This window comes from Dendrobates tinctorius, unplaced genomic scaffold, assembly GCF_039654945.1.
Source record: "Dendrobates tinctorius isolate UK_male_01 unplaced genomic scaffold, ASM3965494v1 ptg000103l, whole genome shotgun sequence".
In the NCBI taxonomy this organism is placed as follows: Eukaryota; Metazoa; Chordata; class Amphibia; order Anura; family Dendrobatidae; genus Dendrobates; species Dendrobates tinctorius.
In genome coordinates, this window is record NW_027361771.1 from 44,842,287 (window position 1) to 44,970,696 (window position 128,410).

The following is a 128,410-nucleotide window of genomic DNA, read 5'->3' on the forward strand; positions in this document are numbered from 1 at the left end:
TTTGCTTCGCTAGGCTGTTAATGTGCCTCCATTTTGGATCAGCCCCCTGGCCGCCATCACGCACCAACACCCGCATTCTGTGTGTACTTGTCCTAAGTGGCTGCCACATTCACAGGAACACATCTGCGCGCCATGTTATGTGTACTTGGGGATTTAGTGCTTCAGGGAGTGAACTGTACACCTATAATATAGGCAGCCATAGCCCTGCACAGGACCTAGGTCCCCCATTATTAGGCCCCGGGGTCTCCTCCTCCTCCCCACACATTGGTATGGGGACTGTAGCTGCCGCGACCCATGCAGCGCGAGCACGGCATTTGTAGGTAGGTTACATCGAAACCACGCCCTCCCCGCGAGGCATGACGGGATAGGGCTGCCTCACCACACACTTCACTGTGGAAGCGGGAACCCGGAAGAGTTTTGCACCGCAGCAGGGAAGTGGATGTGACGGTGTAATATCCGCTCCAGGCCGGCGTCTACCCACCGGAGACAGGACAGGGAACCTGGACTATCAGCGGAATATCAGGGTGAGGGCGGAGTCAGGCGTCATTACTGCACGGGAGAATATTCCGCTACTACGCCCGCACACTATAGTGTCCATTATATCATTACTACACTACAGCTCTGCGTGGTATAACAGTGTACAGTATATGCTTATTAGCCTGCAGCCACCCACACAATAGTGTCACACTGCACATTACATCTCCCCATATCATAGTGTCACACTGCACATTACATCTCCCCATATCATAGTGTCACACTGCACATTATATTACATCTCCCCATATAATAGTGTGATACTGCACATTATATTACATCTCCCCATATAATAGTGTGATACTGCACATTATATTACATCTCCCCATATAATAGTGTCACACTGCACATTATATTACATCTCCCCATATAATAGTGTGATACTGCACATTATATTACATCTCCCCATATAATAGTGTGATACTGCACATTATATTACATCTCCCCATATAATAGTGTCACACTGCACATTATATTACATCTCTCCATATAATAATGTCACACTGCACATTACATCTCCCCATATCATAGTGTCACACTGCACATTATATTACATCTCCCCATATAATAGTGTCACACTGCACATTATATTACATCTCCCCATATAATAGTGTCACACTGCACATTATATTACATCTCCCCATATAATAGTGTCACACTGCACATTATATTACATCTCTCCATATAATAGTGTCACACTGCACATTATATTACATCTCCCCATATAATAATGTCACACTGCACATTACATCTCCCCATATCATAGTGTCACACTGCACATTATATTACATCTCCCCATATAATAGTGTCACACTGCACATTATATTACATCTCCCCATATAATAGTGTCACACTGCACATTATATTACATCTCCCCATATAATAGTGTCACACTGCACATTATATTACATCTCCCCATATAATAGTGTCACACTGCACATTATATTACATCTCCCCATATAATAGTGTCACACTGCACATTATATTACATCAACCCATATAATAGTGTCACACTGCACATTATATTACATCTCCCCATATAATAGTGTCACACTGCACATTACATCTCCCCATATCATAGTGTCACACTGCACATTATATTACATCTCCCCATATAATAGTGTCACACTGCACATTATATTACATCTCCCCATATAATAGTGTCACACTGCACATTACATCTCCCCATATCATAGTGTCACACTGCACATTATATTACATCTCCCCATATAATAGTGTCACACTGCACATTATATTACATCTCCCCATATAATAGTGTCACACTGCACATTATATTACATCTCCCCATATAATAGTGTCACACTGCACATTATATTAATCTCCCCATATAATAGTGTCACACTGCACATTATATTACATCTCCCCATATAATAGTGTCACACTGCACATTATATTACATCTCCCCATATAATAGTGTCACACTGCACATTACATCTCCCCATATCATAGTGTCACACTGCACATTATATTACATCTCCCCATATAATAGTGTCACACTGCACATTATATTACATCTCCCCATATAATAGTGTCACACTGCACATTACATCTCCCCATATCATAGTGTCACACTGCACATTATATTACATCTCCCCATATAATAGTGTCACACTGCACATTATATTACATCTCCCCATATAATAGTGTCACACTGCACATTATATTACATCTCCCCATATAATAGTATAATACTGCACATTATATTACATCTCCCCATATAATAGTGTGATACTGCACATTATATTACATCTCCCCATATAATAGTGTCACACTGCACATTACATCTCCCCATATCATAGTATCACACTGCACATTATATTACATCTCCCCATATAATAGTGTCACACTGCACATTATATTACATCTCCCCATATAATAGTGTCACACTGCACATTATATTACATCTCCCCATATCATAGTGTCACACTGCACATTATATTACATCTCCCCATATCATAGTGTCACACTGCACATTACATCTCCCCATATCATAGTGTCACACTGCACATTATATTACATCTCCCCATATAATAGTGTCACACTGCACATTATATTACATCTCCCCATATCATAGTGTCACACTGCACATTACATCTCCCCATATAATAGTGTCACACTGCACATTATATTACATCTGTCCATATAATAGTGTCACACTGCACATTATATTACATCTCCCCATATAATAGTGTCACACTGCACATTATATTACATCTCCCCATATAGTGTCACACTGCACATTATATTACATCTGTCCATATAATAGTGTCACACTGCACATTATATTACATCTGTCCATATAATAGTGTCACACTGCACATTATATTACATCTCCCCATATAATAGTGTCACACTGCACATTATATTACATCTCCCCATATCATAGTGTCACACTGCACATTATATTACATCTCCCCATATCATAGTGTCACACTGCACATTATATTACATCTCCCCATATAATAGTGTCACACTGCACATTATATTACATCTCCCCATATCATAGTGTCACACTGCACATTATATTACATCTGTCCATATAATAGTGTCACACTGCACATTATATTACATCTCCCCATATAATAGTGTCACACTGCACATTATATTACATCTCCCCATATAATAGTGTTACACTGCACATTATATTACATCTCCCCATATCATAGTGTCACACTGCACATTACATCTCCCCATATAATAGTGTCACACTGCACATTATATTACATCTGTCCATATAATAGTGTCACACTGCACATTATATTACATCTCCCCATATAATAGTGTCACACTGCACATTACATCTCCCCATATCATAGTGTCACACTGCACATTATATTACATCTCCCCATATAATAGTGTCACACTGCACATTATATTACATCTCCCCATATAATAGTGTCACACTGCACATTATATTACATCTCCCCATATAATAGTATAATACTGCACATTATATTACATCTCCCCATATAATAGTGTGATACTGCACATTATATTACATCTCCCCATATAATAGTGTCACACTGCACATTACATCTCCCCATATCATAGTATCACACTGCACATTATATTACATCTCCCCATATAATAGTGTCACACTGCACATTATATTACATCTCCCCATATAATAGTGTCACACTGCACATTATATTACATCTCCCCATATCATAGTGTCACACTGCACATTATATTACATCTCCCCATATCATAGTGTCACACTGCACATTACATCTCCCCATATCATAGTGTCACACTGCACATTATATTACATCTCCCCATATAATAGTGTCACACTGCACATTATATTACATCTCCCCATATCATAGTGTCACACTGCACATTACATCTCCCCATATAATAGTGTCACACTGCACATTATATTACATCTGTCCATATAATAGTGTCACACTGCACATTATATTACATCTCCCCATATAATAGTGTCACACTGCACATTATATTACATCTCCCCATATCATAGTGTCACACTGCACATTATATTACATCTGTCCATATAATAGTGTCACACTGCACATTATATTACATCTGTCCATATAATAGTGTCACACTGCACATTATATTACATCTCCCCATATAATAGTGTCACACTGCACATTATATTACATCTCCCCATATCATAGTGTCACACTGCACATTATATTACATCTCCCCATATCATAGTGTCACACTGCACATTATATTACATCTCCCCATATAATAGTGTCACACTGCACATTATATTACATCTCCCCATATCATAGTGTCACACTGCACATTATATTACATCTGTCCATATAATAGTGTCACACTGCACATTATATTACATCTCCCCATATAATAGTGTCACACTGCACATTATATTACATCTCCCCATATAATAGTGTTACACTGCACATTATATTACATCTCCCCATATCATAGTGTCACACTGCACATTACATCTCCCCATATAATAGTGTCACACTGCACATTATATTACATCTGTCCATATAATAGTGTCACACTGCACATTATATTACATCTCCCCATATAATAGTGTCACACTGCACATTATATTACATCTCCCCATATAATAGTGTAATACTGCACATTATATTACATCTCCCCATATAATAGTGTCACACTGCACATTATATTACATCTCCCCATATAATAGTGTCACACTGCACATGATATTACATCTCCCCATATCATAGTGTCACACTGCACATTACATCTCCCCATATAATAGTGTCACACTGCACATTATATTACATCTGTCCATATAATAGTGTCACACTGCACATTATATTACATCTCCCCATATAATAGTGTCACACTGCACATTATATTACATCTCCCCATATCATAGTGTCACACTGCACATTATATTACATCTGTCCATATAATAGTGTCACACTGCACATTATATTACATCTGTCCATATAATAGTGTCACACTGCACATTATATTACATCTCCCCATATAATAGTGTCACACTGCACATTATATTACATCTCCCCATATCATAGTGTCACACTGCACATTATATTACATCTGTCCATATAATAGTGTCACACTGCACATTATATTACATCTCCCCATATAATAGTGTCACACTGCACATTATATTACATCTCCCCATATCATAGTGTCACACTGCACATTATATTACATCTGTCCATATAATAGTGTCACACTGCACATTATATTACATCTCCCCATCTAATAGTGTCACACTGCACATTATATTACATCTCCCCATATAATAGTGTCACACTGCACATTATATTACATCTCCCCATATCATAGTGTCACACTGCACATTACATCTCCCCATATAATAGTGTCACACTGCACATTATATTACATCTGTCCATATAATAGTGTCACACTGCACATTATATTACATCTCCCCATATAATAGTGTCACACTGCACATTATATTACATCTCCCCATATAATAGTGTAATACTGCACATTATATTACATCTCCCCATATAATAGTGTCACACTGCACATTATATTACATCTCCCCATATAATAGTGTCACACTGCACATTATATTACATCTCCCCATATCATAGTGTCACACTGCACATTACATCTCCCCATATAATAGTGTCACACTGCACATTATATTACATCTGTCCATATAATAGTGTCACACTGCACATTATATTACATCTCCCCATATAATAGTGTCACACTGCACATTATATTACATCTCCCCATATCATAGTGTCACACTGCACATTATATTACATCTGTCCATATAATAGTGTCACACTGCACATTATATTACATCTGTCCATATAATAGTGTCACACTGCACATTATATTACATCTCCCCATATAATAGTGTCACACTGCACACTATATTACATCTCCCCATATCATAGTGTCACACTGCACATTATATTACATCTGTCCATATAATAGTGTCACACTGCACATTATATTACATCTCCCCATATAATAGTGTCACACTGCACATTATATTACATCTCCCCATATCATAGTGTCACACTGCACATTATATTACATCTGTCCATATAATAGTGTCACACTGCACATTATATTACATCTCCCCATATAATAGTGTCACACTGCACATTATATTACATCTCCCCATATAATAGTGTCACACTGCACATTATATTACATCTCCCCATATCATAGTGTCACACTGCACATTACATCTCCCCATATAATAGTGTCACACTGCACATTATATTACATCTGTCCATATAATAGTGTCACACTGCACATTATATTACATCTCCCCATATAATAGTGTCACACTGCACATTATATTACATCTCCCCATATAATAGTGTAATACTGCACATTATATTACATCTCCCCATATAATAGTGTCACACTGCACATTATATTACATCTCCCAATATCATAGTGTCACACTGCACATTATATTACATCTGTCCATATAATAGTGTCACACTGCACATTATATTACATCTGTCCATATAATAGTGTCACACTGCACATTATATTACATCTCCCCATATAATAGTGTCACACTGCACATTATATTACATCTCCCCATATCATAGTGTCACACTGCACATTATATTACATCTGTCCATATAATAGTGTCACACTGCACATTATATTACATCTCCCCATATAATAGTGTCACACTGCACATTATATTACATCTCCCCATATCATAGTGTCACACTGCACATTATATTACATCTGTCCATATAATAGTGTCACACTGCACATTATATTACATCTCCCCATATAATAGTGTCACACTGCACATTATATTACATCTCCCCATATCATAGTGTCACACTGCACATTATATTACATCTGTCCATATAATAGTGTCACACTGCACATTATATTACATCTCCCCATATAATAGTGTCACACTGCACATTATATTACATCTCCCCATATAATAGTGTAATACTGCACATTATATTACATCTCCCCATATAATAGTGTCACACTGCACATTATATTACATCTCCCCATATCATAGTGTCACACTGCACATTATATTACATCTGTCCATATAATAGTGTCACACTGCACATTATATTACATCTGTCCATATAATAGTGTCACACTGCACATTATATTACATCTCCCCATATAATAGTGTCACACTGCACATTATATTACATCTCCCCATATCAGTGTCACACTGCACATTATATTACATCTGTCCATATAATAGTGTCACACTGCACATTATATTACATCTCCCCATACAGTGCCTACAAGTAGTATTCAACCCCCTGCAGATTTAGCAGGTTTACACATTCGGAATTAACTTGGCATTGTGACATTTGGACTGTAGATCAGCCTGGAAGTGTGAAATGCACTGCAGCAAAAAAGAATGTTATTTCTTTGTTTAATTTTTTTTTAAATTGTCAAAAGTTTATTCAGAGGGTCATTTATTATTCAACCCCTCAAACCACCAGAATTCTGTTTGGTTCCCCTAAAGCATTAAGAAGTATTTCATGCACAAAGAACAATGAGCTTCACATGTTTGGATTAATTATTTCTTTTTCCAGCCTTTTCTGACTATTTAAGACCCTCCCCAAACTTGTGAACAGCACTCATACATGGTCAACATGGGAAAGACAAAGGAGCATTCCAAGGCCATCAGAGACAAGATCGTGGAGGGTCACAAGTCTGGCAAGGGGTACAAAACCCTTTCCAAGGAGTTGGGCCTACCTGTCTCCACTGTTGGGAGCATCATCCGGAAGTGGAAGGCTTATGGAACTACTGTTAGCCTTCCACGGCCTGGACCGCCTTTGAAAGTTTCCTCCCGTGCCGAGGCCAGGCCTGTCCGAAGAGTCAAGGCTAACCCAAGGACAACAAGGAAGGAGCTCCGGGAAAATCTCATGGCAGTGGGGACATTGGTTTCAGTCAATACCATAAGTAACGTACTCCACCGCAATAGTCTCCGTTCCAGACGAGCTCGTAAGGTACCTTTACTTTCAAAGCGTCATGTCAAGGCTCGTCTACAGTTTGCTCATGATCACTTGGAGGACTCTGAGACAGACTGGTTCAAGGTTCTCTGGTCTGATGAGACCAAGATTGAGATCTTTGGTGCCAACCACACACGTGACGTTTGGAGACTGGATGGCACTGCATACGACCCCAAGAATACCATCCCTACAGTCAAGCATGGTGGTGGCAGCATCATGCTGTGGGGCTGTTTCTCAGCCAAGGGGCCTGGCCATCTGGTCCGCATCCATGGGAAGATGGATAGCACGGCCTACCTGGAGATTTTGGCCAAGAACCTCCGCTCCTCCAACAAGGATCTTAAGATGGGTCGTCATTTCATCTTCCAACAAGACAATGACCCATAGCGCACAGCAAGAAAACCAAGGCCTGGTTCAAGAGGCAAAAAAATCAAGGTGTTGGAGTGGCCTAGTCAGTCTCCTGACCTTAACCCAATTGAAAACTTGTGGAAGGAGCTCAAGATTAAAGTCCACATGAGACACCCAAAGAACCTAGATAACTTGGAGAAGATCTGCATGGAGGAGTGGGCCAAGATAACTCCAGAGACCTGTGCCAGCCTGATCAGGTCTTATAAAAGACGATTATTAGCTGTAATTGCAAACAAGGGTTATTCCACAAAATATTAAACCTAGGGGTTGAATAATAATTGACCCACACTTTTATGTTTAAAATTTATTAAAATTTAACTGAGCAACATAACTTTTTGGTTTGTAAGATTTATGCATCTGTTAATAAATCCTGCGTGTGTGAAGTTTGAAAGCTCTAACTTATTTGCATCTTATCAAACCTGCTAAATCTGCAGGGGGTTGAATACTACTTGTAGGCACTGTATAATAGTGTCACACTGCACATTATATTACATCTCCCCATATCATAGTGTCACACTGCACATTATATTACATCTGTCCATATAATAGTGTCACACTGCACATTATATTACATCTCCCCATATAATAGTGTCACACTGCACATTATATTACATCTCCCCATATAATAGTGTCACACTGCACATTATATTACATCTCCCCATATAAGTGTCACACTGCACGTTGTATTACATCTCCCCATATAATAGTGTAATACTGCACATTATATTACATCTCCCCATATAATAGTGTAATACTGCACATTATATTACATCTCTCCATATAATAGTGTAATACTGCACATTATATTACATCTCCCTATATAATAGTGTAATACTGCACATTATATTACATCTCCCCATATAATAGTGTCATACTGCACATTATATTACATCTCCCCATATAATAGTGTAATATTGCACATTATATTACATCTCCCCATATAATAGTGTAATACTGCATATTATATTACATCTCCCCATATAATAGTGTAATACTGCACATTATATTACATCTCTCCATATAATAGTGTAATACTGCACATTATATTACATCTCCCCATATAATAGTGTAATACTGCACATTATATTACATCTCTCCATATAATAGTGTACTACTGCACATTATATTACATCTCCCCATATAATAGTGTCACACTGCACATTACATCTCCCCATATAATAGTGTCACACTGCACATTGTATTACATCTCCCCATATAATAGTGTCACACTGCACATTACATCTCCCCATATAAGTGTCACACTGCACATTGTATTACATCTCCCCATATAATAGTGTAATACTGCACATTATATTACATCTCCCCATATAATAGTGTAATACTACACATTATATTACATCTCCCCATATAATAGTGTAATACTGCACATTATAGTACATCTCCCCATATAATAGTGTAATACTGCACATTATAGTACATCTCCCCATATAATAGTGTAATACTGCACATTGTATTACATCTCCCCATATAATAGTGCAATACTGCACATTGTATTACATCTCTCCATATAATAGTGCAATACTGCACATTGTATTACATCTCCCCATATAATAGTGTAATACTGCACATTGTATTACATCTCCCCATATAATAGTGTAATACTGCACATTATATTACATCTCCCCATATAATAGTGTGATACTGCACATTGTATTACATCTCCCCATATGATAGTGTAATACTGCACATTATATTACATCTCCCCATATAATAGTGTAATACTGCACATTATATTACATCGCCCCATATAATAGTGTAATACTGCACATTATATTACATCTGTCCATATAATAGTGTCACACTGCACATTATATTACATCTCCCCATATGTCACGGGGTCCTTCTCTGGTAACACAATCAACAGAGCGAGCGAAGAGTGAACAATTCCAAGACCTTTATTCAGGCAAAAATACGAAAAGGTCCGTATTCAGTCCACCACACAAAGGATAAGATAGTCCAGAATAAGAATGCAGTCCCAGTATCAGGATGAAATATCCAGGGAAACGAGATTCCAAAACACTCTAGCACCAGAGGATAATAATGGATCCTTCTCTCTGAAAATGCAGCCTTTTCACCATCTTGTCTCTACCGGAACTGACTTGTCCAGCTGCCGTTCTTCCCCCCACCCCCTTCCTTGTCCAGGGGTAGTCAAACAAGTTACCTCCCAGACGAGAACAAAGGGCCTTAGGGATTAATGCACTACAGGGGGTCATCAAGAGACAGATACAGTGAGGCTGTAGACTTACAATGTAATAAGAAAAACACTATGAAAATAACTGGAATTGTTAAACATAGGAATATACAAAAAATTACATCCACATAACATATCACCCCATCACAGCCTCTCCCCCCCCATAATAAGTGAGCACGCCATGAGGTCTACACAGACCTCTGGCCTGCTCACTTTAGTCCATATTGCTCAGTTATTTATAGTTCCTTGTACAGTGGCAGGGGTAGGTCGGCCTGGGGAGCCTATGGTTCTTCTTGTCGAGACAGTCCATCGGCGTTCTGGTGTTGGCTTCCCCGCTTGTATTGGATGGAGAAGCTGAAGGGTTGTAAGGACAAGCTCCACCGCAGCAATCTTCCATTGTCCCCTGATACACGATTCAGCCATGTGAGGGGGTTGTGGTCTGTAACAATTGTGAAGTCTCTGCCATACAAGTAGGGCTGCAATTTTTTTAGCGCCCATACGATGGCAAGGCACTCCTTTTCAATAGTGGCATAGGCAACTTCCCGATCCAGTAGTTTCCGACTGGCAAAAGCAACAGGATGTTCTTCTCCGGTGGCGTTCACTTGGCTAAGTACTGCCCCAATCCCAAAGGTGGATGCATCTGTCTGCACGAGGAACCTGCGTTTATAATCCGGGGCAGCCAAGACAGGAGCAGTGACGAGTGCAGTCTTTAACGCTGAAAAGGCATCTTCGCATGCAGGCGTCCATGTCACATTCCTAGGCATGTTCTTGCGGGTCAGGTCGGTTAGGGGCTTGGCCAAGGTGCTGAAGTTAGAAACAAATTTGCGATAGTAACCAGCAGTTCCTAAAAACGCAAGTACCTGCTTTTTAGACTGGGGTCTACACCAGTTGCTAATGGCTTCCACCTTGACAGGCTCTGACCTTAGTGTCCCACCCCCTACTCTATGCCCGAGGTACTGCACCTCAGCCATCCCTATTTGGCACTTATCAGGGCGAATGGTCAGTCCTGCAGTAAGGATACAGTCCAGCACTATGCCCAAGTGTTTAAGATGTTCCTCCCAGGTTGTGCTAAAAATGGCGATGTCGTCTAAGTAAGCACAGGCAAAGTCCTGACATTGTTGTAACAGTCGATCCACCAGTCTCTGGAAAGTTGCGGGGGCAGTTTTCATCCCAAAGGGCATTCCCAGGAACTCATAAAGCCCAAATGGAGTAATGAAGGCTGAGCGCTCACGAGCGTCCTCCGTTAGGGGTATCTGCCAGTACCCCTTGCTCAAGTCTAACGTAGTCACAAATTGGGCACTGGCCAGACGATCCAATAGATCATCAATCCTGGGCATGGGATAAGCATCACTCTTGGTGGCATCATTTAGTCGTCTGTAATCAACGCAGAATCGTGTTGTACCATCCTTCTTGGGGACCAGGACGACAGGAGAGGCCCAAGAACTGTGAGATGGCTGAATAACTCCCAGTTGTTTCATCTCCTCCAGTTTATTCTTTATCATGCCTTGAACAGCCTCTGGAACCCGGTAGGCAGCCTGCTGGATGGGGCGTTGTCCGGGGGTTTCCACATGGTGACTGGTGAGAGTAGTCTTCCCCGGCTTTGAGGAGAAAGCAGCAGCCCTCGGCCTTAGTACGGCGACAATATCGTCCTTTTGTATATCCGATAAATGGGAGCCCAGGGGCACTTGTTCCAGTGATCCTCCCGCTTGGGCAACCTGGAGGAGATCTGGGAGATACTCGTCGTCGGCGGTATCACTAGGGGGGTGGCAGACAGCTAGAACAGGCAGAGATCGGTCGTGGTAGTCTTTCAGCATGTTAATGTGGACGGTTTTCTGTCGTCGACCACTAGAGTCCAGGGCAATAACATAGTGTCATTAATTTTCTTGACAACCTGATAAGGGCCTTCCCACACTGCTTGAAGCTTGTTGGCAGGGGAAGCAGTAATCATGAGCATGAAAATTCCCGGTTCCTGGCATTACGGTCATACCAGGTTTTTTGTCTGGACTGGGCCTTTCGCTGATGTTCTTTAGCGAAGTTAGCTAGCTGGGCGAGACGGTCTCTGAGCTCTAGAACATAGGGAACGATGGGCATTCCGGTATCTGAGATGTCTCCCTCCAAATGTTCTTTCAGAAGCGTGAGAGGCCCACGGACCTTCCGGCTAAACAGTAGTTCGAAGGGAGAGAACCCTGTGGACTCTTGGGGAACCTCCCGATAGGCGAAGAGGAGATGTGGCAGGTACTTTTCCCAGTCTTTTTCAACGTGAACAAAAGCCCTCAGCATATTTTTTAGGGTTCCATTAAAGCGTTCACATAGTCCGTTGGTCTGCGGGTGGTATGGGGTGGTGCGAATGGCTCGAACACCACAGGTATGCCATAGGGACTGGACCAGATCTGACATGAACTGAGTGCCTTGATCTGACAATATTTCACTAGGAAACCCTACCCGGGTAAAGATGGTAACAAGGGCCTCGGCTACCTTTACTGCTGTAATACTGGACAGGGCCACAGCTTCAGGATACCTAGTGGCATAATCCACCACGGTCAGGATATATTTTTTCCCTGACCTGCTGGGGTGGGCCAGAGGACCTATGATGTCGACGGCTACACGTTGAAATGGTTCCTCAATTATGGGCAGGGATTGCAGGGGTACCTTATGTCGAGCTCCTGGATGCCGCATTCGCTGGCACACAAAGCAGGTGCGGCAATAATGGGCTACCGACTGCGAGACGCCCGGCCAGTAAAAACTTTGGGTGAGTCTCTTTTCAGTCCTTTTTCTCCCTTGATGCCCAGCCAAGGGGATGTCATGGGCCAGTTGAAGTAGCTGTGCCCTGTACTTCTGAGGGACAGTGAGTTGCCTGGTCGTTGCGTCAGGGTTGCCCTGGTCACTGCCCTTTGTTACACGATAATGCAGTCCGTTTTCTCGAATGAAGCCATCCCCATTATCTCCCATGTGCCCAGTTTCTGCCTTTCGCCTGAGGGCTGCTAAGGTAGTGTCACCCTCTATTTCTCTCCTAAACTCCTCTCTGTCCCAAGACTCTCCCAATGTAGTAGCAGCAAAAGTATTGCTTACCGACTCTGATGCGGTTCGTGGTGGTTGCTCCCCGGTGGGGTCCGGATGACGTAGTGCTTGAAGGGCCTGTAGTCGGGTTTCTGCTCCCACAAATTGGCACTGTAAGGCTGAGTTCACACGTGGAGTTTTTTTCGCGTTTCCGCGGCGGTTTTAACCGCGCGATTTTGCCGCGAAAACGCGAAAAATAAGCATCTCATGCATTCCTATGGGATTCCGCAATGCTGTGCTAATGCTGCGGTTTTTACCGCGGCGGAATCGCTTCGCGGTAAAAACCGCAGCATGCTCATTAATTTGCGGAATCGCGGCGATCCCGCACCCATAGGAATGCATTGTTCCGCTTACTTTACGCATGTGGCTGTGCACGCCATGCGGAAAGTAAGCAGAACATTTGCGGATGGTACCCACGGTCCGGAGGAGAGGAGACTGTCCTCCGGGCTTTGGGTACCATATCCCTGTAAAAAATAGAATTTAAAAATAAAAAATATTGTTATTCTTACCCTCCGACGTCCCGCGCAGTCTTCCTGCTTCTCTTCACGCTCTCGTTCCCAGTAGTCCTTTGCGAAAATGCCCGCGATGGCGTCCGTTCTCGCGGGATAGCGAAGTCTCGCGGTCATTCGCGCGACGTCATCGCGAATTACCGCGAGACGTCGCGATCCCGCGAGAACTGACGTCATCGTGGGCCTTTTCGCAAAGGATTACTGGGAACGGCTGCGCGGGACGTCGGAGGGTAAGAATAACAATATTTATAATTTTTTTTTTTATATTCTATCTTTTACTATTGATGCCGCATAGGCAGCCTCAGTAGTAAAAAGTTGGTCACACTTGTCAACAGGGCTGTGGAGTCAGAGTCGTGGAGTCGGTGCTCATTTTGGTGGAGTCGGAGTCGGTATAAAATGGACCGACTCCGACTCCTAAAATATATAAAAAATTGGGTACAGTAATTCAATGCAGGATGTGCTGAATATTTTTTCATAGGAGTTTGGGAAAGTTATGAAATGTCCTATAAATGGCTGTTATATTCCTGATCTAAGGCTACATTCACACACAGCGTTTTTCCTGTGTTTTTTGAGGATACGTTTTTCAGCTGCAAAAGCTGATCATCTTTTTAAAAAACTGCATCACCTGAAAGGTTTTTGAGCTCATAGATAATGTTTTCAATAGCAAAAGCAGATTAGAAATCTGCTCTATCTATCCATTTATCCATATCTGTCTATCCATATCGTATCTGTACCAAAAAGAATGAAAACCGGGTAGTACACCAATATATATTCTGTTCTATCTAAATATCTTGATTATTGGATCATAAAAATGATTAAATGTCTGAGGTTCACATTGTACTACAATAAATTTTTCACTTAAATATAAGCAATATGTGTCGGAGTCGTGGAGTCGGAGTCGGTGTAAGGGAAATTGAGGAGTCGGAGTCGCAGGTTTGGCTTACCGACTCCACAGCCCTGCTTGTCAAACACTATGTTTGACGAGTGTGACCAACCTGCCAATCAGTTCTCCAAGCGATGCTACAGATCGCTTGGAAAACGCTAGTATTCTGCAAGCTAATTACGCTTGCAAAATGCTAGTTTTTCCGCGGGAAAATCGCGAGAATTTAAAATGCGATTTTCCCGCGGACTGGAATTCCGGAATTCTCGCGGTAATTTCCGCGAGAGTTCCGGTACGTGTGCACTTAGCCTAACTCCCCAATGTCGTTCCCAAGGAGGATATCTGCAGGAAGTCCTCCCATAACTCCAATCCAACACAGTTTTTCTCCACAACCATAATCCAAACGCACAGAAGCTCGCTGTATATATTTGCGGGCACCGCCCGCCAGGACAATGGGAATTCCCGGACCCTGGTAAATTGCCTCGGGTCGAACCACACGGGGGTCAGCGATGGTCAAGAATGCCCCCGTGTCTCTAAATCCTGACACTTTGTACCCATCAATAAAGACATCCAGCAGTTGCCGTTGCTCTGAGTAGCTAAAGGACAGAGCCCGGAGTCCGTACACTCCAGGAGGGGTATCTATGGTGCCGTGGTCGGCGGTCCACTCTGGTGGGGGTGGTGGTAGCTCTTCCTCAGGTGTGGTGGAATGTACAAGATGCACTGTACGAGGTGGGGCTGCCTGGGGCTCCCTCCGAATCCTGGAGGGACAGCCAGACTGCAAATGTCCAGATTGCCCACACCCATAACACCTCCTCTCTGTGATACCCCCAAGTCGTGGTCGGAACTGTTGGGGCCTAGGATTGTGAGGTGTGATTGTCATCGGCTTGCGACTAGGTGGAAGGGCAGATATAATTGGAGGGGGACGGGGCGCGGGAGCAGGCCGTGGTTCATTGTCCAGAAGCCTCCTCCATTGCGGCCAGATAGTAAGGGCTTCATCGGCCAGGGCTGCAGCTCTATCCACGGTACACGGCGTGCGCTCCCGGACCCATTCCCGTAGCTCTGCAGGGCACTTGGCAAGAAATTGTTCTTTAAGGAACGCCTGTATAACATCTTCCACAGTAAAGGCGTTTTCTGCTTCCAGCCATCTCCGACATGCCTCGGACATCTTATCTGCATACATCCTAAACGATCCCCCTGTGGTGCATGGGAGGTCTCGGAACTTGGCCCTATGTGAGTCTGGGGTGATAGCATGGTAATCCAGGATAGTCCGCTTTACAATGTTATAATCCCGATTCCGCAGTGCATCAATGGTTCGGTAAGCCTCCGCCATGCTTCCGTTCAGGAGCCCCACTAACAAACGCATCCAGCTAGAGTGGGGCACCTCCATCACAGCACACTGCTGCTCAAAGTCTTTGAAGAACCCCTCCACATCTCCAGAAGCCTCATCAAACGGCTTAAACTCTGTCCGGGTGATCCGTACAGGCTCCCGGATTGTTGGGGTTACACTCCACATTGCGTTACTCCCTTTTTCAAGCTCCATTGCTTCCTGTCTCCGCTGTGCCCGGCGGGCAGCCTCCTCCTTGTACTCCTGAGAGACGCCGGGGCCCAGAACCGCCATCTCTTCTTCATACCACACCAACCACTGGCTTTTCTGGATGGGGATCCCTGTCTCCAGTGCTCGTCCTTCAGACATCTGGGTGGAGGTGGCCGGGCTAGCGCCCACCAGTAGATCGATTAAGGCCTCTTTAGTCAGTCCCTGGTAGTTCAGGCCCAGGTCTCTGGCTCTCTCCTGTAAACTGCATACAGTCCAATTTCTGTACTCACTCTGTGGGTGGTTCTCCATTGGGTTACGCTCTGTTGATCCCACCGCTGCCACCAGTTGTCACGGGGTCCTTCTCTGGTATCACACAATCAACAGAGCGAGCGAAGAGTGAACAATTCCAAGACCTTTATTCGGGCAAAAATACGAAAAGGTCCATATTCAGTCCACCACACAAAGGATAAGATAGTCCAGAATAAGAATGCAGTCCCAGTATCAGGATAAAATGTCCAGGGAAACGAGATTCCAAAACACTCTAGCACCAGAGGATAATAATGGATCCTTCTCTCTGAAAATGCAGCGTTTTCACCATCTTGTCTCTACCTGAACTGACTTGTTGTCCAGCTGCTGTTCTTTTCCCCACCCCCTTCCTTGTCCAGGGGTAGTCAAACAAGTTACCTCCCAGAGGAGAACAAAAGGCCTTAGGGATTAATGCACTACAGGGGGTCATCAAGAGACAGATACAGTGAGGCTGTAGACTAACAATTTAATAAGAAAAACACTTTGAAATTAACTGGAATTGTTAAAAATGGGAATATACAAAAAATGACATCCACATAACATATCACCCCATCACACCATATAATAGTGTAATACTGCACATTATACTACATCTCCCCATATAATAGTGTCACACTGCACATTATATTACATCTCCCCATACAATAGCGTAATACTGCACATTATATTACATCTCCCCATAAAATAGCGTAATACTGCACATTATATTACATCTCCCCATATAATAGTGTCACACTGCACATTATATTACATCTCTCCATATAATAGTGTAATACTGCACATTATATTACATCTCCCCATATAATAGTGTCACACTGCACATTATATTACATCTCCCCATATAATAGTGTAATACTGCACATTATATTACATCTCCCCATATAATAGTGTAATACTGCACATTATATTACATCTCCCCATATAATAGTGTAATACTGCACATTATATTACATCTCCCCATATAATAGTGTAATACTGCACATTATATTACATCTCCCCATATAATGGTGTCACACTGCACATTATATGACATCTCCCCATATAATGGTGTCACACTGCACATTATATTACATCTCCCCATATAATAGTGTAATACTGCACATTATTTTACATCTCCCCATATAATAGTGTAATACTGCACATTATATTACATCTCCCCATATAATAGTGTAATACTGCACATTATATTACATCTCCCCATATAATAGTGTAATACTGCACATTATATTACATCTCCCCATATAATGGTGTCACACTGCACATTATATGACATCTCCCCATATAATGGTGTCACACTGCACATTATATTACATCTCCCCATATAATAGTGTAATACTGCACATTATTTTATATCTCCCCATATAATAGTGTAATACTGCACATTATATTACATCTCCCCATACAATAGCGTAATACTGCACATTATATTACATCTCCCCATTTAATAGTGTAATACTGCACATTATATTACATCTCCCCATAAAATAGTGTAATACTGCACATTATATTACCTCTCCCCATATAATAAATGTAATACTGCACATTATATTACACCTCCCCATACACTAGTGTAATACTGCACGTTATATTATATTACATCTCCCCATGTAATAGTGTAATACTGCACATTATATTACATCTCCCCATATAATAGTGTAATACTGCACATTATATTACATCTCCCCATATAATAGTGTAATACTGCACATTATATTACATCTCCCCATATAATAGTGTAATACTGTACATTATATTACATCTCCCCATAAAATAGTGTAATACTGCACATTATATTACCTCTCCCCATATAATAAATGTAATACTGCACATTATATTACACCTCCCCATACACTAGTGTAATACTGCACGTTATATTATATTACATCTCCCCATGTAATAGTGTAATACTGCACATTATATTACATCTCCCCATACAATAGTGTAATACTGCACATTATATTACCTCTCCCCATATAATAAATGTAATACTGCACATTATATTACACCTCCCCATACACTAGTGTAATACTGCACGTTATATTATATTATATCTCCCCATATAATAGTGTAATACTGCACATTATATTACATCTCCCTATATAATAATGTAATACTGCACATTCTATTACATCTCTCCATATAATAGTGTAATAATGCACATTATATTATATTACATCTCCACATATATTAGTGTAATACTGCATATTATATTACATCTCTCCATATAATTGTGTAATACTGCACATTATATTACATCTCCCCATATAATAGTGTAATACTGCACATTCTATTATATAACATCTCTCCATATAATAGTATAATAATGCCCATTATATTATATTATATTATATCTCCCCATATAATAGTGTAATACTGCACATTATATTACATCTCCCCATATAATAGTGTAATACTGCACATTCTATTATATAACATCTCTCCATATAATAGTATAATAATGCCCATTATATTATATTATATTATATCTCCCCATATAATAGTGTAATACGGCACATTATATTACATCTCCCAGTATAATCGTGTAATACTTGTAGGGATTTGCTCCGGTAGGCAGTGGAAGGGACGCATTAATGAGGCAACACACAGGCTTAGAGTCCAACTTCAGTGGTTTAATGACACTTTTAAACAGCAGGTTAGCAGAAAGTAAAGAAAAACACAAACATACTCCAGCTTGGAGAACCACTGGTCTCAGACTCACCCTTGCACAGGACGGACTTAACTAAGCGGCTGCCCGGTCAGCGGCGTCCGCCAGGTGCCATTCCCAGGGTTTTGAGTCTTGCTGCTGAAACTTTGCAGCACGGGTAGTCCAACAAAACAAGTTCAGTCTGACTCCAGCCAGGTTCCTTCTATCTTGAGCACACACACTCACCATGTGCCGAACAACACAAACAACATCTCCATTACATAGCCCATAACGGCACCCACAGGTGAGGTACACATCACATGGGCTGATCACGTGACCGTGACATCATTGCAGGTCCTCCACTTTAGGGAAAATCCCGGCCAAACTATCCTGCTGGGAGAAATGTATCTGCCATCCAGCACTACACCTTTGATGTACCACATACTGCACATTATATTATATTACATCTCCCAATATGATAGTGTTATACTGCACATTATATAAAATTACATCCCCCCATATAATAGTGTAATACTTCACATTATATTATTAAATTACAACTCCCCATATAATACTGTAATTTTGCACATTATATTGTATTACATCTGATATCTGATGGGAGACTGTGCCCTACAAGGGTAGGTGCATAATAGAAAGATAATTTAAGATTACCAAGAACTGGCGCATGGAACTTCTTTAGCTTAGGTAATAGGGCTTTTTCTCTGCAGCATATTCTCTATATACTCGCGTATAAGCCGAGATTTTCAGCCCATTTTTTAAGGCTGAAAGTCCCCCTCTCAGTTTATACGCGAGTCATATACCGGGGGTTGGCGGGGGTGTCAGAGACCATACTCACCCCCTCCTGGCATGTCTCTGCAGCCCCTGCTTCTCTGTAGGTCTCCTGCGCCTGTGTTCAGGGTTACGTGGTACCGCTCATTAAAGTCATGAATATGAGCATATTCATGACTTTAATGAGCGGTACTACGTAACCGCTGAACGCAGGATGAAGACGACCGAGGGAGAAGCAGGGGCTGCAGAGAAGAACGTGCGCCAGGAGGGGGTGAGTATGACGGGGGCAGAGCAATATTCACCTGTCCCCGTTCCTCCGCCGTGCACCGCTCTGTCTCCCAGGTCCTCTGGCTGTGACGTTCAGCAGAGGGCGCGATGACTTAGTCACTGCAGAGACCCGGAAGACAGAGCGGCACTCAGCGATGGATCGGAGACCGGGGGGCCTGAGCAAGCGGCGACACCAGCACCTGGCACCCAGCGACGAGAGGTGAGTATGTCACTTTTTTTCTTTAATCGCAGCAGCAATATATGGGGGGTATTTATGGAGCATCTTCTTGGGCCAGCATTAACCCTTGTGCAGCAGCATATGGGGCTATTTATGGAGCATCTTCTTGGGCCAGCATTAACCCTTGTGCAGCAGCATATGGGGGTTTTATCTATGGAGCATCTTGTTGGGCCACCATTAACCCTTGTGCAGCAATATATGGGAGGTTTTTATCTATGGAGCATCTTCTTGGGCCACCATTAACCCTTGTGCAGCACCAACCTCGGCTTATGCATGAGTCAATAAGTTTTCCCTGTTTTTTTGTGGCAAAATTAGGGGGGGTCAGCTTATACACGAGTATATACGGTATGTGTGTTCCAGGTATTAATGATGAGGAGATAACAGGCATATTTGGTAACTATTCTCATGTTGTCTTCGCCATTGACATCTCTCACTGCATCTTGAACTGCAGGTAAACTCAAGTCTGACTGATTTTTCCATAACCCCTGTGATGGTATGATATGCTATTTGGATATCATTTTGTGTATATACCTATTTCACTTATTTTCATAGTGTTTTTCTTGATGCCTTGTAAGTCTACAGCCTGACTGTATCTGTCTCTTGATGACCCCCTGTAGTGCATTAATCCCCAAGGCTCCTTTGTTCTTCTCTGGGAGGCCTGGAAACAGCCCCAACCTTTTTGACTACCCCTGGACACAAGGAAGGGGGTGGGGAGAAAAGGAGCTGGTTAAGTCAGTTCCTGTGTGGGGAGGATCGTGTAAAGACTGCACTTCAGAGAGAAGGACCTATTTTATCCTCTGGTGCTAGAGTTTTGGAATCTCGTCTCACTGGACATTTTATCCTGTTACTGGACTACATTCTTGTGGTGGATTGTTTATGGACCTTCTAATTTTGCCTGTAATAAAGGTCTTGGGATTGTTCACCCTTCCCTTGCTCTGTTGATTGTGTGGTATCGGAGAAGGACCCCGTGAAGAACCCCCAATGTCTTCACCTGGTCACCGTGGCCTGAGGTCCTATATCCAGAAGCAAGGAGTTCGGTATGTGAAAGCGTGATAATAGAGCCTGACCAGTTCCTCATATCAATGGGTAAGATGCCAGGAATAGTTAGTGTTTAGAAACACTTCTGAGTTTTGGGCATGTCCACAGCCTCACCAGGTCTATGTGTATAGTTACAATGGCCAGCTACACATTGCAGCCCATCTCATCGAATCCAGCAGCTTTTCTTCTCACCCGTATTCTGCCGTTAGCTCTTCGAGATCACATGCAAGGAATTTAGCTCTACCGATTATTACGTGTCCAGAGGCTATGAACAAGCTGCCGGTGATGGGTCACTTGTGGTAAGGCCAGATGAAGCGTTTGAGATGTGGCCCTGAACAATCAAATAATTTTGTGGGGGAACAGCAATACTGTGTGGCTGATTGTAATTGGATGCTCAGTTTTGCATGATGGAACCGCTGTTCCCCAGCAAAATCAAGTCATTGCCTATTAAGCAATTACAAAACTGTAGCAGGAAAGGGGGACTTTACACTTTGGTGTTATTCAAATGTCCATTTTTTTCCTCGTATGTAAAGATCTTGGAAATCTAACCACAGATCTTTTGTGGATCTAGGCTTGTACAAATCTTTTAGTCTTTTAATGTAAGCCGACACAGACTGGATTATGATGAGATCAGTGCTCTATGTGAGTGTGTGCGTGGGGGGTCATATCATCTTTACTTCCATGTTTGGGGTCATTTTTCTACTGCAGAATAAATATGGAGCAAATCAGATGCTTCCCTGATGGTATTGCATGATGGACAAGTAACTTCCTGTATTTCTCAGCTTTGAGGACTACAAGAAATAGGTAATTTTGAGGACTGTAGACAAAAAAGTCAGTTAAAAAAATAGCTAAAAAAAATAACAGCAGACCCAGAAACTGTGTGAGTTTATGTCCAGCTCTGGCAAAAATTAAGAGACCACTGCACAGTTTTATAAAAATCAGATTCTCTACATGTCTGACAGCCATTCCATTCCTGTGTCGGTTGAATTCCAACCAGAGTACACCTCATTCTACTTAATGTGCTTCTGATTAGGTTATCTCCTGAACCAAATCTTATTTAACGAAGGAAAGTATAAAAAACCCTGCTGTGGTGTTCACAATCCTCTTGCAATAGGACAAGCTGCATGGCAAAACAAGTGCGGATAATATCCCAAAAGTAATAGGAATGATAAAATAACTTTTATCCACGCCAGGAATTGAAAAGAAAAGTCTTGAGTGAGAAAAAGAAGGGCTGAATTCTGGCAGAGGGATACAGTGAGTGTCATGTTGCCTCCATCCTTAAAATTTCTAAGACAGCAGTCCATTACAACAAGGTCAAGCAGCAGACATTGGGGCAACAAGCTACAGTCCGGCAGAGGGCGAAAACGACTCTTCACTGACCGGGATGGCCGTGATCTTATTCGAATGTCACTGAGCATTCGCAGTATGATATGAAATGGCAGCTGGGGTGAAATGCACGGCAACAACAGTTCGTAACAGGTTCCTAGAGGCAGGGCTCAAGTCATGTGAAGGTAGAAAAAAGCCTTTCATCAATGAGAAGCAAAGGAGAGCCAGGCTGAAGTTTGCCAAAGACCATAAGTATTGGACCATAGAGGACTGGAGTAAGGTAATCTTCTCTGATGAGTCTAATTTTCAGCTTTGCTCTACACCTGGTTGTCTAATGGTTAGCTGGAGACCTGGAGAGGCGTACAAGGCACAGTGTCTTGCACCCACTGTGAAATTTGTTGGAGGATTGTTGATGATCTGGGGATGCTTCAGCAAGGCTGGAATTGGGCAGGTTAATCTTTGCGAAGGACGTATGAATCAAGCCGCATACAAGATTATCCTGGAAAAACAGTTGTTTCCTTCTGCTCAGGCAATAAATGTTCCCCAACTCTGAGGACTGTTTTTTCCAGCAGGACAATGCGCCATGCCACACAGCTAGGTCAATCAATGTGTGGATGAAGGACCACCACATCAAATCCCTGTCATGGCCAGCCCAATCTCCAGACCTGAATCCCATTGAAAACCTCTGGAATGTAATCAAGAGGAAGATATAGTCACAAGCCATCAATCAAATAAGAACTGTTTACATTTTTGTACCAGGAGTGGCATAAGGTCACCCAAAAGCAGTGTGAAAGACTGGTGGAAAGCATGCCAAGACGCATGAAAGCTGTGATTAAAAATATGGTTATTCCACAAAATATTGATTTCTGAACTCTTCCTGAGTTATAACATTAGTATTGTTGTTTCTAAATGATTATGAACTTGTTTTCTTAGCATTATTTGAGGTCTGCAAGCACTTCATTTTTTTTGTTATTTTGACCATTTCTCATTTCCTGAAAATAAATACAAAATTTAGTGCTTGGAAATTCGAAGATATGTTGACAGTAGGTTATATAATAAAAGAACAATTTACATTGCAGTGGTCTCTTAATTTTTGCCAGAGCTCTGTGTGTGTGTGTGTGTGTGTGTGTGTGTGTGTGTGTGTGTGTGTGTGTGTATGTGTATATATATATGAGTATGTATGTCTGTGTCCAGCTGCAGCAATGAGACTCATGGGTCTTTCCCACCTGGTGATCAAGTACCTGCACGGACTGGATTAGGAGTAAATCCCTCAATAGGAGAACAAAAAAGAAAATCCAGCAAGAACTCAGCAAACCAGGGTTGGAGTAAAATGATGCTTTTCTTTATTTCTTCAACAAGGTTAAAAAGACGACCCACAAGGATCAGGAACCAGAGTGCATGGCAGAAATATGATGATTATATAATGATTTGCTCAAAAAAATAAAGGTAACACTAAGATACCACATCGTAGATACCACTGAATGAAATATCGCAGCTGCAAATCTTTATTCATTATATAGTGGCGTGCACTGAGAACAAGATAACATAAAAATGATCAATGTAACAATAAAATTAATATCCCATGGAGGTCTGGAATTGGAAGGATACTCAAAATCAAGGTGGAAAATCAAATTACTGTTACGGTACTGCAGCACTTTGCACAAGGAGAAGCTGTATCGGAGAGTGATGTGAAAGAAGCCGTTTCTGCAAGCACGCCACAAACAGAGTCGCCTGAGGTATGCAAAAGCACATTTGGACAAGCCAGTTACATTTTGGAAGAAGGTCCTGTGGACTGATGAAACAAAGATTGAGTTGTTTGGTCATACAAAAAGGCGTTATGCATGCGCTGTATTGTTGACCGATGCACAGTGACACCATCTGCAGCAAGATGATGCTGCAGGTCTTTGGAGGTGGTCTGTGGATTGTCCTTGACTGTTCTCACCATTCTTCTTCTCTGCCTTTCTGATATTTTTCTTGGCCTGCCACTTCTGGGCTTAACAAGAACTGTACCTGTGTTCTTCCATTTCCTTACTATGTTCCTCACAGTGGAAACTGACAGGTTAAATCTCTGAGACAACTTTTTGTATCCTTCCCCTGAAAAGCTATGTTGAATAATCTTTGTTTTCAGATCATTTGAGAGTTGTTTTGAGGAGCCCATGATGCCACTCTTCATAGGAGAATCAAATAGGAGAACTACTTGCAAGTGGCCACTTTAAATACCTTTTCTCATGATTTGATACACCTGGCTATGAAGATCAAAGCTCAATGAGGTTACAAAACCAATTTAGTGCTTCAGGAAGTCAGTAAAAAGTAGTTAGGAGTGTTCAAATCAAGAAAATGATAAGGGTGCCCATACTTTTGCACCAGTCAAATTTTGTTTAAATGCAGATTGCACATTTTCTGTTAGTACAATAAACCTCATTTGAATCCAGAAATATAACTGAGTCCATCAGTTATTAGATATATGAAACTGAAATACCTGTTGCAAAAACCAAAATTGTTATAAAGAAAGAAGGTTAACATTAATAGGGGTGCCCAAACTTTTACATATGACTGTGTGTGTGTGTGTGTGTATATATATATATATATATATATATATATATATATATATATATATATATATATATATATTTTTTTCCTCTTTTTTTTTTTTCTGGGGCCGTAGGAGAATTTTTTTTTTCCTAATGGAGATTAAGCAATTGTCTGATCGTGTGGAGCAGCTGGCTGCTGAAGTGCAGGGAATTTCCACCTACCTCATTCAGTCACATGCTGCTGAACCTAAGATCCCTACTCCTGATGTGTTTTCTGGGGATCGGTCTAAATTTCTGAATTTTAAGAATAATTGTAAATTATTTCTTGCTTTGAAGCCTAACTCATCGGGGAGCTCTGTGCAGCAGGTTAAAACTGTCATATCCTTGCTGCGCGGTGATCCCCAGGATTGGGCTTTTTCTCTGACACCTGAAAATCCTATTCTGACTAATGTGGATGCATTTTTTCCAAGCCTTGGGGTTGTTGTATCATGAACCTAATGCTGTTGATCAAGCTGAGAAAACCCTATTGGCATTAAACCAGGGTCAGGATTCTGCAGAGTTATACTGTAACAAATTCCGAAAGTGGGAGGTCCTTACTACATGGAATGATAGTGCATTGGCAGCTCTCTTTCGGAAGGGTTTATCAGAGACCGTAAAAGATGTTATGGTGGGATTTCCTGTTCCCTCTGGTCTGGATGATTCTATGCCATTCAAGTTGATCGGCGTTTAAACTTTACGTGAGCATAAAACTACACGGGAGGCGCTGCCACCTTTTGAACAAACGTCTGAACCTATGCAATGTGATGGGGTTTTGTCTAGGGTGCAACGTCAGGTGTTTAGAAGGCGTAATAAGCTGTGTTTTTTCTGTGGAGACGTCTCTCATACTTTTTCTGTCTGCCCTAAACGAGAGAAACGTTTTGCGCACACACATTTGCTGTGGGCAGTGTACAACCCAAGTTTCTTTTGGCAATTAGGCTGGGGTCACACTAACCGACGCAAAATACGGTCAGTATTTTACATGTGTAATACGGATGAATGGCCCCTAAACAGTGCTCCGTATGTCATCCGTAATCAAGGTGTGGTTGCGTATTTTGCGCATGTAAGCATCCGTATGGCGAGATTTTCTCACAGGCTTGCAAAATGGACATATAATGGAGCCCTATGACAGGGTTTCTAAACAGAAACCAAAGAATAGATATAGACACATAGAATGCATATATATATATATATATATATATAATACATATATTTTATATATATATGTGTGTGTATATATCTATTCTTTCGTTTCTTTATTAAACCTGTCAGTATGAGTTTACTGTATTGCGCACTGAATTGCCGACTTTGCTAAAAGACACTGGGTGCGTATTTCTCGCAAGTCACATGTGTGCTCCGTGTGTAAGGCTGGTTTCACATTTGCGTTTTTTAGCGCTGGAAAAAAACGCATACCTGCGCATGCGTTTTTTCCCCTATATTTAACATGGGTGCGCATACCTGCGCGCTGGTAAGCGCATTTATGCGATTTTCATGCGCTGCGTTTTTTTGGGGTGTGCGTTTGGATTTTCCAGACGCAGCATGTTGCATTTTTTGGCCCTGCAAAAAAGCGCATGCGCACATATGCGCACGTTTTGCGCTAAAAATGGCCATTATAGCCTATGGATGCGCATACATGCGCACTGGCATGCTCATGTATGCGTTTTTTTGCACATGCGTTTTTTTTTTTTTAACCATGGAATTTAGGGGTTTAGGGTTAGGGTCAGGGTCAGGGTTAGGGTTAGGGTTGGGGTTAGGGTCAGGGTTAGGGTTAAGTATGGTTTGGTTAAGGGTTGGGGTTAGGGTCAGGGTTAGGGTTAAGTATGGTTTGGTTAAGGGTTAGGGTCAGGGTTAGGGTTAAGTATGGTTTGGTTAAGGGTCAGGGTCAGGGTTAGGGTCAGGGTTAGGGTTAGGGTTAAGTATGGTTGGGTTAGGGTTAGTTAGGGTTTAGGGTTTGGGTTAGGGTTAAGTATGGTTTGGTTAAGGGTCAGGGTTAGGGTCAGGGTTAGGGTTAGTAAAGTCATGGTTTGGGTTAGTGTGAGGGGCCAACTAATGTTGGAAAAAAACGCAAACGCGGTAAAAACGCACTAAAAACGCATACAAACGCATAAAAACGCTGCGTTTTTTTCATGCATGCTCATAAAAATGCTTGAAAAAAACGCAGCAGTTGTATGCTTTTGTATGCGTTTTTTCAATGCGTTTTTTTGCGGGAAAAACGCGCTGCAAAAAAAAGCAAGTGTGAAACTAGCCTAATCCGTATTTTTTGCGCACCCATAGACTTGCATTGGCGTACTACGGCCGTAGTACGCTGACAATCGCAGCATGCTGCGATTGGCACGGACTGTAGAATACGGATGAGAAATATACGGCTGGTGCGAGGGACCCCATAGAGAATCATTGGTCCGTGTCTAATGCGTGCTTTTAGCGCCTCTCACTCGGCCGTATTCCTCGCCAGTGTGACCCCGGCCTTACACTGATCTGCTCCTCATCCACGTTTTCCACGAAGGCTTTTGTGTATTGAGGAGCAGCATTGAATCTGATGGATTAGGACTTTGCTAAACGTTGTGGTTTTTCCATGACGCCTCTGTGGACGCCTATTCCTTTGAGGGGTATTGATGCTACTCCTTTGGCGGAGAATAAACCTCAGTTTTGGACCCAGGTGACAATGCGAGTTGTCCCAAACAACCAAGAAAATTGTAAATTTTTGGTGCTGCATAATTTGCATGATACTATTGTTCTGGGTTTTCCTTGGTTGCAAACTCATAATCCAGTTTTGGATTGGAAATCTGGGTCTGTGGTGAGTTGGGGTTGTCAGTGTGTTCTTAGGGACGCTCCTGTTTTCTCCACCTCTCCTCAGTCTCCTGATATTCCTGATTATGTAGCCGATTTTTCTGATGTATTTAGTGAGAGCAAGTCTGCGTCTTTTCCTCCTCATAGGAGTTATGACTGTGCAATTGAGTTGATGCCTGGGTGTAAATTTCCCAAGGGTCGGCTTTTCAACTTATCAGTACCTGAACATGATGCTATGCGATCCTATATTAAGGAGTCGTTGGAGAAGGGTCATATTAGACCATCCTCGTCACCTTTAGGTGCTGGGGTTTTTTTTGTGGCCAAGAAAGATGGTTCATTAAGACCGTGTATTGATTATCGTTCCCTTAACAAGATGACTGTTAAATATCAGTACCCGTTACCTCTGATGTCTGATTTATTCTCCAGAGTTAAGAGTGCCTGCTGGTTTACTAAGCTTGACCTCAGGGGGCGTATAATCTTATTCGCATCAAGCACGGGGATGAATGGAAGACGGCGTTTAATACTCTGGAGGGACATTTTGAGTACCTGGTGATGCCTTTTGGGCTCACTAATGCCCCTTCCGTCTTCCAATCCTTCATGAATGATATTTTCTGTGACTTTGTGGATAAGTTTTTGATCATCTATCTGGATGATATTTTGATCTTTTCTAGTGATTGGGATTCTCATGTGGAACACGTCCGGACTGTGTTCTGGATTTTGAGGGAGAATTCCCTGTTTGTTAAGGGATCGAAATGCCTCTTTGGTGTACAGAGGATTTCATTTTTGGGATTTATCTTGTCTCCATCGACTATTGAAATGGACCCAGCCAAGGTACAGGCCATTTATGATTGGGTTCAGCCTACTTCTTTGAAAGCCCTCCAGAAGTTTTTGGGTTTTGCTAATTTCTATCGTTAATTTATAGGTTATTTTTCTGGTATTGTCAAACCACTGACTGATCTGACCACGAAGGGCGCTGATGTGCTGAATTGGTCTCCTGAGGCTGTCTCCGCATTTCTGGAGCTTAAGCAGAGATTTACTTCAGCTCCAGTTTTACGGCAACCTGATGTTTCACTTCCATTTCAGGTGGAGGTAGATGCTTCTGAGATTGGTGCAGGAGCTGTTTTGTCCCAAAAAGACCCTGTGACTTCTAAGATGAATCCCTGTGCCTTCTTTTCTCGAAAGTTCTCCCCATCTGAACGCAACTATGACATGGGGAATCGGGAATTGTTGGCCATGAAATGGGTATTTGAGGAGTGGAGACATTGGTTGGAGGGAGCTAGACATCAAGTTGTGGTCCTCACCGATCACAAGAATTTGATTTATCTGGAGTCGGCCAAACGCTTGAATCCTAGACAGGCTAGATGGGACTTGTTTTTCACGCATTTTAATTTTATGGTCTCTTTTCTTCCGGGCACTAAGAATGTTAAGGCAGACGCCCTTTCTAGGAGTTTCTTTGCCGATTCCCTTAGTGTGACCGAGCCTACTACCATCCTAGGTGAGGGGGTAGTTCTTTCTGCCATCTCGCCCGATTTGAGACGCGCCCTGGAGGAATTTCAGGAGGATAAACCTGAGCGTTGCCCTATGGGAAAATTGTATGTTCCTGACCAGTGGAGGAGAGTTATGTCTGAAATTCATTGCTCCGCATTGGCTGGTCATCCAGGTATTTTTGGTACCAGAGATTTGGTGAGTCAGTCTTTTTGGTGGCCTGCCTTATTTCGTGACGTCAGGAATTTTGTACAGTCCTGTGGGACTTGTTCTCGGTCTAAACCCTGTTCTCGTTCTAGTGGGTTGCTGATGCCCCTGCCGGTGCCCAAGAGGCCATGGACCCATATTTCAATGGATTTTATTTCTGATCTTCCTGTCTCTCAGAGAATGACTGCTATCTGGGTGATTTGTGATAGATTTTCGAAGATGGTCCATCTTGTACCACTTCCAAAGTTGCCATCTTCCGCTGAGTTGGTGCCCTTGTTTTTACAACAGGTGGTTCGGTTACATGGGATTCCTGAGAATATTGTGTCTGACAGAGGAGTCCAGTTTGTTTCCAGATTCTGGAAAGCCTTTTGTTCCAAGCTGGCAATTCAGTTATCCTTCTCCTCCGCGTTTCATCCCCAGACCAATGGACAAACTGAGAGAACAAACCAGACCTTGGAGTCTTATTTGAGATGTTTTATATCTGCTGATGAAGATGATTGGGTCTGATTTTTGCCCTTGGCTGAATTCGCACTGAACAATAGAGCTGGTTCTGCCACTTTGATGTCACCCTTTTTCTGTAATTTTGGGTTTCATCCTCGATTCTCTTCAGGGCAAGTGGAATCTTCGTCCTGCCCAGGTGTGGACACTGTGGTTGAGAGAATGTAGCAGATATGGGACCAAGTGGTGGATAAGTTGTCACTCTCTCAGGAAAAGGCCCAGCGATTTTCCAACCGGCATAGGACCATTGGTCCCCGGTTTAAAGTGGGTGATATGGTTTGGTTGTCGTCTAAGAATATTCCTATGAAGGTTGCATCTCCAAAATTTAAGCCAAGATTTATGGGACCTTATAAGGTTTTGGAGAGTCTTAATCCTGTTTCTTTTCGATTGGCTCTTCCAGTTACGTTCAAAATCCATAACGTATTTCACAAATCTCTGTTGAAGAGGTTTGTTGAGCCAGTGGTTCCTATGGCAGCACCTCCTGACCCTGTGTTGGTTGAAGGCAATGTGGAATATGAGGTAGAGAAAATATTGGATTCTCGTATGGTTAGATGGAGACTCCAGTATTTGGTAAAATGGAAGGGTTATGGCCAGCAGGATAATTCTTGGGTCTCTGCCTCTGATATTCATGTCAATAGATTGGTTTGTGCTTTTCACCGGGCCCATCCTGATCGGCCGGGTGGCGTGGATGAGGGTTCAGTGACCCCTCCTCAAGGGGGGTACTGTTGCGAGTTCATTTTCTGGTCCACCAGTTGTGAGTTCTCCTGTCAGGCTCCCTCTGGTGGTAACAGGAGGTAGTGAGGCTAATTTAATCAGTAGAGATCAGCCACCTGATAATGAGAATGACGATTGGACCTCAGGAATCTCAGACTGGATTTAAGACAGCCGACACCCTATTCAGGTGCTGGTGATTCCTTCTGCTTGCAGGTCTTTGTTTTCAGCTCTGTTCCAGTCATCTAAAGCTAAGTTTTTCTGCTAATGTTCACACTTGATTTTGTTGGTCTACTCAGTTTTTTGTGTGGTCAGCCAGCCCCGGCTGGGGCTGTGCTGAACTTCCACTCTTATTTATCTGTATTTGCCAATTTGCTTTTTGTCCCTTATTAGATCGGCCTCTTTTTTGCTCTGTCAGAATATTTCAGAGTGCTGATATAGTGGGAGAAGTCTAGTGACTTTAGGGTTAATTTTGCTATCAGAAGTGTTGGACATTATTTTTGTAGGGTGTTTTGCAGATTGCAGTGTCTTTCCTTTCCTGTCCTTTCTAGTTAGTTTGGGCCCCGTTTGTTCAGCCTATTTTCCTGCCTGTGTTTGTGCTTTCATCTTGTTTCACCGTCAATACTTGTCTGGGGGCTGTCTTTACTTTGGGGTCTGCTCTGTGGCAGTTAGTTTTTCCCTTTTCTTGCCTCGGGCTTATGTAGTTCTCCGGCTGTGACGAAGCGTCTAGGATCATCGTAGGTACGCTCCACGGCTGCTGCTACTTGTGTGGTTAAGATCAGGGATCTGCAATCTGCATAGTTACCAACCTCTCTGGTTTTCTGTGACTTAGCTTGTTTTAGTTTTTTTTTCTCCTCGGTGACCCAGTCACAACAGGGGTCCCCGAAAGATCTAAGGACTGGGTACAAAAACGGGTCACCTCCTAATAGAATGCAAAGAGAAGGCTGCAGAAACAAACTGAAAACAGAAACTAAGACTAGAAGAACCAAAGGCCCAGCACTGCACTAATTAAACACACAGAAGGCAAAGCAAAGCTCCAAGCCAGAACTCAAGCAGATTAACACTGTTGTCCAGCAAGGAATGGGAGACAGGTGCAGGTAAATAAAGGGAGATGCAATCACCTGACCCAAGACAAACCCAGCACCAGAGGAAAAAGACCAGCAGCCAGAACACTACAAGAACATGGCAGATAGTCACAAACTGAACAGATTCTAACAATTACAGGCTGATCCAACTTCAGTGGAAATGCCTCAAAAAGGATGTTGCAGGCAGCAGATCGCTCTCCACGGCGTCTCCAAACTCTGTCACGTCTGTCATATGTGTTCAGTGTGAACCTGCGTTCATCTGTGAAGAGCACAGGGTGCCAGTGGCGAATTTGCCAATGCTGGTGTTCTGTGGCAAATGTCAAGCGTCCTGCACGGTGTTGGGCTCTGAGCTCAACCCCCATCTGTGGACGTCGGGCACTTAGACCATCGTCATGGAGTCGGTTTCTAACCATTTGTGCAGAAACATGCACATTTGTGGCCTGCTGGAGATCATTTTGCAGGGCTCTTTCTGCACTAATTAAACACACAGAAGGCAATGCATCCGGTTTGCGTTTAGTTGGACCATCATTTATTTTTCAACAGGACAATGACCCCAAACACACCTCCAGGCTGTGTAAGGGCTATTTGACCAAGAAGGAGAGTGATGGGGTGCTACGCCAGATGACCTGGCCTCCACAGTCACCAGACTTGAACCCAATCGAGATGGTTTGGGGTGAGCTGGACCGCACAGTGAAGGCAAAAGGGCCAACAAGTGCTAAACATCTCTGGGAACTCCTTCAAGACTGTTGGAAGACCATTTCCGTGACTACCTCTTGAAGCTCATCAAGAGAATGCCAAGAGTGTGCAAAGCAGTAATCAAAGCAAAAGGTGGCTACTTTGAAGAACATAGACTCTGACTTATTTTCAGTTGTTTCACACTTTTTTGTTGATTATATAATTCCACATGTGTAAATTAATAGTTTTAATGCCTTCAGAGTGAATCTACAATTTTCATGGTCATGAAAATAAAGAAAACTCTTTGAATGAGGTGTGTCCAAACTTTTGGTCTGTACTGTGTATAAATATATACAGTGCGCCTTTCAAAAGTATTCAGCCCCCTGGAACTTTTCAACCTTTTCCCACATATGCTTCAAACATAAAGATACCAAAAGTAAATTTTTGGTGAAGAATCAACAACAAGTGGGACACAGTTGTGAAGTTGAACGAAATTTATTGGTTATTTTATATTTTTGTGGAAATTCAAAAACTGAAAAGTGGGGTGTGCAATATTATTCGGCCCCTTTAACTTAATACTTTGTTGCGCCACCTTTTGCTGCGATTACAGCTGCAAGTTGCTTGGGGTATGTCTCTATCAGTTTTGTACATCGAGATAATGAAATTCTTGCCCATTCTTCCTTGGCAAACAGCTCGAGCTTAGTGAGGTTGGATGGAGATCGTTTGTGAACTGCAGTTTTCAGCTCTTTCCACAGATTCTCGATTGGATTCAGGTCTGGACTTTGACTTGTCCATTCTAACACCTGGATACGTTTATTTATGAACCATTCCATTGTAGATTTTGCTTTATGTTTGGGACCATTGTCTTGTTGGAAGACAAATCTCCGTCTCAGTCTCAGGTCTTTTGCAGACCAACAGGTTTTCTTCAAAAATTGTCCTGTATTTGACTCCATACATCTTCCCATCAATTTTAACCATCTTCACTGTCATGGCTGAAGAAAAGCAGGCCCAAACCGTGATGCTGCCACCACCATGTTTGACAGTGGGACTGGTGTGTTCCGGGTGAAGAGCTGTGTTGCCTTTACACCAAACATATTGTTTGGCATTGTTGCCTAAAAGTTCGATTTTGCTTTCATCTGACAAGAGCACCTTCTTCCACATGTTTGGGGTGTCTCCCAGGTGGCTTGTTGCAAAGTTTAAATTACACTTTTATGGATATCTTTGAGAAATGGCTTTCTTTTTGCTACTCTTCCATAAAAGCCAGATTTGTGCAGTGTACGACTGATTGTTGTCATATGGACAGACTGTCCCACCTCAGCTGTAGATCTCTGCAGTTCATCCAGAGTGATCATGTGCCTCTTGGCTGCATCTCTGATCAGTCTTCTCCTTGTTTGAGATGAAAGTTTAGAGGGATGGCCGGGTCTTGGTAGATTTGCAGTGGTATGATACTCCTTCCATTACAATATGATCGCTTGCACAGTGCTCCTTGGGATGTTTAAAGTTTTGGAAATCATTTTGTATCCAAATCTGGCTTCAAACTTCTCCACAACAGCATCACGGACCTGCCTGTTGTGTTCCTTGGTCTTCATGATGCTCTCTCTGCTTCAAACAAATCCCTGAGACTATCACAGAGCAGGTGCATTTATACGGAGACTTGATTACACACAGGTGGATTATATTTATCTTCATTAGTCATTTAAAACAACATTGGATCATTCAGAGATCCACAATGAACTTCTGGAGTGAGTTTGCTGCACTGAAAGTAAAGGGGCCGAATATTACTGCACACCCCACTTTTCAGTTTTTGAATTTCCACAAAAATTTAAAATGACTAATAAATTTCGTTCAACTTCACAATGTTGTCCCACTTGTTGATTCTTCTCAAAAATTTACATTTGGTATGATATGTGGGAAAAAGTTGAAAAGTTCCAGGGGGCCGAATACTTTCGCAAGGCACTGTGTGTGTATATTATATATATATAGATTAGATTTAGATATTTGCTTGGATTTAACATTTAGGTGAAGGCAGTGTGTAGTACTATCATGAGTACTTACCTTATGTTTCTTTCCAACAGGTCTTTGAAAAGGTGGAAGACACTGTGACTTTCTAAAGTCAGCTATTAAACTGAAGGATGGTTGATATATCAAGAAGATAAACATAAAAGAGAACAAAAATGAACAACCGCTTATTTGTAATAGAAGAGTTAGCATCAAATAAAACAGATCAGAATATTAATATATCTACTACACAGATGGAGTTGAACCAAAATGAACATATTACAGTGATGTTGTGTGAAGAAAAAAGCCCATTAGATGTTGACCATCATGAAAATTTAAATTATAAAAATAACATTTCATGTAAGGATGGTAATAAAGTCTTAATAGATGAAGAAAGTCTTGCAGATGCTAAAATAAATTCAGCCCCACATCTTACCCAACAACATCCATCTCATGTTAAAGAAGAACTAGTCTCACATGATGTACGAAGCCTTAAAGAACGCCAAATTTATACATTACCAAAGTGTATCCACCGGTCAGCTACTCATATTAAGGAGGAACTAGTTTTTCAGAACAGAAAAAACATTATAGACCTTAACACGTCTGCACCTTTACATGATTTAAAACAACATCCATCTTCTAATATTAAAGAAGAGCCAGTCTTGTATGAAGGAGCAAACCTTACAAACGCAAGCATTCAGATAACTACAGATAATACCCAATATTCCTCTGCTTCTATTAAGGGGGAATCTACCTTATATGATGGACGAAGCCTAACAGATCCAAACATGTGTATAACCACAGATACAACACATTATTCAGTTACTTTCATTAAAGAAGAACCATCATTGTGTGGATCAAGTATATTTGATCCAAAAATGTGTACTCCCACAGATCACACACAATATCCATCTACTGAAATAAAGCAGGAAAAAACGTCATACAATGAAGAAAATCTAAAAGATACAATCGGTAATACACCAATATTTCTTACAGGACAGTTCCCATCTGTTCAAATCAAGGAGGAACCATCTTCTATTGAAGATGAAAACCTTATGGATGCTCCTGTTCCTAAACATGTAGATTGTATTGAAGAACTAATAAACTTTGGTGATGAAGGGAAATTTTCAGGCAACAGTATTAATTCTTCTACAATTACAGAGGAGTATATCAAAGGGATTGATCAAACTGAACAGAGAAAGAAGGCACCAGAAATGAAATCTGCTTCTTTATCCCCCGAGAGATCAAAGAACACATATATCTGCCCTGTATGTAAGAGAGGTTTTAATAACCATGGCAACCTTGTGAGACATCGGGAGACACACAAAGGAAAGAAAATGACTTGTACAAAGTGTGGGGCTGACTTTTGTAATAAAACTGATCTCTCGGCACATGTACGGACACACAAAACCAGAGGAAGTTTATACTGCTCTGAATGTGATAAGATATTTGCTAGCAACTCGCATCTTATCATCCATGAGAGAACTCGCACAGGTGAGAAGCCATTTGCTTGTTTAGAATGTGGGAAGCGTTTTTCTAATAAGTCCAATTTTGCCTCACACATGAGGGTCCACAGGGGATCAAAACAATTCTGTTGCATAGTTTGTGAAAAATCGTATGCACGGAAAGACAATCTTGTCAGCCATCAACGAATTCATGAAGTGGAGGAGACATTCACGTGTTCTAAATGTGGACGGAGCTTTGTGGATGAATACAAGTTTATCCGACATCAGAAATGCCACACATTGGACAGACCCTTTTCTTGCAGCCTTTGCAGGAAGCATTTTACTTATATGTTGCTGCTACTTCGGCATGAGCGGACGCATATAGATATGAAACAGTTTAAATGTTCAGAATGTGGAAAGTGTTTCCTAAAACACACGGAGATGATGAAGCATGATACCCAACAACATCCATCTCATGTTAAAGAAGAACTAGTCTCACATGATCTACGAAGCCTTAAAGAACACCGAATTTATACATACCCAAAGTGTATCCACTGGTCAGCTACTCATATTAAGGAGGAACCAGTATTTCAGAACAGAAAAAACATTATAGACCTTAACACGTCTGCACCTTTACATGATATAAAACATCCATCTTCTAATATTAAAGAAGAGCCAGTCTTGTATGACGGAGGAAATTTTTTTTTTTCATTTTTACAAGTTTTTTAAATTTTTTTTTACTTTTATTATATTGTCCCAGGGCGGGACATCACTATCTTGTGTCAGATCGCTGATCTGACAGTTTGGACAGCACTCTGGGGCTGCTGCAGGTTTCCTCGTGCCTGCTCTCTGCAGGCACTGAGGAATCCGCCTCCCTGCAGATCCCCGAAGGCCATATTGGATTTGGGGGCCTGCAGGGAGGAGAACCCTCGGAGCGATGCAGCACATCGCGTCGCTCCGGGGGTCTCAGGGAAGCACTCATGGAGCTCTCTCCCTGCGCGATTCTCCCTGTGCCCCTGGTACACTGCGATCATGTTTGATCGCAGTGTGCCATGGGTTAATGTGCCGGGGGCGGTCCGTGACCGCCCCTGACACATAGTGCCGGGTGTCAGCTGATCGCGTTGGACGTACTATTCCGTCTTTGGGACTTAGGTCCAATGTAGGAAAGGGTTTAAAGCTGCAGCCTTCTTACTGTTTTCGTGCACAATCAGTCTCCATGTTTTTATACCCCAAACTAATGGCATCTATGTAAGAGCGCTGTAATGCTGATTACATCCACCCTTTTTATTTTAGAAATTTGGATTTGCGTTTTACAGCTCTGCTGCCTCTGTTCCCTAATCCCTGCTTGTCTCCAGTTAGTGACAGTCACGCTTCTTTCACTGACCAAGATCCAGTGAGGTGGCATCATTCTGCGGGGTGATGCATGCACAGAAGACTGTCAGTGCAATCTGTATAGTTTGCAAAGTAAGCCAGACACAGACTATCTTCTTGACCAGGACGAGCAACATCATTAAAATACAAAATATGCTTTGATTCTTAAAAAAAAAAAGCCTTGTGTTTTCTGGGGAGGAGGCCCAATCTCTATCAGGCATGCTTACTCCTCTCCTAACCCAGGCATCATTGATGAGATTGGGGGGTGTATGTACCTTGTATACTTGAAGTTATAGCATCAGACAATGGAAGGGATGTGCTAAAGATGGAGCAGAGCTCATGTTGTCACATAGTGCAAGCAAACCGTGCCTGATATAGTAGAGCTGTGTTTGTAAAATAGGGGAAAGAAAAGAGCTGGGCTTCTTGCAAGTAGTGATGTTGATCTTTCCTTAAGATAACAGGACCCTTTAGCTGTGCTAGCTGAGTTATTCAAGTGTAGCAGAGCTTGTCAACTTCTCCTTGAAAATGTCAGCTATAGCAAAGAAGACTTCCCAAATGTAGTAGAGCTGTGTTGAGGGCTGTATGAGGAGGACCAAAGAGAAGAGCAACTTTTTAGGAGGAAACGTGTGCTTAGAGTCCACTATGGAGCAGCAATGAGTAGAGATGAGCAAACCAAAACTTAAAAGATCAAGGTTTGTACCGAGCACTTAGTGTCCTGTGCTAAACTCCAAACACTGACTTTTCCCTGAAGTCCGTTTTAATGTTCGGTGTTCCTGGGGAAGTCTGGGAGAGGAGTGAGAAAATTTTCCAGGTCCAAAGTTCGGGTCTCCATTGTGGTTCAAGTTCGGGTACTGTTCTGGTACCCGAAGTTTGGACCAAAGTTCAGGTCGGGTACCAGAACTGAACCTGAAATTCCACAGGTCCACTCATCCCTAGCAGTGAGTTATGTCCGCCTCTCCCACCGCTATCCAGTCCTCCTGTTCTGATGAGTGTTTCTCTCCTCACTCAGACACAAAGCGCTAATTGTTTGATGACCGCTTTCATCGGTCAGAGGAGGGAGATGCTCATTGGCCATTACTCCAGGAAATTCATTTTCCCTTTTTTTTTTAACATTTTTAATTCATTGGGCAACACTTTAGGGGTGTACCTACCATCACCTACTCCCCCCCCCCCTTCCCATCACAGCACTGGGTTTTACATGATCAAAGTAGTCCCATTTTGATACTAGTGGCCCAGTTCACCTTCTCAAAAATAGTCACTGCATAACACATTTTTTGACAGTTCATGAAGGACATTACATGTAGGACAATTTATGTAGGACATAGACTTTCCGTTATCAAGAATGGATCATAAATGTCATAAACTTACCAAGAACAGTCTGCATTAGGCTTAACCTTCTAAAAGAATGGGCAGTACAGAATAGTTTTATCACGAACTCACCATGTGGGAGAACTTATCCAGAAGACTCCATTTAGGAGATTCATTTTTTGATCCCTTTATCTGACCTAGACCGAAATGTTTCATTTCGAACCTTTCAAGAATGGAGAATGTAGGACATTTCTGTAAGAAAGACATGTTGTAGGAAGATGTATTATCATCACTTTTCATGAGTAATCTGAATGTTTTGTTCTATAGGTAAGGATAAAGGAGAACCCAGCTGGTGTGACCAAGGAAATAGCGCGATTCACAGTGTGTCCACAGACACAGTGCATCTAAGCAATAGAAATGAGGAGCTAGATGAACATACTGCACTCAGTTATAATTACACAGAGACACTCAGTAACATGGAGCCTACCCCAAATGAAGATGGATCCTTCCTTAGCCAGACCTTTCAGCCCCCAAGAGAACACCTCCAGATGCAGTATATGGCGGGCATAAATAAAAGCAGCAGTTATATGATGGAACATAAACACTCCATAGGCAGAAGGTTGGAACAGCCAGACACAGGCCCTCCTTCTGTCCCTTGCCCCACGTACTGCTCCAAGTGCACAAAAATGTTTGCCACTAGTGAAGCATATGGCTGCCATGAACCAATGCACCTGGTAAACATTAAGCTATTTCCCTGCACAGAGTGTGGAAAGTATTATCGTCAGAACACTGCTCTTGTGATACATCGGAGGACACACACCGGGGAGAAGCCAAACTGCTGCCGTGGGTGCGGGAGATGCTTTAATGCCAGGTCAAGCCTGGTCACCCATGGGAAGGTTCACTCTGGAAAAAAGCTCTACTCCTGCTCAGAGTGCGGGAAAAATTTTGCTAAAACTGACGACCTTATCAACCACCAGCTGGTGCACTATCGCGAGAGAAAATACATCTGCAGTGACTGTGGCAAATCCTTCAAGGTTGAGGAAGAGCTAGTAGCCCATAGGAATATTCACCCTGTGGAAGAACTGTTTCTCTGTTCCGTTTGTGGCAAAGATTTTACCCAATATCCAAAACTTCTACGGCATGAGAAGACCCACCCAAAATTACCACCGGTTTTTATCACTAGTGAAAGAATGTTAAAGGATCAGTATACTTAAAATTCTGGTTGGGTTAAATGTAAGAGCTAGAACTGGTAATCACACGTGTAAGCATTTCCGCCCATTTTCAGATGAGTCAGCAGAATCGGGTTCTGCAAAACACGTGTTATAGCAGAGGAACCTGCTGGCTCAAAGACTAGCAGTCATAATACTAATGATTTGCATCTTCATGAACATTTGGGATAAGCTGGCAAGCCCAGAAACACTAATGAACCCCCAGCCTCTCCTTTAATATTGGCACAATCTCCAGATGTTCAGTCATGGAAGATAAGTCAGCGGAAAGAACCAAATTCTCCCGAGATGCGTTTCCTCATAGTTCTCATTAAGAAGCTGAAGATGTTAACCTATGATGTGGGTATGGGTGGTGGTGATGGTGTATGTATACTGGGCAAATTGTGTTTCAGTGTAACAGCCCTTATGAAGATTGTCTCATTGAGTGGTGGGGCAGTCTGGATATCTGAATTCTAAATCGGAAGCTGTTGAAAATGGCTTATTTCTTTCATTAACCCTTTCGCGACCTGCTCCATACTAGTACTGCGCATGTCGCTTCTCTCTTTGATGTGGGCTCCGGCGGTGAGCCCACACCTTTCCTGGCACATGTCAGCTGTTTTGAACAGGTGACATGTCCCCGAAACAGTTGCGGGTGGATTTGTGATCCACCTGCGGCTATTAGCCTGTTAAATGCAGCCGTCAAACTCTTGACAGCGGCACTTAACGCGCGTGTCAGCTCATCGGAAATCCGCCCATTGTGACCCCCGTCACATGATCGCGGGTCACCGATGGGTTGGCATGACAACTTCTATGGTTGTCACTGCCGGCTTGCTGTGAGCGTCGCCCAAAAGTTAAAAAAAAAAAAAAAGTTTTTAAAAATATAAAAAATATATAAAAGTTTAAATCACCCCCCTTTCGCCCCATTCAAAATAAAATAATAAAAAAATCAAACGTACACATAATTGGTATCGCTGCTTTCAGAATCACCCGATCTATCCATAAAAAAAAGGATTAACTTGATAATGACGTAGCGAGAAAAAAAAGTCAAAATGCCAGAATTAATTTTTTTTTGGTCGTCGCAGCATTGCATTAAAATGCAATAACGGGCGATCAAAAGATCATATCTGCACCAAAATGATATCATTAAAAATGTCAGCTCGGCACGCAAAAAATAAGCACTCGCCCAGCCCCAGATCCCAAAAAGTGATTCTATGGGTATCAGAAAATGCAATTTCTTTTTTTTAACATACTTTGGATTTTTTTTTCACCACTGAAATAAAAAAGAACCTGATGGAAAATTAAAAAGTTATGGCTCTGGGAAGAAGGGGAGCGAAAAACAAACGCAAAAACTAAAAAGGGATCCATCATGAAGGGGTTAATATATGAACCCATCACCAAGACATCATTTTTTAAAATGAATAAATCCCCACTACATCTACCCCCCTCCACCCCATCAAAAAAAATCTTTAAAGATATTAGCAAAACCTGTTTATATGCAGTGTGCCAATTGGGTAACTATGTTTAGTCCTCTTTGAAGACAGCTCCTCTGGTCTTGTCTTACCTATTTACTTTACACATAAACCCCGGGGGCATAGAAAAGTAAAAAAACTCGCCTGTTAAATTCTCTGCTACTCTGGCGGTTCTTTAGCCTGACTGCATTGATGCTGTCACGTTCATCTACATGACCTCAGAAACTTAACATACATCATTACCGGCAGATGACGGCTGTGTTATACAGCCAACATCTGCCCAACAGCTGTGAGTGGATCTCTGACACCAGTATTTAAAGGACACAAACCTGGGACTGCGTGGGCTGTTCCATGCACCCTTCAGGCTCCCGAAATGTGTGTGTGGGTTGCCATGGCAGATAAGTCCTTGCTGGGGTTACCATACCTGCTATGATGATGATCCTGTGGCCGGGCTTCATAGGAAACAAAGATTGTTACTATATACAGCGGTACTGTAATGTTTCAGTATAGAGCATAAGCGATCAGTTGATGAAAGGAAACATAATTGGTAAACCCGTGAGGGCAGGGTTACCTGCTCCTCTGGACCAGTCTGTCAAATATGTAATATGTATGTAACCCTTTTCACATGTACAATACCCTGGAGTTAAGGGTTCTTTAAAAAGAAATAACTAAACAACAAAGTAAAAAAAAAATGAATTGTCCATTTTTTCCACTAGTAAAATAAAACTATTAAAAAAACATTTGTTATTACCATGTGCATAAAATATAACATTAGAAAGAACCCATCAAATCTTTGTGCTCCCCTGATTCTTCTCCTATTAGCGCTGCGTCACTCCATTGCTGAGGTATTCTCAATGAGGTTTTGATCAATTTTACTTCATCTTACCATGATATTCACACAATGTTTAAAGGATGGGTCTAATAATTTTAGATTTCATATATCAGACGATTAAGGATGTGGTGATATCACATATTTTTGACCCTCTTCTAACGGGGAAAAAGGGTGTTATTTGAATTGTTAGGTTTCTTTGTATTTTTTTTTTTTTCTTAAAACATCCTTTTTCTTTTACAACATGCAATCGTGTGCTTGCTTGTTCTGTGTACTGCAAAACTAATGTATTGCAGAATATAGCTAAAATAAAAGTTTTCTAAGAATCCCAGATTGTAGATGGACTTCTCAGAAATACCAATATGATAGTCATAGGGTCTTCAGCAGCTCACTGACTAACATGGCGACCCATTGGTGTTAGTGACATTTAGGCCACATTTACGCCATTCAGTATTCGGGCAGCATTTTACCTAGTATCTAAGTATCGCCCAGGAGTGGGTGATAAACACAGAAGTGGTGACATGTTTCTATTATACTTTTCCTCTGGTTGTTCCACTCCTGGTTTTGGCTTACAAATCCTGGCATAAAAACTCACCAAATACTGAACATGTGAACATGGCCTTAAAGGTAACCTGTCATCAGGTTTGAACGATATGACATAAGATCATCACCAATGCTGTATAAGCCCCCAAAACAAGAAAAACTGCTTTTATTATACTCGCCTGCGGGGCGGTCCGGTCCAAGGGGCATCGCTGGTCTTGGTCCGACTTCTCCCTTGGTTCATGTGGATGACATGTACCTGCATCATCCACAGTGTCTCTGGCATCGCGCTCCTGCATAGGCATACTTATTGGTCCTGTTGAGGTCAGAGCAAAGTACTGCAGTGTGCAGATGCTAGGGCTCTTGGACCTTTCCCTGCGCACTGCAGTACATTGCTCTGCCCTGGTCAAGGTAAAGAAGTATGCCTGCACAGGACCTCTATGCCAGGGGAGGCTGTGTGGATGACATAGGGACGCGTCATCCACACGAAGAAAGGAGGAGGACGGAATTACAAGAAGTAAGGCACTGGACCAAGAAGAGCGACACCCCTCGGACCGGACCTCCCCGCAGGTGAGTAGAGTAAGAGGTCATTATCTTTCAGGACTGGTTTGGGGCTTATAAAACATTATACAATACTGTATATCAGGCCTGAAAGGTGGTGGCCTTATCTCATATTGGTCTAACCTGGTGACTGGTTCGCTTTAACCCCTTAACGTCCAATGACTGACATAGCCGTCATTGGACGTCTCCCCCCGCTTTGATGTGGGCTCCGGCGGTGAGCCCGCATCAAAGCTGGGACATGTCAGCTGTTTTGAACAGCTGACGTGCCCTCAATAGGCGCAGGTGGAATTGCGATCCACCTGCGCCTGTTAACTAGTTAAACACCGTTGTCAAACGCAGACAGCGGCATTTAACCGGAGCTTCCGGCCACGTAGCTGGAAATGCGCGCATCGCTGACCACCGTCACGAGATCAGGGGTCAGCGATGCATTGGCATAACAACCAGAGATCTGGAGACCTCTCTGGTTGTTGATGCTGCACTGCATTGCTACGAGCGCCACCCGGTGGTCGTCGCTCATAGCAATTCAGTAATTCAGCTACATATAGGTCATCTGCTCATCGCCTATATGTAGCAGAGCCAATCAAGTATGGGTTGTTTCTAGCCTCTCATGGAGGCTATTGAAGCATGCCAAAATTAAAAAAAAAAAAAGTTTTAAAAAATATAAAATATAAACGTTTAAATCACCCCCTTTCGCCCCATTAAAAATACAATTAAAAAAAAAAAATCGCACATAGACATATTAGGTATCGCCGCTTTCAGAATCGCCCGATCTATCAATAAACAAAAAGGATTAACCTGATCGCTAAACGGCGTAGCAATAAAAAAAATCAAAACACCAGAATTACGTTTTTTGGTTGCTGTGGCATTGCGTTAAATTGCAATAACGGGTGATCAAAAGATCGTATCTGCACAAACGTGGTATCATTAAAAACATCAGCTCAGCCTGCAAAAAATAAGCCCTCACCCAACCCCAGATCACTAAAAATGGAGACGCTACGGGTCTCGGAAGATGGTGCAATTTTTTTTTTTTTTTTTTTTTAAAAACTTTGGAATTTTTTTTCACCACTTAGATAAAATGGAACCTAGACATGTTTGGAGACTATGAACTCGTAATGACTTGGGGAATTATAATGGCAGGTCACCTTTAGCATTTAGTGAACCTAGTAAAAAAAAGCCAAGCAAAAAACAAGTGTGGGATTGCACTTTTTTTTTTTTTGCAATTTCACCGCACTTGGAAATTTTTTCCCATTTTGTAGTACACGACATGCTAAAACCAATGGTGTCGTTCAAAATTACAACTCCTCCTGCAAAAAACAAGCGCTCACATGGCCATATTGACGGAAAAATAAAAAAGTTATGGCTCTGAGGAGAGAGAAAAATGAAAATGCAAAACCAAAAATACTCCTTGTCGTTAAGGGGTTAAGGAATTAAGAGCAATGATCAGAGCTTAGCTCCAATTGCTGCTATTATGGGCAGATGTGGGCAGTTATCACGTGCAAGCTAAGCTTTTATGTCCATTCCTTACACTTGCACCTAACCTGCAGTAAAGAATGTGGTGCGCTCCAAATCTTATTCCAGCTAGGACTGGAATAGGAGTAAGGCCGGGGTCACACTAACCGACGCAAAATACGGTCAGTATTTTACATGCGTAATACGGATGACAGACCCCTAAACAGTGCTCCGTATGTCATCCGTAATCAAGGTGTGGTCGCGTATTTTGCGCATGTAAGCATCCGTATGGCGAGATTTTCTCGCAGGCTTGCAAAATGGACATATAATGGAGCCCTATGACAGTTTTAATAAAGAAATGAAAGAATAGATATAGACACATAGAATGCATATATATATATGTATTATGTGTATATATCTATTCTTTTCTTTCTTTAATAAACCTATCAGTGTGAGTTTACTGTATAGCGCACTGAATTGCCGACTTTACTAAAAGACACCGGGTGCGTATTTCTCGCAGGTCACGTGTGGTCCGTGTGTAATCCGTATTTTTTGCGCACCCATAGACTTGCATTGGCGTACTACGGCCGTAGTACGCTGACATTCGCAGCATGCTGCGATTGGCACGGAGCGTAGAATACGGATGAGAAATATACGGCTGGTGCGAGGGACCCCATAGAGAATCATTGGTCCGTGTCTAATGCGTGCTTTTAACGCCTCTTACTCGTCCGTATTCCTCGCCAGTGTGACCCCGGCCTTAGGCTGGGATCACACATGCGAGAAACTCTGACGAGTCTTGCATCTTAATACCCAGCACTACCGCCGGCACTCGGGAGTGGAGCGTGCGGCTGCATAGAAATACATGTAGCCGCACGCTCGGGCCCCGAGTTCCGGCGGCAGTGCCGGGTATTAACATGCGAGACTCGGCTGAGTTTCTCGCATGTGTGATCCCGGCCTTATAGTGAGATGCATACCACTCGTCTGGTGCAATTGCTTCATGAAGAGACCTCTGACTACAGCACATCACCCCAGCAAGACCTGCTTGAACAGCACTGGTCTTGATGAATTGGTTCCTTTATTTTTGTAATAATAGATATATCTGTAGAATTCATTTTTAGGAGCTAATGGTCAATTTAAAAATAGCAAGATGGTCCTTATTAAAGGGAATCTGTCATCTCATTTTGGCGCAGTATTTAAATGACTTGGGTCCGGCTCAATGTGCGGTGTTTCGGGTCCTTTCCTCCACCCCTCCTTGGCCACTGTCCGCAATATTTCAGGGAATTTCCATACTTGGCCTCCATATTACGCGCATGCACATTGCAAAGCCGAAAAGCATTAGTGCGCATGCGCCAGTGAACTATGTCCCAGAAGTATTTTGCTGTGTTCTGGGACATAGTTCACCGGCGCATGCGCATTTAGACTATATGCGGACGTTGCGGATTCTCCCGCGGATCCGCAGCGTTTTTGGCCCTGCAGGTCCGCAGCAGATTCTGCTGCATTGTACAGTAGCATTAAAGTCAATGGGATTTGAAAACCGCTGTGCACATACTGCGGAAAAATCAGTGCGGATTAGCTGCGGATTCATTTCCGCAGCATGTCAATTCTTTGGGCGGTTCTGCGTTTCTGCACCCATTGACTTGCATTGATCCGCAGCAAAACTGCGGTTCTCAAAAAGATCTGCGGCTTTGCTGTGGATGAAACGCTGCAGCTCGGGAGGGGGGAAGAGTGGGGGCGGGGTGTGCGTGTATGGGCGGTGACTGGGCGTGAATGTGTGCGGGCTATGTGTGTGTGCGCGGGGCTCATCGGGCTGTCCGGGGGTCTGGCGGGGCCTGTGCGATGGTCATCGGACTGTCGGAGGTCTGTGGGGGGGCTGCGGGGCATTGGTCTGTCCGGCGGGCGGGGTTGTGTATGCAGGCATCGTCCGATAAGACTACAAGTCCCATCCGGCGATGCCTGCTACCCTGACAGTGATTGACACATTAGCCAATGATGGGACAGTAGTGGTCGCATCCAGCTAATGTGTTGAATGTAAAAAAAAAACATAACATACAAAACATACATATAACATACAACATATAACATACAGAACATATCATATATAACATACAGAACATACAACATATAACATACAGAACATACAACATATAACACACAGAACATACATATAACATACAGAACATACATATAACATACAGAACATACAACATACAGAGCATATCATATATAACACAGAACATACAACATAAGATACAGAACATATAACCTACAACATACAGAACATACATGTAACATACAGAACATATAACATACAGAACATACAACATATAAGATACAGAACATATAACATACAGAACATACAACATATAAGATACAGAACATATAACATACAGAACATACAACATATAAGATACAGAACATACAACAACATACAGAACATATAACATACAGAACATACAACATATAACACGGAACATACATAGAATATACAACATACCGAACATACAACATACCGAACGTACAACATATAACATACAACATACAGAACATACATGTAACATACAGAACATATAACATACAACACAACATAGAGTACATACTCACCGCACACACCTAAGTCCCCGAAGCCATCGATCTCCTTTTAATAAATATAAAATAAAAAACCAACCTATATTTACCTGTCCGTCGTAGTCCAATTAATAACGAGGGTCCCACGACGATATCCCGTGGAGAACAGCCGCATCAGCTGATGCGACCGCTCTCCAGGGGCTCCTGCACTGAAATGACAGGCGGAGATAATCCTCCGCGATGTAAATTCCTCCGCCGGGAAAGAGGTCCTGTATCCCTAACCCTAGCACTAACCCTATCTATCCATCCATCCATCCATCTATCCTATCTATCCATCTATCTATCTATCCTTCCATCTATCCATCCATCTATCCTTCCATCCATCCATCTATCCTTCCATCTATGTACAGTGGGGAAAAAAAGTATTTAGTCAGTCAGCAATAGTGCAAGTTCCACCACTTAAAAAGATGAGAGGCGTCTGTAATTTACATCATAGGTAGACCTCAACTATGGGAGACAAACTGAGGAAAAAAAATCCAGAAAATCACATTGTCTGTTTTTTTTTCATTTTATTTGCATATTATGGTGGAAAATAAGTATTTGGTCAGAAACAAGCAAACAAGATTTCTGGCTCTCACAGACCTGTAACTTCTTCTTTAAGAGTCTCCTCTTTCCTCCACTCATTACCTGTAGTAATGGCACCTGTTTAAACTTGTTATCAGTATAAAAAGACACCTGTGCACACCCTCAAACAGTCTGACTCCAAACTCCACTATGGTGAAGACCAAAGAGCTGTCAAAGGACACCAGAAACAAAATTGTAGCCCTGCACCAGGCTGGGAAGACTGAATCTGCAATAGCCAACCAGCTTGGAGTGAAGAAATCAACTGTGGGAGCAATAATTAGAAAATGGAAGACATACAAGACCACTGATAATCTCCCTCGATCTGGTGCTCCACGCAAAATTCCACCCCGTGGGGTCAGAATGATCACAAGAACGGTGAGCAAAAATCCCAGAACCATGCGGGGGGACCTAGTGAATGAACTGCAGAGAGCTGGGACCAATGTAACAAGGCCTACCATAAGTAACACACTACGCCACCATGGACTCAGATCCTGCAGTGCCAGACGTGTCCCACTGCTTAAGCCTGTACATGTCCGGGCCCATCTGAAGTTTGCTAGAGAGCATTTGGATGGTCCAGAGGAGTTTTGGGAGAATGTCCTATGGTCTGATGAAACCAAACTGGAACTGTTTGGTAGAAACACAACTTGTCGTGTTTGGAGGAAAAAGAATACTGCGTTGCATCCATCAAACACCATACCTACAGAACATACAACATATAACACACAGAACATACATATAACATACATATAACATACAGAACATACAACATACAGAGCATATCATATATAACACAGAACATACAACATATAAGATACAGAACATATAACATACAACATACATGTAACATACAGAACATATAACATACAGAAATAATGAGCATGCTCCGTTTTTAGCCGCTAAGCGATTCCTGAGCGTTTAAAAACGCATGCATTGGCACAAGAAGCCAAAAATGCATTAAATTTAATAGGATGCTTCTTTTAGGCTGAGTTCACACGTGGCGTTTTTTTCGCGTTTCCACGGTGGTTTTAACCGCGAAAAATAAGCATCCCATGCATTCCTGTGGGATTCTGCAATGCTGTGCTAATGCTGCGGTTTTTAGGCTAGTTTCACACTAGCGTTTATGAGCGCAGCGATGGCCTGCGCACGGCCGCCGCTAAGCCCCGCCCCCTGCCGCGCCCGTCGGTAGCTCCGCCCACCGGCGCATGACGCTGCATGCGCCCTGCGTCCCCTATCTTTATCACAGGAGGCGCAGGCCGTGCGCAGTATGCGTTTGGCGGCGCATGCGCCTTTTTGATGGTGCGCCGACGCAACCAAACTGCAGCAGGTTGCGTTTGGCGCAGGTCGGCGCACCGTCAAAAGGACGCATGCGCCGCCAAACGCATATTGCGCACGTCCTGCGCCCCCAGTGATAAAGATAGGGGACGCAGGGCGCATGCGCGGCATGGGGCGGGGCTTAGCGGCGGCCGTGCGCAGGCCGTCGCTGCGCTCATAAACGCTAGTGTGAAACTAGCCTTACCGCGGCGGAATCGCTTCGCGGTAAACGCAGCATGCTCATTAATTTCGTGGAATCGCGGCGATCCCGCACCCATAGGAATGCATTGTCCTGCTTACTTTCCACATGTGGCTGTGCACACCATGCGAAAAGTAAGCAGAACAATTGCGGATGGTACCCACGGTCCGGAGGAGAGGAGACTGTCCTCCGGGCTTTGGGTACCATATCCCTGTAAAAATTAGAATTTAAAATAAAAAATATTGTTATTCTCACCTTCCGACGTCCCGCGCAGCCTTCCCGCCTCTATCCACGCTCCCGGTCCCAGTAAGCCTTTGCGAGCGATGACGTCCGTTCTCGCGGGATCGCGAAGTCTCGTATGACTGCGAGAAGTCGCGATCCCACGAGAACAGACGTCATCGCGGTAATTGTCGCAAAGGATTACTGGGACCGGGAGCGTGGAGAGAGGCGGGAAGGCTGCGTGGGACGCCGGGTGAGAATAACAATATATTTTTTTAAATTATTTTTTACATTCTATCTTATACTATTGAGGCCGCATAGGCGGCCTCAATAGTGAAAAGTTGGTCGCACTCGTCAAACACTGTTTGCTGAGTGTGACCAACCTGTCAATCAGTTCTCCAAGCGATGCTCCAGATCGCTTGGAAAACGATAGCAATTCTGCAAGCTAATTACGCTTGCAAAATGCTAGTTTTTCCGCGGGAAAATCTCGGGAATTTAAAATGTGATTTTCCCGCGGAATGGAATTCCAGAATTCTCGCTGTAATTACCGCGAGAGTTCCGCTAAGTGTGAACCCAGCCTTAAGCATTTCTGCAGCGTCTGATCCGGCACAAATGCTGCGGAGACGCTTAAAAAAAAAAAAAACGCAACGTGGGCGCACAGCCTGAGACTTGGAATGGAAACCTGAAGAGATTTTTAGGAAGCTCAATATCCAGGACATGCACAGCCAGCTGCCTCTAGGGTATGTGTTCACCATGGGCCAGCTTCATCCACACTGGTGGTGGTCACGCCGGTGTTGATGAGCTATCGCTGGAGTCAGACGCTCCCGACTCATAGAGGCACATGCTTATACAGGAATCGGGCTCCAGACTAAGACTGTGTGCACACGCTGTGGATTGATCCGCGGGGATTTTGCAAAATCCGCACGTCAAAAGACCTGCGGATTAGCCTGCGGTTTATCACCTCTACAATGGAGGAGATGGTAAACCGCAGCAGAATTTGCAGAAAGAATTGACATGTCAATTTCTGCGGATTAGAAACCGCGCGGAAAAATCTGCACCGTCTGCACTGCGTTTTCCATTTCCCATAGGATATTATGGTACTGTACACCGTAGGGCCAAAACTGCTGTGTATCCGCAGCGTGTGCACACACCCTAAGGGTAAATTCACACGGCATTTTTTCTGCAGCAAAACCTGATTTCTTGGCAGGAAACAAGCTGCGGCAAAAACGCAGGTTTAGGTGCGTTTTTTGGGCTATCTTGTGTCTGTGCATGGTAAAAGTTGAGTGCCCCCATGACTTTTCTGCAGAAAAAAATGCTGTAAATAATGATACTTGTTTTTTCAACATCCATTCAAGCCAATGGGTGAAAAACGCAGCAGAAGCCCTGAAAGAAGTGACATGCTCTATGTCCAAAAAAATCAGCAATGCACAAAATCCCGATGACACAAAACCAAAGTGAGCACCTCGCCATAGATCTTACTCCAGTCCGTTACAGTGCGATGGAAGGCGCAAGGAACGCTGCCGCTAGTCATGAATTTGACAAGCAGCGGGTGCCCCATCCCAGATCCACCCACGTTTTAGGAACTGGGTGAAAATGCCATAAGAACGCCAAAATTGTGATTTTTCAAAGCTTTTTCCACCGGAGTGCTGACGAATCGGCCCGATGTTCCCTGAAGCGCCAGTCTATATATGAGCTAGTAGTTCCCAAGTGGCAGCTGCCAGAACAGTGCTGTCATTTCTTTTAGCTGTTTCCCAACTTTTGCTTCGCTAGGCTGTTAATGTGCCTCCATTTTGGATCAGACCCCTGGCCGCCATCACGCACCAACACCCGCAGCCGAATTCTGTGTGTACTTGTCCTAAGTGGCTGCCACATTCACAGGAACACATCTGCGCGCCATGTTATGTGTACTTGGGGATTTAGTGCTTCAGGGAGTGAACTGTACACCTATAATATAGGCAGCCATAGCCCTGCACAGGACCTAGGTCCCCCATTATTAGGCCCCGGGGTCTCCTCCTCCTCCTCCCCACACATTGGTATGGGGACTGTAGCTGCCGCGACCCATGCAGCGCGAGCACGGCATTTGTAGGTAGGTTACATCGAAACCACGCCCTCCCCGCGAGGCATGACGGGATAGGGCTGCCTCACCACACACTTCACTGTGGAAGCGGGAACCCGGAAGAGTTTTGCACCGCAGCAGGGAAGTGGATGTGACGGTGTAATATCCGCTCCAGGCCGGCGTCTACCCACCGGAGACAGGACAGGGAACCTGGACTATCAGCGGAATATCAGGGTGAGGGCGGAGTCAGGCGTCATTACTGCACGGGAGAATATTCCGCTACTACGCCCGCACACTATAGTGTCCATTATATCATTACTACACTACAGCTCTGCGTGGTATAACAGTGTACAGTATATGCTTATTAGCCTGCAGCCACCCACACAATAGTGTCACACTGCACATTACATCTCCCCATATCATAGTGTCACACTGCACATTACATCTCCCCATATCATAGTGTCACACTGCACATTATATTACATCTCCCCATATAATAGTGTGATACTGCACATTATATTACATCTCCCCATATAATAGTGTCACACTGCACATTATATTACATCTCTCCATATAATAGTGTCACACTGCACATTATATTACATCTCCCCATATAATAGTGTCACACTGCACATTACATCTCCCCATATCATAGTGTCACACTGCACATTACATCTCCCCATATCATAGTGTCACACTGCACATTATATTACATCTCCCCATATAATAGTGTGATACTGCACATTATATTACATCTCCCCATATAATAGTGTCACACTGCACATTATATTACATCTCTCCATATAATAGTGTCACACTGCACATTATATTACATCTCCCCATATCATAGTGTCACACTGCACATTATATTACATCTCCCCATATAATAGTGTGATACTGCACATTATATTACATCTCCCCATATAATAGTGTAATACTGCACATTATATTACATCTCCCCATATAATAGTGTCACACTGCACATTATATTACATCTCCCCATATAATAGTGTCACACTGCACATTATATTACATCTCCCCATATAATAGTGTCACACTGCACATTACATCTCCCCATATCATAGTGTCACACTGCACATTATATTACATCTCCCCATATAATAGTGTCACACTGCACATTATATTACATCTCCCCATATAATAGTGTCACACTGCACATTATATTACATCTCCCCATATAATAGTGTCACACTGCACATTATATCTCCCCATGTCATAGTGTCACACTGCACATTATATTACATCTCCCCATATAATAGTGTGATACTGCACATTATATTACATCTCCCCATATAATAGTGTCACACTGCACATTATATCTCCCCATATCATAGTGTCACACTGCACATTATATTACATCTCCCCATATCATAGTGTCACACTGCACATTATATTACATCTCCCCATATCAGTGTCACACTGCACATTATATTACATCTCCCCATATAATAGTGTCACACTGCACATTGTATTACATCTCCCCATATAATAGTGTCACACTGCACATTATATTACATCTCCCCATATAATAGTGTCACACTGCACATTATATTACATCTCTCCATATAATAGTGTCACACTGCACATTATATTACATCTCCCCATATAATAGTGTCACACTGCACATTATATTACATCTCCCCATATAATAGTGTCACACTGCACATTATATTACATCTCTCCATATAATAGTGTCACACTGCACATTATATTACATCTCCCCATATAATAGTGTCACACTGCACATTACATCTCCCCATATCATAGTGTCACACTGCACATTACATCTCCCCATATCATAGTGTCACACTGCACATTACATCTCCCCATATCATAGTGTCACACTGCACATTACATCTCCCCATATCATAGTGTCACACTGCACATTATATTACATCTCCCCATATAATAGTGTCACACTGCACATTATATTACATCTCCCCATATAATAGTGTCACACTGCACATTATATTACATCTCTCCATATAATAGTGTCACACTGCACATTATATTACATCTCCCCATATAATAGTGTCACACTGCACATTACATCTCCCCATATCATAGTGTCACACTGCACATTATATTACATCTCCCCATATAATAGTGTCACACTGCACATTATATTACATCTCCCCATATAATAGTGTCACACTGCACATTACATCTCCCCATATCATAGTGTCACACTGCACATTATATTACATCTCCCCATATAATAGTGTCACACTGCACATTATATTACATCTCCCCATATAATAGTGTCACACTGCACATTACATCTCCCCATATCATAGTGTCACACTGCACATTATATTACATCTCCCCATATAATAGTGTCACACTGCACATTATATTACATCTCCCCATATAATAGTGTCACACTGCACATTACATCTCCCCATATCATAGTGTCACACTGCACATTATATTACATCTCCCCATATCATAGTGTCACACTGCACATTATATTACATCTCCCCATATCATAGTGTCACACTGCACATTATATTACATCTCCCCATATAATAGTGTCACACTGCACATTATATTACATCTCCCCATATAATAGTGTCACACTGCACATTATATTACATCTCCCCATATAATAGTGTCACACTGCACATTATATTACATCTCCCCATATAATAGTGTCACACTGCACATTACATCTCCCCATATCATAGTGTCACACTGCACATTATATTACATCTCCCCATATAATAGTGTCACACTGCACATTATATTACATCTCCCCATATAATAGTGTCACACTGCACATTACATCTCCCCATATCATAGTGTCACACTGCACATTATATTACATCTCCCCATATCATAGTGTCACACTGCACATTATATTACATCTCCCCATATAATAGTGTCACACTGCACATTATATTACATCTCCCCATATAATAGTGTCACACTGCACATTATATTAATCTCCCCATATAATAGTGTCACACTGCACATTATATTACATCTCCCCATATAATAGTGTCACACTGCACATTATATTACATCTCCCCATATAATAGTGTCACACTGCACATTACATCTCCCCATATCATAGTGTCACACTTCACATTATATTACATCTCCCCATATAATAGTGTCACACTGCACATTATATTACATCTCCCCATATAATAGTGTCACACTGCACATTACATCTCCCCATATCATAGTGTCACACTGCACATTATATTACATCTCCCCATATAATAGTGTCACACTGCACATTATATTACATCTCCCCATATAATAGTGTCACACTGCACATTATATTACATCTCCCCATATAATAGTATAATACTGCACATTATATTACATCTCCCCATATAATAGTGTGATACTGCACATTATATTACATCTCCCCATATAATAGTGTCACACTGCACATTACATCTCCCCATATCATAGTATCACACTGCACATTATATTACATCTCCCCATATAATAGTGTCACACTGCACATTATAATACATCTCCCCATATAATAGTGTCACACTGCACATTATATTACATCTCCCCATATAATAGTGTCACACTGCACATTATATTACATCTCCCCATATCATAGTGTCACACTGCACATTACATCTCCCCATATCATAGTGTCACACTGCACATTATATTACATCTCCCCATTTAATAGTGTCACACTGCACATTATATTACATCTCCCCATATCATAGTGTCACACTGCACATTACATCTCCCCATATAATAGTGTCACACTGCACATTATATTACATCTGTCCATATAATAGTGTCACACTGCACATTATATTACATCTCCCCATATAATAGTGTCACACTGCACATTATATTACATCTCCCCATATCATAGTGTCACACTGCACATTATATTACATCTGTCCATATAATAGTGTCACACTGCACATTATATTACATCTGTCCATATAATAGTGTCACACTGCACATTATATTACATCTCCCCATATAATAGTGTCACACTGCACATTATATTACATCTCCCCATATCATAGTGTCACACTGCACATTATATTACATCTCCCCATATAATAGTGTCACACTGCACATTATATTACATCTCCCCATATAATAGTGTCACACTGCACATTATATTACATCTCCCCATATCATAGTGTCACACTGCACATTATATTACATCTGTCCATATAATAGTGTCACACTGCACATTATATTACATCTCCCCATATAATAGTGTCACAATGCACATTATATTACATCTCCCCATATAATAGTGTCACACTGCACATTATATTACATCTCCCCATATCATAGTGTCACACTGCACATTACATCTCCCCATATAATAGTGTCACACTGCACATTATATTACATCTGTCCATATAATAGTGTCACACTGCACATTATATTACATCTCCCCATATAATAGTGTCACACTGCACATTATATTACATCTCCCCATATCATAGTGTCACACTGCACATTATATTACATCTGTCCATATAATAGTGTCACACTGCACATTATATTACATCTGTCCATATAATAGTGTCACACTGCACATTATATTACATCTCCCCATATAATAGTGTCACACTGCACATTATATTACATCTCCCCATATAATAGTGTCACACTGCACATTATATTACATCTCCCCATATCATAGTGTCACACTGCACATTATATTACATCTGTCCATATAATAGTGTCACACTGCACATTATATTACATCTCCCCATATAATAGTGTCACACTGCACATTATATTACATTTCCCCATATCATAGTGTCACACTGCACATTATATTACATCTGTCCATATAATAGTGTCACACTGCACATTATATTACATCTCCCCATATAATAGTGTCACACTGCACATTATATTACATCTCCCCATATAATAGTGTCACACTGCACATTATATTACATCTCCCCATATCATAGTGTCACACTGCACATTACATCTCCCCATATAATAGTGTCACACTGCACATTATATTACATCTGTCCATATAATAGTGTCACACTGCACATTATATTACATCTTCCCATATAATAGTGTCACACTGCACATTATATTACATCTCCCCATATAATAGTGTAATACTGCACATTATATTACATCTCCCCATATAATAGTGTCACACTGCACATTATATTACATCTCCCCATATAATAGTGTCACACTGCACATTATATTACATCTCCCCATATCATAGTGTCACACTGCACATTACATCTCCCCATATAATAGTGTCACACTGCACATTATATTACATCTGTCCATATAATAGTGTCACACTGCACATTATATTACATCTCCCCATATAATAGTGTCACACTGCACATTATATTACATCTCCCCATATCATAGTGTCACACTGCACATTATATTACATCTGTCCATATAATAGTGTCACACTGCACATTATATTACATCTGTCCATATAATAGTGTCACACTGCACATTATATTACATCTTCCCATATAATAGTGTCACACTGCACATTATATTACATCTCCCCATATCATAGTGTCACACTGCACATTATATTACATCTCCCCATATAATAGTGTGATACTGCACATTATATTACATCTTCCAATATAATAATGTAATACTGCACATTATATTACATCTCCCCATATAATAGTGTAATACTGCACATTATATTACATCTCTCCTTATAATAGTGTAATACTGCACATTATATTACATCTCCCCATATAATAGTGTAATACTGCACATTATATTACATCTCCCCATATAATAGTGTCACACTGCGCATTATATTACATCTCTCCATATAATAGTGTAATACTGCACATTATATTACATCTCCCCATATAATAGTGTAATACTGCACATTATATTACATCTCCCCATATAATAGTGTAATACTGCACATTATATTACATCTCCCCATATACTAGTGTCACAGTGCACATTATATTACATCTCCCCATATAATAGTGTCACACTGCACATTATTTTACATCTCTCCATATAATAGTGTAATACTGCACATTATATTACATCTCTCCATATAATAGTGTAATACTGCACATTATATTACATCTCTCCATATAATAGTGTAATACTGCACATTATATTACATCTCCCCATATAATAATGTAATACTGCACATTATACTACATCTACCCATATAATAGTGTAATACTGCACATTATATTACATCTCCCCATATAATAGTGTCACACTGCACATTATATTACATCTCCCCATATAATAGTGTAATACTGCACATTATATTACATCTCCCCATATACTAGTGTCACAGTGCACATTATATTACATCTCCCCATATAATAGTGTAATACTGCACATTATATAACATCTCTCCATATAATAGTGTAATACTGCACATTATATTACATTTCCCCATATAATAGTGTAATACTGAACATTATATTACATCTCCCCATATAATAGTGTAATACTGCATATTATATTACATCTCCCCATATAACAGTGTCACACTGCACATTATTTTACATCTCTCCATATAATAGTGTAATACTGCACATTATATTACATCTGTCCATATAATAGTGTAATACTGCACATTATATTACATCTCTCCATATAATAGTGTAATACTGCACATTATATTACGTCTCCCCATATAATAGTGTAATACTGCACATTATATTACGTCTCCCCATATAATAGTGTAATACTGCACATTATATTACATCTCCCCATATAATAGTGTAATACTGCACATTATATTACGTCTCCCCATTTAATAGTGTAATACTGCACATTATATTACATCTCCCCATACACTAGTGTAATACTGCACATTATATTACATCTCCCCATATAATAGTGTAATACTGCACATTATATTACATCTCCCCATATAATAGTGTCACATTGCACATTATATTACATCTGTCCATATAATAGTGTGATACTGCACATTCTATTACATCTCCCCATATAATAGTGTAATACTGCACATTATATTACATCTCCCCATATAATAGTGTAATACTGCATATTCTATTACATCTCCCCATATAATAGTGTCACACTGCACATTATATTACATCTCCCCATATAATAGTGTCACACTGCACATTATATTACATCTCCCCATATAATAGTGTGATACTGCACATTATATTACATCTCCCCATATAATAGTGTCACACTGCACATTATATTACATCTCCCCATATAATAGTGTCACACTGCACATTATATTACATCTCCCCATATAATAGTGTCACACTGCACATTATATTACATCTCCCCATATAATAGTGTAATAATGCACATTATATTACATCTCCCCATATAATAGTGTAATACTGCACATTATATTACATCTCCCCATATAATAGTGTCACACTGCGCATTATATTACATCTCTCCATATAATAGTGTCACACTGCACATTATATTACATCTCCCCATATAATAGTGTCACACTGCACATTATATTACATCTCCCCATATAATAGTGTAATACTGCACATTATATTACATCTCCCCATATACTAGTGTCACAGTGCACATTATATTACATCTCCCCATATAATAGTGTAATACTGCACATTATATTACATCTCCACATATAATAGTGTCACACTGCACATTATTTTACATCTCTCCATATAATAGTGTAATACTGCACATTATATTACATCTCTCCATATAATAGTGTAATACTGCACATTATATTACATCTCCCCATATAATAGTGTAATACTGCACATTATATTACATCTCCCCATACACTAGTGTAATACTGCACATTATATTACATCTCCCCATATAATAGTGTAATACTGCACATGATATTACATCTCCCCATATAATAGTGTGATACTGCACATTATATTACATCTCCCCATATAATGTGATACTGCACATTATATTACATCTCCCCATATAATAGTGTGATACTGCCCATTATATTACATCTCACCATATAATAGTGTAATACTGCACATTATATTACATCTCCCCATATAATAGTGTAATACTGCACATTATATTACATCTCCCCATATAATAGTGTGATACTGCACATTATATTACATCTCCCGATATAATAGTGTGAGACTGCACATTATATTACATCTCCCCATATAATAGTGTAATACTGCACATTATATTACATCTCCCCATATAATAGTGTAATACTGCACATTATATTACATCTCTCCATATAATAGTGTGATACTGCACATTATATTACATCTCCCCATATAATAGTGTGATACTGCACATTATATTACATCTCCCCATATAATAGTGTCACTCTGCACATTATATTGCATCTCCCCATATAATAGTGTAATACTGCACGTTATATTACATCTCCCCATATAATAGTGTAATACTGCACATTATATTACATCTCCCCATATAATAGTGTAATACTGCACATTATATTTCATCTCCTCATATAATAGTGTCATTCTGCACATTATATTACATCTCCCCATATAATAGTGTCACATTGCACATTATATTACATCTGTCCATATAATAGTGTGATACTGCACATTATATTACATCTCCCCATATAATAGTGTAATACTGCACATTCTATTAAATCTCCCCATATAATAGTGTCACACTGCACATTATATTACATCTCTCCATATAATAGTGTAATACTGCACATTATATTACATCTCCCCATATAATAGTGTAATACTGCATATTCTATTACATCTCCCCATATAATAGTGTCACACTGCACATTATATTACATCTCCCCATATAATAGTGTCACACTGCACATTACATTACATCTCCCCATATAATAGTGTGATACTGCACATTATATTACATCTCCCCATATAATAGTGTGATACTGCACATTATATTACATCTCCCCATATAATAGTGTCACACTGCACATTATATTACATCTCCCCATATAATAGTGTCACACTGCACATTATATTACATCTCCCCATATAATAGTGTCACACTGCACATTATATTACATCTCCCCATATAATAGTGTAATACTGCACATTATATTACATCTCCCCATATAATAGTGTAATACTGCACATTATATTACATCTCCCCATATAATAGTGTCACACTGCGCATTATATTACATCTCTCCATATAATAGTGTAATACTGCACATTATATTACATCTCCCCATATAATAGTGTAATACTGCACATTATATTACATCTCCCCATATAATAGTGTAATACTGCACATTATATTACATCTCCCCATATACTAGTGTCACAGTGCACATTATATTACATCTCCCCATATAATAGTGTAATACTGCACATTATATTACATCTCCACATATAATAGTGTCACACTGCACATTATTTTACATCTCTCCATATAATAGTGTAATACTGCACATTATATTACATCTCTCCATATAATAGTGTAATACTGCACATTATATTACATCTCTCCATATAATAGTGTAATACTGCAAATTATATTACATCTCCCCATATAATAGTGTAATACTGCACATTATATTACATCTCCCCATATAATAATGTAATACTGCACATTATACTACATCTCCCCATATAATAGTGTAATACTGCACATTATATTACATCTCCCCATATAATAGTGTCACACTGCACATTATATTACATCTCCCCATATAATAGTGTAATACTGCACATTATATTACATCTCCCCATATAATAGTGTAATACTGCACATTATATTACATCTCCCCATATAATAGTGTAATACTGCACATTATATTACATCTCCCCATATACTAGTGTCACAGTGCACATTATATTACATCTCCCCATATAATAGTGTAATACTGCACATTATATTACATCTCCCCATATAATAGTGTAATTCTGCACATTATGTTACAAATACCCATATAATAGTGTCACACTGCACATTATATTACATCTCCCCATATAAGTGTAATACTGCACATTATATTACATCTCTCCATATAATAGTGTAATACTGCACATTATATTACATCTCCCCATATAATAGTGCAATACTGCACATTATATTACATCTCCCCATATACTAGTGTCACAGTGCACATTATATTACATCTCCCCATATAATAATGTAATACTGCACATTATATTACATCTCCCCATATAATAGTGTCACACTGCACATTATTTTACATCTCTCCTTATAATAGTGTAATACTGTACATTATATTACATCTCTCCATATAATAGTGTAATACTGCACATTATATTACATCTCCCCATATAATAGTGTAATACTGCACATTATATTACATCTCCCCATACACTAGTGTAATACTGCACATTATATTACATCTCCCCATATAATAGTGTAATACTGCACATGATATTACATCTCCCCATATAATAATGTCACACTGCACATTATATTACATCTGTCCATATAATAGTGTGATACTGCACATTATATTACATCTCCCCATATAATAGTGTGATACTGCCCATTATATTACATCTCACCATATAATAGTGTGATACTGCACATTATATTACATCTCCCCATATAATAGTGTAATACTGCACATTATATTACATCTCCCCATATAATAATGTAATACTGCACATTATATTATATCTCCCCATATAATAGTGTGATACTGTACATTATATTACATCTCCCCATATCATAGTGTCACACTGCACATTATATTACATCTCCCCATATAATAGTGTCACACTGCACATTATATTACATCTCCCCATATAATAGTGTCACACTGCACATTATATTACATCTCCCCATATAATAGTATAATACTGCACATTATATTACATCTCCCCATATAATAGTGTGATACTGCACATTATATTACATCTCCCCATATAATAGTGTCACACTGCACATTACATCTCCCCATATCATAGTATCACACTGCACATTATATTACATCTCCCCATATAATAGTGTCACACTGCACATTATAATACATCTCCCCATATAATAGTGTCACACTGCACATTATATTACATCTCCCCATATAATAGTGTCACACTGCACATTATATTACATCTCCCCATATCATAGTGTCACACTGCACATTACATCTCCCCATATCATAGTGTCACACTGCACATTATATTACATCTCCCCATTTAATAGTGTCACACTGCACATTATATTACATCTCCCCATATCATAGTGTCACACTGCACATTACATCTCCCCATATAATAGTGTCACACTGCACATTATATTACATCTGTCCATATAATAGTGTCACACTGCACATTATATTACATCTCCCCATATAATAGTGTCACACTGCACATTATATTACATCTCCCCATATCATAGTGTCACACTGCACATTATATTACATCTGTCCATATAATAGTGTCACACTGCACATTATATTACATCTGTCCATATAATAGTGTCACACTGCACATTATATTACATCTCCCCATATAATAGTGTCACACTGCACATTATATTACATCTCCCCATATCATAGTGTCACACTGCACATTATATTACATCTCCCCATATAATAGTGTCACACTGCACATTATATTACATCTCCCCATATAATAGTGTCACACTGCACATTATATTACATCTCCCCATATCATAGTGTCACACTGCACATTATATTACATCTGTCCATATAATAGTGTCACACTGCACATTATATTACATCTCCCCATATAATAGTGTCACAATGCACATTATATTACATCTCCCCATATAATAGTGTCACACTGCACATTATATTACATCTCCCCATATCATAGTGTCACACTGCACATTACATCTCCCCATATAATAGTGTCACACTGCACATTATATTACATCTGTCCATATAATAGTGTCACACTGCACATTATATTACATCTCCCCATATAATAGTGTCACACTGCACATTATATTACATCTCCCCATATCATAGTGTCACACTGCACATTATATTACATCTGTCCATATAATAGTGTCACACTGCACATTATATTACATCTGTCCATATAATAGTGTCACACTGCACATTATATTACATCTCCCCATATAATAGTGTCACACTGCACATTATATTACATCTCCCCATATAATAGTGTCACACTGCACATTATATTACATCTCCCCATATCATAGTGTCACACTGCACATTATATTACATCTGTCCATATAATAGTGTCACACTGCACATTATATTACATCTCCCCATATAATAGTGTCACACTGCACATTATATTACATTTCCCCATATCATAGTGTCACACTGCACATTATATTACATCTGTCCATATAATAGTGTCACACTGCACATTATATTACATCTCCCCATATAATAGTGTCACACTGCACATTATATTACATCTCCCCATATAATAGTGTCACACTGCACATTATATTACATCTCCCCATATCATAGTGTCACACTGCACATTACATCTCCCCATATAATAGTGTCACACTGCACATTATATTACATCTGTCCATATAATAGTGTCACACTGCACATTATATTACATCTTCCCATATAATAGTGTCACACTGCACATTATATTACATCTCCCCATATAATAGTGTAATACTGCACATTATATTACATCTCCCCATATAATAGTGTCACACTGCACATTATATTACATCTCCCCATATAATAGTGTCACACTGCACATTATATTACATCTCCCCATATCATAGTGTCACACTGCACATTACATCTCCCCATATAATAGTGTCACACTGCACATTATATTACATCTGTCCATATAATAGTGTCACACTGCACATTATATTACATCTCCCCATATAATAGTGTCACACTGCACATTATATTACATCTCCCCATATCATAGTGTCACACTGCACATTATATTACATCTGTCCATATAATAGTGTCACACTGCACATTATATTACATCTGTCCATATAATAGTGTCACACTGCACATTATATTACATCTTCCCATATAATAGTGTCACACTGCACATTATATTACATCTCCCCATATCATAGTGTCACACTGCACATTATATTACATCTCCCCATATAATAGTGTGATACTGCACATTATATTACATCTTCCAATATAATAATGTAATACTGCACATTATATTACATCTCCCCATATAATAGTGTAATACTGCACATTATATTACATCTCTCCTTATAATAGTGTAATACTGCACATTATATTACATCTCCCCATATAATAGTGTAATACTGCACATTATATTACATCTCCCCATATAATAGTGTCACACTGCGCATTATATTACATCTCTCCATATAATAGTGTAATACTGCACATTATATTACATCTCCCCATATAATAGTGTAATACTGCACATTATATTACATCTCCCCATATAATAGTGTAATACTGCACATTATATTACATCTCCCCATATACTAGTGTCACAGTGCACATTATATTACATCTCCCCATATAATAGTGTCACACTGCACATTATTTTACATCTCTCCATATAATAGTGTAATACTGCACATTATATTACATCTCTCCATATAATAGTGTAATACTGCACATTATATTACATCTCTCCATATAATAGTGTAATACTGCACATTATATTACATCTCCCCATATAATAATGTAATACTGCACATTATACTACATCTACCCATATAATAGTGTAATACTGCACATTATATTACATCTCCCCATATAATAGTGTCACACTGCACATTATATTACATCTCCCCATATAATAGTGTAATACTGCACATTATATTACATCTCCCCATATACTAGTGTCACAGTGCACATTATATTACATCTCCCCATATAATAGTGTAATACTGCACATTATATAACATCTCTCCATATAATAGTGTAATACTGCACATTATATTACATTTCCCCATATAATAGTGTAATACTGAACATTATATTACATCTCCCCATATAATAGTGTAATACTGCATATTATATTACATCTCCCCATATAACAGTGTCACACTGCACATTATTTTACATCTCTCCATATAATAGTGTAATACTGCACATTATATTACATCTGTCCATATAATAGTGTAATACTGCACATTATATTACATCTCTCCATATAATAGTGTAATACTGCACATTATATTACGTCTCCCCATATAATAGTGTAATACTGCACATTATATTACGTCTCCCCATATAATAGTGTAATACTGCACATTATATTACATCTCCCCATATAATAGTGTAATACTGCACATTATATTACGTCTCCCCATTTAATAGTGTAATACTGCACATTATATTACATCTCCCCATACACTAGTGTAATACTGCACATTATATTACATCTCCCCATATAATAGTGTAATACTGCACATTATATTACATCTCCCCATATAATAGTGTCACATTGCACATTATATTACATCTGTCCATATAATAGTGTGATACTGCACATTCTATTACATCTCCCCATATAATAGTGTAATACTGCACATTATATTACATCTCCCCATATAATAGTGTAATACTGCATATTCTATTACATCTCCCCATATAATAGTGTCACACTGCACATTATATTACATCTCCCCATATAATAGTGTCACACTGCACATTATATTACATCTCCCCATATAATAGTGTGATACTGCACATTATATTACATCTCCCCATATAATAGTGTCACACTGCACATTATATTACATCTCCCCATATAATAGTGTCACACTGCACATTATATTACATCTCCCCATATAATAGTGTCACACTGCACATTATATTACATCTCCCCATATAATAGTGTAATAATGCACATTATATTACATCTCCCCATATAATAGTGTAATACTGCACATTATATTACATCTCCCCATATAATAGTGTCACACTGCGCATTATATTACATCTCTCCATATAATAGTGTCACACTGCACATTATATTACATCTCCCCATATAATAGTGTCACACTGCACATTATATTACATCTCCCCATATAATAGTGTAATACTGCACATTATATTACATCTCCCCATATACTAGTGTCACAGTGCACATTATATTACATCTCCCCATATAATAGTGTAATACTGCACATTATATTACATCTCCACATATAATAGTGTCACACTGCACATTATTTTACATCTCTCCATATAATAGTGTAATACTGCACATTATATTACATCTCTCCATATAATAGTGTAATACTGCACATTATATTACATCTCCCCATATAATAGTGTAATACTGCACATTATATTACATCTCCCCATACACTAGTGTAATACTGCACATTATATTACATCTCCCCATATAATAGTGTAATACTGCACATGATATTACATCTCCCCATATAATAGTGTGATACTGCACATTATATTACATCTCCCCATATAATGTGATACTGCACATTATATTACATCTCCCCATATAATAGTGTGATACTGCCCATTATATTACATCTCACCATATAATAGTGTAATACTGCACATTATATTACATCTCCCCATATAATAGTGTAATACTGCACATTATATTACATCTCCCCATATAATAGTGTGATACTGCACATTATATTACATCTCCCGATATAATAGTGTGAGACTGCACATTATATTACATCTCCCCATATAATAGTGTAATACTGCACATTATATTACATCTCCCCATATAATAGTGTAATACTGCACATTATATTACATCTCTCCATATAATAGTGTGATACTGCACATTATATTACATCTCCCCATATAATAGTGTGATACTGCACATTATATTACATCTCCCCATATAATAGTGTCACTCTGCACATTATATTGCATCTCCCCATATAATAGTGTAATACTGCACGTTATATTACATCTCCCCATATAATAGTGTAATACTGCACATTATATTACATCTCCCCATATAATAGTGTAATACTGCACATTATATTTCATCTCCTCATATAATAGTGTCATTCTGCACATTATATTACATCTCCCCATATAATAGTGTCACATTGCACATTATATTACATCTGTCCATATAATAGTGTGATACTGCACATTATATTACATCTCCCCATATAATAGTGTAATACTGCACATTCTATTAAATCTCCCCATATAATAGTGTCACACTGCACATTATATTACATCTCTCCATATAATAGTGTAATACTGCACATTATATTACATCTCCCCATATAATAGTGTAATACTGCATATTCTATTACATCTCCCCATATAATAGTGTCACACTGCACATTATATTACATCTCCCCATATAATAGTGTCACACTGCACATTACATTACATCTCCCCATATAATAGTGTGATACTGCACATTATATTACATCTCCCCATATAATAGTGTGATACTGCACATTATATTACATCTCCCCATATAATAGTGTCACACTGCACATTATATTACATCTCCCCATATAATAGTGTCACACTGCACATTATATTACATCTCCCCATATAATAGTGTCACACTGCACATTATATTACATCTCCCCATATAATAGTGTAATACTGCACATTATATTACATCTCCCCATATAATAGTGTAATACTGCACATTATATTACATCTCCCCATATAATAGTGTCACACTGCGCATTATATTACATCTCTCCATATAATAGTGTAATACTGCACATTATATTACATCTCCCCATATAATAGTGTAATACTGCACATTATATTACATCTCCCCATATAATAGTGTAATACTGCACATTATATTACATCTCCCCATATACTAGTGTCACAGTGCACATTATATTACATCTCCCCATATAATAGTGTAATACTGCACATTATATTACATCTCCACATATAATAGTGTCACACTGCACATTATTTTACATCTCTCCATATAATAGTGTAATACTGCACATTATATTACATCTCTCCATATAATAGTGTAATACTGCACATTATATTACATCTCTCCATATAATAGTGTAATACTGCAAATTATATTACATCTCCCCATATAATAGTGTAATACTGCACATTATATTACATCTCCCCATATAATAATGTAATACTGCACATTATACTACATCTCCCCATATAATAGTGTAATACTGCACATTATATTACATCTCCCCATATAATAGTGTCACACTGCACATTATATTACATCTCCCCATATAATAGTGTAATACTGCACATTATATTACATCTCCCCATATAATAGTGTAATACTGCACATTATATTACATCTCCCCATATAATAGTGTAATACTGCACATTATATTACATCTCCCCATATACTAGTGTCACAGTGCACATTATATTACATCTCCCCATATAATAGTGTAATACTGCACATTATATTACATCTCCCCATATAATAGTGTAATTCTGCACATTATGTTACAAATACCCATATAATAGTGTCACACTGCACATTATATTACATCTCCCCATATAAGTGTAATACTGCACATTATATTACATCTCTCCATATAATAGTGTAATACTGCACATTATATTACATCTCCCCATATAATAGTGCAATACTGCACATTATATTACATCTCCCCATATACTAGTGTCACAGTGCACATTATATTACATCTCCCCATATAATAATGTAATACTGCACATTATATTACATCTCCCCATATAATAGTGTCACACTGCACATTATTTTACATCTCTCCTTATAATAGTGTAATACTGTACATTATATTACATCTCTCCATATAATAGTGTAATACTGCACATTATATTACATCTCCCCATATAATAGTGTAATACTGCACATTATATTACATCTCCCCATACACTAGTGTAATACTGCACATTATATTACATCTCCCCATATAATAGTGTAATACTGCACATGATATTACATCTCCCCATATAATAATGTCACACTGCACATTATATTACATCTGTCCATATAATAGTGTGATACTGCACATTATATTACATCTCCCCATATAATAGTGTGATACTGCCCATTATATTACATCTCACCATATAATAGTGTGATACTGCACATTATATTACATCTCCCCATATAATAGTGTAATACTGCACATTATATTACATCTCCCCATATAATAATGTAATACTGCACATTATATTATATCTCCCCATATAATAGTGTGATACTGTACATTATATTACATCTCCCCATATAATAGTGTAATACTGCACATTATATTACATCTCCCCATATAATAGTGTAATACTGCACATTATATTACATCTCTCCATATAATAGTGTGATACTGCACATTATATTACATCTCCCCATATAATAGTGTGATACTGCACATTATATTACATCTCCCCATATAATAGTGTCACTCTGCACATTATATTACATCTCCCCATATAATAGTGTAATACTGCACGTTATATTACATCTCCCCATATAATAGTGTAATACTGCACATTATATTACATCTCCCCTATAATAGTGTAATACTGCACATTATATTTCATCTCCTCATATAATAGTGTCATTCTGCACATTATTTTACATCTCACCATATAATAGTGTAATACTGCACATTATATTACATCTCCCCATATAATAGTGTAATACTGCACATTATATTACATCTCCCCATATAATAGTGTAATACTGCACATTATCTTACATCTCCCCATATAATAGTGTGATACTGCACATTATATTACATCTCCCCATATAATAGTGTGATACTGCACATTATATTACATCTCCCCATATAATAGTGTGATACTGCACATTATATTACATCTCCCCATATAATAGTGTCACACTGCATATTATATTACATCTCCCCATATAATAGTGTAATACTGCACATTATATTACATCTCCCCATATAATAGTGTCACACTGCACATTATATTACATCTCTCCATATAATAGTGTAATACTGCACATTATATTACATCTCCCCATAAAATAGTGTGATACTGCACATTATATTACATCTCCCCATATAATAGTGTAATACTGCACATTATATTACATCTCCCCATATAATAGTGTGATACTGCACATTATATTACATCTCCCCATATAATAGTGTGATACTGCACATTATATTACATCTCCCCACACAATAGTGTCACACTGCACATTATTTTACATCTCCCCATATAATAGTTAATACTGCACATTATATTACATCTCCCCATATAATAGTGTAATACTGCACATTATATTACATCTCCCCATATAATAGTGTAATCCTGCACATTATATTACATCTCCCCATATACTAGTGTCACAGTGCACATTATATTACATCTCCCCATATAATAGTGTAATACTGCACATTATATTACATCTCCCCATATAATAGTGTGATACTGCACATTATATTACATCTTCCCATATAATAATGTAATACTGCACGTTATATTACATCTCCCCATATAATAGTGTAATACTGCACATTATATTACATCTCTCCATATAATAGTGTAATACTGCACATTATATTACATCTCCCCATATAATAGTGTAATACTGCACATTATATTACATCTCCCCATATAATAGTGTCACACTGCGCATTATATTACATCTCTCCATATAATAGTGTAATACTGCACATTATATTACATCTCCCCATATAATAGTGTAATACTGCACATTATATTACATCTCCCCATATAATAGTGTAATACTGCACATTATATTACATCTCCCCATATACTAGTGTCACAGTGCACATTATATTACATCTCCCCATATAATAGTGTAATACTGCACATTATATTACATCTCCCCATATAATAGTGTCACACTGCACATTATTTTACATCTCTCCATATAATAGTGTCATACTGCACATTATATTACATCTCTCCATATAATAGTGTAATACTGCACATTATATTACATCTCTCCATATAATAGTGTAATACTGCACATTATATTACATCTCCCCATATAATAATGTAATACTGCACATTATACTACATCTACCCATAAAATAGTGTGATACTGCACATTATATTACATCTCCCCATATAATAGTGTAATACTGCACATTATATTACATCTCCCCACACAATAGTGTCACACTGCACATTATATTACATCTCCCCATATAATAGTGTGATACTGCACATTATATTACATCTCCCCATATAATAGTGTAATACTGCACATTATATTACATCTCCCCATATAATAGTGTAATCCTGCACATTATATTACATCTCCCCATATACTAGTGTCACAGTGCACATTATATTACATCTCCCCATATAATAGTGTAATACTGCACATTATATTACATCTCCCCATATAATAGTGTGATACTGCACATTATATTACATCTTCCCATATAATAATGTAATACTGCACATTATATTACATCTCCCCATATAATAGTGTAATACTGCACATTATATTACATCTCTCCATATAATAGTGTAATACTGCACATTATATTACATCTCCCCATATAATAGTGTAATACTGCACATTATATTACATCTCTCCATATAATAGTGTAATACTGCACATTATATTACATCTCCCCCTATAATAGTGTAATACTGCACATTATATTACATCTCCCCATATAATAGTGTAATACTGCACATTATATTACATCTCCCCATATACTAGTGTCACAGTGCACATTATATTACATCTCCCCATATAATAGTGTAATACTGCACATTATATTACATCTCCCCATATAATAGTGTCACACTGCACATTATTTTACATCTCTCCATATAAGTGTAATACTGCACATTATATTACATCTCTCCATATAATAGTGTAATACTGCACATTATATTACATCTCTCCATATAATAGTGTAATACTGCACATTATATTACATCTCCCCATATAATAATGTAATACTGCACATTATACTACATCTACCCATATAATAGTGTAATACTGCACATTATATTACATCTCCCCATATAATAGTGTCACACTGCACATTATATTACATCCCCCCATATAATAGTGTAATACTGCACATTATATTACATCTCCCCATATACTAGTGTCACAGTGCACATTATATTACATCTCCCCATATAATAGTGTAATACTGCACATTATATTACATCTCCCCATATAATAGTGTAATACTGCACATTATATTACATCTCCCCATATAATAGTGTAATACTGCACATTATACTACATCTCCCCATATAATAGGGTAATACTGCACATTATATTACATCTCCCCATATAATAGTGTAATACTGCACATTATATAACATCTCTCCATATAATAGTGTAATACTGCACATTATATTACATCTCCCCATATAATAGTGTAATACTGCACATTATATTACATCTCCCCATATAATAGTGTAATACTGCACATTATATTACATCTCCCCATATAATAGTGTCACACTGCACATTATTTTACATCTCTCCATATAATAGTGTAATACTGCACATTATATTACATCTGTCCATATAATAGTGTAATACTGCACATTATATTACATCTCCCCATATAATAGTGTAATACTGCACATTATATTACATCTCCCCATATAATAGTGTCACACTGCACATTATTTTACATCTCTCCATATAATAGTGTAATACTGCACATTATATCACATCTCTCCATATAATAGTGTAATATTGCACATTATATTACATCTCCCCATATAATAGTGTAATACTGCACATTATATTACATCTCCCCATATACTAGTGTCACAGTGCACATTATATTACATCTCCCCATATAATAGTGTAATACTGCACATTATATTACATCTCCCCATATAATAGTGTCACACTGCATATTATTTTACATCTCTCCATATAATAGTGTAATACTGCACATTATATTACATCTCTCCATATAATAGTGTAATACTGCACATTATATTACATCTCCCCATATAATAATGTAATACTGCACATTATACTACATCTCCCCATATAATAGGGTAATAATGCACATTATATTACATCTCCCCATATAATAGTGTAATACTGCACATTATATTACAACTACCCATATAATAGTGTAATACTGCACATTATTTTACATCTCCCCATATACTAGTGTCACAGTGCACATTATATTACATCTCCCCATATAATAGTGTAATACTGCACATTATATTGCATCTCACCATATAATAGTTCCACACTGCACATTATTTTACATCTCTCCATATAATAGTGTAATTCTGCACATTATATTACATCTGTCCATATAATAGTGTAATACTGCACATTATATTACATCTCCCCATATAATAGTGTAATACTGCACATTATATTACATCTCCCCATATAATAATGTAATACTGCACATTATATTACATCTCCCCATATAATAATGTAATACTGCACATTATATTACATCTCCCCATATACTAGTGTCACAGTGCACATTATATTACATCTCCCCATATAATAGTGTAATACTGCACATTATATTACATCTCCCCATATAATAGTGTAATACTGCACATTATATTACATCTCCCCATATAATAATGTAATATAATGTGCAGTATTACATCTCCCCATATAATAGTGTAATACTGCACATTATATTACATCTCCCCATATACTAGTGTCACAGTGCACATTATATTACATCTCCCCATATAATAGTGTAATACTGCACATTATATTACATCTCCCCATATAATAGTGTAATACTGCACATTATATTACATCTCCCCATATAATAGTGTAATACTGCACATTATATTACATCTCCCCATATACTAGTGTCACAGTGCACATTATATTACATCTCCCCATATAATAGTGTAATACTGCACATTATATTACATCTCCCCATATAATAGTGTAATACTGCACATTATATTACATCTCCCCATATAGTGTAATACTGCACATTATATTACATCTCCCCATATACTAGTGTCACAGTGCACATTATATTACATCTCCCCATTTAATTTTGTAATACTGCACATTATATTACATCTCCCCATATAATAGTGTAATACTGCACATTATATTACATCTCCCCATATAATAGTGTCACACTGCACATTATTTTACATCTCTCCATATAATAGTGTAATACTGCACATTATATTACATCTCTCCATATTATAGTGTAATACTGCACATTATATTACATCTACCCATATAATCGTGTAATACTGCACATTATTTTACATCTCCCCATATAATAGTGTCACACTGCACATTATATTACATCTCTCCATATATTAGTGTAATACTGCACATTATATTACATCTTCCCATATAATAGTGTAATACTGCACGTTATATTACATCTCCCCATGTAATAGTGTCACACTGCGCATTATATTACATCTCTCCATATAATAGTGTAATACTGCACATTATATTACATCTCCCCATATAATAGTGTAATACTGCACATTATATTACATCTCCCCATATAATAGTGTAATACTGCACATTATATTACATCTCCCCATATACTAGTGTCACAGTGCACATTATATTACATCTCCCCATATAATAGTGTAATACTGCACATTATATTACATCTCCCCATATAATAGTGTCACACTGCACATTATTTTACATCTCTCCATATAATAGTGTAATACTGCACATTATATTACATCTCTCCATATAATAGTGTAATACTGCACATTATATTACATCTCTACATATAATAGTGTAATACTGCACATTATATTGCATCTCCCCATATAATAGTGTAATACTGCACATTATATTACATCTCCACATATAATAGTGTAATACTGCACATTATATTACATCTCTCCATATAATCGTGTAATACTGCACATTATATTACATCTCCCCATATAATAGTGTAATACTGCACATTCTATTACATCTCTCCATATAATAGTGTAATACTGCACATTATATTACATCTCCCCATATAATAGTGTTATACTGCACATTATATTACATCTCCCCATATAATAGTGTAATACGGCACATTATATTACATCTCCCAGTATAATCGTGTAATACTTGTAGGGATTTGCTCTGGTAGGCAGTGGAAGGGACACATTAATGAGGCAACACACTGGCTTAGAGTCCAACTTCAGTGGTTTAATGACACTTTTAAACAGCAGGTTAGCAGAAAGTAAAGAAAAGCACAAACATACTCCAGCTTGGAGAACTACTGGTCTCAGACTCACCCTTGCACGGGACGGGCTTAACTAAGTGGCTGCCCGGTCAGTGGCGTCCGCCAGGTGCCATTCCCAGGGTTTTGAGTCTTGCTGCTAAAACTTTGCAGCATCGGTAGTCCAACAAAACAAGTTCAGGCTAACTCCAGCCAAGTTCCTCCTATCTTCCACACACCCACTCATCATGTGCCAAACAACATCTCCATTACATAGCCCATTACCCACACCCACAGGTAGGTACACATCACATGGGCTGATCACGTGACTGTTACGTCATTGCAGGTCCTCCCAGTTTATGGAAAATCCCGGCCAAACTATCCTGCTGGGAGAAATGTATCTCCCATCCAGCACTACACCCTTTGCTGTACCACATATCACCCTCTTTGTTCAACCCTAGGGGGGTGGACACATGACATACAGTGATCTCTGGACAGGGCATCTGTGTTCCCCTGTATTCTGCCTGCACGATGTTCTACTGAAATTTGAAATTTTGCAGGGACAGGAACCACCAGGTGAATCGCGCATTCCTCTCCTTAGCTTGACTCATCCACGAAAGAGGGGAATGATCTGTCACCAAACAAAATGTTCTCTCCAGCAAATAATAACGCAATGACTCAAGTGCCCACTTAATGGCCAGGCACGCTCTCTCCACAATACTGTACCTGGTTTCGGCTGGGGTAAGCTTCCGGCTTAGGAAACTCACGGGATGCTCTTCCCCATTAACCTCTTGAGACATCACGGCAGTGAGCCCTATCTCAGAAGCATCAGTCTGCACAATGAACTCTCTTTTGAAATCGGGTGTAATTAGAACTGGTGTACCACACAGTACCAACTTTAATTTTACAAAGGCCTCCTCTGATCATTCCAGCAGACCATCACCGATTTTCTCAATTTCAAGCAGTCTGTTAAAGTCGCAGACAGGGTTGCAAAGTTGGGAATTAACCACCTGTAATATCCCACTAAACCTAAAAAGGCTTTTACCTGTTTTGTTGTGAGGGACGGGGCCAGTTCTGAATTGCCTCCACTTTGTTTACTTGGGGTTTGAGGACTCCTCTCCCAATGACATAACCCAAGTACCGAGCTTCCTCCAACCCTATGGAACACTTATTTGGGTTGGCAGTTAGCCCTGCTTGTCGCATAGAATCTATCACCGCCTGTACTATTGGTATGTGACTTTCCCAGTCTATACTGTACACAACAATATAATCTAGATAGGCTGATCCATAACGGCGATGGGGACGGAGAACAATATCCATTAACCGCTGGAATGTGACTTTTCTAGTCTGTACTGTACAAAACAATATCATCTAGATAGGCTGAGGCATAATGGCGATGGGGACGGAGAACAATATCCGTTAACCACTGGAACGTCGCTGGCGCGCCATGCAACCCAAAGGGTATTATTTTATACTGGAACAGCCCTTCGGGTGTTATAAAGGCCATTTTCTCCCTAGCCGCCTCTGTCAGGGGTACCTGCCAATATCCTTTTGTGAGGTCAAGGGTTGAAAAAACCGCTCTATCAACTCATCGACCTGGGGCATGAGGTAGGCGTAAAATTTTGAAATTTCATTAAGTTTTCTAAAGTCATTACAGGACCTTAGCGTCCCATCAGGCTTGGGTATTATGACTATTGGGCTGGCACACTCACTTTGGGACTCTTCAATGACCCCTAACTGCAGCATAGTTTTTACCTCCTCCGAGATGGCTTGTCGCCGGGCATCAGGCACCCGATACAGTTTTAGTTGGACTTTGGCCTGTGGCTTCGTGACAATGTCATGTTGGTTTAGGGAGGTGTGTCCAGGGAGCTCAGAAAAAACATCTGTATTTCGGCTAACAAACTCCCGGACCTCCTGAACCTGTTTAGGAGACAAAGTGTCTGCTATTTTGACTACGAAGCAGGTTTCTTCTGACACCCTCAGAGGTAATGGAGCCTTCTCCACATGAAATGCAGGCAGCGGATTATCCCCTTAAAGGTGGTCTCTATCTTTCCATGGTTTAAGCAAATTAACATGGTAAACCTGTTCTGGCTTCTTCCATCCTGGTTGGTGTACCTTGTAGTCTACTGGCCCCACCTTCTCCATAATCTCATAGAGCCCCTGCCACCTTGCAAGAAATTTGCTATCTACTGTAGGTACAAGTACCAACACCCGATCCCCAGGATTAAGGCTGAGTTCACACGTGGCGTTTTTTTAACGTTTCCGCGGCGGTTTTAACCGCGCGATTTTGCCGCGAAAAATAAGCATCCCATGCATTCCTATGGGATTCCGCAATGCTGTGCTAATGCTGCGGTTTTTACCGCGGCGGAATCGCTTCGTGGTAAAAACCGCAGCATGCTCATTAATTTGCGGAATCGCGGCGATCCCGCACCCATAGGAATGCATTGTTCTGCTTACTTTCCGCATGTGGCTGTGCGCAACATGCGGAAAGTAAGCAGAACAATTGCGGATGGTACCCACGGTCCGGAGGAGAGGAGACTGTCCTCCTGGCTCTGGGTACCATATCCCTGTAAAAATTAGAATTTAAAAAAAAAATTATTGTTATTCTTACCTACCGACGTCCCGCGCAGCCTTCCCGCTTCTCTTCACGCTTTCGTTCCCAGTAATCCTTTGCGAAAATGCCCGCGATGACGTCCGTTCTCGCGGGATCGCGAAGTCTCGCGGTCATTCGCGCGACGTCATCGCGAATTACCGCGAGACATCGCGATCCCGCGAGAACGGACGTCATCGCGGGCATTTTCGCAAAGGATTACTGGGAACGAAAGCGTGAAGAGAAGCGGGAAGGCTGCGCGGGACGTCGGAAGGTAAGAATAACACCATTTTTTATTTTTTTTTTACATTCTATCTTTAACTCAGTAGTAAAAAGTTGGTCACACTAGTCAAACACTATGTTTGACGTGTGTGACCAACCTGTCAATCAGTTCTCCCAACGATGCTACAGATCGCTTGGAAAACGCAAGCATTTTGCAAGCTAAATACGCTTGCAAAATGCTAGTTTTTCCGTGGGAAAATCGCGGGAATTTAAAATGCGATTTTCCCGCGGAATGGAATTCCGGAACTCTCGCGGTAATTTCCGCGAGAGTTCCGGTACGTGTGCACTTAGCCTTAAGGTTCTTACCCGAGCCTCCCGGTTATAGACCTGACTCTGTGACTGTTGTGCTGCCTCCATATGTTCCTGGACTAATGGTAGGACCGTCTCCATTCTTTCTTGCATTTTTGCAGCATGTTCTATAATTTTTATGGTGGGTTGGTTGGTTCTGCCTGGCCTCTTTGGCTATATTGAGTAAGCCCCGTGGATGTCTGCCATACAATAGTTCAAAGGGCGAGAACCCCATAGATGCCTGGGGCACCTCCAGCACTGCAAACAATAAATATGGCAGTAAGAGATCCAAGTCCTTCCCATCTTTGGAAACTACTTTTTTTAACATGTTCTTTAGCGTCTTACTGAATCTTTCTACCAGACCATCTGTTTGCGGATGATAGACCGACGTACGCAATTGTTTAACATTTAACAAACGGCAGAGTTCTTTCATAATTTTTGACATAAAGGGGTTCCCTGGTCTGTTAAAATCTCTTGAGGAATCCCCACCCGCGAAAACATACCCATGAGTTCCTTTGCTATGAGCTTAGCTCATGTGTGGCGCAGCGGAACGGCCTCAGGATACCAGGTAGCATAATCTAGAACTACAAGGATGTGTTGGTGTCCCCTTGTTGACAGGCCAAACCATATCCTTTGCCACTCTTTCGATAGGTACTTCTATAATTGGTAAAGGCACCAAAGGACTCCGAAGGTGAGGCTGGGGACTGGTTACTTGGCGCACTGGACAGGAATTACAGTACAGTTTAACTTCTTCATGGACACCTAGCTAGTAAAACCGCTAAACAAAACACTTTCCGGACATCATGGATTCCCCGGGTAGTTCCTGTTGTCTGTGCTGTCGCGAGGTGCTGTATTAACATCCGGTTGGTTTTCTGCTGCTGTTGATTACATATCAGCTGCTGCTGCGTAACCTCTTGCTGCTGTCGCCTGCCTCCTGCTGCTGCTGTTTCATGGCCTCCATAAGCATTTTTACCGTGGTCTCCATTTCTGGAAAGTTCCCCGCCTGCGTCTGCGCCACTCTTTTCACCCAGGACATAAGCTGGAGTACAGAGCAAAAATAAGCAAAAAGAGGCCAGTCTCACTGCGTATGCCCGCATTCTCCACCAATTGTAGGGATTTGCTCTGGTAGGCAGTGGCAGGGCCACAGTAATGAGGCAACACACAGGCTTACAGTCCAACTTCAATGGTTTAATGACACTTTTAAACATCAGGTTAGCAGAAAGTAAACACAAACATATTTGGAGAAGCACTGGTCTCAGACTCACCCTTGCATAGCACGGGCCTAAGCGGCTGCCCGGTCATCAGCGTCCGCCAGATGCCATTCCCAGGGTTTTGAGTCTTGCTGCTAAAACTTTGCAGCACGGGTAGTCCAACAAAACAAGTTCAGTCTAACTCCAGCCAGGTTCCTTCTATCTTGAACACACTCACCATGTGCCAAACAACACAAACAACATCTCCATTACATAGCCCATAACGGCACCCACAGGTGAGGTACACATCACATGGGCTGATCACGTGACCGTGACATCATTGCAGGTCCTCCACTTTAGGGAAAATCCCGGCCAAACTTTATTCTGCTGGGAGAAATGTGTCTGCCATCCAGCACTACACCTTTGATGTACCACATACTGCACATTATATTATATTACATCTCCCAATATGATAGTGTTATACTGCACATTATATTAAATTACATCACCCATTTAATAGTGTAATACTTCACATTATATTATTATATTACACCTCCCCATATAATACTGTAATTTTGCACATTATATTGTATTACATCTGATATCTGATGGGAGACTGTGCCCTACAAGGGTAGGTGCATAATGGAAAGGTAATTTAAGATTACCAAGAACTGGCGCATGGAACTTCTTAAGCTTAGGTAATAGGGCTTTTTCTCTGCAGCATATACCGTATATACTCGCGTATAAGCCGAGATTTTCACCCCTTTTTTTAAGGCTGAAAGTCCCCCTCTCAGTTTATACACGAGTCATATACCGGGGGTTGGCGGGGGTGTCAGAGACCATACTCGCCCCCTCCTGGCACGTCTCTGCAGCCCCTGCTTCTCTGTAGGTCTCCTGTGCTTGTGTTCAGGGTTACGTGGTACCGCTCATTAAAGTCATGAATATGAGCATATTAATGACTTTAGTGAGCGGTACTACGTAACCGCTGAATGCAGGAAGAAGACGACCGAGGGAGAAGCAGGGGCTGCAGAGAAGAACGTGCGCCAGGAGGGGGTGAGTATGACGGGGGCAGAGCAATATTCACCTGTCCCCGTTCCACCGCCGTGCACCGCTCTGTCTCCCAGGTCCTCTGGTTGTGACGTTCAGCAGAGGGCGCGATGACTTAGTCACTGCAGAGACCCGGGAGACAGAGCGGCACTCAGCGATGGATCGGAGACCAGGGGGCCTGAGCAAGCGGCGACACCAGCACCTAGCCCCCAGCGACGAGAGGTGAGTATATCACTTTTTTTCTTTAATCGCAGCAGCAGCAATATATGGGGGGTATTTATGGAGCATCTTCTTGGGCCAGCATTAACCCTTGTGCAACAGCATATGGGGGTATTTATGGAGCATCTTCTTTGGCCAGCATTAACCCTTGTGCAGAAGCATATGGGGGGGGTTTATCTATGGAGCATCTTCTTGGGCCACCATTAACCCTTGTGCAGCATTTTATGGGGGGTATTTATCTATGGAGCATCTTCTTGGACCACCATTAACCCTTGTGCAGCACCACCCTCGGCTTATGCATGAGCCAATAAGTTTTCCCAGTTTTTTTGTGGCAAAATTAGGGGGGTCGGCTTATACGCAGGTCAGCTTATACACGAGTATATACAGTATGTGTGTGTGTTCCAGGTATTAATGATGAGGCGATAACAGGCATATTTGGTAACTATTCTCATGTTGTCTTCGCCATTGACATCTCTCTGCATCTTGAACTGCAGGTGAACTCAAGTCTGACTGATTTTACTACAACCCCTTAAGGTGTTCAAAACCACATTCAAGAAGTTTATTAACCGTTTAGGTTCTTCAGAAGAATTGAAGCAATGTGGAAGAAAAAAATGAACATTTAACTTTTTTCCCCAAAATTTTTATTTTGTCAAGGGTTTCAGGAGAAAATGAACCACAATATTTGTTGTGCAATTTCTCCTGAGTACACCGATACCCCATGTGTGGAGGAAGACCAATCTTTAGGCGCACGGCAGTGCTCAGAAGGGAAGGAGCATCATTTGAGATTTTGAATGTCAAATTGGCTGGAATCGACAGCGGATGCCATGTCGCATTTGGAGAGCCCCTGATGTACCTAAACAGTGGAAAACCCCCCATAAGTGACCCCATTTTGGAAACTAGACCCCCCAAGGAACTTATCTAAATGTGTGTTGAGCACGTTGAACCCCCAAGGGCTTCACAGAAGGTTATAACGTAGAGCTGTAAAATTAAAAAATCATATTTTTTCCACAAAAATGATCTTTTCACCCCCAATTTTTATTTTCCCAAGGGTAACAGGACCCCTAAAGTTATTGCGCAATTTGTCCTGAGTATGCTGATACCCCATGTTACGTGTTACAGAACCACTCAGCACCCAGAATATGTTGTGCAGTTATATGTATGTATAATAGGAATTATAAAGGTGGGGGGAGGGCGGACAAAAGGAGAATATCGTGGCCCCTCTGCCCAGGGGCGCAGCCTGTGAACTGATGCATTAGGGACATGCATCTCACATGGAACCTATTATACATACATATAACTGCACAACATATTCTGGGTGCTGAGTGGTTCTGTAACACGTAACACGGCTCCCCTTTTCAGCGACGCGATCGGCATACACAGTCTGATCCTCAACGGATCGGTTTGGGGATGACCGAAGTTTATGGGGGTGGTACAAGTTCCGTTTATCGACTTAGTCCATCGGCGTTACGATTTTGTTTGCCGGGCCTGTGGTGGATGGTGAAGTCCAGAGGTTGTAGGGCTAAACTCCACCGAAGCAATCTGGCGTTGTCTCCGGAGACCCAATTAAGTCAGACTAGGGGATTATGGTCCGCTAGGAGGGAAAATTGTTGTCCATACAAATATGGCTGCAACTTCTTGAGTGCCCATACTACCGCCAGGCACTCCTTCTCGATGGCCGCATAGCTTACTTCACGGGGCAGTAGTTTCCGACTCAGGTAAGCTACCGGGTGTTCTTGGCCGTCCGGCCCGACTTGGCTCAGTACTGCCCCCAATCCAAACATAGAAGCGTCTGTGTGAACAAGGAAACGTTTAGTTGAATCGGGTGCGGCCAATACAGGGGTATTGGTGAGGGCGTCCTTTAGTTGGCGGAAGGCTTCCTCACACTCTGAGGTCCAGGTTACCTGGCGGGGTTGGTTCTTACGGGTCAAATCAATGAGGGGCTTGGCTACGCTGCTGTAATTGGGAACAAATTTTCTGTAATACCCTGCTGTCCCTAGAAACGCCATGACCTGGGTTTTAGTGCGTTGGATGGGCCACTTGGCTATGGCCTCAATCTTGGCTGGTTCTGGTCACTGTTTCCCACTTCCCACCCAATGCCCTAAATACTGAACCTCTGCTTTGCCCACGTGACACTTGTTTGGGTTCAGGGTGATTCCGGCCTGGTGGATCCTGTCCAATACTGTCTCTAGGCGATTTAGATGCTCTTCCCATGTCGCACTGTAGATGGCGATGTCGTCCAGGTAGGCACAAGCATAGTCCTGGAGACCATCCAGAAGCCGGTCAGCCAGCCTTTGGAAGGTCGCCGGGGCATTCTTCATCCCGAATGGCATAACTCGAAACTAGAATAAGCCGAACGGGGTGACAAATGCCGACTTGGGAATAGCGTCAGGACTAAGGGGAACACATAGGGTACAATAGGTACCCCTTCTATGATGCCCTCCCCTTCCCAGTGTTCCAGCACTAAGTCTAGGGGTCCCCTTACCCGTCTCCCGTATACCAGCTCGAACGGGGAGAACCCCGTGGATTCTTGGGGCACCTCCCGATAGGCAAACATGAGGTGTGGCAAGAATTTCTCCCAGTCCCTGTATGTCCTGGTAAAAGTCCCAATGAGATGTTTTAATGTCCCGTTAAAGCGTTCACACAACCCATTGGTTTGCGGGTGGTACGGGGCGCTTCTAATGGACTTTACGCCGCATAGCTTCCACAGTTGGTTGGTCACCTCTGCTGTAAACTGGGTACCCTGGTCGGAGATAATCTCCCGGGGAAATCCAACCCGTGAGAACACCTGGAGCAGGGCGGCCGCCACCGTCTCTGCCAGAATGTTAGGTAAAGCAACCGCCTCTGGATACCGTGTGGCATAATCTACCACTGTCAATATATACTTTTTCCCTGACGGACTGGGTTTGGCTAACGGCCCTATCAGATCGACCGCTACTCGGCTAAATGGTTCCTCCACAATGGGGAGGGGGCGTAATTTGGCCTTGCATCGATCCCCCCTCTTGCCAATGCGCTGGCAACTGTCACAGGTCTGGCAGTACTGACGAACATCATAGGTTACCCCCGGCCAAAAGAAGTTTTGTGTCAGACGATGCCTGGTGCGACTGACGCCGAAGTGCCCGGCTAAGGGTATGTCATGAGAGATTCGGAGTAGCTCCTCCCTATACTTCTTGGGAACTACCAGCTGTCATTTTATAGTGGGGCTCGTCCCTGTGTGGTGCTGCTCTGTGATCCGGTAGAGGAGTCCCTGCTTCCATACAAACTGTTTCCCTTCCAGCACCCCACTCTCCTCCTGTGCCTTCCCACGATATCCCTCTAATGAAGGATCCTCAAGTAACTCCCTCTTAAATTCATCTGGGGTGGCCCAAGAAATGTGTCTGGCTATGGGAATACGTGTAGGGCTGGGATGTCTTACCTGGGCCTCTTCTGAGTGTGATTCCGCCTCCGCAGCTCGAGCTTGTCTCCGGGTGGTCACAGGATATGTCTCAGCCAGAGGGGCCACCGAGAATGCAGACAACATGGGCCCCAAGTCATTTCCCAGCAAGACGTCTGCAGGCAAATCCTCCATCAAGCCGACCTCAACAAGGCCATCCCCGACTCCCCAGTTCAGGTGAATCCTGGCAGTGGGCAGTCAATGTATGGCTCCCCCTGCTACACGGACTGCCACTGTCCGGTCCGTCTTCTCTTGGTCCCGGACGAGATGAGGCTTCACAAGGGTCAAAGTTGCTCTGGAATCTTAGTCCCTGCATACGTTTCCCATTAACCCACACGACCTGTCGATGCTGTTGTCGATTATCTGCCCGGGCTGCCTGCACGGGGTTTACTTCATGCAGCACTTCCTCCATCTCTTCCACCCCTTGGTTAGTCGTAGCACCCAATGCTGGGTCAGCTTTGCCTTGGTAGCAGTGTACAGCAGCCCGGCTGAAGGTAGCTGTTCCCGCCTTTGGCCACTGGGTATGCTGAGTCCGGTTGGGACATTGTCTTTGCAGGTGGGCCCAGCTGACGGCACGTGTGGCATCGCTCCCCAGGGGGACTGTGGTAGGCCGGGTTTCTAGCTGGTCCCCCTACAATCTTCGGTGGTTTGGGGCCCTCCAGGTCCATGGGCGGGCCCCTGGCGACCATCTTTGATCCGGACAACTGCGGCCTCCTGGCATCACGATGTTGATCGGCCAGACGAGCGGCTTCCGCAAGAGTCGTTGGCCGCCTGTCCCGAAGCCATTCCTGTGTCTCGGGGGTTAGTCCATTAAAGAATCGTTCTAACAAGAAGAGCTGGAGGACATCCTCCTTAGTGGTTGCTTGGCTCCCTTGTACCCACTGTAGCAGTGACCGCCGTAATTTACAGGCCCATTCAGCGTGGGTATCGGTTACGCGTTTTATAAGTCCGCGGAACTTTTGGCGGTATGCCTCTGGTGTCAGCGCATACCGGGCCAAGATCACTTCTTTGATCCGCTCATAGTCCATACAGTCCTCATCAGGTACCGTGCGATAGGCGTCCGCTGCCCGGCCTGTCAGCTTGCTGGCCAGAATCTGAACCCGTTCCTCCGGCTTCACTTGATGAAGGGCACACTGCCGCTCAAAGTCCTGCAGAAAGCCATCAATGTCTTCCTCTGCCTCCCCCAACTGTCGGAAGGCATTATACTGGATCTTTTTGTGGCTTATTGTTGAAGGTACCTGGTCGAAGGCCAGAGCTCCCCCTGATCGCTGACTCTCCTCTCTCCGCTCTGCCATTTCCATCTTGGCCAGCTCCACTTTGGTCTGCTCTGCCATCTCCATCTTGGCTAGCTCTATCCTGGTCCGCTCGGCCATCTTTTCCTTCAGATCAGTACGCACATCAGCCATCACCTCTCGTATGATCTCTACCGCAGGGTTTGGGCCATAGAACTCCAATCTGTTCTTTACCTCCCTCTGGAATTCGGTCTCCTCCACGTTCACATTGGGGGGCGCTGCACTGTCGTGTTCCATGATGGCTGCTATCAAATCCGCTTTTGTTTTGTTGCTGGCGATCAACCCTCGGGCTTCCACCAGATCTTTTAATGTAGTCCTCTTTAACTTCTGGTAGTTGTTTTCCATTCATTCCTTTCCTCCTGTAGAAGGGGTGTCATATCCCGCTGCTGCCACCAGTGTAACGGGGAATACCAAGCTGGGGTACCTCTTTCAGTACCACCCCGTGTTTTCGGAGGTCCGCTCTGCGTTGGCTGGAGTCTGAATGATTGACGCTGGCTGGAATTCCTTGGTTACATGGGCGCATATAAAAGATGACTGCTTCTCCATGTATTTCCAGTCTGACTACACTTTACTCACAGGACACAGAATATGTCACACAGATACAGAGAGCCGGCCAATAGAAAAGTGGCAGGCCAGACATACATTACAAAAGCCGCAGGTGGCCGGAGCCTGCCGATGTTTACTGTGGGAATTACAAAGGTGGGGGGAGGGCGGACAAAAGGAGAATATCGTGTCCCCTCTGCCCAGGGGCGCAGCCTGTGAACTGATGCATTAGGGACATGCATCTCCCATGGAACCTATTATACATACATATACTGTAACTGCACAACATATTCTGGGTGCTGAGTGGTTCTGTAACACGTAACACCCCATATGTGAGGGTAAATTACTATTTGGGTGCATGGCAGAGCTCGGAAGGGAACGAGCGCCATTTGACTTTTTTGGCTGCAATTGAGATCGGACGCCATGTCGCATTTGGAGAGCCCCTGTGTGCCTAAACAGTGGAAACCCTCCACAAGTGACCCCATTTTGGAAACTAGACCCCCAAGGAGCTTATCTAAATGTGTGGTGAGCACTTTGAACCCCCAAGTGTGTCACAGAAGTTTATAACGTAGAGCCGTGAAAATAAAAAAATCCATTTTTTTCCACAAAAGTGATCTTTTTTCCCCAAAATTTTTATTTTCACAAGTGTAACAGGAGAAATAGGACCCCAACAGTTGTGGTGCAATTTGTCTTGAGTACGCTGATACCCCATATGTGGGGTGGATCCACTGTTTGGGCACATGGCAGAGCTCAGAAGGGAAGGAGCACCGTTTTGGAATGCAGACTTTGATGGAATGTTCTGCCGGCGTCATGTTGCGTTTGCAGAGCCCCTGATGTTCTAAAACAGTAGAACCACAAGTGACCACATTTTGGAAACCAGACCCCCCCCCATGGAGCTTAACTAGATGTGTGGTGAGCACTTTGAACCCCCAAGTGCTTCACAGAAGTTTATAACTCACGGGCGTGAAAATAAAAAATCATATTTTTTCTATAATTTTTTCATGTTTCGGCCGACAGAGTTATGTGCAGGCTTGATTTTTGCGGGAAGAGCTGACTGTTTTATTGGTACCATTTTCGGGCACATAACGTTTTTTGATCGCTTTCTATTCTGATTTTTCTGTTCATTTTTTGAATGAACAAAACCCAGCAATTTAGGAATGCTTTTTTTTCCCCTCTGTTCCACGTGTGGTAAAATTAGTATGGCAGCTTTATTCTTCGGGTCACTACGATTACAGCGATACCTCATTTATATCTTTTTTTATGTTTTAGTATTTTTTACACAATAAAAACTTTTATAGAAAAAATAATTATTTTTGCATCACTTTATTCTGCGAGCTATAACTTTTTTATCTTTTCGCTGATGATCCTCTATGGTGGCTCGTTTCTTGCGGGACAAGATGACGGTTTCAGCGGTACCATGTTTATTTATATCCGTCTTTTTGATCGCGTGTTATTGCACTTTTTCCAAGCGGTATGATGATACCACTTAGAAAAAGAATAATTTGCTACTTTTTTGTGTTTTTTTTTTTTTATGGCGATCACTGAAGGGATTAACTAGGGTGACACTTTTATTGATGGGATTTTTACAGATGTGGCGATACCAAACGTGTATTTTTATTTTTTTACATAAAAATGTGTAATTTTGAGGGGATTTTTTTAGGGAATTTTTTTATTTTTTATTTTTTAATCCTTTTTTTTTTTTTACATATTTTTTAAAAAAATGTTTTTTTTTACCTTGTCCCTTCATGGGACTTTGGCTTTCACATTAGGTATAATACATTGCAATGCGCTGTCGAGGTAGCTATTTAGGGAGGGCTAAATTAACCCTTCACGGTTGATCCAAATTAATCCACAGGGCGTTGCTAGCAACTGGGAATGACCACACGGAGACGGGGGGGGTCTCTGTACGGGAGGATCTAGACAGATCACTAGTCCCCTTTATTTTTGTCACTTCTTTTATAATATTTTGCTTAATTATGCAAAGTTCTCAACTACCAATAGCATCATTTCACTTTATAAGCCAATAATATTGCAAGAAAACCGGAAACTGCATATATGTCCGTATCCAAATAGCAAGTAGTATGATGGCATATTCTTCAGACTTCTACACCCCCGGTTCCCTTATCTTGCACCTGATGGGAAAAGTCTGGTTTCATGACAGCCTGAACTTTTTCATCCTAATTACAAAAATTTATCTTACAGCAACAAAAATGGAGAAACAAAACCTTCAGAGAATGGAGAAAATGAAACTTCAGCTCTGATTTTAGTTTTAACCCTTCACAGCTCAATCATTGTAATGCATTATACCAATGCTGAAAGCTGGTGTCACCATGCTATGAGCATGTTTTCACCAGCTTTCCATAGGTAAATGACCTGGAGGTTGTCATGACACCTCAGGGTCATCATGGCACAGGTCGGGCCCCACGATTACATCGCGGGGACAGACCTGAGGCAGAGGGAGCTCCCTACCCTCTGCCTCCCCCTCTGAACACTGCAATCGCAGCAGTGAGGGGGTTAACAGTCAGGGGCGGTGGGGGCTCCACTCCTAGCTGTCAGTGCAGGACGCTCAGCCACTGCAGCGCTGAGCTCCTTCACTGATCGGGCAAGGAGAAGCTCAAATTTCAGCTTCGCCTGCTCATCACTGCTGTGTTTGGTCTGTCAGATTGACTGACCAATCACAGCGCTGTGGGTGCAGGGACCGAGTGCAAGGGTCCCTGCCCCTCTTGCTGTGCCTCTCAGCTGTCGGCAGTGAACTGAAACTGCTTGTTTACACGCAGGGACACTTCAAAGGCAGGACGTGCAGAGTCCGTCATGGTTGCGGGAAGTCACCTCCTGCCATGATGGACTCTGCACGTCCATAGACATTAAGGGGTTAAGTGTTCCCTTTATTTTTTTGCGCTGTGTGTGTGTGTGTGTGTGTGTGTGTGTGTAATTTTATATATATATATATATATATTTGCAGTACAGACCAAAAGTTTGGACACACCTCATTCAAAGAGTTTTCTTTATCTTCATGACCATGAAAATTGTAGATTCACTCTGAAGGCATCAAAACTATAAATTAACACATGTGGAATTATATAATTAACAAAAAAGTGTGAAACAACTGAAAATATGTCTTATATTCTGTGTTCTTCAAAGTAGCCACCTTTTGCTTTGATTACTGCTTTGCACACTCTTGGCATTCTCTTGATGAGCTTCAAGAAGTAGTCACCGGAAATGGTCCTCCAACAGTCTTGAAGGAGTTCCCAGAGATGCTTAGCACTTGTTGGCCCTTTTGCCTTCACTCTGCGGTCCAGCTCACCCCAAACCATCTCGATTGGGTTCAGGTCTGGTGACTCTGGAGGACAGGTCATCTGGCGTAGCACCCCATCACTCTCCTTCTTGGTCAAATAGTCCTTACACAGCCTGGAGGTGTGTTTGGGGTCATTGTCCTGTTGAAAAATAAATGATGGTCTAACTAAACGCAAACCGGATGGAATAGCATGCCGCTGCAAGATGCTGTGATAGCCATGCTGGTTCCATATGCCTTCAATTTTGAATAAATCCCCAACAGTGTCACCAGCAAAGCACCCCCACACCATCACACCTTCTCGTCCATGCTTCACTGTGGGAACCAGGCATGTAGAGTCCATCCGTTTACCTTTTCTGCGTCGCACGAGTTTCAGTATCTTGATGTACAAAACTGATAGAGACATACCCCAAGCGACTTGCAATATTGCACGCCCAACTTTTCAGTTTTTGAATTTCCACAAAAATTTAAAATAACCAATAAATTTCGTTCAACTTCACAATTGTGTCCCACTTGTTGTTTCTTCATCAAAAATTTACATTTGGTATCTCTATGTTTGAAGCATGATATGTGGGAAAAGGTTGAAAAGTTCCAGTGGGCCGAATACTTTCGCAAGGCACTATGTATGTGTGTGTATATATGTGTATATATATATATATATATATATATTTATTTATTTATTTATTTTAGATATTTGCTTGGATTTAACATTTAGGTGAAGGCAGTGTGTAGTACTATCATGAGTACTTACCTTATGTTTCTTTCCAACAGGTCTTTGAAAAGGTGGAAGACACTGTGACTTTCTAAAGTCAGCTATTAAACTGAAGGATGGTTGATATATCAAGAGGATAAACATAAAAGAGAACAAAAATGAACAACCGCTTATTTGTAATCGAAGAGTTAGCATCAAATAAAAATGAAACAGATCAGAATATTAATATATCTACTACACAGATGGAGTTGAACCAAAATGAACATATTACAGTGACTTTGTGTGAAGAAAAAAGCCCATTAGATGTTGACCATCATGATAAAAATAACATTTCATGTAAGGATGGTAATAAAGTCTTAATAGATGAAGAAAGTCTTGCAAATGCTAAAATAAATTCAGCCCCACATCTTACCCAACAACATCCATCTCATGTTAAAGAAGAACTAGTCTCACATGATGTACGAAGCCTTAAAGAACGCCAAATTTATACATTACCAAAGTGTATCCACCGATCAGCTACTCATATTAAGGAGGAACTAGTTTTTCAGAACAGAAAAAACATTATAGACCTTAACACGTCTGCACCTTTACATGATATAAAACAACATCCATCTTCTAATATTAAAGAAGAGCCAGTCTTGTATGAAGGAGCAAACCTTACAAACGCAAGCATTCAGATAACTACAGATAATACACAATATTCCTCTGCTTGTATTAAGGGGGAATCTACCTTATATGATGGACGAAGCCTAACAGATCCAAACATGTGTATAACCACAGATACAACACATTATCCAGTTACTTTCATTAAAGAAGAACCATCATTGTGTGGATCAAATATATTGGATCCGAAAATGTGTACTCCCACAGATCACACACAATATCCATCTACTGAAATAAAGCAGGAAAAAGTGTCATACAATGAAGAAAATCTAAAAGATACAATCGGTAATACACCAATATTTCTTACAGGACAGTGCCCATCTGTTCAAATCAAGGAGGAACCATCTTCTATTGAAGATGAAAATCTTATGGATGCTCCTGTTCATAAACATGTAGATAGTATTGAAGAACTAATAAACTTTGGTGATGAAGGGAAATTTTCAGGCAACAGTATTAATTCTACAATTACAGAGGAGTATATCAAAGGGATTGATCAAACTGAACAGAGAAAGAAGGCACCAGAAATGAAATCTGCTTCTTTATCCCCCGAGAGATCAAAGAACACATATATCTGCCCTGTATGTAAGAGAGGTTTTAATAACCATGGCAACCTTGTGAGACATCGGGAGACACACAAAGGAAAGAAAATGACTTGTACAAAGTGTGGGGCTGACTTTTGTAATAAAACTGATCTCTCGGCACATGTACGGACACACAAAACCAGAGGAAGTTTATACTGCTCTGAATGTGATAAGATATTTGCTAGCAACTCGCATCTTATCATCCATGAGAGAACTGGCACAGGCGAGAAGCCATTTGCTTGTTTAGAATGTGGGAAACGTTTTTGTAATAAGTCCAATTTTGCCTCACACATGAGGGTCCACGGGGAATCAAAACAATTCTGTTGCATAGTTTGTGAAAAATCGTATGCACGGAAAGACAATCTTGTCAGCCATCAACGAATTCATGAAGTGGAGGAGACATTCACGTGTTCTAAATGTGGACGGAGCTTTGTGGATGAATACAAGTTTATCCGACATCAGAAATGCCACACATTGGACAGACCCTTTTCTTGCAGCCTTTGCGGGAAGCATTTTACTTATAAGTTGCTGCTACTTCGGCACGAGCGGACGCATATAGATATGAAACAGTTTAAATGTTCAGAATGTGGAAAGTGTTTCCTAAAACACACGGAGATGATGAAGCATGATACCCAACAACATCCATCTCATGTTAAAGAAGAACTAGTCTCACATGATGTACGAAGCCTTAAAGAACACCGAATTTATACATACCCAAAGTGTATCCACTGGTCAGCTACTCATATTAAGGAGGAACCAGTATTTCAGAACAGAAAAAATGTTATAGACCTTAACACGTCTGCACCTTTACATAATATAAAACAACATCCATCTTCTAATATTAAAGAAGAACCAGTCTTGTATGACAGAGGAAACCACACAAACCCAAACATTCAGATAACTACAGATAGTACATCTACTTGTATTAAGGGGGAATCTACCTTATATGATGGACAAAGCCTAACAGATCCAAACATGTGTATAACCACAGATACAACACAACAATATCCAGTTACTTTTATTAAAGAAGAACCATCGTGTGGATCAAATATATTAGATCCAAAAATGTGTACTCCCACAGATCACACACAATATCCATCTACTGAAATAAAGCAGGAAAAAGTGTCATATAATGAAGAAAATCTAAAAGATACAATCGGTAATACACCGATATTTCTTACAGGACAGTGCCCATCTGTTCAAATCAAGGAGGAACCATCTTCTATTGAAGATGAAAATCTTATGGATGCTCCTGTTCCTAAACATGTAGATTATATTAAAGAACAAATAAACATCGGTGATGAAGAGAAATTTGCAGGCAACAGTATTAATTCTTTTACAATTACAGGGGAGTATATCGAAGGAATTGGTCAAACTGAACAGAAAAAGAAGGCACCAGAAATGAAATCTGCTTCTTTATCCCCTGAGACATCAAAGAACACATATACCTGCCTTGTATGTAAGAGAGGTTTTAATAACCATGGCAACCTTGTGAGACATCAGGAGACACACAAAGGAAAGAAAATGACTTGTACAAAGTGTGGGGCTGACTTTTGTAATAAAACTGATCTCTCGGCACATGTTCGGACACACAAAACCAGAGGAAGTTTATACTGCTCTGAATGTGATAAGATATTTGCTAGCAACTCTCATCTTATCATCCATGAGAGAATTCACACAGGTGAGAAGCCATTTGCTTGTTCAGAATGTGGGAAACGTTTTTCTAACAAGTCCAATCTTGCCGAACACATGAGGGTCCACAGGGGTTCAAAACAATTCTGTTGCACAGTTTGTGGAAAATCATATGCACGGAAAGACAATCTTGTCAGCCATCAACGAATTCATGAAGTGGAGGAGACATTCACGTGTTCTAAATGTGGACGCAGCTTTGTGGATGAATACAAGTTTATCCGACATCAGAAATTCCACACATTGGACAGACCCTTCCCTTGCAGCCTTTGCGGGAAGCGTTTTACCCATAAGGCGATGCTACTTCGGCACGAGCGGACACATATAGATATGAAACAGTTTATGTGTTCACAATGTGGAAAGTGTTTCCTAAAACACACAGAGCTGATGAAGCATCAAAGATCTCATACTGGGGAGAAACCATTCATTTGTGTCGATTGTGGAAAGTGTTTTAGCACAGGGTCAGGTCTTATAAACCACAAAAAAATACATACTAGTGAAAAACCATTTGCGTGTCCTGAATGTGGGAATAAATTCAAGCAGAAGAACAACCTTGTTAGACACCAGAGAGTCCACACTGTGCTGAAACCTTACATGTGTACTGACTGTGGGAAAGGATTTACTACCAAGTCCAACTTCAACATACATCAAAGGATTCACACGGTGAGAAGACAGCTTTCATGCCCTGACTGTGGCAAGCATTTCCCATATAAAAGCAAACTAAAGGAACATCTGGAAAGTCATGAGAAGAACTATGATCGTTAGGCTTACAACCTCAGATGCTGTGCTATGCATAGTATGGTTAAAGACATTAGATAAATACCTACAACGATGTTCCAGCATTGTGCTACCCGTGCGATTCTGCCTGATTCTTGCCCACTTACCGCTGATGAAAACCACCCAATAGAAGTATTTTACCTCCAGTAGTCACATGACCGCTCTCTAGTATAATGTCCGTTTCAGCTGATATTTAGCTCATGTCTTTACCAGTCTTATTATTTCATACTATGTCAATCAGTGTACTGGGCTTATCCGTCTATAATATTGCTGTCTTCGCTCATATTAGAATGTTAGCTCTACTAAAGCTCAGAAACTATCCAAGCCAACAAGGCTTAATGAGCTCTGCACAGTAATACATTGGTATGACATTTAGCACTGTCTTCTGGGATGACAATAAATCTTTTTTTCTATTAAATACTTTCTTTGTCTTATTGCTAACAAGGCTGAACTAAATATTGCATATGTAATTTACTGCAGCATAATAAAGAAAATTAAATTTTTCCCTTTTTGCCAGCACAAAGTTATATCTCTGCGCTTGCAGAAATATACCTTACTCCCTGTTTAGGAGATGAGGTGAACCAAGTAGGGTTCCAACCCATTATCAAGCAAGTAAGGAACTTGGCGCTCAAAACGTTTCAGTCCTAATGTTGAACCTTCATCAGAACTGTACAAAAATATATGAAAAATAACCGTAACGTGATAACAAAACATATAGGCCAGTGTCACACTTGCGAGTGTGATGCGAGAAACTCGCGCATCAACACCCGGCACTGCCGCTGATATTCAAACCGGAGTATGTGGCTGCATGTATTTCTATGCAGCCGCACACTCCTGTCCCGAGTGCCGGCGGCAGTGTCCGACGTTGATGCGAGAGACTCGTGCGAATTTCTCGCATCACACTTGTAAGTGTGACACCGGTCAAACAGTGGTGTGAAAAAGTGTTTACCCATTCCTGAATTCCATGTTTGTCACTTTTTTTTGTTTCAGATCACCAAACAAATTTAAAGGGAACCTGTCACCCCCTCCAGGCAATTTTAAGTAAAAGCCACCTTGTACAGCACTAATGCTGCATTCTGTCAAGGTGGCTCTTTTATTTAGGGTACCTTCCACCGCAGAAATAATCTTTTATAAAATTGGTCAAACATACCTGATATTTGACAGGGGGGCAGGTCTTTCCCCATCTGACCGAGACGCCTCACATCCGTCACTCATGTCTTCCTGCGTTGTTTGCTCTGCCTCTTCATTTTTCTGCCCAAATCCTGGCGCCTACGCTGTAGTATGTATTCTGGGGCATGCGCAGTGACCGCTGCCTGTCCTCTCATGACTTCCTTGCCTTCCTATCGCGCGGCCAGAGATCCCGCCCCGCAGTCGCTTATGATTTATTCACACTGCGGGGCTGGGAATCTTGGGCATGCGCAGTAGTTATCTGCGGCTCTCATGCCCAAGATTCCCAGCCCCGCAGTGTGAATAAATCATAAGCGACTGCGGGGCGGGATCTCTGGCCGCGCATCCACGCAGGCGCGATAGGAAAGCCAGGAAGTCATGAGAGAGGACGGGCAGCGGTCACTGCGCATGCCCCAGAATACATACTACAGCGCAGGCGCCAGGATTTGAAAAGAAAAATGAAGAGGCAGCACAAACAACGCAGCAAGACATGAGTGACGGATGTGAGGCGTCTCGGTCAGATGGGGAAAGACCTGCCCCCCTGTCAAATATCAGGTATGTCTGATCAATTTTAAAAAAGATTATTTCTGCGGTGGAAGGTACCCTAAATAAAAGAGCCACCTTGACAGAATGCAGCATTAGTGCTGCACAAGGTGGCTCTTTTACTTAAAATCGCCTGGAAGGGGTGACAGGTTCCGTTTAAATATTAGACAAAGACTACAGAAATAAACACAAACTGCAGTTTTTAAAGGAAGGTCTTTATTATTTTAGGAAAAAGAAATCCAAACCTACAGGGCCCTGTGTAAAAAAAAAAAAAAAGTTATTGCTCCTAAACCTAATAACTGGTTGGGCCACCCTTAGCAGCAACAACTGCAATTAAGTATTTGCGATAGGTGGTAATAAGTCTTTTTACAACTCTCTGGAGGAATTTTGGCCCACTCATCTCAGAATTGTTGTAATTTAGCCACATTGGAGGGTTTCCGAGCATGAACCACCTTTTTAAGATCATGCCACAGCATCTCAAACTTATTAAGGTCAGGACTTTGACTAGGCCATTCCAAAGTCTTAATTTTGTTTTTCTTAAGCAGTTCAGAGGAGGACTTTCTGGTGTATTTTGAATCATTGTACTGCTGCATAACTCAAGTGCACGTTAGCTTGAGGTCATGAACAGATGGCTGGATATTCTCCTTCAGAATTCATGGTTCCATTTATCACAGCAAGTCTTCCAGGTTTTGAAGCAGCAAAACAGCCCCAGACCATCACACTACCACCACATTTTACTGTTAGTGTGATGTTCCTTTTCTGAAATGCTGTATTACTTCTATAACAGATGTAAGGGGACATACACCTTCTAAAAAGTTCAACTTTTGACTCATGAGTCCACAGAGTATTCTCCGAAAAGTCTTAGCGATCATCAAGATGTATTCTGGCAAAACTGAGATGAACCTTTATGTTGTTATTGCTCAGTAGTGGTTTTTGTCTTGGAACTCTATGCAGTCCATTTGTGCCCAGTTGTCATGATCCATTTTTGGATCTGGCTTTTCATATTAAAACTTTTTTTCTTTCAGGCCTTCGGGGGTTAATGTCAGTTTTTCCCCCCTGCTGGCCAGCTGGTGTAATTGCATTGCTGCTGGGTTTGCTTATGCAGGTGGTGACCACTCCCACCATCCTTTAAAAAGTTACCTGATGCATCAGCTGACTGTTGGTGATACAGGTCCTTTCTGGATACCGACTAAGCAGAAGCAGCTCTCTGGTGGTCAGCCAAGTCTGGTGTATTGGAGTCCTGTTGCTGTGCCATCTGTGGTGTGGAGTTTGCAGCGGTGCTTAAGCTAAGTGCTGTACTTTTGTTACCTCGTCTTTTCTGTGTCTGTTCCCCTCCCCTTGTGTCCTAAGCCGGCCAGTGCACTAGCAAGAGCAGTTGAAGGTGACAGTTTAGGGACGAGGTATCCTGACAGCAATGGTAAGGACCTGCTTAGGGTGATAAGGTGAGAGCAGGGACAGGCTCAGGAGATGACTGTCCCTGGTTCCCTATTGTCACGGCTTTCCCCTCCCCTATTCCATCGGCGTTGAGTCGCTTAATTTTTTGGTGACCAACCATTTGCTGGGTTGTCACACTGGGCCAGTCACTCCGTGACACCAGTCTTTCTTATGGTGGAGTCATGAACACTGGAGGCCTGCAGTTCTTTGGATGTTGTTGTGGGGTCCTTTGTGTCCCTTGGATGAGTTGTTGCTGTGCTCTTGTAGTAATTTTGGTCGGCCAACCACTCCTGGGAAGGTTCACCACTGTTCCATGTTTTTGCCATTTGTGGATAACTGCTCTCATGGTGGTTCCCCAAAGTCCCAAAGCTTGATAAATGGCATTATAACCTTTTCCAGACTGATAGAGCTCAATTACTTTGTTTCTGATTTGTTCCAGAATTTCCTTGGATGGCGGCATGATGTCTAGCTTTTAAGGAGCATTTGGTCTACTTCACTTTGTCAGGCAGGTCTAATTTAAGTGATTTCTTGATTGGGAAAAGGTGTGACGCAATAAACAGGCATGGGTGTGGCTAGGGAATTCTAACTCTGCTTCCCAAAGATGTGATAAACCAAAATTAATTTATTTTTTAATCCAAAGATTTTTATTGGATTTTCAAACAACAAGAAAGGCAATGCACAAAATAAGACAAGGCATAACATCATACATTGCAAGAAAAGGGGGGGCGGGGAGGTAACTTACAACAATACAGTAAGTACATTTATTGCACAGAAAGAGTTGTTCTAAACCACCGATTACAGAACTACCTGTCCAACCTATTACAAGAGCAGGCTATCACCATTTTAGAGGGGGAGAGGCCGACCACATCGCCCAACGTTTTTGAATTTTTAAGGCCAAAGAGACACTGCTGGCTAATTGAGTTTCATAGTGGAAGTGCATGTTGATTTTAGCAATCACCTCCTCCAGAGCAGGAATTTCAGGGGAACTCCACCTAGCTGCGATACACTGGCCGAGATTAGGATGTGAGAGATGCATTGAGCAATGGGAGCAGGAAAGGCGTCCAAGCCCATGTGTAAAATCCCCATTTGAGGTGAGGGAGGAAGTCTAGTCTCAGACCTCTGCCACTAGATCAAAGATCCGACCCCAGAAACTATAAATTAAAGGGCAAGACCACCAGAGATGTCCTATTGTCCCCACCATGCCACAACCCTTCCAACAGAGGGGAGAGTAATCCTCCGCAAACCTAGCAATCTGGGCTGGGCACCTATACCAACCCATGTGTAATTTCTTAATCTGTTCCAAATGGTTAAGGCAGGCGGAGGACCCCAGTACCATCCGGGAGGCCACATGCCACTGCCGAGGCGGCAAGGGGAGAGACAGCTCTTTTTCCCATTTTGTCATATATGTTGGTGTCTTCCCCTCCACATCAGAAGCAAAGTGGCGATATAATAAGGACAAGCCCTTGTGGTGAGTCCTTCAATAGAAAGTCTGCCAAAAACCTGTGTCCTGATGCTGAGGAACTCAGGTGGAAAGTGCTTAGGAAATGCCTAATTTGAAGATATTGGTAGAAAACCTGCCTTGGAAGGTTGAATTTGGACATCAGCTCAGGAAAAGGTAACAGGGAACCTTTGTCATAAAGATCTGACATACGCAGGGACCCCAACTGATCCCAAGCCCTGAGGTCAACATCAGGAACACAAGCCCTAACGTCCTTAAAGGGCAACCTCCAAATCAGACCGGCCACAAGCTCCGATGACCAATCCCTCCAGTGCGACCTCACCGCTTCGACTGTGCCCAGAATGGAATGCGGGACCAACCGATTTTGAATCAAAGCCCCCAGCAGTTTTTTTGTTGAACCTAGTGGACTTAGGAATCCCTCAATCTGCAGCCATCTATGATCCTCCGTCTCTCTCCACCAGTCCCTGACAGTCTCTAAAACCACCGCCCTGTGATATGCTACCACATCAGGCACACCCATTCCGCCTTCCCAAAATGGGGGGTGAAGTGATTGAAGGGGTATTCTAGATTTCTTCCCAGCCCAAATATATTTGCGGATAAGGCCTTGTATACCGGACAGGGAGTATCTCGGAATCTTCAAAGGGAGGCATCTAAAAAGGTGTATCAGCTTTGGGAGAAATAACATTTTAAAAGCGTGAATTCTGGCCAACCACGATAGAGGCAATGCAAAAAAGCGCGGGAGCTCTTTTCCCAATTCTTTGGTCAGTTCTGAGATATTTTTCCTTACCAATTGTTTAGTTGTTGTAAGATGGATTCCCAAATAGGGAATACTATGGTCCACCCAACGAAATGGCAAGGATGTGGCGAGCCTCTCCCTTTCAGCCCGGAGAACAAAGAAGGGAAGAATTAGGGATTTATTTGCATTAAGTTTATAAAATGAAACAGCAGAAAATTCCTCAAGAACCGATAGTACATTAATTAAAGAACTCTGTACTTCAGAACAGGAAATAATAATGTCATCAGTGTCAGAGACACCGCACTGCACTTGCTCATAGAGCCAGTGCGCGTGTCCTGAGTACAGAAGCAGTGCTGAAAGTTACCTGGGGAGCGGGGCAGCAGAGGTGACATGCGTGCTTCAGGCTAATAGTGTCAGGGTCCAGTCAGCGCTGGAAAGTAAAGAGGCGGACACTGAAAATGAGTAAGCTTGCACGGGACCTATGGTCATGTGACTGCAAGGGGGCGGGGCTTAGTGTCCTGTATTCAGATAGGACAGGACACCATACAACAACTCAGAGTGAGGCAAAACAGAGGTCACAGCAGTACGGGCAAACGAGGTACAGGAGGGACAAACAGACGGGTAGTCAGACAGAGCCAAAGGTCATACACAAGAGGGCGACGTGGTACCAAGTGGACGAGCAGAGAGGAGTCGGGTCACAAGCAGAGAGTCATACACGAGAGGTAGCGCAGTACAAGAGGGTCAGGCAGAAGTCGTAACAGGGACAGAACCAAATCAAAACCACATAAGCAAGCAAGATATCAGGCACAAGGCACACGTATACAAGAGGTCACTTAACTCAGCCGAGGGCAGGAGTATAACTGACACCGGACCCAGGTCCAGTGAGCACTAAATAGCCTCCTGCTACCAGAGAGAGGCAGCACAATTAACCCATAGTATAACCAGGACGGGTCAAAGCGAAATCCCGTCCTGGATCATGACAGTACCCTCCTCTCAATGGGAGGCCACCGGACCCCCAGGTCTCTCAGGGTACTTGGCGTGAAAGGCTTGGATCAACCGATCCGCATGAACTGATCGAGCAGGAACCCACGAGCGTTCCTCAGGACCGTAGCCCTTCCAATGTATCAGATATTGAAGGGCGCGACGGACCAACCTGGAGTCGACAATTCGTTCCACCTCGTACTCAGCCTGCCCATCTACCAGAACCAGTGTCGGGGAAGATGATGATCCCTCCCCACCGGACCTCACAGGTTTCAAAAGGGCCTTATGGAAAACATTAGGGATCCTTAGAGATGGCGGAAGACTCAACCGAAAAGCCACCGGGTTAACTGCTTCGGTAATTACATAGGGACCTATAAACTTGGGTCCAAGCTTCGCAGATGGGACCTTGAGCCTTATATTTTTGGTGGATAACCATACCTTATCTCCGACCTGAAACACTGGACCCACGGATCGTTTTTTGTCCGCAAAAAATTTAAATTTGTCCTGGGCCTTCGTAATGTTGTTCTGGACCTCCCGCCATACCTCCCCCAACCGCTGGATTGTCTCGTCCGCCCCAGGACACCCAGAATTCAAGCGAGAAAATTCTCCAAAATGAGGATGAAACCCATAATTGCAAAAAAAAGATGTACCCGTAGACTGGTTAGTGCGGTTGTTAGATGCAAACTCAGCCAATGGTAACACAGAACACCAATCATCCTGTCGGGCTGAGGTCAAACAACGCAGAATTTGCTCCAGAGACTGATTGGTCCGCTCAGTCTGCCCATTAGTCTCTGGATGGTAGGCGGATGAAAAGGACAGACAAATACCCAACCTCCTACAAAAGGCTCTCCAAAATCTGGACACAAATTGCACTCCCCTATCAGACACCACATTCAGGGGTACCCCATGCAACCGCACCACATGCTCCACAAACAATCTGGACAATGTTTCCGCATTAGGTAGAGCTGCCAAAGGTACAAAATGTGCCTGCTTACTAAACCTGTCCACTACGACCCAGACCACGGTATTACCCTTGGAAGGGGGCGGGGCTTAGCGTCCTGTATTCAGATAGGACAGGACACCATACAACAACTCAGAGTCAGGCAAAACAGAGGTCACAGCAGTACGGGCAAACGAGGTACAGGAGGGACAAACAGACGGGTAGCCAGACAGAGCCAAAGGTCATACACAAGAGGGCGACGTGGTACCAAGTGGACGAGCAGAGAGGAGTCAGGTCACAAGCAGAGAGTCATACACGAGAGGTAGCGCAGTACAAGAGGGTCAGGCAGAACTCGTAACAGGGACAGAACCAAATCAAAACCACACAAGCAAGCAAGATATCAGGCACAAGGCACACGTATACAAGAGGTCACTTAACTCAGCCGAGGGCAGGAGTATAACTGACACCGGACCCAGGTCCAGTGAGCATTAAATAGCCACCTGCTGCCAGAGAGAGGCAGCACAATTAACCCATAGTATAACCAGGACGGGTCCCGTCCTGGATCATGACAATCAGCAAACAGACCCACAACATGATCAACTTTACCAACTGCCACCCCCATGATACCCTTATGCAACCGAATGTACTCCGCCAGAGGCTCCACCACCAAAGCAAAAATTATTGGGGAAAGGGGGCACCCCTGATGGGTACCATTAGATATAGAAAAACTACGGGAGGCAAACCCTGAAGTGAGAACCTTAGCATTAGGATTGGAGTACAGGGAGAGAATTGCAGATAAAATTGGTCCCCGAAATCCAAATTTCTCCAAAACATTCTTTAGGAATCCCCAGTGCACCCTGTCAAAGGCTTTTTCCGCGTCAAGGGACAGGAGAACACTGAGGACCCTCCTACTCTCTATCACAGCTATAAGGTCAATCAAACGTCTAGTCCCGTCTTTAGCCTGCCTTCCGGCAACAAACCCCACCTGATCTGGAGCTTTCAAGCAGGGAAGGATCTTATGTAAACGAGAGGCCAAAATTTTTGCATATATTTTAAGGTCACAGTTGAGCAGTGAGATAGGACGAAAGTTCCCCAGAGAGGTGGGGGGCTTCCCCGGCTTAGGGAGGGTAGTAATTATCGCTTCTAAATTGGAAGGGGCGACCGAGGATTGGTTTTGCCAATATGTGAAAGTCCTGCACAAATAAGGACCCAGGAGATCCACAAATTGTTTATAGTATAAATTAGAAAAACCATCTGGGCCTGGAGCAGAATGTGTCTTTGTAGCTTTGACCGTTTTATGGATTTCTTCTATAGAAAAGGGGGCATTTAGAACCTCCAGGTCCATTTGAGACAGTCTAGGCAGGTGTAGTTTACCTAGGAAGGCCTCAATAGCAGGTTTCGTTGGCTGAGGGGTGGACGGGTCGTCTTTTAAATTGTATAGACCCTGGTAATAGTCTGCAAAGGCATTCGCAATGTGAATTGGATTTTTAATTATAGAGCCCTCCGGGGTAGGCAAAAATTCAATTCTGGACTTCATTTCCCAACTCTTGACCCTCCTAGCGAAAATGGAACCAGCTCTATCTCCCAAAGAGTAATGTTTGATTTTAAAAGCTCTAAGATTTTTTTCATATTTGAAGATAAGAATTTGCCTTAGCTGTAACCTTAGCTCTTTTAATTGGGCCGAGCGCGAGGGTAAGGGGACAGTTTTATTTAGTGATTCTAAGGTTTGACTCTGACCAAGAATATTCGCTGTCAACTGTTCTCTTTTCTTTTTTTCCCAAGCAGCAATTTTAATAAAAATTCCCCTAATTACCGCCTTATGTGAAGACCAAAGAGTCTCACCTGAGACTGAATTATTATCATTCAGAAGAAAAAACTCTGATAACCCCCCAGATAATTCTTGTAAAACATGTTGTTTAGAGAGCAAGGAATCATTTATTTTCCATCTATGAAAAATTGAGGAATTATGACCCTCATTAATTGTTAGGGAGACGGGCGCATGGTCAGACCATGATATGACTCCTATTTGAGACTCCGAGCACTCAGCCAGGAGGCTACTATCCACTAAAAAATAATCTATGCGGCTATAAGAGGAGTATCTAGCAGAATAATACGTGTAGTCCCTTTCTTCAGCATGGGTGTATCTCCAAACATCGTGAAGGTAATGTTGCGCTAAAAGCTGGCCAATTTCTTTCCTATGAGCAGTGTTAGCGGAACAGTCTAGTTGTTTTGAAACAGGGATATTGAAATCTCCTCAGATTACCTTATGACCCACAGCTGTTTGGCCCAGGATTTTTAGGAATTTCCGCAGAAATCTGATTTGCCTTATATTAGGAGCATAGACCCCGGCCAGATGTATTTCACATTGTTCAGGGAGCACACTATAATCAGAAATCTGCCTTCTGAGTCAGAATGTACAGAATCCAGCTAAAACGCCACTGTATGCTTAATAAAAATACTAACCCCAGCCCGCTTTTTACTAAAGTTAGCATGAGGGAACAACCGATTGTTGAGCCTGAAATTGTCAGCTGCAACCAGATGAGTTTCCTGTACACATAGAATATCACATTTTGACTTGTGAACCTCATTCCATAACATGTTACGCTTAGCCGGGGAATTTAGCCCTTTAGTGTTCAACGATAAGAACTTTAACCCCATTTCAGATCATGCAGAATATTTGTTACCTATAGGAAGGAAGGGAGGGGAGGGGGGAGGGAAATGGAAGAGGAAGATGGAGAAGGAGTGGGTGAGAAAAAAAGCATGATAACTAGAAGAAAAGAGGCAGAAGCTAGCAAAAATAACATGAAGAAAACATGCAGTCAAATAAACAGCTTTAACAAGAAGCTGTATCACCACCACCACAAAGGGGGTAGCTGGTGGCTAAAAATGAAACTGAGCCACTTGGGGGCACCTGGTGAAGAAAGAAGAAAAAAAAAAATAGACCAGGATCTTGAGCAACAGTGAGCTGGCTCTCAACTTCAGGTTTGGATCCATTCCTCTGAGATCTTTTCCAACTGGGAATTATCTTGAGGGCAACCTGCAGTCTCACAATGTGGGAGAATGTTCCAGGATTCCATCAGTTTTAATAGATGGGCAGGAGACCGGCAAACATGGAGGGCACCGTTGTGTGAAACTGAGAGACTGCCTGGGAAGCCCCAGCGGTATTTTAATCCAGCATCTCTGAGAGCTTTAGTGAGAGGAGCATATTCCTTTCTTTTTGCAAGTGTCCCTGCAGACAGATCCGGGAATACCAACAAGGTTGCATATCTTGGGGATAAAACCGGCTGTCTCCTCAGAGCTCGCAAGAAGGCTTCTTTAGTCTTAAAGAAATGTAACCGGGCCAGGGTATCACGTGGGATTTCAGCTCCGAGCGATCTAGGTTTAGGCACTCTGTGGACTCGATCCACCATGAGACTGGCCGATTCAGCCTCAGGGAGCACCTCAGATAACAGACCTTGTAAAAACTCTGACAACTCCCCATCTGGTACCGACTCGGGGATTCCACGAAACCTTACATTATTACGGCATGACCGATCCTCCAAATCTGTAACTTTAGCTTGAAGGCCACTAACGTGATCTTCTAAAGTAGAATGGGCTTCTATAAGGTTGTTATGAGACTTGGTGAGCTCTGCCATTTTAGATTCTAAATAATCCATTCTGTCCCCTATAGGCATTATGTCCTCCCGGATCCCCGCCAGCATACCTCTCAGATCCTCCTGTAAAGAAGCTCTCAGTGAGACCAGCAGGCTCTGCATTGTTTTCTTTGTCAGCTGGATGTCTGGCGCCGTGTCAGAGTTCACCTCTGAGGCTCTTCTGGAGGAGCGGGAAGAAGTGGAGGCAGGGGAAGCTGCCATCTTCCCCTTCACCATGCTGTCATCTCTGGGGAAGAAGTCTGTAAGTTTGTCTGGAGAAGGACGCTTAGCAGCTTTCCCTCTGGTCATCTTGTTCCTGGGAGGCACGCAGGTAAAACTCACAACCCCAGCCAGGAGAGAAGGAGGAATGAATCTATTTGAGCCGATTTAGAGCAGCTCACATGGGAGCTCAGAAGTTATGCAGCCAGCACCATTGCCAGTCAGGCCACGCCCCCAACCAAAATTAATTTATGTTTTAAGGGGGAGGACAATCACTTTTTTTTTTTGCACAGGGCCTTGTAGGTTTGGATCTCTTTTTCTCTTAATAATAAAGACCTTCATTTAAAAATTGCATTTTTTTTACTTGTTTTTATCTTTGTCTAATATTTACCGTAAATTTGTTTGGTGATTTGAAACATTTAAGTGTGCAAAATTGCAAAAGAATGGCAAATCATGAAGGGAGTAAACACTTTTTCACACCACTTTATATACATATCATACAAAAATATGTCAACATAAATAGTTTTCATAGTATGGGATACAGCGAATACATCTGTTCTTATGTCTATCGTTTCTTTTTAAATAGTATTTTTCTGTATTCTGTTTAAATATCTAAAATAAGAGCAATTCATAACAAACTTTTCATGAAAAAAGGATACAGCAGAGATTTAGAATGGAGTTCCAAAACTGTCACAAGGCAGCAGCCTGTCCAAGGAAAAAAGACATTAAAGTGTCCACTACTAGGACAACCCCATATTAACCCCTTAATAACCGGAACTTTTTTCGCTTTTGTCTTTTCTTTTTTCGCTCCCCTTCAAAGCATTATTTGTGATACTTAGTCACTTCTCATGGGCAAACCGTGAGGAAGGAAAGTCAAGGAATCCGAGGTCAAACGCCAGGAGGGTACCTCATAGACAAAGGGATAATACAAACAGATAGTCAAAGGCAAAGTCTGGGGTCAGGAAACCAAGGCCAGAGTGCGTCAAGGCAAAAGGAGTAATACCAAAGGGAAGTAAAAAAGGCAAAGATCAGAATACAGAGAAAACATCACTGAGCTAAAAGCTACAATTGGCAAGGCCTGAGAACAGCCAGCCAGCTAAATAGCCAAGTAATCACCTAGAATGAGTGACACCTGGAAGACAGTGCTGTTATTAACAATACAGACAGTCCAGCATGCCCCAAGCTCAGGTTTGAAAATTGGGCTGTCACTCACAATACTGAAAGCTTAGCACTTCCCTATCCAATAGAGCGGCTGAGCTATAACTCACAGTGTGGTTGAATTGTCACAGTAAGCCCTCTACTAGGGAAGGGAGGGTCACTGGACCCCCAGGTTTCCAACTTAAAGTGGATGGTCCTGACCAGAGGATCGGCCTTCAAGGATCAGGCTGCAATCCAAGATATTTCTTATGAAAATAAGGGCTCCATTTAACAATCTACTTCTGACAACAATCTAAAAGGATTCTGAATAAGCAGTCATGGAAGTTCTACCCAACCCAGCATGCAAATTATCCAAAACAAACCAGGAGATAGATTCAAAGTGAAGTGCTGCCACTTGGAGAGTGAATTCCATTGTTGCCTGTTTGACCCAATTCTGGAGTAACAGAGTTTTGTCAATGGCAAAAATTTGAATGGGTGTTTCTAACCTAACTGTCCCTACATGTAATTTCAAAACAAGAGCTGAATCAAAGTTATCTGCAGACACGCAAGCAATGAAAGCAAATGTTGCTAACACTTGATTGTTGAAGGATAGTACCACATTAAGCAGTACTTTATCAGAGGAAAAAAAAAGTACCCGGAAGTCTGGGTGACCTCTTTGAAAATCACCCAGACCTAGGTGTTTCCTGTGGACTTGCTTGAGGACGAGTTGGGTAATTCTTTAGAAAAAGTGCAGGAAGACCACAGTAGAGACAAAGTCCTAGATGGTGCTGGTGTATCCTTTTCACAGCATGAGAACTGTCGGCTCCAAACTGCCATCAGCTCCACCAAAGGGAAACGGACATGTTCCAGGGGAATATAAGAGGCTCCCTGCTGTTCATGGATTGTGCGATACATTTGTATAGCTGGTTTCACGGCGCCACCAAAGAACAAGGGGGGGCCCTGAAGAAACAAAGAGTACTTAATAGCTTCAAAAAGACCCCTATAGAATTAGCAACTGAATCGTTCCACATAATAGCAGTAGGCCATTGACGAAAGTCAGTACTATTGTCCTCAGCGGTACGGCTCCCTCTGTCAAATTCAAGATCTTAGCCTCTGCGACCTGAATTCTGTCAGGTTGGTCATAAATTACATCTAAGATGACAAATAAGGTGTCAACAGCAAACCGTTCTTGGGGGGATAACAAAAAAGCCCAAGTCATAGGGCCCCTCTCACAGAAGTGACATAATAATTCCTCCCCGCTGGGACGCATTTCATGAAGAACCACCAAGGTTGCAGGGTATAAAATAATTTATAGCTCTCGCTGAATACCCTAGGCTGTCCTTTCTCCACAGAAAGATTTTTCAGGAAGGGCTACTACAGGTTTGGGAGAAACTAACTGCATAACAGACATCGCAGCTGCAGCCTGAAGCAGAGAGCTAAAGGGAGTTGTCATAAAACTAGATTCATGACCCCGCAACTGCGATGGTTCTAGATTCTGGAAATCTGCAGGCAGATCTTGTATAATTTGTGTCAGATTTGCCACCTGATCACAAAGATTGTGAACTGGATCCATACTGGTGGAAAAACAAAAAATGTAATGGACAGGTGGAAGCAGAGTTACTTCTCATGGCCATGCCATGAGGCGGGGAAGTCAAGGAGGAGTGCAAGGTCAAATGCCAGGAGGGTACATCATATATAAAGGGATAATACAGACGGAGCTCGAGACTCCGCCCCGCATGTTTGGCGCTTTGTAGACCGCCAATGAACATGTGCGGATTTCCAACCAGCCACTGTAATGCCATAGCCATCGCTTCTGTCTATTGAACGCAGGTAAATACGCATGTGTTCACTGAACCGTGCAGATTCATGCTGCCAATACATTGTACAGGTGAAATTTATCTTGCGGAGACTAGCATCTCCGCAAGTTAAATAGACATGCTGCGGTGTGGAGAGACGCGCCACATGTCTGTTGCCGTGGGTGTCTGTGCACGTATAGTGGGCATGGGATTTCTTGAAATCCCATCCACTATGCTGTAACAGCTGGATGCTGCAGGTTGGACGCTGCGGATGTACACAGTGTCCAACCCACACCGTTTACTGACTGTGGGAACATACCCTTTGAGTATTTACTATTTGCAATCTCATTGCCTGATAATGGGGGGCAAGGGGAAGAGAGAAGAGAGCTCACACAGGGAGTGTTTAGAAACAGCATCAGTGTATGGATTCTTCTTAGAGCTGCAGTTCAAAGTAGCTACTGAAAGAGCATGAACTAATCTGGTAAAACTATAGTTTCATCATAGTGTTTCAGAGAGACGAAAGCAAAATAAGGCAACAGAGTATATCAAAAGATTCATAAATTTGCAATGCTTGGAGAATAATGAGATAAAAAGTTTACTTTTTAACTATTCAATAGTTTACTGAAACCCAGAGGACTTAGTGAAGGATAAAAATATGACAAAGTAGGAAAATAAAAATAAAGTCTTGAACGCTACAGTACAAAAATGGCAAGAAAATCACTATTAAAGGCTATCTGTCTGTATTATCTCAACCCTTCTAAGCCGTCTATATGGCATGTAGGTCATAGAAAGATTAATAAAATAATAATTTGATATCTGTAATCCAATATCTTATTCCAGATAAATGTAAATTCACTATTAAGAGGCATTACAAGTATGAAACATGTAGCTCAAGAGAGCAGACTCTCAGCTATTACATGTCTCACACTGGTAACACCCCCTTTAATTGAACATAAGCTCTGGAGGCAGATTTTAGAGAGATCAATATAAAATATATCGAGTTAAAAAGCTCAATTACAGAGATCAAGGTATTACTTTATTTATGTGACCTGCATGTCCATATAGACAGCTTAGGAGGCTTGATCCTACTGACAAGTTTCCTTTTAAAATGCTGACTCCTTCCACTTTGTATGATTAATTATAAGTGCCAATCAACACAAAGGATAAAATAATACTATATTTGAAAATATTTAACAGCAAGTGAGAAACACTTATAAATATACTTCTGCAAGTTTAATAGTTTGTAAGTGCATTAAACAAAACTCAAACTCTTTGGGCAATCAATACCATGGTCCTATCTATCACCACTAGATAAATAAATATATTTTTGTATGCTTTCTTCTTTTACCCTATAAAGGTAATAAAACATACAGATAAATACCTAAGATATGGAAATAATTAAGACTAAGAATGGAGTACTTAAAAGGGTTGTGGAGGACCTTCTTTCAATTTAACCATTAAAAGAAGGAATCCGGCAAATGATCGCAAGTAGGCAGATCACATATAGGCAGTCACATGACAAGTGATGGAAGGGTAGAAACAGCGGAATGTTAACACTGGGTACATTACACTGTTAGGATTTCCTGCTGAATTATATACAGTTGAGTGAAAAAGTGTTTGTCCCCTTCCTGATTTCCTATTCTTTTGCATGTTTGTCACACTTAAAGGGAACCTGTCACCCCCCCAGGGCGTTTTTCAGTTAGGGCCCTGTCACACATAGCGACTCACCAGCGATCCTGACAGCGATATGAACTTAGCAAAGGTAATGAACTTGGCACTCAAATTTTGTTGAAAAGGAATCAATTTTATTGGCATCCAAAAATATCTCTAAACATTTTCGGTCCAGTAGAGGACCTTCATCAGAGAATTATTAGATAGCTGTTGAAACATATATGAAAAAGAGAAAATCCGAAAATATAATGAATATCACATGATGCACATTGAAAAAAATAAAAGATGAGTCAGTCAATACGGCGCATCTTTGTGAGTAGGACACAGGAGAGTGTTCCACAAAAACCACGTGGTCAGAAATTTTCTGTGAGTGATATCTATGTATAACTCGGTGTCAAGAAAAAACAACAATAAAATGGCTTATACTTATGTTCTTTCTCATAAAACCATTCAAGATGGTGAAAGGATATAAGTGCTCCAAGAAAAATAGGAGCGAATTGTGGCAGGTTCTGAGAGTGATATTTATTGTATATGCAGGCCGGGTATTTTTTGGACCTCCTGGGTGGAAAGAGAAGGAAAAGGAAAACATCAGGCTATGTACCACATACTATATCTACAGTGCAATGAACATCCTATGGTAAAGTGCCCATATTGTAAATTGCCCATTTTAAAACCCATAGTCCTGCTCATAAGGGGTTAAGTGAACCGACATCAGGCTATTGCGCCTGTGCATTGTGGAGGTCCCAGATCCCGCCCCGCAGTGTGCTATGATGTATTCACTTTGCAGGGCTGGGGCCTCTGCAACACGCAGGTGCAATAGCCTGATGTCGGGTCTCAGGCAGCGTGCACTGCGCATGCCTGAGAAAACTTGTTACAGTGCAGGCGCCGGGATTCAAACAAGAGGAGGCAGCGACGCACGGGGCATCATGATGGACAGATTGTGGACGGCGCCGAGGCACCGGACAGTCATGATTGACGGATGGTAGGCGGCTGATAGAGGGGGACACAACATACCTGTGGGACACATTACAGGTATGAGGAGCTTTTAAATGTTTCAGATCACCAAACAAATTTAAATATTAGACAAAGATAACAGAAGTAAACACAAAATGCAGTTTTTAAATGAAGGTCTTAATTATTAAGTGAAAAAAGAAATCTAATCTAAATCTAAGGGGGGAAAATCACTTTTTTCACACAGGACCCTATAAGTTTGGAATTATTTTACCCTTAATAAGACCTTCATTTAAAAACTGGATTTTGTGGTTACTTGTGTTATCTTTCTCTAATATTTAATTTTTTTAGTGATCTAAAACATTTCAGTGTGACAAACATAAGAAAGAATAGAAAATCAGGAAGGGAGCAAACATTTTTTTTACACAACTGTAAATATCCAGGACATCCCTTTTCAGATTCATGGCTCCAGCTATTTGCCACTGAAAAACACTATTAGATCGAAATAACTGGTATGGACCATTATTAAGGAGTAGAGATGAACGACTTTGCCTTTTTAGGGTTGAGTCGGGTTTCATGAAACCCGACTTTCTCAAAAGTCGATTCGAACGAAATCGGCCGACAATCGGGAAAAGTCGGAGGTCCGACTGAAACACGAAACCCAATGCAAGTCAATGGGGAAGCAAAGTCTACAGGGAGTGGAGGACAGTAAACACACCTACAGTGCCCATTTCAATGTCAACAACATCAATTTTTATTACTTAAGCTTGTCAACCTTAATTTACTTTATAATAATAGTTACGCATTAAAAACTGGGGGTTATTTGGCTAAAGTTGTGGGGGGGGTAGGGCTGGCTCCAGGTTTTCATGTGCCCCGGGAGAAAGAGTGTCAGTGGGCCCACACATACCACAATTCATGATGCTCCGATATGGCAGAGAAATATTGGTATAGTACAATGAAAAATACTTCACTTCTTACATGACTGATATCTATTTTAAATTCTACAATAGCTCCAAAAACGGACAGTATATTACTTCATACAGTATTAAGGCCACCACATAGTGCGCCATACAGAATAATGAGCCCCATATATTTCTCCATACAGAATAATTGGTCCCATATAATGTTCCATACAGTATATGATGAGCGCCACATAATGCTACAGTATATGTTGGTTCCCATGGATGATGCGCCAGTGTCTTATGGGCCCAAATAATGCTCCATATATAAAGGGCCTCATTTCTAATGCTCCAGTGTATAATGGGCCCCATAAATGCTGCTCCAGTGTCTGATGTCCCCCATTTGGAATGCTCCAGTATATGATGGGCCTCATGGATGATGCTCCAGTGTATGATGGGCCCAAATAATGCTGCATATGTAATCTGCCCCATTTAGAATGCTCCAGAATATGATGGGCCCTATGGATGATGCTGCAGTGTCTTATGGGCCCAAATAATGCTCCATATATAATGGGCCCCATTTCTAATGCTCCAGTGTATAATGGGCCCCATAAATGCTGCTCCAGTGTCTGATGTCCCCCATTTGTAATGCTCCAGTATATGATGGGCCTCATGGATGATGCTCCAGTGTATGATGGGCCCAAATAATGCTCCTTATATAATCTGCCCCATTTACAATGCTCCAGTATATGATGGGCCCCATGGATGATGCTCCAGTGTCTTATGGGCCAAAATAATGCTCCATATATAATGGGCCCCATTTCTAATGCTCCAGTGTATAATGGGCCCCATAGTTGCTGCTCCAGTGTCTGATCTTCCCCATTTAGAATGCTCCAGTATATGATGGGCCTCATGGATGATGCTCCAGTGTATGATGGGCCCAAATAATGCTCCATATATAATGGGCCCCATTTCTAACGCTCCAGTGTATAATGGGCCACATAGATGCTGCTCCAGTGTCCGATCTGCCCCATTTAGAATGCTCCAGTATATGATGGACCCCATGGATGATGCTCCAGTGTCTTATGGGCCCAACTAATGCTCCATATATAATGGGCCCCATTTCTAATGCTCCAGTGTATAATGGGCCCCGTAAATGCTGCTCCAGTGTCTGATGTCCCCCATTTGGAATGCTCCAGTGTATGATGGGCCTCATGGATGATGCTCCAGTGTATGATGGGCCCCATAGATCATTCTACAGTGTATAGAGCTCCCCAAAAATTGCTCCCAACCTTTAAAAAAAATTAAATACCTCTCCTCGCTGGGCACTGCTCTACTCTGGACTCCTCAGCTTCGCCATCTTACAGCTCTCTGCACTTGGACTGTTTAGGCAGAGGGCATACAGACGTGATGTCATCACGTACTCTGACTTGAATGTCACTGTCAGGAAACGTGGAAGATGTCACAGCGGTGGAGCAGGGAAAGGTAAGTATTGCAAGTGCTGTGGCCCTGAGTAAGCAGGGGGGCCCACTCGTGGGCGACGGCACTGGCACAGGGCCCCTCATAGTACGCCGGTGTGTCTGACGGTGAGTGGGCCCTCCCACCGGCAGAATAAGAGTCAGTGATAAGCGGTCATAGAGGAGCGCTTAGGAAGCAACTCAGGGGCAGACAAAAATGTCAGTTCTCCACCGCAGCTCCAGCCAAAAAACCTCCAATGGAGGATAGGAGCAAATAGAAAATGGAAACGGTCTTAGGAGCACAGGAAAGAGACTCAGACAAGAGATGGTGTTAATCCACAACGCGTTTCGACGGAGGATCCGTCTTCATCAGGGGTTTTCCACCTGATGAAGACGGATCCTCCGTCAAAACGCGTTGTGGATTAACACCATCTCTTGTCTGAGTCTCTTTCCTGCTCTCCTAAGACCGTTTCCATTTTCTCATTGCTCCCAGCGGCAGAGACACTTTCGCATACTATACGGGGCCCTGTGCCAGTGCCGTCGCCCACGAGTATGCCCCCCCACCTGCTCAGGGAAGCGGCACTTTCATCAGCACCTTCCTCTGTGTCACTGTGTAAGGTGGTATAGGGGGCACCTGAGTTTCATCAGGGTCAGATTATGGCTCTGTAGAGTGCGAGGGGAATGTAGTGCTGTGGGTGAATGTACCAGCAGAATCATCTAGCAGTGGCTGTGCATCAGTGCACTCCATCTCTGATTCATGTTGGACTGGGGAATTCAGGATTTGACTTGATAACCCAGGCATGGTATGTGAAAAGAGCTCCATGGAGTAATCTGAAGTGTGGGCTGCCGCATCCTTAACTTTTGGTGGGGGTGAAGGACACAAGGAAAGGGGTTGTTCCTGACCAGAAGCCTGCACTGACAACTCAGTGCTTGCATTTTTTGAAACTTCAGAAGAGGAGGCGATAGAGCTGGATGCTGTTTTGGCAATGTAAGCCAAAACCAGTTCCTGATGCTCCAGGTTTAAAAGCGGATTACCTACTCCCAGAAAAGGGAGCCTTCCAGGCCTTCCAGAGCCAGACCATGCCGCAGTCTCAACACCTACTGCCTTAGCTACTATTGTGCTTTTGGCACTACCAGCAGATGCACCACCACCACCATTAGTACCAGCTGGCCCCCCACACCCACGGCCTCTTCCACCATACTTCCTAATTTTTGTGAAAAAAACAACAAAATACCAGCAGATACAGTGGGGCAAAAAAGTATTTAGTCAGTCAGCAATAGTGCAAGTTCCACCACTTAAAAAGATGAGAGGCGTCTGTAATTTCCATCATAGGTAGACCTCAACTATGGGAGACAAACTGAGAAAAAAAAATCCAGAAAATCACATTGTCTGTTTTTTTTTTTCCTTTTATTTGCATATTATGGTGGAAAATAAGTATTTGGTCAGAAACAAGCAATCAAGATTTCTGGCTCTCACAGACCTGTAACTTCTTCTTTAAGAGTCTCCTCTTTCCTCCACTCATTACCTGTAGTAATGGCACCTGTTTAAACTTATCAGTATAAAAAGACACCTGTGCACACCCTCAAACAGTCTGACTCCAAACTCCACTATGGTGAAGACCAAAGAGCTGTCAAAGGACACCAGAAACAAAATTGTAGCCCTGCACCAGGCTGGGAAGACTGAATCTGCAATAGCCAACCAGCTTGGAGTGAAGAAATCAACTGTGGGAGCAATAATTAGAAAATGGAAGACATACAAGACCACTGATAATCTCCCTCGATCTGGTGCTCCACGCAAAATCCCACCCCGTGGGGTCAGAATGATCACAAGAACGGTGAGCAAAAATCCCAGAACCACGCGGGGGGACCTAGTGAATGAACTGCAGAGAGCTGGGACCAATGTAACAAGGCCTACCATAAGTAACACACTACGCCACCATGGACTCAGATCCTGCAGTGCCAGACGTGTCCCACTGCTTAAGCCTGTACATGTCCGGGCCCGTCTGAAGTTTGCTAGAGAGCATTTGGATGATCCAGAGGAGTTTTGGGAGAATGTCCTATGGTCTGATGAAACCAAACTGGAACTGTTTGGTAGAAACACAACTTGTCGTGTTTGGAGGAAAAAGAATACTGAGTTGCATCCATCAAACACCATACCTACTGTAAAGCATGGTGGTGGAAACATCATGCTTTGGGGCTCTTTCTCTGCAAAGGGGCCAGGACGACTGATCCGGGTACATGAAAGAATGAATGGGGCCATGTATCGTGAGATTTTGAGTGCAAACCTCCTTCCATCAGCAAGGGCATTGATGATGAAACGTGGCTGGGTCTTTCAACATGACAATGATCCAAAGCACACCGCCAGGGCAACGAAGGAGTGGCTTCGTAAGAAGCATTTCAAGGTCCTGGAGTGGCCTAGCCAGTCTCCAGATCTCAACCCTATAGAAAACCTTTGGAGGGAGTTGAAAGTCCGTGTTGCCAAGCGAAAAGCCAAAAACATCACTGCTCTAGAGGAGATCTGCATGGAGGAATGGGCCAACATACCAACAACAGTGTGTGGCAACCTTGTGAAGACTTACAGAAAACGTTTGACCTCTGTCATTGCCAACAAAGGATATATCACAAAGTATTGAGATGAAATTTTGTTTCTGACCAAATACTTATTTTCCACCATAATATGCAAATAAAAGGAAAAAAAAACAGACAATGTGATTTTCTGGATTTTTTTTTCTCAGTTTGTCTCCCATAGTTGAGGTCTACCTATGATGTAAATTACAGACGCCTCTCATCTTTTTAAGTGGTGGAACTTGCACTATTGCTGACTGACTAAATACTTTTTTGCCCCACTGTATATGGTACTGTATCAGAAGCGTACAGCTGTATACAGTATAGGGATAATTGTAAATCTCCATATCTATTTCATGAGTCAGACACAGATGCTCACAGGCTCAGTATGGATTAGACAATAATATAAAAAGTTGAAAAAGGGTACAGTATCACCAGATACAAGGTATACAGTACAGACCAAAAGTTTGGACACACCTTCTCATTCAAAGAGTTTTCTTTATTTTCATGACTATGAAAATTGTAGATTCACTCTGAAGGCATCAAAACTATGATTACATGTGGAATTATATAATTAACAAAAAAGTGTGAAACAACTGAAAATGTGTCTTATATTCTGGGTTCTTCAAAGTAGCCACCTTTTGCTTTGATTACTGCTTTGCACACTCTTGGCATTCTCTTGATAAGCTTCAAGAGGTAGTCACCGGAAATGGTCTTCCAACAGTCTTGATGGAGTTCCCAGAGATGCTTAGCACTTGTTGACCCTTTTGCCTTCACTCTGCGGTCCAGCTCACCCCAAACCATCTTGATTGGGTTCAGGTCTGGTGACTGTGGAGGCCAGGTCATCTGGCGTAGCACCCCACCACTCTCCTTCTTTGTCAAATAGCCCTTACACAGCCTGGAGGTGTGTTTGGGTTCATTGTCCTGTTGAAAAATAAATGATGGTCCAACTAAACGCAAACCGGATGGAATAGCATGCCGCTGCAAGATGCTGTGGTAGCCTTGCTGGTTCAGTATGCCTTCAATTTTGAATAAATCCCCAACAGTGTCACCAGCAAAGCACCCCCACACCATCACACCTCCTCTTCCATGCTTCACGGTGGGAACCAGGCACGTAGAGTCCATCCGTTCACCTTTTCTGCGTTGCACAAAGACACGGTGGTTGAAACTAAACATCTCAAATTTGGACTCATCAGACCAAAGCACAGATTTCCACTGGTCTAATGTCCATTCCTTGTGTTCTTTAGCCCAAACAAGTCTCTTCTGCTTGTTGCCTGTCCTTAGCAGTGGTTTCCTAGCAGCTATTTTGCCATGAAGGCCTGCTGCACAAAGTCTCCTAACAGTTGTTGTAGAGATGTGTCTGCTGTTAGAACTCTGTGTGGCATTGACCTGGTCTCTAATCAGAGCTGCTAACCTGCGATTTCTGAGGCTGGTGACTCGGATGAACATATCCTCCGCAGCAGAGGTGACTCTTGGTCTTCCTTTCCTGGGGCGGTCCTCATGTGAGTCAGTTTCTTTGTAGCGCTGGATGGTTTTTGCCACTGCACTTGGGGACACTTTCAAAGTTTTCCCAATTTTTCGGACTGACTGACCTTCATTTCTTAAAGTAATGATGGCCACTCGTTTTTCTTTACGTAGCTGCTTTATTCTTGCCATAATACAAATTCTAAGTCTATTCAGTAGGACTATCAGCTGTGTATCCACCAGACTTCTGCACAACACAACTGATGGTCCCAACCCCATTTAAGGCAAGAAATCCCACTTATTAAACCTGACAGGGCACACCTGTGAAGTGAAAACCATTTCCGGTGACTACCTCTTGAAGCTCATCAAGAGAATGCCAAGAGTGTGCACAGCAGTAATCAAAGCAAAAGGTGGCTAATTTGAAGAACCTAGAATACAAGACATATTTTCAGTTGTTTCACACTTTTTGTTAATTATATAATTCCACGTGTTAATTCATAGTTTTGATGCCTTCAGAGTGAATCAACAATTTTCATAGTTATGAAAAGAAAGAAAACTCTTTGAATGAGAAGGTGTGTCCAAACTTTTGGTCTGTACTGTATATAGTATAGTTTAAACATTCTAAATCTCCGTATATATTTCAGAAGGCAGACACAGACGCTCTCAGGCCCAGTATGGATTAGACAAGAATATAAAAAGTTGAAAAAGGTTACAGTATCACCAGATACCAGATATATAGAGCATAGTTTAAACACTCTAAATCTCTGTATATATTTCAGGAGGCAGACACAGACGCTCTCAGGCTCAGTATGGATTCGACAAGAATATAGAAAGTTGAGAAAGGGTACAGTAACACCAGATACCAGGTATATATAGTATAGCTTAAACATTCTAAATCTCTGTATATATTTTAGTAAGCAGACAGACGCTCTCAGGCTCAGTATGGATTACACCACAATATAAAAAGCAGCAAACCGTTAATGGATCAGAAGCGTACAGCTGTATACAGTGTAGTGGTCATTGTAAATCTCCGTATATATTTCCAGAGTCAGAAACAGACTGTCATTGGCTCTTTATGCATTAGACCAGAATATAAAAAGCAGTAAATGGGTAATGTATCACAAACATACAGCTGTTTACAGTGTTGGGGTAATTTTTAAATCTACATATATATTTCAGGAGTAACACACAGACTCTCACAGGCTCAGTATGGATCACACCATAACATAAAAAGATCCGCAAGAAATAATCACACATGTGGGCCAATGTTCAAGGTGTCAATGATGCACTTAGAGTGGTGGGTGGAGGAGGACTTTCTGGCACAAAGGGTACTGTATCAACAGATACCAGGTATATATAGTATAGTGAAAATAGAAAAAATCTCTGTATGTATTTCAGGAGGCAGACACAGACGCTCTCAGGCTCAGTATTGATTAGACAATAATATAAAAAGTTGAAAAAGGGTACAGTATCACCAGATACCAGGTATATAAAGTATAGTTTAAACATTCTAAATCTCTGTATATATTTCAGGAGGCAGACACAGATGCTCTCAGGCCCAGTATAGATTCGACAAGAATATAGAAAGTTGAGAAAGGTTACAGTAACACCAGATACCAGGTATATATAGTATAGTTTAAACATTCTAAATCTCCGTATATATTTCAGTAAGCAGACATAGATGCTCTTAGTCTCAGTATGGATTACACCACAATATAAAAAGCATTAAAAGGGTAATGGATCAGAAGCGTACAGCTGTATACAGCGTAGGGGTCATTGTAAATCTCCGTATGTTTCCAGAGTCAGAGACAGACTGTCATTGGCTCTGTATGCATTAGACCAGAATATAAAAAGCAGTAAATGGGTAATGTATCACAAGCGTACAGCTGTATACTGTACAGTGTTGTGGTAATCGTAAATCTCGAAATATATTTCCGGAGTAACAGATAGACGTTCACAAGCTGAGTATGGATTACATCAGAATCTAAATAGCAAAAAAGGGTACTGTGTCAGAAGCGTACAGCTGTTTACAGTGTTGGGCTAAATTTAAATCTCAGTATATATTTCCAGAGTCACCCTCAGACGCTCACTCAGTCTGGATTTGACCATAATACAAAATGTTTAAAAAAGGTACTGGATAACAAGATAGCAAGTATATGTTTTGTTGGGTACAATTTAAATCTCCATATATATTTCCGTAGTCACCCTCAGACACTCACTCAGTATGGATTTGACCGTAATACAAAGTGTCTAACAAAGGTACTGAATCACAAGATAGGTGTATATAGTATAGGGTATCATTTTTATCTCCATATATATTGAAGGAGTAAACCACACACACTCACTCAGTATGGATTATACCGTACTAAAAAATTTAGAACTAAGGTACTGTATCAGCAGATACCAGGTGTATATAGTATAAATGAAAATGTAAATCTCCCTATGTATTTACGGAGTCTCATACAGATAGTCAGCATGTATTTCTCCGTGATACCAGCCGGTACACGGTAGTGTGTGAGGAGCGTACAGCTCTATACGGTGTGGGAAATAATGATCTTCGAACATGTTATAAACATGCAAACCGTGACATATGGTTATGTTTTGTAGTTGATTATTTGTGTTATGCGATATGTGTATGTAAAGTAACTGTTTGCTTTGCATAATTGTAAGAACATTGATGAGAACCTGATACCAATGGCAGACCTCTCTGATTTTCAAAGTGGCCAAATTGTTGATGCTCATAAGGCAGGCAATAGTGTAACAGAAAGTGCCCGTATGCTTGGCGTGTCAAGAGGTACTGTCTCCAAAGTAATGACTGCGATTGAAAGAGAAGGAAAAACATCCGCAGCAAAGCACAGGTCCGGCCGAAAGTCGAAGTTGACTGAGAGAGACTGTCGGACTCTAAAGCAAATTGTGAGAGAGGATCACAAGACCACGGCTCCGAAAATCAATGCTGAGCTCAATGAACACCTACAGAACACAGTTTCCATGAAAAATGTTTGTCAGGAGCTGCACAAATCTGGATTCCACGGAAGAGCTGCAATTTTAAAAACGCTGCTCTCAATGACAAATGTTTCCAAGCGTTTAGAGTGGTGTACAAACCTCCAGAATAGGTCCCTCGAGCAGTGGAAACGTGATATTCTCAGACGAATCATCGTTTACCCTATTTCCGATCTCCGGCCGAGTGTACGTTTGGAGACAGCCGAAAGAAGCATTCCATCCAGACTGCCTTCTCCCAACCGTAAAACATGGCGGAGGTTCTGTGATGATCTGGGGTGCTATTTCGTGGAGATCCGCCGGGCCAATGATATCCCTTCATGGAAGAATTAACAGCCGCGATTATTTAGGCATTTTGGGCAACCAAGTGCTTCCAATGGTTCAAGCACTGTTCCTGGAGGGGAACGCCATCTTTCAGGATGATAATGCACCAATTCATACAGCTAGAATCGTTAAAGCATGGCACGAGGAACATTGTAATGAAGTTGAGCATCTCGTCTGTCCCCCACAATCCCCAGACCTCAACATTATTGAGCATTTATGGCCGATTTTAGAGATTCAAGTTAGACGTCAATTTCTGCCGCCATCGTCGCTCAAAGAACTGGAGGGTGTTTTAACTGAAGAATGGGCTACAATTCCTTTGGAAACAATTCACACCTTGTATGAATCCATACCTTGGATAATTGAGGCTGTAATCGCCGCAAAAGGTGGACTTACACCATATTAACCTAACTTTTGTTGATGTTTCCAGGTGTTTCCATTATTTTGTCCAACCACTGGATTTCAGGAGTCACCCTCAGATGCTCACTCAGTCAGTATGGATTTAACCGTACTCCAAAATTTTGAAAAAAGGTACTGTATCAGCAGATACCAGGTGTATCCAGTCTAGGGGTAATTGTAAATCTCCGTCTATATTTCCGGAGTCAGACAAAGACACAGGCTCAGTATGGATTAGAATAAGAATATAAAAAGTTGAAAAAGGGTAATGTATTACAAGCGTACAGCTGCATACAGTGTTGGTGTCATTTTAAATCTCCTTATAGTTTACCAGAGTCAGGCACAAACTCTCACAGGCTCAGTATGGATTACACCAGAATATAAAAAGTAGAAAAAGGGAAATGTATTGGAAGCGTACACCAGTATACAGTGTTGGGGTACTTTTAAATCTTTGTATATATTTCAGTGTCAGTAAGCCAGTCCAGACTCTCCGCTACAGGAAACTAGATGGATACAAGTACAGACGGAAAGTGGAGTGATTGCAGAAATTTTTGGAATTACTAATCATGAGAAAACCTCCCAGGAGAATTAGCAGAGGCGATGCTGACCCTCAATTACTTTGTCTGTGGAGACTGTGAAAATGGTTCTTTGTGAAGAAAGGGTTGCTGTATCGCAGTAGCGTGGATCCCATCACTGTTACTCATCTCCATCAAATTGTGATCACAGGGAGAGATGTAGACATGGTCCTCACTGCCTATCATGATCTGTCTGTTCACTTTGGAGTGCAAAAGACAGATGCCACAGGCCGTAGGCAATTCTATTGGATTGGCATGAGAGGAGACATTGAAAAATGGTGGCAGGAATGTCACACGTCTGTGACTAGGAAAACTGTGAAAGCTGATCATAAAGCACCACTGCATCCGATTGTGAGTCCACATCCATTACAAATGGTAGCCATTCATCATCTGAAGGTAGAGCCCAGCAGGACAGGCCATAGCTACGTCTTAACCATCATCGATCAGTTCACCAAATTTATAGAGCCCATCCTTGTGAAGGATTTAACTGCCCAGACTACACAGGGGTGGAGCAGGGAGAGGTAAGTATTGCAAGTGCTGGGGCCCTGAGCAAGCGGGGGGCCCACTCGTGGGCGGCGGCACTGGCACAGGGCCCCTCATAGTACGCTGGTGTGTCTGACAGCGAGTGGGCCCCCCCCACCGTCAGAGACACTTTATTGTACTATGAGGGGTTCTGTGCCAGTGCCGTCGCCTGAGTGGGCCCACCCACCTGTTCAGGGCAACGGCACTTGCCCTGGTGCGCCAGGTGGTGACCCTGGTCCTGGGGGGGCACCCAGTTAGGGAGGTTGAAAAAATGGCATATGTTGATGTGTAGGCTGGACATTCAGCAGCTGCAAATGGAGGAAGTGGAGAAGTCCGAGGAAGAGGACAAAAGTGAGCCATTTTTATTGCAACCTATGTGTCATCAGGGGAAGGTGGGACAAAATCCTTTGAAACCCATGCATGGTTCATTTTAATGAAGGTTAGATCATCAACATTTTGGGTAATGAGACGGGTCCTTTTTTCTGTCAGGATTGATCCAGCAGCACTGAAGACTCTTTCAGATAGCACACTACCAGCAGGGCAAGCGAGCTCCTGTAAGGCATATTGTGCCAATTCAGGCCAGGTGTCCAGTTTACAGGCCCAATAGTCAAAGGGGAATGACCTGTGAGGGAGAATATCGATATGGGAGTAGTTTGTAACCATAGTTGACAACTGCTGTCTCCTGTCACTTGCAATCGATTCAGTATTACCAGTCGTGTGAGCGGTACTTGAGAAATCAGTCCACAACATGGTCATGAAACCCCTGTCTCCAATGCCACTTCGGCTGCGTGCACCACGAACACCTCTTCCATTTTGCCCTCTACGGCTCGTGGGAGAACTAGCACTGCTGCTGTGTGCTGGCAACGCCTCCAACAAACGGTTTACCAGAGTTTCTTGTTTGTTAGCCAATATTATCTCTAGGTTCTCCTGTGGCATGATGTTCTGTAATTTGCCTTTATAGCGTGGATCGAGGATGCTGGCCAACCAGTAGTCGTCATCCTTCATCATTTTGGCAATGCGGGGGTCCCTTTTTAGGATCCGCAAGGCATAATCACACATGTGGGCCAATGTTCCAGGTGTCAATGACGCACTGCCAGTGGTGGGTGGAGGAGCACTTACTGGCAAATCCACATCCCTCCAGTCACGCACAAACCCTGTACCTGACCTTGGCACGCCAACATTTTCTCTTGCCCCGAGAAGCATCCTCCTCCCCAAAATAATCATCCCCCTCCTCCTCGTCCAGGTCAGTTGCCCTCGCTGACAATGGCTGACTGTCATCAAGGTTTCCTTCCTCCTCTGCTGCAGATGCCTGATCCTTTTTATGTGTCAAAGTTTGCACGAGCAGACGCATAAGTGGGATGCTCATTCTTATTATGGCGTCATCTGCGCTTACCAGCCGTGTGCATTCCTCAAAACACTGAAGGACTTTACAGAGGTCTTTCAGCTTTGACCACTGCACACCTGACTACATGTCTGCCCTCAAACTGCCTGCCCGTGTATCCTCCCACAAATGCATTACAGCCTGCCTCTGTTCGCACAGCCTCTCAACCAAGTGCATGGTGGAGTTCCACCTTGTTGCAATGTCTATGATTAAGCGGTGCTTGGGGAGGTGGAGCGATCACTGCAGCTTCTGCATACGACTGGAGTGTACGGGCGAGCGACGGATGTGCGAGCAGTCTTCTCACCTTATGGAGCAGGGCTGTTAACTCCCGATGATTATTTAGCAAGCACTGCACCACTAGGTTCAAGGTGTGAGCTAGGCAAGGTATGTGTCTGAGTTTTGCAAGGGCTATGGCTGCCACAAAATTACGGCAGTTATCACTGACTACCTAGCCTGGCTCAAGATGTAGACTGCCCAGCCATGACTCAGTTTGTAGCTGCAAGTAGCCAGCCAGTACCTCCGCGGTGTGTCTGTTGTTGCCCAAAGAGATAATTTTAAAACAGCCTGCTGCCGCTTACCACTAGCTGTTCGATAGTGGGACACCTCAAGTGCAACACTGGCAGCTGCAGATGGAGTGCTCGTGCGACTGCGCTCTGTCGACAAGCTTTCGCTTCTGGAGCAGGGTCGAACACCTACAGCCAACTGTTTCCTATGTCCCCTGCATCCACCACATTAACCCAGTGCACAGTGATGGACACGTAACGGCCCTGGCCATGCCTACTGGCCCATGCATCTGTTGTGAGGTGCACCTTTCCACTCACTGATTGTTTGAGTGCATTAACAATGCAGTCTTTCACATGCAGGTGGAGGGCAGGAATGGCTTTTCGAGAAAAGAAGTGCCGACTGGGTAGGTCATAGCGTGGGACAGCGTAGGCCATGAGCTCTCAGAACGCTTTGCTTTCAACAAAACGGAAGGGCATCATCTCTAATGAGATCAGTTTGGCAATGTAGGCGTTCAAAGCCAGTGTACATGGATGAGAGGATGAGTACTTTCTTGTCCTATTCAGAGTGTCTGGTAGGGTGAGCTGGACTTGAGATCTGCATATGGGGGAACTAGCGGTGGACCTGACAGACTGAGAGGGGGTTGGTAATGGTGGTGATGGCCTAGATTCAGTCTTTTGTTGCAAAAACGTTGTGATTCCGACTGCTTTGGCCTTGCGACACCTCAACATTTCTTGCTGGTGGTGTGCTTACCGGTGGGCTTTCAGTGGGGGAAGCGATGGAGCGTTGCTGGCTACCTTCAGTCGGAGCAGGTGCACGTGCTACCTGATGTTTTGTAGTCCGTCCACGCTTGCAAGTGCATGGTGGTTAAATGTCTAAGCATGCAACTGGTATTCAAATTTCAGAGATTTTTACCTCGGCTAAAGGTCCTTCTGCACTTCTTACAGATAACCTTTGCCTCATCAATAGGATTTTGGTCAAAAAAGTGCCACACTGCACTCTCCCTACTATGGTATAAATTTTCAGGGCATGCACGCTGTGCTCATTTGCCCGTCTGGCCAAGCTGTCCTGCAACTCTTTTGTTTTTTTTACCAAGTTTTTGTACAGCTACGGGCCTGCCAGATAACCTCTGCTGCGATGTCAATGCCTGCTGTGGATCCTTCTCCTCTTCTGAGCTTTTGCCAGCAGCACCCTCTTCCCCCAATGGATGCCAATCCGGGTCAACAACTGGGTCATCCATCACCTCCTCTTCAATTTCATCTGCACCTTACTCTGTTGTCACCGTGTAAGGTGGTATAGTATGCGGGAAGGGGCACCTGAGTTTCATCAGGGTCTGATTCTGGCTCAGTAAACTGCGAGGGAAATGTATTGCTCTGGGTCAATGTACCAGCAGAATCATCTAGCAGTGGCTGTGCATCAGTGCACTCCATGACAGGTTCATATTGGACTGGGGAATTCAGGATTTGACTTGATAACCCAGGCATGGTATGTGAAAAGAGCTCCATGGAGTAATCTGAAGTGTGGCCTGCAGAATCCTTCACTTTTGGTGTGGGTGAAGGACACAAGGAAAGGTGTTGATCCTGACCAGAAACCTGCACTGCCGACTCAGTGCTTGCAGTTTTTGAAACTTCAGAAGAGGAGGCAATAGAGCTGGAGGCTGTTTCGGCAATGTAAGCTAAAACCTGATCCTGATGCTCCGGCAATTAAAAGCGATTTACCTACTCCCAGAAAAGGGAACCTTAAAGGCCTTCTTGTGCCAGACGATGACGCAGGCTCAACACCTCCTGCCTTAGCTGCTATTGTGCTTTTGGCATAAACAGCAGATGCACCACCAGCTGCGCCCCCCCACCCACGTACAGGGCCTCTTCCACCATACTTCCTCTTGTTTGGGAAACTATACCAAAAATACCAGCAGAGATATGGTACTGTATGAGGAGTGTACAGCTGTATAAGGTGTATGGGAAAAAATTTGAATCTCCGTATATATTTCCTTAGTCACAGACGCTCTCCTAGTATGTATTTAACCGTAATCCAACCAGCAGATATACGATACTGTAGCAGAAGTGTACAGCTGTATACGTTTTTGGGGAAAATGTTAGTCTCCGTATATTTGTTTCCGGAGTCACACACAGACGCTCTGCCAGTATTTGACCGTAATACAACCAGCAGATTTACTGTACTGTATCAGAAGCAGACAGCTCCATACGGTGTATGTAAAAATGAAAATCTCCGTCTATATTTTTAGTCACACACAGATACCATGTATTTGTCCGTGATACCAGCCCGTACATGGTAGTATGTGAGCGTACAGCTCTATACGGTGTATGTATGGAAAAATAAAAATCTACATCTATTTTTTTCCGTAGTCACACAGACGCTGTCTCAGTATGGATTTTACCGTAATCTAAACAGCAGATATACGGTACTGTATGAAAAGCGGACAGCTCTAAACGGTGTATGTATGTAAAAATGGAAATGTCCGTATATGTATTTACGGATACACACACACGCTGTCTCTGTATAGATTTGGCCGTAATCCGAACAGCAGATATACGATGCTGTTTGAGAAGCGGACAGCTCTATATGGTGTATGGAAATGTCCGTCTATGTATTTCCAGAGTCTCACACACACACGCTGTCTCTGCATAGATTTGACCGTAATCCGAACAGCAGATATACGATACTGTTTGCGACGCGGACAGCTCTATACGGTGTATGGAATGGAAATGTCCGTATATGTATTTACGGACTCACACACACACACACGCTGTCTCTGTATAGATTTGACCGTAATCTGAACAGCAGATATACGACACTGTTTGAGAAGCGGACAGCTGTATACGGTGTATGGAAAAGTCCGTATATGTATTTCCGGAGTCTCACACACACACGCTGTCTCTGTATAGATGTGACCGTAATCCGAACAGCAGTTATACAATACTGTTTGAGAAGCGGACAGCTCTATACGGTGTATGGAAAAATGAAAATGTCCATATATGTATTTCCGGAGTCTCACACACACACACATACGCTGTCTACTGTATAGATGTGACCGTAACCCGAACAGCAGATATACGATACTGTTTGAGAAGCGGACAGCTCTATACGGTGTATGGAAAAATGGAAATGTCCGTATATGTATTTACGGACTCACACACACGCTGTCTCTGTATACATGTGACCGTAATCCAAACAGCAGATATACAATACTGTTTGAGAAGCGGCTCTATACGGTGTATGTATGGAAAATTTTAAATCTCTATTTTTTTCTGGAGTCACACACATATAGCACGTATTTGTCCGTGATACCAGCTGGTACACGGTAGTGTGTGAGGAGCGTACACCTCTATATGGTGTGTGAAAAAATGAACGCTCGGTAACTGCGCAGAAAAAAGAATAAAAGTATTTTTGCTTTGAAAAAAGCAGTCTGCACAGCAGTGTGCACACAGCAATGCAGCTATCAGGTAGCCTTATAAGGCAGCCTAATAACCACCAGCGCTGCTGCACACAAAAAAATCCTCCCCTGTCACTGCACACTAACTGTACAGTGAAAATCACTATCAGCAGAAGCACAGATTTTTTTTTTTCTTTCTTGCCTAAACACTCTCCCTATTGAGAACGAGCAGCAGCAACCTCTCCCTATGCTAAGGTCAGCAGAAGATGGCGGTCAGCGTTCAGGGCTTTTATAGCCACTGT

General features: G+C 41.8%; 2 protein-coding genes across 4 annotated transcripts; both read left to right on the forward strand.

The window, feature by feature from the left end:
- The first annotated feature begins 238 nt into the window (after positions 1–238).
- LOC141100120 (uncharacterized) lies at positions 239–44,516 on the forward strand. 3 transcript variants are annotated; one of them, XM_073588367.1, is made up of 3 exons: positions 239–320; positions 35,305–36,721; positions 39,679–44,516. In XM_073588367.1, the coding sequence occupies exons 2-3, from the start codon at positions 35,404–35,406 to the stop codon at positions 40,563–40,565; spliced, it is 2,205 nt and encodes a 734-aa protein (XP_073444468.1). In that variant the 5' UTR covers positions 239–320; positions 35,305–35,403; the 3' UTR covers positions 40,566–44,516. The 3 variants fall into 3 exon arrangements, 2 of the variants coding, with proteins under 2 accessions (XP_073444468.1, XP_073444467.1); XM_073588366.1 differs by lacking the exon at positions 239–320 and adding an exon at positions 365–524; XR_012234604.1 differs by lacking the exon at positions 239–320 and adding an exon at positions 366–524 and having other exon boundaries at positions 35,305–38,735; positions 39,679–39,833.
- A 7,940-nt stretch (positions 44,517–52,456) lies between these two features.
- Positions 52,457–95,388, forward strand: LOC141100121 (uncharacterized). Its single transcript, XM_073588368.1, has 2 exons — positions 52,457–52,612; positions 91,320–95,388. Exon 2 carries the CDS (start codon positions 91,419–91,421, stop codon positions 94,956–94,958), a length of 3,540 nt encoding a protein of 1,179 aa, XP_073444469.1. The 5' UTR covers positions 52,457–52,612; positions 91,320–91,418; the 3' UTR covers positions 94,959–95,388.
- The last annotated feature ends 33,022 nt before the right edge of the window (positions 95,389–128,410 follow it).

Coding starts and splice junctions, on each gene's coding strand:
- LOC141100120 (XM_073588367.1), top strand. CDS start 35,404: ATGAACAACCGCTTATTTGTAATAGAAGAGTTAGCATCAAATAAAACA. Junction 36,722..39,678: donor CCATGAGAGAACTCGCACAG/GTGAGAAGCCAT, acceptor TTTGTTCTATAG/GTAAGGATAAAGGAGAACCC.
- LOC141100121 (XM_073588368.1), top strand. CDS start 91,419: ATGAACAACCGCTTATTTGTAATCGAAGAGTTAGCATCAAATAAAAAT.